Source organism: Gouania willdenowi, chromosome 21 (assembly GCF_900634775.1).
Source record: "Gouania willdenowi chromosome 21, fGouWil2.1, whole genome shotgun sequence".
Classification (NCBI taxonomy): Eukaryota; Metazoa; Chordata; class Actinopteri; order Blenniiformes; family Gobiesocidae; genus Gouania; species Gouania willdenowi.
This window is the reverse complement of record NC_041064.1, coordinates 11,830,785-11,974,963: the sequence shown is the minus strand read 5'-3', so window position 1 is coordinate 11,974,963 and position 144,179 is coordinate 11,830,785. Positions and strand designations below refer to the sequence as shown.

The 144,179-nt window shown below is 36.7% G+C and overlaps 3 protein-coding genes and 1 long non-coding RNA gene across 4 annotated transcripts; 3 read left to right on the top strand and 1 right to left on the bottom strand.

The window, feature by feature from the left end:
- Positions 1 to 49,914: 49,914 nt before the first annotated feature.
- kcnh7 (potassium voltage-gated channel subfamily H member 7) lies at positions 49,915 to 101,002 on the top strand. Its single transcript, XM_028435301.1, has 15 exons — positions 49,915 to 50,325; positions 51,577 to 51,807; positions 70,710 to 70,865; positions 73,565 to 74,005; positions 75,212 to 75,423; positions 81,683 to 82,108; positions 85,217 to 85,616; positions 86,472 to 86,672; positions 88,267 to 88,521; positions 89,969 to 90,174; positions 90,991 to 91,078; positions 91,236 to 91,397; positions 93,088 to 93,244; positions 97,226 to 97,406; positions 98,696 to 101,002. Exons 1-15 carry the CDS (start codon positions 50,250 to 50,252, stop codon positions 98,996 to 98,998), a joined length of 3,495 nt encoding a protein of 1,164 aa, XP_028291102.1. The 5' UTR covers positions 49,915 to 50,249; the 3' UTR covers positions 98,999 to 101,002.
- A 1,084-nt stretch (positions 101,003 to 102,086) lies between these two features.
- ifih1 (interferon induced with helicase C domain 1) lies at positions 102,087 to 122,736 on the top strand. Its single transcript, XM_028435302.1, has 16 exons — positions 102,087 to 102,588; positions 107,824 to 107,986; positions 109,489 to 109,620; positions 110,635 to 110,691; positions 111,954 to 112,180; positions 113,679 to 113,889; positions 115,163 to 115,380; positions 116,260 to 116,361; positions 116,593 to 116,716; positions 116,823 to 117,032; positions 117,859 to 118,115; positions 118,208 to 118,357; positions 118,441 to 118,602; positions 118,678 to 118,871; positions 118,951 to 119,044; positions 121,203 to 122,736. The coding sequence occupies exons 1-16, from the start codon at positions 102,094 to 102,096 to the stop codon at positions 121,404 to 121,406; spliced, it is 3,000 nt and encodes a 999-aa protein (XP_028291103.1). The 5' UTR covers positions 102,087 to 102,093; the 3' UTR covers positions 121,407 to 122,736.
- LOC114454680 (uncharacterized) lies at positions 102,103 to 102,671 on the bottom strand. The gene is made up of 3 exons (XR_003672577.1): positions 102,570 to 102,671; positions 102,339 to 102,451; positions 102,103 to 102,197 (listed from the first exon to the last, which is right to left on the bottom strand). It is a non-coding gene; the product is annotated as an uncharacterized LOC114454680 (long non-coding RNA).
- Positions 122,737 to 123,192: 456 nt separating the features above from the next.
- On the top strand, positions 123,193 to 140,942 carry fap (fibroblast activation protein, alpha). Its single transcript, XM_028436861.1, has 27 exons — positions 123,193 to 123,265; positions 125,548 to 125,673; positions 125,771 to 125,849; positions 127,181 to 127,270; positions 127,354 to 127,448; positions 127,541 to 127,615; positions 127,727 to 127,779; positions 128,872 to 128,944; positions 130,412 to 130,535; positions 130,624 to 130,778; positions 132,318 to 132,415; positions 132,538 to 132,667; positions 132,823 to 132,861; positions 132,934 to 133,032; positions 133,108 to 133,178; positions 133,264 to 133,317; positions 134,958 to 135,082; positions 135,191 to 135,235; positions 135,333 to 135,431; positions 137,353 to 137,422; positions 137,511 to 137,705; positions 137,809 to 137,863; positions 137,954 to 138,053; positions 140,024 to 140,082; positions 140,184 to 140,256; positions 140,418 to 140,491; positions 140,678 to 140,942. The coding sequence occupies exons 2-27, from the start codon at positions 125,671 to 125,673 to the stop codon at positions 140,777 to 140,779; spliced, it is 2,235 nt and encodes a 744-aa protein (XP_028292662.1). The 5' UTR covers positions 123,193 to 123,265; positions 125,548 to 125,670; the 3' UTR covers positions 140,780 to 140,942.
- Positions 140,943 to 144,179: the final 3,237 nt, after the last annotated feature.

Here is a 144,179-nt window from a genome sequence, read left to right as displayed (position 1 = left end):
AGTTACTTAGTGTTTACTCCTACAAGAAAATAATCCAGTTACTTTACTGATTGCTTATTTTTAAAAGTAGTAGGTGCTTAATTACTTTACGTTATATATTTAAGTTACTTTTCAAAAATGTGATGCACAAAATATTAAACAGTAGACCTTTCAGCCTAATTCTATTCTTTTGGTGTGTTCCATATTAAAAAGAACAAAAAATCCAGACTTAAACCATTAAACCATACCTTCAACCATTTGTGACACGAACGCCGGTTCTTTGCATCAGACAGATTCTACATGGGTCGGCATTAATGAGCAGCAGTGGATCCTGGTCGCCTGTATTTACGTACACGGAGCTCTTCTTCTCTTCTTCAAGCGGTCTACAAACTGCAATGTTGGAACTGTCGCCCCCTGCGGTCACATTTATTCGGGGCACGGATTTTTGTTTATCAAATTTTGGTAAACAAAGAGGTTTATATCGACTTTTTTTTTTTTTACTTTTACTGATATTTAGAGCAACCCAAAGCAGCACAAGTAGTCATTTTTACTGAATGACCCTGAATGCTTCACCTCGTATAGAACTCAATGGACTTAAAGGGGCGATTGGCGTCATCAATGACGTCATTTCAACATGGCGGTGCACAGGCTTTCAAACGGTAAACTTGTCCCATTTTCAAGTTAATAAAACGAATATGGTGCAAAAATAATGCTTTTTGTTAGGCATAGATCTTATAATAAGGATATTTCAAAGGTTTTAGGTCACATTTGTAAAAACAGTGGAGGATCCCTTTAAAAAAAAAACTCCAGTTTAAATTCCACTCATTGTTTTGCATTTGTAGAATAATAAGCCTTAGGGAACCAATGTTTGAGACTCAAATGAAAAATCATATGAACCTATGGAGAGGGTACGTATGATATGAAGAGGGGGTACATGTGATTTGGCAAAAGGGGTACATGGGACAAAAAAGATTGGGAACCACTGATGTAAGCCATCATTAACACATTATATTGAAGTGAATCACGTTTTGTCAAAAGATTAAAGATTTTTTTCTCCTTTCTTTCCTGTAACCACTTCAGATTCTTCACTCTGACAAAATGGAGGAAATGTAGTAATAGCATGTGTCGCTACTGTAGAGACGTCCCCTCCCTCCCTCCCCACTCTTCAGATTGGGTCTTTGAAACAGACTGCAGAGGCTGCCTCTCCCCTAAACTCACTCAGCATCACACCCTGCCCTTGTGCTGGACATCAAATGACCAGCTCACCCCCCGAGGAGCTCTCAAGTTTCTTCATTTCAGCAGCCCGCCTGCCTCTCCCCTGGTCAGCAGCCGGCCACGCAGGGAGAGGGGACATCTGCCCGTCTGAGGATAAGGGACATGGCTGGCTCACTGTCCGTCTGTCAGCCCCTCAGACTGGACCCCTCACGTCACTGCTGCACTCCCTCTTTGTTATTCCAGAGAAAACACAGGGATCTGATATATGGCGTTGGTTTGGTCATACTGGTCGAGACTAACACACCGTCAACAGGAGCGGAATCAGAAAATAGGCTCAAACATCTCAGAGCTCAAATAAAAAAATTAGATCACTGTTAAAATATTCTATACCAGAAAAAAAAAGTGAAAAAAAGTACAGCTGAAATTTAAAAATAATGACTTTTTTTTGACCAATTGAAGGATTTTTTTTATGAATTTTGAGTTTTTTCAATAGTTTAACATTAAAAATAACAGTAATTATGTGATATACAGTAAGCACCAGGGAAACTGTGAGCCTCTGCAAATATTGTTGAGTTTAATCTACGCATGATTAATCATTCACTTATTATTTTTTGCTATTGACTGATTTGCAATCACATTTAATTTACTACAATTGAAAAACTAGATTTTTGCATGTGGGTGAAAAAAACATCTCTAGCTCTAGACCCAGTAAAATGTCATCTTAAAATCAGATTAATAAGTGCTTTCTGATCATTTTTTATTGCACACTTTCTGTATTTTTAAAATATCAGATTAAATGTTATTAATTTCAGTCTAGTAATTAGCAAATAGAAAATGCCTGATAACATTCTGCAGAGAAACAATGTAGAGGACAGCTAGAATAACGCAGGACAAAAGCAACATGGCCTTTTTCTCAAAACAAAGTGAACATACAGCAAGCAACACTTTCCCAACCCAGGAAAAATCTTGTGGTGACCAAATAATCCCACAAACTGAAGAAAGTTTTTGTGGCGGTCAAGTAAATGTACTGGAGCGGTAAACATTTTTGATTAAAAGTTTGTGTTTATTATTGCATGTGTCATATTAATGAAAATGTAGTCCTGAAGTTTTGTCACTAAAGACTGTCTTCTACTAATGCGTCTGAATTTACATGAATCGTTGCAAATCATTTCCTGTTGGGAAGCATGTTAAAATAATTATCTAATTTCAAAAACAAAACATAATAATAAAAAAATTATCCAAGTTTATATGTTATTGTTAATTTCTAAACGTTTAAAGCAATGAAAATTTTTATTATTATTATTATTGAACGAGTGCATAGCTTCTTAGCTGGGACATGGTGCTTGTTGTTTTTGTCTTTTTTATTCATTATTTTTCTGTATCTTTGTTTTGAACAAAACTCAGAGAGGAAAAAAAACAGTTAAATAAATAAATAAATTCAATTAAATTAAATAAATCTGGAAAAACAGAGAATAATTCTTTGAGGTTCAATCACCCTCTTTTACGTGTAGGTTTCAAAAGTAATATGACGTGAAACAAAAGAAGTACATAGTATTAATATCAACATATATACCCATTCTTTACCACAGTTATATTCAGTCAACACAATGACAAAATAAACTTACAGAAATTCCTTAGACAACCTGAACATCTTTTTTCTAATACTCATAATTTCAAAGATATATACTTTAGTTCTTCCCTTATCACAATAACTACATACATAAGAAAAAGGAGTCTGCTGAAGGGGCGGGGTGCACGTGCTTGTTGTTTTTATTAAGTCATTTTGCTACATTGGTTATTACACATTTGACAGATATAGCACCTGGTATTGACAGACCACACACGTGAGTGGTTTAGGACAATAAAAACTGATATTAATGTGTGAGGTCTTTTACAACAACACTTGCTGTCTCCTAAAGTGAATGTGTGTGTTGCTGGCCCAGAGCCATGTGTATGAGCAGAGGAGGAACGTTCCTGCTCCTGCACCTCCTGGACCATGCCGGAGGTGAAGGAGAGAGTATCACACTCTCCTTGTCAGCTGCAAGGGTAATTACTGCTGGCTGAAATTACTCAACATTTGTTTATTAGCTCCCCAGAGCATACTGTAAATAGATTGTCTGTTACAGTCCGATCACATTAAAACCCTGAGCAGTACGGACCCCCCCTGCCTTGCTCCTGTTTGCTATGAGCTAGCCTGCTGCTCACTTATTGAGCAGCGCGAACCAAGGAGCCATGTAAAATGTGATTGTTTTCCATTAGCTGCATCCTGTCTAATACCTCACTAGTGCTTTGCAATTACTGGATTCTGCCATGCAACATGACCTTCATTAGCCGACTGCAGAGTCCTGCTGCTCCAATAGCACTATACCATTATTCATTGTGGTTTTTTTTCTTCTTTTTTTCCCTAAATTCACGAGTTGAGGCGGTTTCATTTTAGTTTTTATTCCTCCTGAGCAATCCTGTGCATATTTTCTGCAATGTGTGTTTATTTTATTTTTTTTCCATTTTTCCATTTATTTATTTATTTATTTATTTATTATTTTTTTATAAGCATGGTGCACTGGTTGGTTTCTGTGAATGATTACATTCTGAAACATTTGACCCACTAAAAATGAATTCTCGGCCACAGCCCGTTGACAGTGTGGAGCAATTCGTTCCCAGAAAATGTAAGCAGATAAAACGCAGAGCCGTGCAATTGGCCTGTCAAGAGAATGAAAGAGGAAAGCTGAAAAAAGGAGAAATTGAGTTTATTAAAGTGAATGAAAAATGTGAATGAAATTCATATTCACTGCTGTCAGGTCTGAAAATCCTCTAACGCAGCTTGAAACATTACACAAAATAAGTCATCGCGAGGACGCGCTCGAACACTTTGGTGATAATAGCCCAAATGTTGTTCAACAGACAGAGGCATTTATAACAGAGATATTCAGCTGTAAAATGGACTAAAGCAGCATGCTTTGTGTGCTTGTGACAGGTAGAGCAAGGCTCCCTGGGAACCAGAGTAATAAAACGCTATCTTTCTGTTGTATTCTCCCTTTTCCTCTAATGTTACCCTAATAAAAGCCACCGCTGAGGTGACTGCGCGCAAATAAGGGCCTAAAGCTGCTGGACATCTATCCCAGCCCTCTGGAGCCACATTACACACACCTAATGGTCGCACCAAGCTTCATTAAGATATTAATTCTCTGTGTTTCTGAAGTGATTCCATCCATTAGGTGACAATATCTGGCTGCTAGAAAGCCAACTTGTTGTTATTGTTGTCCCACTCCCTTCACTCTATCCTCCACCCTTTTACCACCCACTTCTTTCTCAGAGCATATTGTTATTCTTAAAGTGCTACAGTCTCGCTCTCTTTTTTTTTTTTTTCTTCCAGAAAAAAAGAAATCTGATAATGCTGAGAATCTTTTGAGATGGAGGCCAACGAAATCACTCTGAGCACTGCCAAAAGCTGAGCTGACCAGGGGAGCAGATGGTCAGGTCCACACCAGGTCTGGGAAACAAGCATTAGATGTCATTTTCCTTTTATTTATTTTTTTTTTTCATCATGCCCGATGTTAGGAATCCACTTTTTAAGACCTTTCGTACAAGTACAGGACGTTTGGTCATAATAGTTGTGTTACTAAATATAAAGACGAGGTAATCTAACTCAGTCAAACTTTAATAGAAACAGTCATGTCTAAATATCTCACTCTAATCTAATCACAAGTATTAGTACAGGAACATGTTGTCAATGACATTACGCTGTCTTTATATGTCAATAATTAAATTCAATTCAACTTTATTTATATAGAGCAAATTACAACAGAGTCATCTTAAAGCGCTACCAAAATATAAAATTCATAATGAGAAGGAAAAAACCCAACAAGATCATGATTAATGTCATGAAGGCTGTCATTACGTGCCATTTGCTAAATTATGACACTTTTGGAGCTATGTTGGCATTTTTTGGGATAGGTGGAGGGATCTAGTGGGGTTAGGTTTAGGTGTTATAGGGTTTGGGTTCAGCGTTTAGGTTGGCGTTGGGGTTCTGAATGTTACTTAATAACAGCATTCATGACACCTTATCATGCTAATGACAGGTTTATTAACATTGTCATAATAATAACAGAGTAATGTCTGCCTTTATGTACAGTATGACACTTCAAGTAAAGCGTTACCCATTTTTTTTACGCCATGGAAGATTCCATTACATTTTGGAGGAAATCCAGATCAATATATTGATTCTAGATTTGTTTCAAAAAATGGAAAAATCCCTATCTCTTATCCTTGGCGAAAATTCAAAAATCATATCTCAGTTCATAATTGACAATCTTTAATACATCTACCGAGTTTCATACGGATTTTTGCATTTCATAGCAATTTTTCAAAAAAATAGGGTTTCCCATACATTTTGACCCACTGTATTGTTAGTAATCGAGATAGAAATCCCTTATAAGCCTTTAAGGTGTGAATGATCATATTACCATAATCAGGATCACTGAGAAAAATAACTCACAGAGGATATTTGGCACTTGGTGGAGGTTTGCATTCTCTGACTGTTCTTGTTTTGTGTGTGTGTGCGTGTGTGTGTGTGTGTGTGTGTGTGAGCTTAGCTGGTGACTCTAGTTATTATAATAAATTGTGCCATAGGAACATTCAGTCAGTCTCACCAAAATCTATGGTGTCAAAAATTGTGTATTTGAAGCCTTGATGATGTGACATATTGGTGTGTACACGTCTACCCTTGGCGTACCCTATAATTAGATTACAGACTGTTATTAATAACATCACATTATGTTTTAAAGCTTTTATAATCCATTACCATAAGTAAATATGTAATAAGGCTTTATCAAGTCTATATGCATGTAAGTTATTCATGAGTGCGCTTCATATAGCTGGTGTTTTGTTCTTATGGACAAATGAGGAGAATAATATTTCAATTGTGGCTGATGGCCAACGATAAAATTAAATCTCTTTCAAAGTGTTTTTTTCTATTATCCAATATGCAAATTATTAATGCTAATGTGACATACAGAAAAAAAAAAGGATTTTTTAAATCCCAATTATGTAAAAGGGCGACAGGTATTAAGGCTGCTTGCTGGTATGTATCTTTTTTTACGATGTCCTTTGTATTTGCAGACCTCCAATAAATAAATAAATATGAATAGTCATTAATCATGATGAACATTCGACAAATCTGAGTTTTTATAACAAAATCACTAATTACTGATCCAGATTTTCCTTCCTCATAATTTCATATTCCCTGCTATACGTATCCAACCAAAGACTGTCACAGAGAAGCTTGATTAGGTCAAAGCTAAAAAGTGTTTAGCATGAAAAGAAATTCATTCCAACACCACTTTCACACCAATTAAACCCTAAACCTAAAACCTCTCCTCTGCTGTGATCCTATCACTTCCGTGCTCACATCCTCTATCTTGAAATAGCGCCGCAGTTTCTTGGACAAGAATCAAAGTCTGGCAGGAAATGAATTAGGAATATTTAAAATGCAAAGAAATTCTCTTGTTTCAAAGGCTGCTATATCAGAAGGTTTCGGGGGAGGGTGGGAGAGGGGCGCTCATCTTTGTCGGTGAAGAATTCCATTCATCCCAAGAAGGCTCCTCAAGATACAAGTGAAGTGCAGGATTTTGACATTTCTGAAGTGAAATGATAATTGCCTTTAAAGATCAAGGAGGGAAAAGAGAGGAGATGATAGATAAAAGGTTGGGACTAAAGTGAACATTAGGCTAGTGAGAGGAAGAGCAAAACCGTGGACAGAAGCTGCATAAATAGTCATGAAATGAGAACTTTTTGCTTTGTAAAAAACTTTAGAAAAGAAACACTGAGCGAGAGGCCACTAGGCCAGACTAAATAATCCTTGACTGAGCCTTCCATTTCAAACCTCATATTAGAAGCCTGGATCGTAACGTAAATATGCTATTACACTGTCATTACAGTGATCAGACTGCATGGCTTACAGGTCAGCTCAGCCACTGTTAATTTTGCAAGCAAAAGCTTTTTTCTGTCTTTTGAAATGTTAATAACTTTCTTTTAGTTAATGTAGCATGACTAAAATTCAAATGAGACACAATTTATTTTATATCTGTGACTGGCTTGTCTGACCATTTAGCAATGGTCTCACGCTGAATACACCACTCTAGATTGTGGTAATTTGCATTGAATGGTTGCGGCACGCCTTGTCTTACTTTTGTGCTGTTGTGAAGTCAAGGATGGAATTTGGCCTCATCAGAACCGAGCATCTAGAATTAGATAAAGCCATCCATCTTATTGAATACATTTGCTTATCACAGAGCAATTATTTTAACACTTGTGAAAAAGAAGGGTTGGGGTGTGGAGGAGGGGTTCAGCATTAGAGCATCTGAGCCCACAACATAAACATGAGAGCTGACTGTCATTGTGACAAATTGGTGGAAGTGTAGATCTTGGTTGTGATATCTTGACTTGTGTTGTCTTTTTACGAGTGATGGGATAATAGATTTAAAAAAAAAAAAAAAAAACAGTATTTTACAGACAATATTTGACAGACAAGTTTTTCCGATTTAAATGGATTTTGGTAAGTAATTGGATCAAGGAAAACTATAAATGTGCTTAAACAACATTTTGTTTATTTTCTTCACTGAGTCCAAACATAATGTGCAATATGAATAAAGAATATTATGACTGCATTGTAAGTCATGCTTTTCTGGATTTTTTTGGTAAAGTTTGTAAAGGAAATTTGTTTTTGTGTATTAAAATAAACAAGTTTGGATGAACTATGGCCGGGCCCGCAGAACGTCTCCGCAATGAATAGCATGTAACCACGTTCCCGAGAATTCAGTCAAACGGTTGCATTTACAGACCTTGGTGTCGCTGTTAGATTACCAATAAAAGGGAAAAGATTTGTCACCTTTATAATAAGTATTGACTAGGCCACTGGTAGTGAGGCCCAAGGCCAAGGCAGGCTGACTTAATAATAATGTATCATGTTTTTCTGCAGTCAGTGCCTTCTCCTCGCCCTTCTTTCTCTGCTCTGTTTCAGGTGTCGTGAAGCTGATGATGGCAGTTCCTGATCTGTGGTTCACGGCTCAACTCGTCTGGGACACTCTGATGTTCTCTCTCTCTATCCTGTTCTGTTGGCCCTTCTGTCCACTAACCCCAACCAGTCAACGCAGATGGCTGCCACCTCTGAACCTGGCTCTGCTGGAGATTTCTTCCTGTTAAAAGGGAGTTGTTTCTTCCTACTGTCGCTAAATGCTTGTTCATGTGGATCTTGTTGGGTTGGTTGGTTTTCTTATTATAAATTTTATATTTTGATAAATAAATAAATAAATTGTTGTAAATTGCGCCATACAAATACAGTTGAATTGAATGTATATATTTGTATGTACCAATGACTGGGTACCACCAACCGTCATAATATTTGACTCGCAAATAAATGAGCAATCAACTTTCGTTATTTTTGAATTGAATTGTGTTTGAAAATGTCTTTCTACATTACAGCTCATAAATTGGGTCAGGTTCTCCCATAGTCTGTGCATCAGTATTACGGGTATACCGGAAAATGATGAAAAAGTGATTAACTGCGTTCTTTTTTTATTTTGTGCGTTATTTTTCTGTAATTAATTAATCGCAATTAAAGCCCCAGCCCTACTTTTTACTTATTTAATTTAGCTACATTTTAAGTCACATGCACAACTCGTGACAGCTTTAATGCATGCCAATTCACTCTAAACCCGAAGCCAAGCTTTAAGGTTTAAAAGCTTCCTACCGACTGTGTTGTATTTCTTTCTTCTCTGTGTACTGGAGCCTGTATTGCAGGTTCATTCCCTGAGGTGGAAGAGAGGCTTTAACTATTCCCTCGATCCCAGAGCCAGAAATTCACCTGTTGAAACTCAATCACCACACACTATATTAAGGTGGTTGAAGAAAAAGGTTCTCAACCACATTCTTTCATTTATTTAGACAATGAATGCTTGAAATGCTTGCTTGATTAATTGTATAGCTGATTTACTCTTATTGCTTTTTTCCAGTGCAAGTGGGATATTTTCCACCATGTTTGTATTATGTAGCTAAAATATGTTTCTATAACTAACTGTCATGTTGCATAGGTCAAGTTTTTTAGGTAGTTTTTACAGGATGTGCCAACTTGTGTTAAATATAATCCTGATTACTGAATAGTAAATCAAGATTTGGGGTCCTAATAGGAACGCAAGGTGTTAGATGCTCTAATGTGAGCTAAAATCTCCGCTCACTATCATTCAGTAGATTTTTAACAGTGCAGACTGACCTCATACCCACATTAGATGGGTTCCTTTTAAGATGCACATAATATTTTACGTCCTCAGCAAACAAAACACACAGTATAAATACAGTATGTAAGATATATAAGATCTACTGTGGTGTTACACACTAGTCAGCCATGAAGGAACATCATGTTTGTGTGAAAATATCCAATGATAGTTTTTACAATTATCTTGTAGATTAACATCATTACCCCCAACTAAGTCTAAGTCTGTTTTTCAAAAAAAAAAAAATTTACAATGCAGTTGTGCTGTGTCTCTTATTTAAAGTGACTTACACACTTGAAAAAGATTTGTTCAAAGATGAAAAAAATAAAAGAATTCTTGCACACCTGTCCCACTCAACTCATACCAGCTTTCTTTCGATACCAGCACACATGCTGTCACACAGATAACTCGACTGTTTATCCATTCTTAGGGTGTACTCACACTGGCAACTGGGGCCGTTCCAAGCTCACAGCAGGAATCCCCCCCCCTCCCTGTCCCTTTTCTGACACGGTAGAACGGACGTGATCACCAGCTCAACTCGGTTCCCACAGAGAAACACATCATCACGTTAATTTATGACACACGTATGGCGTTACGTCACCATTAAGCGACTCTGGGTTTGTTGTTGACAGTACTTTCTGTTAATTTCATATTTTCTGTTGCGTAGGGTAACTATAAACCAAGATTTACCCAGACACGTGCTCAGAGACGTGTGCTGATCCCTTTGATGTGTCCTTGACTTTTGCGTAATAAATCCAGAAAGTTATTTTTGCCTTTTTTTTTTAATAATATGTAAACATTTCATTTATTCAGACAACTCTACACAAATTTACTTCGATCTCCAGACATGTTTCAACTGTCAACTGCCAGTCTTCTTCGGAGGCAACTGCTGATCGCTTTGATGTGTCCTTGACTTTCGCATAATAATTCTGGCATTTTTTTTTTTTTTTTTTTATATATATATATAATATGTTGAGGTTTAATTTATTCAGAAAACTCTTTGTTCAGGAAATTTACTTCAATCTCCAGACATGTTTCATCTGTCAACTGCCAGTCTTCTTCAGAGACGTCTGCTGATCACTTTGATGGAGGATTGCTACTGTCTCTAAGATTTCATGAAATTAGCTGAAATGAAAATCCTTTCCAACCTCCAATCATTGTCTTCCAATCTACTTCCATAAAAGGATCCTACAGATTCCCTATTGTTAACGTTAAAAAGATGGATTTAAGGAGATGAAGTCCAGCTGATTGGAAACATCTGGGTGATTGTAGGGAGCACTCCCACATCATCCAGCGTTGGCTGAGATGTGACGCCACCCTCTGAAGTGACCAGCGCTGACCTCGGCCACTGTGCATGCGTGCAGCTGCCAGAGTCTGGTCCGGCTGAAAAAGAGGACAGAGCCAAACACTCTAGGCACTGGATCCTACATCTGCTTTTCATAGCAGCCCTGCTGACAGCCAGCTTTTCAGCAGAACTAAAAGACAAGTGACTTGTTGATGCACTTGCTGTTTAAAAAGTGACAATTTATCTGCTATTTTGAAATATACAGGGCACGTGTCAAACTCTAGGCCCTTTAGAAAATCAAATCCAGGCTGCTTGCAAAAGTAAAAATGATAGAAAAGTAATTCAGTTGTAGATATCTCAGCCCCTCCAAATACAAAAATTCAATTAAAATCCACAACATTTGCAGAGCTCAGTTTTTTAGTACTTATATAATTATATCACATGACAGCAGTCATCTTTCATCTCAATTTTTCTTAGAGGAGGGGCTTCCCTGTTGCCGCTGGTGTTCATACAATAGATGATATTGTGGCAAACAGTCGCGTTCATAATTCACCCAGTGACTGTGAAATGGTGGGGAACACCCCCTTCGCTTTCAGCGCTACTTCCGTCTCGCCCGTACCCAGTTTGATGACCTGCTGACCCGCTTCGGCGCTCGCATCCCCTACCAGGACACCAACAACAGGCGCTCTACTCCAGCAGAAGAGCGCCTCTCCATCTGTCTCTGGCTCGTGTTTTTTAAATTTTTATTATTATTATTATACTGAATACGTCACAACCTTATTGGTCAATGCGCCGCGAAATGCGCCAAAAGTTCAACAGTTTCAACTCTAGCGTCGGCCGCGTTGGAGGCGCCGGACACACGTCAAAAGCTTGAAATCTCAAAACGTTGCACAGGAGGTGCGGGACACGCAGCGGGACCTCTCGACGCTCCTAGAAGCGCGTCCACCATATATTCTGTATGTAAACCTGACGCTTTAGGTGTGAACGCGCCATTAAAATTATTGCACGAAACTTCCCCAAATTTCCCAAAATCAGGTACATTTAAGTGAAGTTTCTACAGGGACTGATATACTAACATACTTTATCATATATCATTTATACATGGAAGTGCAAACCCAGGCACATTAACGTTGAATTTCCTCTTTTTTCCTCAGCTAAAATTTAAACTTAAACTGGTCCGTTTTTGGCCCCTGAGCTAAAATGAGTTTGACACCCCTGATTTAGTGCATACTGTCTATTTGTATGTCACTGTATGTGTGGTTTGTTGATGAACACATGGACCAGTGCTTTAATTATTCTTCGAATGAAAAGAGAAAATGACTTGTGCCATTACTTTGATTAACACCAGTAAATAACACTGGATGATTTCCACTTCAGGAATTGTGCGTTGTGTATTTTTTTGCTGCTTGTTTAATTACAATCTCCTGCGTGAAAAACACCTTGACCTAAACTCCAGTATTTGATGACATGTTTTATCATGTTTCAAAACAAATATTTCAATAATGCAACTCATTTACTGCTATGAATGGTGACGATTAAAACTTGTTTGCTTCAACACTTGCGAGTGCTTAAATGTTCAGTTTTCCTATTTGTCCTCACAGGCAGATTCAAGCACATCATTAGAAACTGTAGCTTAACATCACCACCACCACCACCACCACATAATGCCATTAATATTAATGTTTATGTTAATGAAATTTAAAAGCACCACTTATTCATATTTGATTCATTAATGTAATGAATGCAAGGAATGATCAGATAATGTGTTCCCGTGTCCTTGATATGCAACAAGGAGTGTTAGGCTGCCTTATATTCAAGATAGGTGCGCATAAGCTGTATTAATCTGTCCTGGAATATAGAAGCAATAAACTGAGAAAAGATGACGAAAAAAAAATGTAAAATATTATAGATTAAACAAAACAGTGAAATGGAGTTCATTTGCCTCACATTCTTCTTTTCAGAGGAGCTAAACTGCTTACCATTATTCAAAGATATCTTTTAAATATGGCCCAAAAATGCGGGTGAAACCAATTTAACGAGCGGCCACCAAAGACGTTTGTCAAATGATCTATATTGAGATTTTGACTATGTAAGCCTCTTATCATAACTGCTGTAAAACACACATCATTCTGTTCCGGGACTGAATTTCCGAGATAGGAAAATACAATAAATGTGACATTTTAAAGCTAGGCTTACTTGTTAATTACAAAAACCATTTAAAATTGAACTTGGGGGACTTAATATGTGCATTTGTGTTGAGGAATGAGATTCACTGTGGGAAGAAAGAGAGCGCTCAGAGTGATGGGGTCCATGAAAGATCAGCTAGAGGTCTCAGTATGCAGGTCATTGTGCTCAACAGCTAGTTAACGTTGATTATCAGGTGCTACTCTGCACTCTTAGCAAATATGTTTTTATCATGTTAAGAGAATATATACATAAATATGTTTTGTTTATGTAGCATGTTAAATAAAAACCCACTTATATAGGACATGATAATAAACCTTTACAGTAAATTTACTTTGATCTCCTGACATGTTTCAACTGTCAACTGCCAGTCGTCTTCAGAGGTTGTCAAATTTTTCATTACAGTTTTGCAAAATTCATTCCAAAAAATTAAATTCTTAATATAATGCACATAATATTCAATAATTTTAAGTGCCATAAAACACAGTGACTGTACAATATATATATATATATATATATATATATATATATGTATATATATATATATATATATATATATAAATTCATTTGTTGTTCTTTTAAAAATACCAGTGAAAGTTTTTGATAAAATATCCCCAAACTTTTGAGACTTTAGGTTGGTTCTTCTTCTGTTGCGCAATTCTTCTACACAATGTAAATGGTGAAGCGACACTGCGCAGATGAAGCAGAAAGTGGCCGCTGGCCTAATTATATCCGGAATTTACAACATTAAATGATGTCAACATTATCATTTGCTACTAATAATATATGAGATTCGTACCAACCACAATATGTTTCACATATTGTGGTTGGTACGAATCTCAAGATGGTCTATATATTTAATTCTATTTTTTATTTCCTCCGGCAAGAATCTCAAACTCTGCCTCTTTGTTTTCTTTTTGAATAATATGTTAAGGTTTCATTTAGTCAGGCCACTTTTGTTTCAGGTAATTTACTTCAATCTCCTGACATGTTTCAAGTGTCAACTGCCAGTCTTCTTCAGTGGCGGCTGCTGATTACTTTGATGGAGGATTACTACGGTCTCTGAGTTTTTATGAGCAGAAATGACTATCATTTCCAATCTATAATCATTGTCTTCCATCTACTTCCATAAAAGGCTTCCAGACATTCCCGACTGTAAACATAAAAAAAAAAAATGGCTTTAAGGAGATGAAATACTGCAGATTGGAAACACACACACACATATTTAGATATGTTTTGTTTATGCAGCATGTTGAATGAAAAGCCACTGATACGGGACATGAATTTAACACAAAGTCACATCCAAAACAAACAAGGAGACAATGAGGACAGCATCAATCATGTGGAAAAGCTTAATTACCTCAAAGAAAAACAATTGTTAGCATCATCTATAAAGGTCGGCCGATAACCAGCAGGAGAGACAAGGAAACCACTCCACGCCTTCGTTCAACAGCAGCTGCATACGGCAGAATACAGCATGTGTAGGTGTCTCCTACATAAACATTAAGCTGGACGTGGCTGGGTCGGATCGTTAGCAGGAACCCTGACACTCACCAACTCTGCACCAGATGGTGCAGCTATCGTTGCTGTCGTAATTACTAATTTAACATCAGCAGGTATTTTTGTCAAGTAAAACGCAAACATATTTTCATATAAGAAGCCAAACACTAACAAAGGATGTGTGGAAAATTGAAAGTATGATGTTTAAATGTGTGACAACTCCCAGATTGTTCTTTCTTTTAGGTGACACTACACCAGGGTTCCTACAGCTTCAGTCAATTTAAATTCAAGACTTCTGAAGACTTTTTATTGCCATTTGAAATTAAATTTAAGACCAACTTCACAGTCAACACAAATGAATTACATAGGGTTAGGGTGAAATCTTTCCAGTGTCTATAGTGCAGACGTGCAACAGTCGGCTCTTAAAGTAAACACACAAAGATACACAAAATGACAGTAAAATACACAAAAAAAAAAACATATATATATAAAGTTTTCATTTCCGATATGATACCGATAATGCAGCCTTACGTATCGGTCGATACCGATATAAATTAGATATCAGCATGAATCATACATTTATTTATTTATTTTTTTTTTAATCTAATTTTTTTCAAATGACTTATTTTGTAGTGTGGAACAATAGTCAGCAACAGTAGGTATGAGAAAAACTGTCTTATTTATTATAAACCAATTGGTTACATACATTTTAACCTTCAACATAATATCTACAGTATTATATAAATGAATAAAATAAATTAAAAATGAATTAAAAAAAAAAAAAAAACGGTAAATCTGGAAATTTGAATTTGATATCCGATATTCGTTTTCAGGCTAATATCGGCCCGATATCAATATCGGATTGGAACACCCCTAAAAACAAATAAAAATAAAAACCATTAAAGTTGATATCCAGAGTTTCTGAGAAATCAATGTTTATGTATGATTCTTTTAAAATGCAAAAAAATACCTAACTAATCTTTTACTATGGTCTACTGCCGGTGGTCATTCATATACATTCCTCCTTCGTCCTATAGACCCCTATACAAATGGAAACGATCGCCGAGTGCGCCCAGGCTATGGGCTTCGACTTCCTGTTTTTGAGTCTGTCAATCAAAGTGAATGAGGAACTGTGCACGGAAACAAGGCCGCGCGTCACAACAGCAAACAGGTAAATATGATTTTGGCTCTGACCTGACCCATAAACCTATATCAATGCGACCTTGTTATGTTCCACGATGCGTGTGCAGAAAAGAAGAGGAGTGGCTTCTGGTAGATTGACAGAGGCAGTGGGAGGAAGTGAAGCTGTTTAGGGCGGGACATTGAGACGTTTCTCAGAAACTCCAGATAGCAGCTTTAAGAAAAGCCATTAACAAAAACATTCGATGGACAGGCAATTTTCATCAAATTTACATTAAATTTACATCTCCCTGTGTTGCTGAAAGTTGCTACAGGTATGACGCGCATCTGCTCAGAGTCTCACTCCAACCACATCACTGTTTAGTAATTGGTTCCGCTGTCTTGATGTTACGGTAAATTGCACTTTTTTTATGAATGGGAGACCAATTACAGTCATAAAATCATACTTACAGTATGTGTTCAAATTTAAGACTTTCGAAGCATTGATTTAAGACATTTCTAGGGCAATTAAGGCCTTATTTTTAGATTCATGAATTTAATGCCATTTAAGACTTTTTAAGGATCCGCTGGATCCCTGTACACTGCAAACTAACATTGATGTCTTAAAATAAATTCCTGAACCAATTCCAGAAATCTGGCACATGAGGTTACAATTCATATTGTGTGTCTCTGTGCTGTGCAGCTTATTAGAGTCTCTGTCTCGTTCAGTAAACACTGCACACTCACCACACCATGCGGATAAAGATGGATGAGCAACACTCCTCGGTTACTACAGCCACATTTATTTAGAAACAGTGGGGAGAGTTTTTGGAGGTGAGGAATAATTCTAGCCAGCGGTTGGTGCCCAGTTTGAGAAAGAGGAGGAGGACCACCATGGGGCACCTGACAGTGATGAAGAGCATGGGCACATGCTGGCAGATTCATCTTGAGCCACAGTGAGCGAGAGAGGGTTAGAGAGGAAAAGCAGTGTGTGAGAGAGAGACAAGGAGGGGTGGGTGGGGGGGGCAGACAATGGCTGAACATGGGTTTAACAATAAAAACTGCATAGAGTGTTGTCTTTGAGGTTTGTTCTTCAGCAGCAGGTGCTGCAACTCATAAAAAGCTGCAGGAGGAAAAAAAAAAAAAAAAGAGCCAGAAAGAGAAAACAACAGAGAGACCACAAGACTTTATTTTGCCTACAAATTGACTCTGAGCTTTCAAAAACATTACCTGCTACTCGGCTGGTGCTGGTCAATTACCTGTCACTCCACTGTTCCTTTATTCTCCTAATCCTGGCCTGTGAACTCAGTGTGGTATTGTGATAGGATTGATGCTGATCACAGTTTCTAGCTCTCTGTGGTCCAGCCAGCTGTCAGACTGGAGCTGATCTGAGACAGTGCTGGGAACCAGGGGATGTAAATGAGTAGTGCATGCATGCCTTTGATGACTAAGAGATGCTTCCCTCTATTTTGTATTTACGTATTCAAGCTGCCCTCTGCTGTTCACAATCCCAACGACAGGACAAGGGGACAAAAGGACACCTCAAAGTCCAAACTGACCTTTCTGAAATGACAGCAACCCTTCTATTCACATCAGATGTATTATTGTTGAAATATTAATTGATATGTAGCAGAATATTATAAATATAAACCTTTTTTCAGGATCGTGACCTCATTCTGATATCAAGAATTTCTGGCAACCCTAAATAAGTTTTTTTCAATAATTAGTTTTTGATGATGTTTTTTTTTTTTTATACTGTATTAGAACTACAGATAAGTGCCAGCTCAGTGAATTGTTTTACTGCATTTTCAAATAAAATTAGAAGAACTACATTTATATTTGACAAAATGAAAGTATAGAATACATTTTGTTGTTTTATTTTGAAAAATAATAATAATTTAAAAATTAGTAATATTGTTTTGTTTTTGTTTTTTATTAATTACAAGTAGACATTTCAGGTGACCCCATTTAAACTCCAGGCGACCCCACATGAAGTCCCTGATACAGACTTACAGTATGTGAGCTGCTCTTATTAATGCAAAGTGTGACTTCCTGTTTGATATGAATGGAAACACAGATGACAAACGTTTACTTAAAACCGTTTTCAGATGAACTCAATGTTTCTTCTTTACTATTATGTTTTAAAATGAGTACAGCACTCAGTGTTGTTGATTTGCCACCTGCTAAATTTTACCTATGATGTCATACAGGAAGTTGTTGCAATATGTTAAATGTGCAAAAAAGACAGGCATGCAGCTAAAGCTGGACTTTGAGTAATTACCCACACGCGGCTGTCAATTTTGTATTTCTGTTGTTTTCTCACCATGACTTTTACACATTATACACATGCACGTTCTAGTTGAAACATAGAGCAACTAGAAAGTTTTTTACAATTTAAATTTACCTTTTTTGTTCTGCCACCAGTTCTGGTTTTAGCAATTATATTATCAGTTCAGCACAACTATTGAGCAAAATTCAAGGACCACTTTTACTTTTGTGTTTGAATAAAAAAAGACTAATTACTTGCCAAAAAAAAATCTATTTTCTGTCTTTTTTTTTATTATTTATCAAGTTACCTTTGACCCGACTGTATTAAATTATGCATTTTTTACTTGACACTTACGTTATTCTCGTTATTCGGTGAAACACGCGGGCTGAATGTTAATACATTTCCGAAATGCAAGTGGCCCATATGCTAACGAGGGCAACATATTTCCACTTTACATTAACATATCATCTGAATTCAGCTACCTGACACAATTGCAGAGATCAACACTGTTGATGTGTCAGCTACATGTATGTATTGGCTTGTAAAATCGGCGGCACTGAAAGTCAAGTGGATGTTAATGCCCCACAGACCTGTCAGTCTGATTTCCTTCATAAAGCAGGAGTGCATTTGTGCGAAAGCTCTTCTTACATCTTTTAAGAGAAAATTGTGGAGTTTAACCTCCTCATATTATCTCTCCTTTTTTTTCCCCTTCTTTGTGCAGGGAACAGGCGCGTATCCACAAGGAATTCAGCACAGTCCACACAGTCAAGTCGCTGATAATCCCTCGTCTTTGACTGCTGATAAGACAGGCCAATTTAACATAATTATAAACCAGTACTGTGAATAGTAACAATTCATTAATGAGGGACACGGAGGGAGATGAAAATTCAAATCTGGCATTTACTCACAATTATCACAGACGATAAAGATGTCATAAAATTAAACAGTATTTTATACAGAATTGTAAAAGCAACTTTAATCAAATGCTCGATTTTAAATTGAGGGATGTGTGCTCAACATTAAAAGGTAAGGTTGTCAAATTCATCCCTTAAAACAAACCCTGTTGTCCAACACTATTATTACCCTCACACTTAATTACGTTTTGCTTTTCTGATTTAATTGCCTCAATAAAAATAATCTATAACCCTTTTTAAATTACACTTTCCCAGTGACCTATGTAAAGAGAATTTTATTATGAGCACATGGTAATTACCCTGTCACAGTCCAGTTAGGGGCTATTGTCTACCTAATCTTTGCATAGCTGCTACCGGCATGACCAGCATGCCTAACAGCCTATTTACTGAGCTCATAACTATTTCAGTAGTTGCCAAAAAATGCACAACGGTAGCTCACGCGGCCTTGTTTTTGTAGTAGACGTGATTATTTTTTAAGGGACTCGGGGTAGGAGAAACAACAACAGCTTCGCCAAAGCACTTTTGAGAATTTCTTGTTGCTCAACAATGTGATATGTTTCTTGGATTGTAGTCAAATATTGTAGTATTTTACATTTGTTAGTTATTACAGGACTCCTCTGTGATTAAATGCTATTAACTAAAATTCATATAGTGCTGTACATTTGTTTCTATGATGATTGAAGTCCCTATACTCCTTTTAGCGAAATGGATTTTATGCTTTTTTAGAAAATGGTGTATTTGTCCTGTTTTTATTTTGTTTATGAGTTGCTAATCCATGCAGAGAAACACTGACAGTAGCTGTTTGTTAGTCTTCAGATGGGCATAAGATATTTCATAGCTCATAATTGCTTTTAGTTCCATTTGGTTGATCATGCATTAAGAAAGGTGTACATAAGATGGAAGTCATTTCCAACATCTTGTGACAGCAGGCGTGTGACAGCACTGCTCATCTATTTGCATTCTTTGGTGGAATCGAGAAACAGACCTTCCTTTAAACCAATCAATATGAGCCAGATGAGTTAACGCTTATCTTGTGATCTATTCAGATATATATATATATATATATATATATGGATTGATAAAAGTCTAATCGGCACTGACGCATTCAGCAGATATCAGAGTAATTGTGAGTTTATTTGATTTATTTTTCTTTATTGAGCAGGATCCCCATTAGCAGTGCTTTTGAGCGCCGTTAGTCTTACTGGGAACTAGGGCTGAACGATTTTGGAAAATAATCTAATTGAGATTTTATTTCCTCAATATTGCGATTGCGATTTAATATGCAATTATTTTTTTCAAGGGCCTCTTGTCATGTATTTTTCAATGAACACAAGCAATAAATCAGTCTGTTTCATAATAAACTATTTCAGATTTATTTAAACTTTAAATAAATATAAAATATGAATTTTAAAGCCAAAGATTAACTGTGTTTTTTTAGGTAAATCAATCTCCCACTGACCTTAAAATAAATTATTACTATATATATATATATATATATATATATATATATATATATATATATATATATATATATATATATATATATATATATATATATTTGCAGCCTTTGTGATTAGAAAATAGCATTTTATGATATCGCGGTAATATCAAAATGCAATTAATCGTTCAGCCCTACTGGGAACATAAAAACAATACATTGAAAACAAGAGAGAAAAACCCAATAAACATACAAAACAAAACATTCCGTTTTACATATATATGACATCTAAAAGACAAAGAACTTGACGTATCTTACACTGTTCTGTGTGTGTTTGACCATATGTTTTACATCCTACAGATATGATTTTTCAAGGTTTCTTTATTTGCTTTTAAAATATTGAGTTCTGTATTAAATTAGGTTTTTACCATGGTAAAGAGTTCCATGTTTTCATTGACCTATATTCTACAGTACGCTTCAACAAGTTAGTGAAGTGAACACTGGCCTTCTGTTGCCTGTCTGGTGCCATATGTACGTACATCATTCTAGATTGTGTTCTAGCTGATTGTACTGATATAATGGAGTTCTATTAAGTGCATCCTGTTGGTATTTGTATTGTACGGGCATTGAAGGGCAAGGCGTGCTGCTTTGTTCTGTACTAACTGGAGTTTTAATAACTTGGTTTTGTGGCATTCACCCATGCTATTTGGCAGTAGTCAAGTTGTGAGGGAACAATAGTGTTTAACACCATTTTAGTCAATTTTGATGGTAAGTATTTTCTGCAGGTCCTTACAATGCCAATGCCTTGCCCATTCTACCAACCACAGCGTCTGTTGGTTTTGACCAGGACAACTTACCATCAAGGATGATTGGAGTTTCATTTATAAAGAAATTAAGCTCTGGCTCTCTTTTCAGAGAATGATTAGAACCAAAAAATAATACTTTTTGTTTTGGTTGTGATAAGTGCCTATTTGTTTGTTTCAAAGACCCATGTTCCTATCATCGACCTTCTCTTGTTGTTTCTATAGTCAGTGTGGCCTTGTAGTGTAGGTCCCTATCCCACTGCTTCCATGGCTCCTATGACTGAGGTAATGATGACACCTCATGTGACAAATCTTCTAAACACAAGCTTTAGGTAACTGGGTTTGATTTAGTGCCTGTCCTGGTTTCTGGACTTGGACACAATATAGATTTTTTTTTTTTTTTTTTTTTTTTTTTAACGTGAGTGTTTCACGTAAAGCAAAAACTAAAAACCCTGTTTTACTTTTAACCTGGCAATCAAATATTGTAGTTTTAATTCCAAACATATTAAAGCAACTTTTAAAGCCAATCGGCCCATATATTTCTCCTACATTGCTCTTTTCTTTCCTTTTTTGTGTATTATTCTGTTTTACAATGTATTGCACTGTTTTTATTATTCAGTTCATGTTGTAAAGCATAAAATGCATTATTATTATTATTATTATTATTATTATTATTATTATTGTATGAATAAGAACATTAATATACACAGGATTTATTCTGTACAGGAACACAAATTATTCTAATACCCAAAATATAATAGAAGACAAAAAAGCAAAACACTTATAAATATCAAAAATTATTAGTCAAATTGTCAACATAAGGACTGTAATCTCCTTGATAAATAAGAAAAAGCAAATATGGTGATTAATCAGTAGGGCTCTACTCTAAAATAATTACATTTTCACATTATAAAATGAATGACTTTTGAAACTAAACCAATAGTCTCCTCCACTCTTTGATCCATGATACTGTCCACCTATACCAGTACCAGCGCTGGTTGAAAAAAGACTTTCAAAGGCATTCAGAATGTTCAGATGTACGATAGGAAAGCTAAAGAATCATAAATCCTCAAAGCAGATAAAACATCGTCCTGAGGATCTATGCCTGGCCTGAGTGGGGAGCAGTGGGACAGCCGTGGGACTGGGGGCCTTCTTCAGGCTGGCTTGCCAGAGAGCCGCCCAAAGCATGGACAATTAGAGAGGTCTCTAGTGCCTCTTTGCTCTCTGTTCGCCTAGTGGGCTGCTCTGTGAGGCACCAGGGGGCTGGAGGAACTGACTGGCTTGGCTTGACTGGCTGGGCCAGAGGCATAGAGCTGGGGGAGGCCTGATCTCAATAATCCTTTTGCCCCCAAGAGGCCGTCACACCACTCACACTGCTGGAAGCTAGAATGGAAATGGACCGAGGGCTTTCTGAGGCTTTTACCTGCTCGAGGAGCTCATCATTGAGAGACAGACGTACAGAGAAGTCGGTGTCGTTGAAACTAAAACATTTCACACAGCGGCTAAACCGATGATGGTTTTGACATGTTGCTTGCACTATATGACCATCCATTGTCCTATTCTACAAAACAGATAATACTGTCAGCACTTTGAACAGACTCTAAAAATAATAAATAAATAGTGTGAAATACTAAATACTTAAAGCTGCTACCCCTGTTAATTTTATATAGGTCAAATTTCCTGAATTTCCCATGTGGGAATCAATAATAATAATTAAATAATTACCTTAAAATCATAGTGTAAGCCTCTTAAATTAATTAATCAAACATCATTTACTCTAAAAAGGACAAAGGTCAAAATTGCCAAAAGTTGTTTTTTGTAATCTCCACATAAACACTCCATTTATAATATTTATTATTTAAACACTCCATTTATCTATTATTGCTGCAACATGTGAATTCCCCCTCTGGGGGATCAATAAAGGTCTATTCTATTCTTTCTTCTATTCATTTGTTGACAGTTTTACAAATTGCATTGTGGGAGGTGGAGTCCCGTAAACAGTGTTTTACAAACCGTGTTTATATTTATATAGTGGAGATAAAAACAAACTTTTAAGTGGCAATTTTGACCTTTTTCTTCTCTTTTTGGAGTAAATGATGTTGAACTTCATTGTAGGCATATACCCATATACAGTATGATTTTATCTACTAAAAATGATCAAGTGTAGCAACTTTAACGATTGTTTTAATTCAATACAAATAATTATTTCCCATTGAAGAAATCACAAAGTTCTTTACATTCAAGACAGAGAGGAAAAGAGCAATAACCCCATCACAATTCATCTCCACAGACATTTTTTGAATTTCATTATTGTACAATTTCTTCTTGAAATTCCCCAGACCATGGCATAATCTATTGGAGTATATATGATGTACAATCACCTTGTTGTACAGCTTAAAGTGAGCTGTCCCATATGAATATGGCCACAGTCAAAACCATTGGCCTAATTAGACCGACATGCCTCCGAATGTGAAGGAAAACTTAGTGCAAATGGATAGAGGTCTTTCAGCACTGTGCCACTGGCTGTCTCAGTCCCTTAATGTATTACCACCTGCACCCACAATCAGCACAGGAACATTTAAATGACTGTGATTCAGAGGAGACCAAGCTTCAAACTGGTGGGTAACACACGAGAGGTGATTTAAGATATTGGCTGTAATGAAGCTGACCGTTGGCAGGTCTGCTCTGAATGTGATGGAGAAAATTAAGGGCGGCAACAGGTCAAAGGCATACATATACTGGGGGCGCAGTAGCAAATGAAATGCAGAGAGGACGTCCACAGTCCAATATGCTTGTTTATTTTGGGTCAGGTAAACATCAACCACTGTGAGCTTTGTTTTTTGTGTCTGTAAAAAATGATAAAATCAATGTTTTGTGTTTGTTTTCCAATGGCTGGAGTATGTTGTGGTGTTATCACCTCTGACAGCTCTCTTTCCTAGTATGAGCCCCCCCATCACCTACCCACCCACTCTCTTATAGACTCCAACCCAGACACAGAAAACACCAGCCTCCCTTGAGGCGACGAAAAAACAACAACATTTTCTACAGTATTTTTCAAAAACAATAAAGAATACATTTCTCGATACATTTTAAAACAATAAACACTACAAAGCAGCCTAATGTGGTCATGTGACATCACTATGATGCAGTGTTATTCTGAAGGCACATTTTGATTTAGTTTTAGTCATAGTCTATCGACTAAAATGCAAATTAGTTTTAGTCAAAATGTAGTTATCAGGATTATTTCAGTTACAGTCTAGTTTTAGTCAATACATGACGTAGGGCTGCACGATTATGGCCAAAATGATAACGATTATTTTGATCAATATTGTAATCAGGATTATAACAATAATTATTTATCATGTTTTTTTCTGTACTTTTAAATAAACAATGTGTGTACAATTTACTGTGCAAAATAGTCAAAAGTCAAAGTCAGCTTTATTGTTGATTCCACTATATGTACAAGACATGTAGAGAATCAAAATTTCTGTTCAATATAGCTTTAAATAAGAAATATACAAAAAGAAAATAATTACCCAAGCATTTGAAATGTACAGTTGAAGGGCTAACTGAGTGAATATACTATTACATAGTACTATCACGACATGCAACCAAAATCGTAATCACAATTGAAATTTGATTAATTGTGCAGCCCAATATTTCAGAATAAAAATGCATAAACTCTTACATTTTATATCTTAGCATATTTACTATATCTGTAACTAGGGTTGTCCCGATCCGATATCGGATATTGCTCCGATATTAGCCTGAAAACAAATATTGGATATCGGATGCAAATTTCCAGATTTTCCAATCTATTTATTTATTTTCCAATTCATTTTTTTTATTTATTTTATTAAATTGTGGAATACTGTAGATATTATGTTGAAGGTTTAAAATTATGTAACCAATTGGTTAATAATAAAAGGGTCAGTTTTTCTCATACCTACTGTTGCTGATTATTGTTCTCTGTTTGAGAAACATCACTTGATCAAGCCTTTTCTAACATTCCACACTACAACATAAGTCATTATTATTTTTTATTGAAAAAAGAGAGAGAAATATCGGATCATTATCGGTATCGGCCGATATGCAAGGCTGCAATATCGGTATCATATCGAAAATGAAAAAGTTGTATCGGGACGTCCCTATCTGTAACAGATTTTGTCGACTAAAATATAAAGCACAAGAGCTTATGATAGGCATGTAACGATTCACTCAACTCCCGATACGATTCGATTCACGATACTGGGTTCACAATACGATTCTCTCACGATTTATTTTACAAAATTGGACTGTAGACAAATTTTTTTTTTGGGAAAAAAACTAGAAAATACGGTACTATTTTCCTTTTATTTTTCATTGTCAAAAGAATTCCTTGATAAACTATTCAAAACAATGCAATTTAACTAAAAATAAATCTTGAATTAAATAAATAAAGGAATAATACAAATGAAAATGAAGCCGATTAATTTAAATTCTGGTTCTATAATAAACAATGCAAAACTGCATAATAATTATTTTTCTTTTTAAAAGTGCAACTGAAAATGTATTTTGTGCCTTAACAATTGGACTTTAAAAAAAAAAAAAAAACCGTGATTGCAATGATTTACGTCATATTTGTTTGGACCAGCAGAGGGCGCTGGTAACACAGTGGTCAGTTGGCATGCAGATATCTTGCAGTGAAGAAGAGAAGCTATGCTAGCAGACAGAGCTAATAGAAAAACGTGACTTTTACAGATATTCAAGTAATATTACAGATATTCTTTCGGTGCTAAAGGGGTAATGAATCATTTATTAACATATTTAAGAGTAGAAAGCGGCCAGAAAGAAAGTATTAGCAGACTCCGCCCGCCGCCTACACTTATGCTGGTTAAAAAAAGTACTGCGATTCAATTTTCCGAAAATCGATATCAACCCCGATTTTTAACTGCCTTACGATTAATCGTTACATCCATAGCTTATGACTTTATAAAGATTGAATTATTTTTGATTTTTTATTTATTTATTTATCAACCTGAGATGACTGATATGATAAGACAACATGAGCAGTCTTACGTCTGCAAACAGAATCAGCGTGGATCACTTAATGGCTATACCGACATTTATTTTTCTATTGGTTTATTTAACAGGGACAGTGTATATTAATATCAATACTGAAAATGTACCAGATTCAGCCAAAAGGCTATTTTTAATCTGCAGTCACTGGACAGAATGTTCAATTGTCACCCTAAACGAAAACTAATTACACAAATTACAGGAAATATACAGTGAAAAATGCAACATAATAACATATAACACTTCCATTTACATATAAAAACAACAGCGTTTGAGAAAATATCAATATATTTTGGTGTCGTTTTTGTTCCCATGTATTTTTTTATGAATTAGTTATTGTCGACAAAATGTAATAACACTGCTATGACGTGTAAAGGAAGAAAGCTCAAACAACAATTTGAGGAAAAAGGAAGGTGAGCATGAGTGGATGGAAGACAGCAACATCTAAGCCTGGCCTCTCCAAGTGACGGCTGCTAACTGATCCTTGTGATAGTGATTGACAGACACTGACCACCATTCTACTGGCCCTGGCTTCTCCACACTGCTGAGCACAGCGGGTACTGTGAAGGCTCACCGAGATTCCCAATAAAATGGACATTACAGGGATAAACAACAGCCGGGCCTGGCTGAGGTGAATGTTGTGCACGTAGCACTCCTCCATCACACAGTGTACCAGGGTTCACTGACTCTGCACAGATTTAGGACTGTGGAATATAGAGCCTCAGTGAGGCAAACATTTAATTGAGAGAGCTGGAAAAGACCCTATAGAAACGCTCTCAGACACGATCTGAGTTAGAAACTGGCCCTTCAGCAGCAGTTTGAAAACTGATTTAGGATTTTTGAATCACACTTCGTATTTTTTTTTATTTTCTATTTCCTGTCATTGGTAGTAGTTCTTTAAACGTGCTTTGATTGAGTGTCTAGTGTTTGTCCTTGATACGAGCTGAGCAGTATTAAAGCGGTTTCGGAAAAAAAAAATAAAAAAAGAGATAAAAATACATAAAATGTGGGTTACGTAAGTGTCGTCTCTATCCAGTAAATATTCCCATGAGCAATGAAAATAAAGATCTGGGGCTATTTACATCCCTAATTTTAACATCCATTAAATAGATGAATGCTTTGATAGCATTGCAGTGTTTATCTGCTCTCTCCGGGGATTCATTAAAGTGAGCACTCCTTTCAAAATATAATCTATTGCCTAATTAAACTTCCCAAATATGAAATTTGAACCCTCATATCTGGAGAGATGTAACTGCTTTGTTGTTCAACCATTTGCACAATATTTTACGAACTGGTTGTCAAGCTATATTGACATTTGCATGTAAATAAAGCAGCTTCTCAGGCATTTAACGGCTTTGATTTTGATTGTACGTGCAGTGTTTTTGTGCTCCTGTTTAGAATGGTGGAGGGGGGTTGGGGGGGGTTCGGCACCAGAATGAAAAAGCGAGCCCACCGAGTGCTTAGCGAATTTCACAGTTTCCAGCTCTGAAGCAGATCATTACAACGTGTTAAATTTTAATCAGAGATGTTGTGAGGAAAGAGATCAGTCAACAGACGTAATTATTGTCCTCTGTCACACAGATTATGACGGCGAGTTTAAATTGCGCACGTGTTTCGAGGAACGAGGAGGAATGAATGCGTTAACTAAATGACACAACAGGACACCAGTGAGCCATCACGCTTTTCTGTCAGTTTATGTACACGCACAGAAATCCATTATTACATAGGGATGCCATTACTTCCCTTTTAATTGAACAGGATTTTGTTTGGCACAAGCCTACTGAACTTTGTGTTAGTCATGCATACATTTTATGCATGGCTTCCTCATACGTGTCCCAATCAAGGCTCATTTGTAAAGAGCAAAGAAACCACACATGACTTGATGTTCAACTGAACATATAGTCATGGGAAATGTTGTTTTTTAGGATGACATTCAAAAAGCTTCAAGTGCACGCTTGCAAAAGAAGTCACAAGTCTAACGCTTTCCGACAATCCTTAATATATACAAAAAAGAAGAAAAAAAAAACTCATTGCAATTTGAAGCAGAAGAGTTGGTGTTGCAAGGACAATTTGTTTTATGATGCTCATTTGCTCGTTAAAATGCAAATTGTGCCTATGCTTTCATTTTCCAGTACAATAATCCAGACTCAGACTGTTTATCTAATCATCAACTTCACTATAAAGACAAGTTTGGTTTTGTCTGGTACTGAAACCAAGACTATAGGCACCCACTCAATCCTGTACAAATATAATCTCAATATAATGCACAATTTACCAGTTAGAGTTCATTTGACGCCTTTCGCTAGTTTTATTTAGTCTTAGTTTTAATCTTGTGATGAAAGCTGTACTCATTTTATTATAATTTACACATATTATATTTATTCTTTAGCATTAAGTCATCAGAAATATGTTTAACCTACTAAATTCAAATAGATTTGAGTTTGTTTAACCTGTAAAGGATCTAGTTGGTGAATTGTCGTACTTCTGCTTAGTTTTAGCATCTCTCAATTTGCCTTTAATTAGCTTATATAATATTAGATCTCATGTTTAAATATTAGCTTTCCCCTCATTCAAAGTTAACCACTGGTTGGTATAGTTAGCGTTAATTACTTTAAATTTTTCAGAGCATTTACATAAAAAATATTTTATTTTACACAACATATTTTACAATTTAGCTAGAATTGTAATAATCTTGCGTGTGTTTCATTGAAGCCTGAGTAAGAAAGTCATTTAATGAAAAACTACTGCAACAAAATGTATTAGTGGATGAAATTTAAACAGACTCTGAGCTTAAAAAGACAAAATTAAGTACTTCAGGTACCTTGTATTTTTAACCTTTAGGTACCTGAGGCAAAAATAATTTGACAATTATTCAAGGAATCCTACAAAAAAAAAAATCTTACTTCTAAATTTGAAAAGTGAAGTTAGGAAAATATAGGGCCACACAGAAAAAACCCAGGAAAGTAAGGAAAGTGGTTCAATATCTGTGGTCACGTTGTGTATGTTGGTAATGGCTCACTGATATGTCAATGAGGGAGGGAGTGACAGAGAGAACGCTGTAAGGAACGTCCGTGCACCTGGCAGCGTGCCCAACAGTTGCTAGGACGGTGCTCCTGTTTCTGTCTTTGGCGTTTATTTCACAGGCCTCCAAATCAATTGGAATGCAGCCCCTGAAATAGAAACTTGGCACCGGACTCAAGTTTTCTATTGTGCCTGCTGGTCACTGCTCAGAGAATAGCCCCCGTCATTCATGTCCCTTTCCAATTTCCCTCTCTAACATGGAAAGTGGGGAAGACATTAGACAAAATTGTACATTACTTGACTGCCAGTTTACAAGGGGATTGTAGTTTAACGTATAATGAATGTCTTTGGTTGGCGTCCAAATTAATATTAAATCGTAGCGAATAGCATTGAGTTAGGTTGGTTCCTTAAATGTATTCTAATTCGCTTGATATAATAGTGAGTGGAATAATCTCTCGTAGAGATTTTTTTTTAAATGATTCTATTTGATACATGGTCAGGCTCTGGGATTTAATCTGCTGATTTTTTCTAACAACGAATAAACAGTGGATAAACAATTCCCAGCAGGAAGCTTAAGAACATGTAGGTCAGTGGCTCCCTGACATGCCACTGCATCAGCCTCTGCATGCTGCCATGTGTTCTCCAGCTAATCAAGGGCAGCCTGCTTCTCGCTGTCTCCTTCTTGGCCTGCCAACAGATTCATCACTGGCTGGGTTAAACAGGAGTAAAAACACATTAGTGTCATGTTAGACTGATAGAGGAAAGTGCCTGGATTGGCGCTGCACAATGGTAAAAGTCTGAATGTGTATTGATTTGTGCTACATAAATCTTGTTTTCTGTCTAAGCTAGTGAATCAGTGTTGACCCCCAGGGGTTAACAAACATTGTAGAGGCTCTTAGCTAGTGTGAGCGCCAACAATGCACCATGCATTGCAGTATCTGTGCCCCCATCTTGTCATTTTTCAGCCGGCCTGGCTTTACTAATTGCTGGCAATCAACGCACAATATGACGGGGCTAAAAGAGGTGGTGGGTTTCTTGGGGTTTTTGGCTCTAACAAGAAGCTTTGAGGCTCCTGGAGCCAAGAACTATCAACAATGAATGTGAGTTGGTCGGCAGGAGTCTGTGAGTTACAACTTGGATTAATTGGCATAAGGGGATCCAGCATGGCCAGTGCCAGATCACGTTAAACTAGTGGGAATTGACTGAGTAAACTTTCACAAAGGCAAATCCCACATTGAAACAACTTAAGGACACAACCAGTGTCAACATTAACAGTGTTAATTAACAGTAACACAGAATTGTTTCATTATTTATCAACTCCCGTACATTTTTTTGAAGTGACAATAAGTAGACTATAAATAGTTAAAAAACAAACAAACATGTGAATGAAAACTATATCAAAATATATTGATATTTTTGTCAACTAATGAAACAAAACCATAATGTTCACATGGGACAAAATCCAATCAGAACTAAGTTTCTGTTATGGAAAGTATAGAATAAAATCTTAAAGTTGATATACGGAGTTTCTGAGAAACGTCTCAATGTCCCGCCCTAAACAGCCTCACTTCCTCCAACTGCTTCTGCCAATCCACCAGAAGCCACGCCTCCACTTTTCTGCACACGCATCACGTAACATAACAATGTCGCATTGATATAGGTTTATAGGTCAGGTAAGAGCCAAAATCATATTTACCCATTTGCTGTTGTGACGCACAGCCTTGTTTCCGTGCACAGTTTTGCATTCACTTTGATTGACAGACTCAAAAACAGGAAGTCAAAGTCAATTGGCTGGATGCAGTCGGCAATGGTTTCCACTTGTATAAGGGTCTATAGGACGAAGGAGGGACTTATATACATTATTGTATATGAATGACAACCAGCAGATCATAGTAAAATACTAGTTTGTAGGGATGTAACGATTAATCGTAAGGCAGTTAAAAATCGATTCATAGGTATCACGGTTGATATCGATTTTCTGAAAATTGAATCGCAGTACTTTTTTTAAACCAGCTATCCACAAGTGTAGGCGGTGGGCGGAGTCTGCTAATAGTTTCTTTCTGGCCGCCTTCTACTCTTAAATATGTTAATAAATGATTCTTTACCCCTTTAGCACCGAAAGAAAATCTGTAATATTACTTGAATATCTGTAAAAGTCACATTTTTCTATTAGCTCTGTCTGCTAGCATAGCTTCTCTTCTTCACTGAAAGATATCTGCATGCCAACCGACCACTGTGTTACCAGCGCCCTCTGCTGGTCCAAACAAATATGACGTAAATCATTGCAATCACGTTTTTTTTTTAAAGTCCAATTGTTAAGGCACAATAATACATTTTCAGTTGCAAATAATTATTATGCAGTTTTGCATTGTTTATTATTGAACCAGAATTTAAATAATCGGCTTCATTTTCATTTGTATTATTCCTTTATTTATTTAATTCAAGATTTATTTTTAGTTAAATTGCATTATTTTGAATAGTTTATCAAGGAATTCTCTTGACAATGAAAAATAAAAGGAAAATAGTACAGTATTTTCTAGGTTTTTTCCCAAAAAAAAAATTTGTCTACAGTCCCATTTTGTAAAATAAATTGTGAGAGAATCGTATCGTGAACCCAGTATCGTGAATCGAATCGTATCGGGAGTTGAGTGAATCGTTACATCCCTACTAGTTTGGCATTTTTCCGCATTTCAAAAGAATCGTACATAAACATAAATTTCTCAGAAACTCCAGATATTAGCTTTAATATCTTTTAGTTGACTAAAACTAGATTAGGCAAAATATCGAGAGTTGAGAAGTCTGTTTTGACAATATACAAAATTAAAATTTCACATATATTGATATATTTTCAGAGCTTATTTTTATTAAAATACTCATTTTAGGAGTCGCTGCTTTCACTACTTCTGAGTGCGCTCTAACCCAGACCTTCCCCTAAACAACACACTATAGAACTCACTCACACGTGCTGTCCCTTAGAGGAGAAAAAGACAGAACTTGCACATTTTGTGCAGCTGTTTGGTAATAAATGTGCCTGTGTGGCATTTGGGATCAGTAAATTTAACCCAGAATTATATTTCAAGTCAAGACTTTATTGAGTTAAAAATATGAGATTTATGTCGTATATCGACATTTTGAGAAATAAATCTCGAGATATGATTTTTGGTCCATATCGCCTGATGACCAAATTACAACTAAAACTAAGTTGCATTTTAGTCAAAAGACTATGACTAAAACTAAATAAAAATTCCTGTTAAACCTAACATTGGCCACTACGACATGTAAAAGTGTCTGTTACTCCACCAATGACCCTAAAGTATAGTTGTGGCTAAACAACAGTCACTGAGAACACAGTGTAGGTAGAGGGATGAAAAATGCAGCAATGAAAACAGTATGTACGTTAAATAATGAAAATAATGTAACAGTTTTGCTACTCCCCTGGTTTTATGTTTGACTTGAATCACAGAGATGCGAGGTGGTAAATTGTTTAATCTTCCGGTGGTATATGAAATCCATTTATTTGGGAGCTTGCAGGATTATCATTGTGGAAAATAATTACATTATAACAGGTGAAATCATAATCATTTATCTCTCTGACATTTAAAGACGTTCTAAATGCCATGCGGTTCCTCAGAGACAGGAGCTTGATCCTAAATGATGATCAGAGAATTTTAATTAATGGTTCTCTAAATCATATTAGGTATATATATATATATATATATATACATACAAAATAGATACAATAAAATTGAGAGAAGAGAGGGAACAAGAAGAAAAAAGATAATTAAATAAAAATAAATGAATGAATGATATTAATAAATATTTTTTTTTATTTAAAGTCAGTTTTGCCTTTATTTCTCTTTGTTTGAGCAATCAGCCCAAACAAGTGTAAATATACAGTAAATGCATCCTTTTGTAAGTGCTTTGGAAGCTTTGATGCTGTATATGTAATACTGGCTAGCATTAATCAGCAGGCTTTCTAAGGTCTGTGTTTGTTCAAAAAAGGACAAGGGAGTAGAGTAAGTAAAAGAAAGAAAGAAAAAGAGAGAGAGACAGAATTAAACAGCCAGATATAGAAAAGGGGGATGGCTCGTCTCTGGAGGCCCCCACACCAGTGCTCACCCTGCTGCCAGGCACGCACACACACCAGAGACCTTATTTACCCATCAGCCCCGAAGAGACCTGGACCCCAGATCTTATTTACTGAGAGGCAGGGCAACCATCAGGTGCTGAGGGGATCTGGCCAGCAGTGAAAGCAAATACCACAGATCAACACCAACCATGGAAGAAGAAAGGGGAGCTCAGCCAAAGCCTTGGTCAAGTGCTAATGTTTACTCTTTGGTTTGAAGGGCTATGGATGAACTCCATTTGGAAAACTCCAAATCGACACCCCACCACCACCAACCCCCTCTTATCCCTACCTCGCACCAAGCAACAAAAAAAAACCCCCAGTCTGATGGCTATGGCTGTCTAATATTCATATGTCTCAAGCATCTGCAGTAATGTGGACTTTTTTATGTCTCTGAAAGCAGCTCTGCCACCAGTCTTCAGGATCAGACATGGTGTCGGGGGGGAAAAGGGAGATGAAGACAGGGAAAAAAAAGCCCAGCTAATGACTAGCTCTTATGCATCAGTGCACTTACTAATGAGCTTCCAGGGAGAGGCATGGCCAAGCCAGAGCCAAAGCTGAGCCGGGATGTGAGAGGCCTAGGCCATCACTTCCCCGCTGTGATCCCTGCCTTCCCACTCACGGAGAGCCCCCGACTTCCAGCCACTAATGAGTGTTGGAGGGAGAGTCCAAGCTCGCATCCACCTGCCAGCCTTCAGAGCCCATGTCTGTTGCAAAGACGGTAGGGGTCAGACGCATTCCTGAGCTCTTAATAATTTACATCATATTGATTTCCTCACTGTTAGACACTCTCACCTGCATGGGCTGTGACTCCTACTTTCTCTTCCCATGCCTCCCCCTCCATATAAGCACATTTCACCAGAGAGAGGAGTTAGGAATGATCCAAAGGCGTGTAACTCTGCCCTTGCTGCCAACGAGTTAAATACAACATTCAGTTTAATAGATTGTGGACATTGTCTGTGTCAATGGAGAGCTGCCTGTCTGTGTGTGTCAACCACTGAAGCATCCGCCCAATGTGGAAGAACTTAAACCACCAAGAAACGTTCTTACCCTTAAAAAAAGTTTGGTTTTAACTTTGTTTTAAGGTGACACTAACATCCTCATTTACATTTTTTTTAAATTCCCACAATCTCAGTTTTTTAAAAAGGGCCCGACTCCTGCAGAGAAAAAAAGTTATCAAACCTTAAATAGAGCCCAATCTAAAGGTTCAAAATGCAAGAAAAGAAAATAAATTATGCAGTTTGCATTCTACTTAACCTCTAATCAGACACGGAGAAGAGGGCATTAGTATGCTTCCTTTGTCAATATGATGATCTGTATACTCAATCCTTTAAATATTCATCACCTCAGAAGATTCTTCTTATTCTGATTTATAATTCAAATGGTATAAATGTTACATAGGTATGGCACCCGATTCCTCCCCGCGAGAACAACTTTGTATCATCAAGAGCCGCACTTAAGAATGACTTTCAACACCTTCCACCTTTTCTTCATTTAAAAGCCTTCAAAGAAGATTTTCTTTGCTCTATGATGGATATTTTTCCTCTAAGATTTAGCGCCAGCGAGAAGGAATTAACACGATACTCTCGCCGCTCTGCACTAGCCCTCATTCTCACATGAAATGTATTGAGAAACTCTTGAAACTTGGCATAAAAACAGACTATTACACTAATAAGGAAGAAAAAATATTGGGGGGTTTTTTCACTAACTTATAATGATGTATTATTTTGTGGTGTATTTTAAGACAATTTAAAACAAAAGATTTTTTTTTTAGTTTTGCACCTTGTCTTTATAAGCTTTTAAATAGGCTGACGGTTACTGATCAAACCTTGTGTAGAAAATTTAAAAGAAATGGAAATCTTTCATCAATTTCATGCAACTACAAAAATAGTAATGCCCCCCAAAAATAAAAAATAAAATAAAAAATTATATTTACAAGTAAATTATTTTGTAAATCCCAAATAATTTATCTTTAAAAAAATATTTAAATGTATCATTCATGGCCATTTTCCCTGACAAACATTACAATTCTTTTTTAAATTTTGCTGTGTGATTTTCAATAAATAATATGACTATTTCTACAACAACAAACGAGACAATTGAGGCCACATATTAAATACTGAAAAAAGATTTCTATTGTGCGACAAGTGCTGCCTATTGTAAAATACATCCAACAGCAACAATTCTAAAGTGATCATAATAAAAACCCTTTATTTTCTCATCTTCTTCTTCTTTCTTCTTGCAGAAATGCATTAAAGTGAGGACAGAATGAAAGCTAACTTGTGCTAGCAGTGTTATTAACTGAAGGTTCCTATAAATGATAAACAAATGGATGGATATGATTCACATTTGTTTATTTTGTATGAAAAATCATTTGATAAACATGTCAGTGGTTATAATAATGAATGTACTAATCACCACATAACACTTTGCCATCTTTGCTAAATCTTGATCAACACTGCCCTCCTCTGTTGCTCTTGTGTTGTTGACAATGAATGCAGTTGTAACAGAGACATTCACTTCCTTTTTTGCACATCTTATTTATCTGTTTAGTAAATCAAGCATTGAGGTTTACCATTATTAATAGTAATAACCATTTACAACCTTCAATGCCAGAGAAAGATATAATGATGGATTTCATCACATAATCCCAGTTCAATCTATCAGGTAATTTTACTCATCTCTAACATCTCATTGGCTCATTAGCTTTGTGAAACAATGGTTTATAGAAAAACATACTGTTATTTTTACAAACCAATGTTATTATACCGCGCTTAAATTCCACATTTACCTTTATTTTATTTTATTTTATTTATTTAACATTGTTATTGATTTATTTTTTGGACTCTAAAAGCAGGATTCTTTATTTTTCTTGGAAAAAAAATTGTATTTCAAAAGACATTTCACTTGATTCTGTTAAAACTATTTGGACAAGATATGTCTGTTTGCCTAAGAAATTAGTAATAATAATAATAGTTCAATAATATCTACCCATGTGTGAAGTAAAAGTAAAGTTTTTTGTAAAACTTAATTTTGGAAACATTTTCAATTCATCAATGTTGATATTTTAGAACAGAGCCATGTTTTCACTGTAAAAAAAAAAAAAAAAAAAATGTATATATTATATTGTTACATTTGTCCAATCTAAACCTGCTGTTTAGAGTTTCCACATTTTTGAAAATTTCCCTTTACAGTCACCTCTGATTTATTAATTTGTGTTTCTGTTTCATTGTTCATTTGCTGTGCCATTTTGTATTTTCTGTTTCATTTTTTCATTTCAGTTTCAGTTTTGATTGTCTATGTTGTGAATTTTGTTTTGGGGCGGGGAGAGAGGGAGGGAGGGGAGGAGAGAGGGAGAGAGAGGAGCAGAGAGGGAGAGAGAGGAGCAGAGAGGGAGAGAGAGGAACAGAGAGAGAGAGAGACACAGAGATGAGAGAGAGAGAGAGAACAAAGGACCGAGAGAGAGAGAGAGGACACACAGAGACAGAGACACACACAGAGACAGAGACACACACAGAGACAGAGACACACACAGAGACAGAGACACACACAGAGACAGAGACACACACAGAGACAGAGACAGAGACACACACAGAGACAGAGAGAGAGAGAGACACAACAGAGAAACAGAGAGATAGACACACACAAGAGACAGGAGAGAGAGGAGAGAGACACACAAATAGAGAGAGAGATGAGACACACGAGAGAGAGAGAGAGACACAGAGAGAGAGAGAGAGGACAAGAGACAGAGAGAGAGACACAGACAGAGAGAGGAGACAACAGAACAGAGAGAGAGAGACACACAGAGAGAGAGAGGAGAGAGAGAGAGAGAGACACACACTAGATGAGAGACACACAGAGAGAGAGAGAGAGAGAGAACACACACTAGAGAGAGAAGAAGATATATATATACCCACAGACATAGAATACACAAATATATATATATATACACACATATATATATATATATATATATATATATATATATATAAATAATAACCTCACTAACAAGATATACAAAGACTGACCAAAACATGTATATGTATATATTAAAGTGGGGTGGAAAAACCTGTGTCACACGCTACCTTTGACGTCACCAGCATGTGGCAGCCTGACGTGTATAAATATCTCATCTGTAATGTGTCCCAATGGCCACATGGTGGCAGCATATAGCCAGGAGGACAGTTGTTTGTTTTTTTTCAGCTTGTCTTAGATTGTTTCCATAATGGTGTAAAAGTGAAAAGGATAATGCACGTCATAGAGTCTGCAAGGAGGAAACTGGTTCATCTGCAGAGACAACTGTGCTGTTAACAACGTGCTCCTGCTGTGCATGTAGAATATTGATAAGAACTGTTGATTTAAATCACTGTAGTTACCATCAGCTAAGCCTACTTTTATTTTAATTATTAAAAAATAATCATGTGACCTGGGAACTGCTTAGAAAATGTATGTATGTTTTCCGTCTCCTTTATTGCCATATTTTTCTCCATCTTTACAGTAAATATGGAGTAACATAACAGTAATAATTCAGATTAATACCAGCAAAATCAAACCTATTACGAATGAGTCTTCTTTCTTATCACAGAGTGTGTCGCTGTGATAAAATGTCTTACCATGTTTGATTTCTGATCATTCTATTAACAAACAGTATAGTAATTCTGTAGGATTTTCACATTTTTATATGCTTTTTGTTTGGTTTCTTTAGCTTATCCTTAAAATGGCTGTGAGATAAAGGTGCAGCCCATCCCTGCTGACCAAATGTGCAAGTTGGGGTACAGATATATGTGCCAGTCCATCAAAGGCAGCCCCAGCACAAAGGGACAGGCACACAAATCACATCCACTCCCAGGGCTAATTTAGGGACTCCAACGAACATGATTTATGTGTTTTTGGAGTGTACAGACAAAAAGCCCAGTACTTTGCACAGAGACTAAAAGGCTTGAAGCTGCACTCAATAGTCAGATAGAAATGCTAACCGTTGCCTCATTAAGCAGGAAACTGAAAAATATGTAATCCATGAATTAGAGTTGAAGACCATATTCATAATAAAAACAGACATGCCTTCCTCTCTTGTTTTGGAAAACTCAACATGAGCCCATGCCTCCCTACTTATGCTCTGTGGACATCAAAATTTAAAACCTCAGCTTTTTTTTTTAGCCCTTCAAGATAAATTAGTACACACTCATTTTTAATCAAGATCAGGAAGATCTAAGAGAGAAACAAGTGTACCACATGGGAACAGCACATTTGAAAGTCCTTTGGCAGCAAATTTGGCCTGTAAAAATAACTTTAACCTTTAAGAAAGAAAGCAACTCCAAAAGCAAAACACATGCACGAATATTTGTGTTGCTAGTAATTCAAACACAACTGTTAAACCAACAAATAATAATGAAAATGATTGACATGAGTGTGTCCAGCCTGTGTGGTGTACTTTAGGAAGTCTTTTTCATTTTTCATCAAGTGAAAGAGCTCTGGAGACTAGGGGTGGGAACCTCTATACGATACGTGATACAAAGCTCGCGATAACGATTATCTCACGATATGACGATACTGCGATTATCAATATATTGGTCAGAAATCAATCTATGACATAACAAGAAAATAAGATTAAATGAAAAAAACTATTTTTATTTTATTTTACTATTTTATAAGACAATAAATTGAAAAAGTGTCCTGTTACATTTCTGTAAAATAAGTGTCAACATACCAATGTAAATGAATAAGTTTCTCCAATAGTGCTTTCTGTAAACAAAAAATAGGGTCTTTCTTACCAGTGACATCATTATTATTTTTATTATGGAAAAAAATTTTTGCTCTGAATGTCAAAATGAATTTCTGTGATTGCAACCATGTCGGAAATGAACTGAATAAATAAATAAATAAATTATAGTGCAATATTCGAGTAAACAATATATTGGTTCCTTCAACAAACAGTGACAGCATGTATGTGAAGAGCTACCTGCACATTTTAGTGGAAAAAACAGAAAAGGTTTTGAAAATAAAAAATAAAAAAAATAAAATTTTTATTTATTTATTTATTTTTTTTTAAATCGATACTTAGCGCGAGCATATCGATAATCGATCGTGTGAAAAAACATCGTGATATATCGCCGTATCGAGATATCGTCACACTCCTACTGGAGACAGAAAACTCACAGCAAGAGATCGCATGCTGACAGTGCGTTTAAATGAAAGAACACGTTTTTTTTACCCAAAGTTAAAATAACGCACACAGGCGTTTAGTAAATCTGAACAAAACAACACCTCAAACTACTGCTTAAAATCAAAGCTGAAGCCTTGCTTGCACATCTACATAATATCTAAAATAATTGTCATGCAGCTTTCAATTCAGAAAGAATCAAGTATTTTAATAGGAAAACCGTAAAACATGAGAAGTAGCCGATGCTACCAGTAGGAAAGGGCAGAGGCACATTTACTGGGGCACACCAGTTTCCATGGCAACCCTTGATCACAGAGGGGATAACAGAAATGATGCAATCACTCCATTGAGCCCTGCTCGTGGTTTGACAACAGTGGTATTGAACCAGTAAAACTTGGGGGGAAAAAAGGCGGCGTTCGCTCCAGCCATTGCACATTTTGATGGCATGTGATTTGCAATTTTCTGCTGGGATTCACTGGGGGAGCCTGTCATTGCATCTCAGTATTCTATACACATTGTTATCTAAGCTTAGAATGGGGTCATTTTCTTTATTCTACACCAAGAAACAAAGTGAGGATGTGTGGCGGACCACGAGAAACATCCATATTCTTCATTTGTCAAACAGGATACGACTCATCATTATAGGGCGTCGGAGAAAACACTAATAATTCAACGCCCGAAGGAAGAAAACTAGCTAGAGTTTGAGCACATCAGACATTTTTATTGTGAGAAAGCCATGTTTGTTGCAGCAACATTAACAGCAGTCACGCAACAACTGCCCTCCACGTGACTGAATAATCAGTTGAAATAGCACATTACGAAGCGTGTCTTCTAGCAGGTAAATTAAAAAAAAAGTTAATTCTTAAAACAACATTCAAGGCCGTGTTGATTTTCGTCAACTAATAGAAATTAAACTTCAGTTTCGTCACGTGGGATGAAATCATGCAGTCTTACACACTGATCACATCAAATCTGTGTGTTTTTGCAAACATTAAAGGTCCCATAATATACTGCTTTTAATACCATTTCACATCGATCTCAGAAACCCAACAAAATAGCATTTTGAAGTATTTAAACGCATTCTTATTCTAGAATTTCAGTGGTCTAAACAGTCAGTCTCAGATTGTTTCTGAGTCTATTTCCGGATATGCAAATGAGCTGTGTCTGGTCACACCCACTTCACGACCAGCTCTGGGAGAGGAGCATTCACACATTTTATGTTGAAAGCCTACTGATATTTTATGAATAAAGTTTTTCTTACACTTCATTAGAGAGGGCTGGTGATGGTCACAATTAAGCAATAAAATAAATTAATTTATCTAATAACAATAATAAATCATGCATTGCTGTCGTGAAAATATTGCATTACATATAGTGTTGAACTTCAACAGCATGTGCAGACAAAAAAAAAAAAAAAAGTCATTAAAGTCTCCTGATATTGTTTGCACTTGCATGTTATTGGACACCACATTAGCAGCAGTGTTAGCTTCCACGCTAACATTACACAGACTTTTTAACAGCCCTGCTACTTATCATGCTAGTTTGGCTAAGCAGTAAAAGAAACACAAAATAACATGGACTTACATCTTCCACGTTTGTGCTTGAGTCATGAAGTGTTGGCACCACGACATGCTTTATCTGGAGATTTTAAGCTAAGCTAGCTCTGTCCAGGGCCATGTTTTCAAAGCAGTCCTCTGGGAAATGCTGGGCACGGACATACACAAGTTTGGGACTGTCCTTTGGTCCACAACCAGCAAAGATTAAATCCAGCCACTGGGTCCTGAGAGGCTCAACTGAGGGAAGGAAAAATGAACTCATCCTGCCTTCACCGTGTGTGTTTACCTGCAAGGTAATTAGTGAGGGTGCAGGTCAGCTTCCTGTGGGAGGGGCAGAGGGAGGGGCAGGAGGAGGAGTTATTCCTCTTATGGCATCATATATGGAACAAATTCAAACTAGTTTGTCTGAGCACACATTTCATAAAGCGTGGAGCAAACAAGTAATGGAGCAATTTTCACTTTTGTAGCCTCAAAATGAGGCTATGGAGATACATGTTACTGTTAGAAAACCATTAAAAAGTAAAATTTGTACATATGAGACCTTGAAAACATCCCACATCAGGTTGATAAATGGTAATTCAATCTTAAAAAATGCATAAACTCTTGTGCTTTATATTTTAGTCGACTATATTTGTTACAGATTTAGTCGACTAAAACTAGACTATTAAAACTAATATAATCCTAGGGCTGGGTAAAAAATTGATTTAATTGATTAATCGAATTTGTAGATAAAAACTATTTTTATTTTGCAAATCTGAGTCTGTAATATATAATGTATATGTTTTATATATATATAAATATATATATATGTTTTATATATATATATATATATATATATATATATATATATATATATATATACACACCCCCACCCCCACGTTCCGTCCTTGTGGGTTACTGTAACGCGATTTGAGCCTGACCACTTTTGACAATATATCTGATGTATGCAGTCATTTTGAAGTGCATTGAAAAAACATTTTAAATTTAATTGAAACTTGAATTTTTCTTTAAAAAATCATGGGGTTTTTTTAGGCAAAATCACCCAGCCTTATAATAATCCTGATAAATAAATATTGACTGAGACAAATTAACACTGCTTCTAAGGAACAGGTTTCCTTTATGTTGATTAGTCAGCGTTTATAATGCTGTTTTACTCTTGCCTTGGAAAGCCCTTACTTCTAATCAAACAGACATACATGTGATGCTAATTACAGAACCTTTAAGTTTCACTAAAAGTATTGTCACTTCATGAAGCCGCACGTGCACCCAAAAACTCCCCAGTGATACCAATTGGGAAACCAGGTTTTTGGTTTGCCTGATTGTTTGTAGCTGATTTATTTGATTAACAGAGAAGGAGAGAGAAAAGTACACTCATAGAGGATTTGTAGGGGCTAATTCTCCTCTCATATCCAGTCTGATAAACACAAATGGATGGCTGACCTACGGCAGAGGCCTGGCTTTGTGATGAATAAGCAGTCAGATGCAGCATGGGTGAAGGCGAATGATACAGTAGGCTATATAGGTGTCAGAAGATTTTTCAGTATGTTTCAGGTTGGAGACGGATAGGCGGGTGGGCCTTGGAGATGCCAGCTGTGATCATATAGCATCCAGATGCTGCTGTGTTTCCGACCCATCACATCATGTGCAATGATTTTCTGCGTTGTTTCAGCTATTAGTAACAGTAAAACCTAAGCACAGATGCTTTAAATCTATTTTTGGCTTGTATTTCTGCAAATTATAAAATAATTCTTGTCACGGCACATAGTTTTAGCCGTTAGAGTGTGCTTTATTAGAGCCTAAGGGGACATGACACTGACCTCCGGCAGATTAAACGATTCGTGAAGGCTCTTACTAAGCCAAAAGTGCAGGTCGGCCTTTTTCCGCTCATTTGTGCAGATGGTGCGATACATGCTGTGCAGGGCTGCACAGGGTGCAGGCACAGCAGCAAAGGCATGTAATAGCACTCTGGTGTTTTGCTTTAGTGGATTATTCTTGGAGATGAGCTGTTATAGTTTATATGAACAATGAGTAAACCCTGCAACAGTGCTTTCTGAGTGTAAGCATATGGGCAGCAGAAGCAAAGAGAGTAGAAAGGATGGGAAAGAGAGAGAGAGAGAGAGACAGCTGTAGTGCCGTGAGACCTGGATTAGGTTCTGGTCAGTGGATGTGGCTGCTGCTGTTTTTCAGATTACACTAAATTCTCAGAGATTATGTGCTCTGAATGAATGACTGACTGACTGAATGAATGAAGAGAGATTTTCAAAGCCACCACAAAGTAGTGAGAAGTGCTGGGAAATTATGAAGCTCAACTAAAGCGAACATGTGATTCTCTAATGAAAGATATCTTGTACTTTTTAAAAATTGATAAGAAATTCACTCCCGTATCACTATATCCCTCTAAAAGACCCACTGCTTTGTTATGTGTCCAACACGTGGGTACACATGTGACATAATTTTTAATGCTATTACATTAATCCTTATCTCGTGCGCCGGACAGAACCAAATAATAGACTTTTTTTTTGTCCCTCATCTCTAAAGTTTTATTCCTAATACTGAATTGACATTTCCTGATTTTTACTGTGAATCTCTACTCAGGTTCAACTGTTTTTTGTAATATTTAATCTGCTTGATCAGGGAGGATTCACTATTTACCAGGGTGTCAAAAATATTTTTGTTCAGGAGCCAAATACCAGTTTGAACTTGAGTGGGCCACAGATTTTAGGTGTAAATTCAACATAAAAGTGTCCTGGTTTGCAATTCCACATATAAATTATAGGGAAATGATAACGTATGTGAGTATATTAGTCCCTGCAGGATTTTCACTTAATTTTCCCTGATTTTGGTTCAATTTTGTGGAATAATTTGAGGAAAATTTCTTTTAACAATATTGAAATTAAAAATGACTGGAAAACTGAGTTCTGCAAATTTTGTGGATTTTATTTAAGTTTTTGTATTTAGAGGGGCTGAGATATCTACAGCTGAATTAGTTGTGTTTTACGTTTTTTTCTGGCATTTTTACTTCCTCGAGCGGGCCGAATTTCACCCCCAGGCCTCAAGTTTGACATATGTGATTTAGACTGTGGGCTTTCATGTTAAAGGTCCCATGTCATGCTATTTTTCATCCATCTCCATTTGTTCTAAGAACCACAAAAACATAGTATTAGAGGTTTATTTTCCCAAACTCGCCTGTTTTCCAGAGTTTCAGCCTCTGAAAAGTCACTTTTTGAGCAACTCTACACAAACAGGCTGATTTGCGGCCTACTTATGCATATTCATGAGTGGGCGTGTCTATAGACGGGACACTGACTTCCTCCTCCCCGCACGGTGACGTAGGGCCAGAGGACGGCCCACCCTCCTCCCACCCACTCTGTAGCCGAGCTCATGCTGCTTTATGAACACGAGACAGAGCGTGGGGGCGGGGCATTCACCGGTTCTTACATAAACTGTAGAAAATACATACATAGCACTGCGCAAAGGATGCTGAAGTGCTCACCTTTGTGGGCGTGTCTGCTTACGTGTCAATCACGGCAGAGCGCTTCCTGGAGGCAGGGCTCCTCCAGCTCAGTGCCGTGTCAAATTCGTCATCAAAGTGGGAACACGTCATCAAATTGGAGCGAGGTGTTTGGGCTCACCCTGCAGAAAGAAAGGAACAAATCACCATCTAACTAACGATTGAGAGAATCACTTTTATCACGTTTAAAGCACAGAAAAGTTAATTTAGCCTAACATGGGCCCTTTAAAGGTTTAGGCTTTTATTAAACATGAAAGCATGCCTATTTAAAGACTGACTATTATTTTCCTATATGTGAATAATTCATAAAGCATACAGCATAGACATGGGGTTTATTTATCTTTTTCTATCAGCAGCCAAACAACTGTTTTCATCATTTAGGAATCAGAAGCAATTCTCTGTGCCAAGTGGACTGCTTTCTTTTATCTCAATGCAAATCATAACATTACTGTAAATAACCCTTTGTGATCTCATAGAGCATCTTAATCTGCTTTCAAGCTTGCAAACAAGCACAAATGAAATGCATAGAATGATTATGTAGTACCAGAGTTATTCATTCAAACCTCTCACTGTTTTTCTCTGTAAAGTCTTCCTGCACAGCTCTTCCAATTTAACATAATTCTTATTCATTAAGTTGGCTACACCTAATGCATATGGACTACAGGAGGAAACCAAGATCTAAGAGTTACTCTGTACTTGAGGCTGGAAGGTTCTTCATGAGAACATAATTTCCCTGGTGTGCAGCGCTCGGTTAATATCACCCCTCACCCACATATTGCTCTTTCTTTTTTAGCAGTCAGCGTTTGTGCCAGTGTTAATCAGGTGTGCTCCTCTAAAGAGAAATTGTTTTGGTTTTTTTTTTCCTACCCGCACAGTCATGTTAACAAGCTAAAGAGTTGCACAAACATGGTTTTCGGGAGCAGAGAATTAATCAAAGAAAAAGATTTCCGTCCTAAAATGCAAAGCTAAACAAATACCAGAGAAAGCTTGTCATAGTTTTCTAACTTAATTGTTTGAGAGTAATGGCGCTCCTCTGAAAGGTTTAACTGTAGCTGGGTTGTGAGTAATAGACGCTGCACAGTGCACAAGGAACTAATGCAATGAAGATTCGATAAAAACCAGCGGACACAGCACTGTGGCCTGGGGTGGCCTTCATTCATTGGCACAGGAAGAAATTACAAGAAAAAAAGACAGGATCATATAAGAGCAAATGTTTCTTCCATAGCCATAAAAACCGATCTCAAGGTGTAAACTGGTCCAACAGCTCAATACAGTCAAGTGAAAACAAGCAGCTACTAGAGTTTGCCCTTATCAACCAACATTTCCAGTCATTTTCAGTTATTTGTTTACTTAAATATAATACAATACATGAACATTTAGTATATGTGTGATGGCACTACTTGAGAGCGAGAGAGAGAGGAAAAATTTACAAATAAAAGCATGAAAAATATGGGAATTTTAAAACGTATACTTTTGGTTCAAAATGCTAATCACAATAATGATAATGAAAGTGATCTTTATTACAGCATGAACTGAAAATACAAGGATAAGTCTTGATACCACAAGAGGTGGGAGATGACAGGAAAAGATAAAAAATCTACTCAGGAGGCACTAAATACAATTTATTTCCTCTTAATTACACAGTTAGATTCTTTAAAATGTGTTTTTATCACTCATTCATTCCATCATTATTCTTTATTGTTGTTTTTTTTATAGTATTCTGAATAAAACAAAAAGAGACAAAGGGGACACTTGGATTCATAATAATTCAGCCAAACAAGTTTGATAATCACTGGGATAATCAATGCAGTCATGAAATACCTACAAAATGTATATCTTGTAAAAAAATAAATGAATAAAAATAAATAAATAAATAGCTTCACCTTCAAATGTAGTGCAACTAATTCATAAAAATGCTGATAGTGCTTATTATTGCACATGCCCAATACTATTATGAATTGCACACTTCCTTAAACAATATGGATGATGGTTACAGTTTTGCTGCTCCAGCAACCATTTCTCCAGATCTTTAGTGAATGATGATAGTGTTGCTGAATCCCTTGTGTAAGCAGTTATTGTATTCCTCGTTTGACTTGCTCTATAACAGAATAAAGTTGCCCAAATTCAGAAAAAGCACCAGACAGTCACCTCTTCTTCTCCTTGTGGTTCTATTATTTCTCTGGAAAAAAAAAAAAAAAAAACTTAATTCTAGAGAGTATAGACTCAAATGTTCCTCCATCTTTAAAAAAGTCAGTTGTGTTCACAATTACTGCAAATGCTCGAGGACAAGCGATTAATATGAAATATACATGTATACACCTAGCTTGGTTTTCACCTGACTGATGACCTTTCACGTTACCATAGAAGCACACCCTTTGGTTTGAAACTATTAAATTATCGTCTGATGAATCACTAAAATGCACGACAACAGAGTCTTTGGACCTCGCAAGGGATTTAAAGACCTGCTGCCTGTACACTTTACCTTCTTATTCACAGTTTACTGACCTATTATTCCATGATCTAGTGTTAGAATCAATTTCTTTTTTACTTTAAATTGTTGTTTTTCAGTTATTTTCTGAACAAAACAATTGGGAAAGATGTTCTTGTTGTCGAGGAAAAAACATTGAGCATTGATTGGTTTGTAACTCAAATGAAAAGGACAGATACACTAAAATATTATTCTGTGAAGCACATTCACCAGTATGAATGAGAGATGATTTATATACACTGCCTATCCAATGAAAAGCCTTTTAAACTCACGCTTGTGGAGGTTGACATGACATGATGACTCAAAGAACGTGCGCCATTCTCTAACTACTAAAACTACTATCTCAACACATAGAGATACTGTATATAGATCTGGAAATACAAAGGTGAACGGTGATTGGCTGAAATCGCAAATACATAGAAATCAAAGGGATATTACGTGTGTTTGAGGGTAAAAGTTAAAATGACTCAAATACATTTCTTTCACAAATTTGTGCAATTTGAAAAAAAAAAATACTAAAAACAATGTGGCACACTTTATTTTAGAGAACATTACAGAACTTTATTTCTTTCTTACGTGTGAGATAATTAAAATAATCTATCGGTCACGGTTAGAGGATGGCGGCGTGGACCCAAGTGCAGGGAGAGATGGAGGCAGAATGCAGGCGTAGCGTTCTCGCAACCAGTTCATGTTTAATAACCAAAATAATAATAATAAATTCAACAGGGCACAAGGAGGGTAGACAATACAATGAACCAGCAAACATTCAGTGTTCAAGCACTAAATAGTGGAGAAGGCCTTATTGGAAACGAGCCACACCTGGGTGGAAACATGAGGGAGCTAATCGGTCACAAACTGAGCTCACAGACATCACTGGAGGGTGGAGCCACAAGTAGGAATCCCTGGAAACACAGAGACAAGAGTTAAACACAAGAGAACATACTCGAAAATAAAAATAACCAAAGACTCACAGAAAAATAAAAAATAAAACAAACCACAAGGGCTGAACACAAACAAAACTAAACAAAACCCCAACGCTACCTATTTCTAGCTACTGCCACTTATTGCTATCATAAGAATAGAATTGACACAGATCCAAATTCAAAGCTGAATGTCTCCAATCACAACTGCAAAACACAGCTTTGAACAGATGGATTTGAAATTGGACTGTTTGTCATTGCTCACCTGATGGAACGTGTGTGTGTGTGTGCATGTGTGTGTGTGTGTGTGTGTGTGTGTGTGTGTGTGTGTGTGTGTGTGTGTGTGTGTGTGTGTGTGTGTGTGTGTGCGTGTGTGTGTGCGTGTGTGTGCGTGTGTGTGTGTGTGTGTGTGCGTGTGCTGCCAGGAAAACAAGGTAGCTATACTTACTGCAGAGATGTGTCAAACAGCCAGCACCATGGACAGCACCTCCCCATTTCTCACCTTCAGCTCGTGCGAGTTTTCACCGTTAAATCCAAACATTTGGACTGACTGCCACATCACGAGTTCTCATATTATGCCTCCAGAAACTTTCCAAACTGTCTCAGCCTCATTATGTCATCAACACTGGGATAAAACTTTTGATGGAAGAGAGATATGACCTTGCCATTAAAATTGGTGTGAAAGACACAATCTTGGAGTTGATCTATTTATCAGGGTTGGAGTCAATTATAATTGTAATCGCGTAATTGATAATTAATTACAAGTATGGCGTAATTAAACTTGTAACTGTAACGGAAAAAGCGTAATTGAGTTCTGATAATTGACTTTGTAGTTGTAATTGGCATGGAAATTCTATAAAAACAGTCAATTACAATTGTGTTAAATGCTAAACTTGGGAACCATGTTACAAGATATGTTGTTAAAAATGATTAAAATGTGTTTAATTTTAAGTATTCACACATCTGTCAGTTCTCTTGAGGATCATTTTACCATTTTTTCTTTTTTTTTTTTAAATAATTGAAATCGAGGCTTATACTGACAGAAAGAAACACTCATACACCACACATTAATTAAACAATAAGACCAATATTTTCATGGAAAAGGAAGTCATTCAACTTTAGTAATTGAGAAAGTAACAGTAGTTGACTTTCAGGGGGAAAATCATCGGCTTATCTGTGATTTTATTTGTAATTGGAAAAAAAAATAGTGGTCACCACAATCATAATTGAGTTGTAATTGAACATGGATACTCAAAAGCGTAATTGTAATTGAAAAATGTAATTAACCCCAACCATGCTATCTATCTACACTTGGTTTTTTTATTATCTGTTTTATCATTGTGGGGCAACGAATAATGGAAGGGTTGGGGGTTCCAATCCCACTCTATCCAAGTCATTGTCATTGTGTCCTTGGGCAAGGCACTTTCCCAGTATGAATGTGGTGTGAGAGTGAGTGTTGGTGGTGGTCAGAGGCATGCAGCCTTGTTTCTGTCAGTCTGCCCCAGGGCAGCTGTGGCTACAATGGTAGCTTACCACCACCGTGTGTGGAGTGAGAGAATACTGCACATCAATGTGAAGCGCTTTGAGTGTCCATGAAAAATCAGAGGTGAAAGTAACGGATTATAAACACTCACATTACTTTCACTGAGTTGCTTTTATGGGTGAAAGTCACCAGTAACTTTTACTTTGAGTATATTTAACTGAGCTACTTTTTACTTGTTGAGTACAGATTAAATCAAGTAACAGTACTTATATCAGTACTCTTTACACCTCTGTATAGAATCCAATGCATTATTATTTATTATTATGATTATGTTTGCAAATATTTTAGCGAGCTTCTCTTTTAATAAGGGTAAAAACTGGATCGTAAAGCGTCTTTGTGCAATAAAAGATCATTATTTTAAAGATAGATATAATTATCTTTTTCATATATATATATATATATATATATATATATAGTAAAAGCAGTCAAAGCAACATGTCATGCTCAGTGTTCTACAGCTGGCTGGGATTTATCCACAGCCGAGGTGGAGAGCAGTCAGTCCCCGCTGGGAACAACGTCACAGCCGTTGGCATATTAACGGCGGTGTCCAGTGTGTGCGCCCGGCACTGCGCACAGCAGAGCGCGTCAGGACCGCATCCATCCTCCAACACGCGAAATGCTTGGCGAACAAAACACAGCAATCCTCCCCGATTCCGTGCGCGTCGGCGAGGAGACTTCAGCACGCACGGGCATACAAGCAGGATAAAAAATAAATTAAAAAAATAAAATAAATAAGAAGAAGAGCAACTCCTTGTTTCCAGTGGAGAGAGTTTGCGGCTCTGGTGATGGATTGAAGCAAAGGAAACAACACTGAGAGCCAAACTGAGTAACTTCAGGATTTCCTTGCAGAGGCGTCCTTTCCTAAAGTGTGGATTAATACTGTTGGTAGAAACATGCCAGTAAGAAGAGGTCACGTTGCTCCACAGAACACCTTTCTTGGGATGATCATTCGAAAATTCGAGGGTCAGAGTAAGTACATGCATTCATTCATAATTCAGTACAAACTAGAGGTCATTGATAAAATATAATGAAAAATTACACATTCCTTGAGATTTTCTTAACCGTTTGTAAATATTTCTTGTATTGATGCTGAAAGAAAAGAAAAAACATGCTTAATGGTCTTTTATATGTTTTGGTTAATATAGGGTTTCTCAAACGGGGGTACGTGTACCCCTAGGGGTGCGCAATAGAACTACTACACTACAGAGAGAGAGAGAGAGAGAGAGAGAGAGAGAGAGAGAGAGAGAGAGAGAGAGAGAAAAATCAACAAATAAAGTGTCCTCAATGATAAAAACTATTGAAATAAATCTATTCAAGAACCACTAAATCAGCCTTTTTGTCAACCATGGCGTCTGAAAATTTGGAATAAAAATCTTCTCTTTAAAAAAAAAAAAAAAAATAGAATAAAACAACACACAATCTTTCACATTGTGAAATTTAAATCTAGTTCAACTAAAATGCAGTAAAAATAAATAAATAATAAAATAAAAAATAAATGTGAGCTCAAACATGATAAAAAAAAATTATAATTTTGTCATTCATAAAATGAAATTTTTAAAAAAAATGCACATTCTTTGAGATTTTCTTCTCCTTTTGCAAATATTTATTGTATTGATGCTGAGGAGGAAAAAAGACGAATAAATAAATAAATAAATAAATGTTTAATGGTCCATTACATGTTTTGGCTAATCCACTATTTCTGAAATGGGGGTACGTGTATCCCCTCAGGGTATGTGATGGCACTACATGGGGTACTTGAGAGAGAGAGAGAGAGAGAGAGAGAGAGAGAGAGAGAGAGAGAGAGAGAGAGAGAAATCAACAAATAAAGTGTCCTGAATGATAAAAACTATTGAAATAAATCTATTCAAAATCAGCCTTTTGTCAACCATGGCATCTGAAAATTACATACTGTTTATTTCCTCTTATTTACACAGTTGTATTCTTTAAAATGTGTTTTTATCACTCATTCATTCCATCATTATTCTTTATTGTTGTTTTTTCATATTATTCTGAGCAAAATGTTGTAGTCGGACAAAAAGAGACAAATGACAAGTTTGAGAACCACTGGGTTAATCAATAAATCATCAGAATTAACAGGCTACTTTTACAGCAGTTATCCAAGAGACTGTCAACATGATAATAACAAATATCTGTGTGCCTTAAATAACACCTATAGGCTTCTTCTGAGCAGTGAATTAACATATTTTTTTGTTTTCTCAGACCGGAAATTTTTGATAGCCAATGCCAGAGTGGAGAACTGTGCCATCATCTACTGCAACGATGGCTTTTGTGAGATGACGGGCTTCTCCAGGTCAGACATCATGCAGAAGCCGTGCACCTGCGACTTCCTGCACGGTGACCTGACCGACTTAGAAGCCATCAGCCAGGTAGCACAGGCTGTTCTGGGATCTGAGGAGCGCAGGGTGGAGATCACCTACTACCGCAAAGATGGTGAGTGAGTACGCTACACGTGTTGGTCCAGGAGCGTGTCTGCCTGAAGAGAGAGAGAGAGGTGTTAATTGTGACATGAGAACACCTGCTGCAACATCACTATCACAAATAGATGGTGGAAGGTCAGGAGGACAGATGGGGCCATGTTTTTTTTAATGATAACATAATCTATTATTACAGTCAAGATATATCGAGTTTTCGATTTTGGGCGATATAGAAAATTACAATTTCACCTATATCAACATATTTTTCATAGCTTATTTTGTATTAAAATTAGGGCTTGGGGGATATATTGATATGCAAGATATATTGAGTTTTCTATTTTGTCGATATAGAAAATTACAATATCACCTATATCAATATACATATTTCTGTATCTTATTTTGTATCAAAATAACTTGTTTTAGGAGTCGCTGCTTTCACTACTTCTCCGAACAGTAGCGCGTCCTAACCCAGACCTTCCCCTGAACAAGCCGCACTACAAAACTCACTCACACGTGCTGTCCCTAATATGAGAAAAAGCCAAAAGTGGCATATAGTGTGTAGCTGTTCATAAATGTGCCTGTGTGGCATTTTTCACCAGTGAATTTAAACCAGAATGGTCTCTCTGCTAAGACTTTATTGAATTAAAATTATTGAGATTTATATTGTATATTATATAGCCATTTTGAAAAAAATTGAGATATGAGTTTTGGTCCATATCGCCCAGCCCTAATTAAAATACTCTTTTTACGAGTCACTGCTTTCACTACTTCTCAGAACAGCATGAAAAGTAGAGTTAGATGTATTGCTGAGCGCACCCTAACCCAGACCTTCCCCTAAACAAGCCACACTACAGAACTCACTCACACGTGCTGTCCCTAATATGAGAAAAAGCCCAAAGTGGCACATATTGTGTAGCTGTTTGTTCATAAATATTCCTGTTTGGCATTTTGAATCAGAAAATGTAACCCAGCATTGTTTTTTTCTGGTCTGACTTTATGTGAATTAAAAATATTGAGATTTATATCGTATATATGTATCGCCGATTTGAGAAAAAATATCAAGATATGCGTTTTGGTCTATATCGTCCAGCCCTATTACAGTCTAGCTATGAACCTTTTGAATTCTGGGCCACAATCACATATTCCAGTATTAATTGGTGAGAAAATATTTAAAGCGTGTCCATCAACACCCAATGCCATAGAGTCCTAGACAAAGAATGGGCATAACAATGACATTCACAGAGATTAAAATACAACAAAACTGTTTAAATAAAGGTAAATAAATACATGCATGATGAGGGAAAATTATCATCCCCAGATTGGCGTTTATGTAAGAGGGTAATAATGGAGAATTTTACATAAAAGTGGTAGAGCACTAAGACGTTGTTGATTGTAAAAATGTTTTTATTCCTACTGTCCTCTATGTTTATTGTTAAAAGTTGCAGCTTGGGAACATCCATGTTCTATTACTTTAATAATAATGTGTTTTCATTGGTGTGATTCATAATTGTTGTTGACATAAACCATAAGTGACTAAATCTTATGGGTTCCTGTGCAAGTCTTCAAGAAAGGTCTCTTGTTTTCTCAAAACCTTAAAAAAAAATAAATGCTAAAACGTTATGAATGATTAACCTTGTACTTTACAAAAGTAATGAATAGGAACTCCAGGGAAGCGTGTTTATTTATCGGTTCCTTCTTGGACACAGAGGTGGTTTAGCCAGTAGCTACGCTGTTAGATTTGCATGTTTTTTTGTTTGTTTTTTTGCTTTCAAACAAATGAGCTCAGCCAAATATTTTATCAAGATTTAAAAGTTGAGTGAGGAAGGTGAGTTGAAGAGGCTGCAGTCTGGTGCTGTGGTAACTGAAGCTTCCAGTCAATATGAAGTGATTTGGTTTAAATAAAGTAGTACTTTTACGGGCCAACATTCATCATAATGTTCATGTTGAGCAATAAATAAACAAAGCTATCATGAAAAAAGAAGGAATTGTGATACGTTTCCAACTGGAAGATTTTGATTATTTAAATAATTATTTATTAAGAATAAATACATTCTCGTGTTTGTGTATTTTTGGGCTTCGTCTACCACCTTAATGTCCAAAACCTGGATGTTCGTCACTGTCTCCTTTGTTTTACTGCTATTGTTCTGAAGGTTATTTGTGTATGCTATATCTAAAAATGTGTATGTTTTTACATGTTTTTCTTTTTTACACGGGGTGACCAAAGTAGAGTCGTCCAATAACTGAAGGGTTTAGGGTTCGAATGCTGCTCTATCTGAGTCATTGTCGTTGTGTCCTTGGGCAAGGCACTTTACCCACATTGCCTCGTACGAATTGTCCATGAATATTGGTGGTGTTCAGAGAGGCCGTGGGCGCGAAATGGCAGCCACGCTTCTGTCACTATGCCTAAGGGCAGCTGTGGCTACAATGTAGCTTGTCACCACAGTGTATGACTGCTGTGAGTGACTGGTGTGAATGAACAAATGGTTTCTGTAACACACTTTGAGTCTCCTCAAAAAAGCGGTTATGAATCCAAGCCATTATTATTATTATTATTTTTGGTATGTTTTTGAATTGTGTATATTGTACATTTAAAAGAAAATGCAACATACTCTAATTTACACATTAATATTAATATTTGTGAGTTAATCTCAGAAAAGCATAGATTATTAAAACTTGATAAAAATAATTAAATTGTTGTCCAGCATGGGAAGTAGAATCTAATACATTAATGTTTATTTTACAAAATGTATAGATATTTCTTGGGTATTTACATTTGTTTTATATACAGTGTCCCCTGGGTTGGATTGCATGGATGTCCTTGGGTCTTGTCAGTGAGCAGAATGTATGTTCTTGCTTCAACAATCAGAACATGGATCTTAGAAAATGGCTGTAGAATTGAATATACAGTATGTTTGACTGTGTTAAACTCCCTGTGTTGTAAGGTGTGCCTTACCCCATGACAGCTGAGAAAGGCTCCAGCAGACTTCCTTAAATGCACACATGAAAAAGCAGATGCAGATTAATGCATAAACATATTAGAGCTGAGTGATATGGACCAAAATTCACATATCAATATTTATTCTCAAAATGGCGATATGCAATACATAAATTTGCTGGTGAAACATGCCAGGCACATTTATTATCAAACAGCTGCACACTTTTGGCTTTTTCTCCGGACAGCATGTGTGACTGAGTTCTGTAGTGTGGCTTGTTTAGGGAACTAGGGGACGTTTAGGGAACGTACTCAGCAATCCATCGAACTCTGCTTTTCATACTTTTCTGAGAAGTAGTGAAAGCAGCGACTCCTCAAATGAGTATTTTAATACAACATTAATATAAAATGAAAATGTATCGATATATATGTAATTTCCTATATCGCCAAAATAGAAAACTCCATATATAGTATGTTGAATCTCGATATATTGCTCTGGGCTAAAATATGTTGTTAAATATACATTTACTTATGCTGAATAATAACAAATTTACAAGTTATTATGTATATACAGTATATATATAAGGAAAGAACAGCTGAAATATGACATACAGTCATATTTGTGTTGTACTTCACAAATGCATAGTGCAGCTCACCAGTTGTTTGTTTGCAGTGATGCACACGTGCTTTAATAAATAGTAAATCACGCCAATTGACTATAATAGGTTTAAGCTCCTCTGCTTAAAGATACTCTTTCATAGTCCACAGCATATCTCATTCACCCGCCCCCCACCACCACCACCACCATTTGATCTGAATGGTGTCCTGCAACAACAGTGATTTTCAGGCAGAGAGCTTTAATACTCTGTTACCACTCAGAAACATAAATCCCTTGATTGACCACCTCCTGCCATGCCATCACATGAGCTTTTCGTGGTCAGCATGACATAGCTGTGCAGGGACAGTGAAAAAGGTACTGGCTCATGTAAAGCCACACAGCACGAGTAAGCAGCTTTTACCCAAGTGATTGCACAGACAAGCTACTTGAATGCAAGTGTTTGTGCACGTGTGCATGTATTAGTTGGTATTTTTAAACTCCATCTTTTTACAATTAGAATGAATTGTGTGTGTGTGTGTGTATATACAGTATATATATATATGGTAGTAGGAACAGATATACAGGAAACCTATACTGAAATAAGATATATTTAATTTAATCATAAGAAGCCAGTGCTTCAATTTTTTATTAAGACTTTGATTAGATTCTAGGTCACAGATGCATACCTAATCCACTGGCAGCTGCCATTAACCTGGGATGTACTTATCAATAAATAATGTTTTGCTTAGAATACTTAGAATACATATTTATATATATATTAAAAAGTGTACTGTTGTAGTACAATACACTGGATTATAAAAACCTCATCTCCTATCCAATAATAGTGGCTTGGTTGGACATTTTGAATTTTTTTGTACTACTTTATTAACTTTATTTGAGTTGTAGATACAGTTTCTGCGAACCATCTCAGTATCATGCACCGTGCGCGGGTGTTTAAGGCACCGCAAATGAGAACTACAGAAAACTAAAAAGTTAACCGTAGCTTTCAGTCTCTTCACAATCCTCCCTGGTTTGCATCATTGCTTCAAGTCACATTTCCTAATACTCCTTAGAGGAATTTAGACTGAACACGTGTGCTCATGAATAGAGATGTCAGGGCTGACAGTGCAGAGACTTGCAATGAGCAGCTTACAGAGTAAATACATTAAACTGGTATGAGGGGAAACAATTCACATGCTCCCACAGCTGTAGAGTGATGAAAGATTCATGCCATCCTTGAGTGCAATGGCTCTATTGATTCACAACGGCCCACAAATTGAAGCTAATGGGTGGAAATAGGATGTGTTCAATGTCTGCTTTACTAACTGGCTTTCAAATTATCAGTACTAATGAAAATCAGTTAATTATTTGTGTTAAAGCTCTCTGTGTTGACACAATATTAAGCCAATCTGTATTTTAGACCACTCATCCTATTTAATTCTATTGTAAATCTTACAAATCTTAAATTTTGTATGGGTATTTATTTAATAGAAATGGGTGATATTATTGGTCCACCATTAATTAGCCATAAAATGTGATATTGGTTGACATCAGTATTGGTTTTTCCACTGATATTGAAACAAATAAGCACTTTTTCCATAACTAAAGTTGAATAAGAATTCTTATTTTGCATAAATAAAATGTTTTTGTGGAATACATCCAGTGGGGCATCACATTAAAGTAGGCTGAATCTCTTATTTCCAGATATATATTATGTGACCAAGAATAAACCGGAAATGTTGTTTTCAACAATATTGGTATTGGATATCAGCGAAAAAGCTAATTTTGAACAACCTTATTTAGTACATGTATGTGAAAGTTTAATCATTAATCCCCATGTTTCATCTGCATGCACAGACTACTTAATGCAGTGACAATTATGATTATATAATCCTTAGTAACGCTGATTTTAATCAACTAAACGGTGCATTGATTTTACACACTGCAGCACTAAACAACAAAACAATTACATGTGTTGTCAGATTTACAATTAACCTTTAAACTTTTAAGTATTCACACTACGCTACAAGGAAGGACAGAACACGTCACCAGCGTATCTGCAACCCAACATTCAGGGACCAGCAGCAGAGCTTTAACCCCAATATCTACAGCAGTGTTGCCAGGTTTGTAAATTAGCACATGTGCTAATACAGTACACTTAAACCAGAATCAGTATCAGAATCACTTTTATTCCCAAATAGAATTTTTAGACAATACAAGGAATTTTACTTGGTGGATGTGTGCAAAAAAACAAACTTGAAACAGTATAATAATAAATATGAAGGATGAATCCAAACATGAACATATTGAAGTAGTGAAGGTAGTATTGTTGTCTTTTCATCGGGGTTGTAACCAATGTAATTGTGATGTTCACATCAAATAAATGGAATATTGATCAAATTATCTGAAACCTTGTTGGTAGGACTGGGCAATTTTGCCTAATAAAAAAATCTCAGATTTTTGAAAGAAAAACTCAAGTTTCGATTTGATTTTTGATTTTTTTTTTTTTTTAATGCACTTAAAAATGACTGCAGACATCAGATATATTGTCAAAAGTGCAACATTATTGCTGTGATTGTCCTCAAGAGTTAAAATGCTAAGAACGATCCCAAGATAAAAAGGAAATGAGTTTCTGTCATTCAACAATTTCAAGCTTTAACCCAGGTTTAAGCAAAAGTGCAACAGCAACTTCACAGTAGCTTAAATTTTCTGACTAAGAAATCAGATAACTACATATTCTATAACATATAACACTACAATTAAAAAAATAATAAACTCTTACCTTAGCATCTCAGCATAGTGTGAATCAAAAATTAAACATGCCTGTGGCACACATACAGTATAGCCTACTCAAAGGGTAAACAAATGTAAACAAAGAGGGGGCTGGCTCACATTGCACTACGGTAACCCACAAGGATGGAACGCGAAAAAGTCCGAAAAAACTGTTGCGGAAAATAAAATTAAAAATTAAATAAATAAATCATTTAAAAAATATTTTTATTTTTTTAAACTCGAATTTGCAAAATAAAAAATGTTTTTATCTACAAACTTTTTTGCCCAGCCCTACTTGTCAGACTAACAACATACTTGGTTACATACTTTATACGTGTCCAAATCTGCAAAAAGGCGTAAAACAATAGGTGCTGGCAACCCTGCCTTGCACAATGAAACAACATTTTTCGCCTCCACAGCATTAGGAACCTTAGAGGAGTAAGAGTTGGATTCTTGGAAGCTCTCTGTCATTGATAGCAATGAAGCTTTAGCTTATTCACAAAAAGGGAAGTGTTAAGCTGCTTATGCGTTTGCATGGAAATTAAAAGAAAGGAAGCATTGGTGACCCTGGGAGAAATTCATGGGTGTCGACTCAAGCACAAAGATGCTTCTGTCAATTTCTATCTTTTCCAGGAGAAAAAAGACAAGGCAAGACTATGGAAGATACAAAACAGCAGTCCTTGTGCTGCGATGATACACAATCAGTTGGATAAATTCTTTCTCTTGCTAGCTTTTGAAATGTTATCCGTTACCACAGGGGTGTAATAATACTTTGTACCTAAACGAGTGTTAACAAAAGGAAGCCGACACCACGCAACCAAGAGGAGTTAAATGGATAATAGCTACATAACCGTGTCGGCTTAGCTAAGTGAGCTGAATGAACAGGGGGACATGTGGGATGCGTAGGTGCAGAGTTTCATCGGTGACTCCCCACCAAGGGGACTGAAGGGCCATATTCCCCTGCTGAGGATTTGGTGGCAGGGTAATGAAGAAACAGGGGACACATAGTGACTCCAGCACACACCAGGAGAGCCCATTTATTTTTCATCACACACAGCCTCCGTCGGCACTCACAGTATGAGGTGAAAAGTTTTCCTCTTTTGGTTTCATTTGTTTGAGTGAAACCAGCTTATTAGGCAGACGTATCAAACCAGACTGTGACCTACCATGGAAAGCTTGGGCTAACAAGCTGTGACACTGGGTAAATTCAACCGGAGCTAATAAACATCTGTTTCGTAATGATGACTTTTAAATGAGGTAGTAGCACATACAGTAGGCCAGGGGTCTGCAACCTGTGGCTCTGGAGACTCGTGTGGCTCTTTAACTCTTTTGCAATGGCCCCCTATAGCTTTAAAAAGTATTGACAAATACAATCATGAGATAACACTTTGTCAACCTTAAAATAAATCACGTCGTGCAATAACTCGGCCACCTTCCTACTTCACCTCCTGCAACATCTACAGACCATTAACTTTCCTTATTGCACCAGTGGCCAACCTTAAGTTTTAAATCTCTGGTAAGATAACTAAACCAACAAAAACACTAATCTGGAAGAAAATAGAGATTTTAATTGTGTGGGGACAGATTCATTTAACCACCAATGTGCCGGTTAAATATGCATGTTTTATGTGTATCAAGAAATGAGTAATTAGCATGTGTTGACCACATGATCATGAATTATGAAATTTAAGTTACTTTTTTAGCCCTTCAACTACATTAACTAAAAAATAACATTGTGTTTATGTAAACTGAGATATGCGTAAGAATTTGAAGATGCAAGATACTGTTTTGTTATTATTTCTTGGTGTCAATTTATTTTATTTTAAACTGTTTTTTAAGTTGCCATTTACATGATCAAAATACATCAAATCAAATTAAATCAAACATTATTCTATATCATTTTACTGTATAGTGTCTTCATTGAGAAGGTATTTTTTTCAGCTGCGGCAGTACTTTAATTCAAGTGAGATGAGGCCAAATGGCTCATCTGAGAATAAAGGTTACAGACCCCTGACATAGGCTAATATTGTTGCCCTGAAATGAAACTCTTTTAAGAGCTTACTTCCTCAACTTGCAATTAGTCATCGCAAGTTGGCAACATTTGTGTATATGCTGCTGGCTAAACTATAGAAAGAATGAATAAAGACTTTTGTGGAATTGATACATTTAAACCTCAATACGTGGCTGTTGGAGTATGAGATGCTAGTTATCCCTCATGGCTCAGTAGACGCTGAGCAAAGATGAAATTAGGCCAAGCTGTGTATCTTTCAGTTACGCAGAGGCGACATATTGCCACGAGGCCTGAGGACTCCAAACAAAGGCTTAGTTTGCATGGCCTCTCTCTACATATCCCAGTCCTGGCGGCCTGTGCCCTGTTGTGAATTGGCTTAAACATAATAGGACCCAAAGAGAAAATTGTCAGATTTCATCATATGAGAATGAACTATCTGACAGTTTGTGAAGGGCAATGAGAGGGAACCACAGGCAGTGCATGGCCTAAAGCTTCTGCTGTGAGTTGTAACTGGAGGGTTGCTGGTTCAAATCCAATGACTTGCAGGGGAGTGGGTGCGGGAATGACCGGTATTATGTTCCCATGAGCAAAACCCTTAAACCCCAAATGCACCCCAGTGTATGTTGATTTTTCTATCTAAAGCAGACCAACTATACATGGATACAAAAGATGTATAATGGCTATTCAATTACATACTGTTATACTACATCATATCTAAATGTAAATGGGACCTGAAGTTATCTTTAGAGCTTTGTATTCGCTTTTCTAATTTGAGTCTTTATTGTTGCATACAGACGATCACTTGATTGGACAGTATTGTTTGAATAATTAATAATGGAAATAGTCTCCACAGTAATGAAATTTCCACTATGAAAAGAGAGCTAGCTCTTATACAACGTGCAGTCATTCAAGCAGGTGTAAATAACATGTCCTGGCTCATCAGAAGAGGCTATAAAAAGGTTGGAACTCAGCTGAACTTTTTACTCCTCAATGAGTGTGAACTTGCTCTTCTGTTTACGAGGTGCAAGAATGTTTGGATAGCCTGAAAGAACACTAGTCAATTTGTTGCACTTATGTGCTTACTTGTATATTAAAGAATACAATAAGAAACCAAAAAAGGAAATGATTACAGTACTTCTATTTTGTTAGCCTATATCTTATATTAATTATAGGTAATGATGGTCTGGCTTTAACACTAGCATGACCAGAGTGGTGTCATTTGACACCTATACCTTTAATGTCCAAGCTGGTGTCAGATGGCGGGTGTGAACAACTCAGCTTGTGACCATTGTTATGTTACTGAGGCCACTACTCCCCCCTCAGCTAGGGTGGGGGGGGTGGCTAGGTAGGTTCCAGGACACAAAGACCTTTTGTAATCTCCTTTGTGTTTCCCATACAGCAGCTACATAGAGGTTGCAACTTATATTTCAACTTTTGCAACAGAAAGTAGTAGGTAGTAATAGTGAGACGGCAACAGTTTGTTTGCATTCTTGGTGAAATTTATTTAATAGAGATTTTGTGAACAATTCTGGCACTGCCACACCTCCTTTATGCATTTGCCACATGCAAACTTGTCACAATACATACAACGCTTGGTGGCACGGTTTTTCCTGCAGCAACACTTCACCTGGCACAATGCCCTTTTCCCCACATCAGGTGTGGGTGGTTGTTGCTGAATGTTTTGCTCATTCACCTCCTTGGCTGCCATATGAGACTGGGCAAGCTCATTTGCAAGCTCCAGCAAGAAGTCCACCCTTCTCTCCTTGACCCCAGTGCATGCCTGATAAAGCACATGTGCGTTCAGCGCTGCAATGTCAATCATGTTGTAAAACACAGCGACTGGCCAACGCCGTGTTCCTGAACGCACAGTGTACTTTCGAACCATCTGGTCCATGACATCCACACCGCATTTCATGCTGTTGTAGTCGGTGACTGTGTTCGGCTTTTTTTTTCCGAGTAGCCTCAGTCTCCACCACGCTGTGCACGCTACTGAGGAGGCAGACAGTCTTCTTTCGTTTGGGCACATAAACAGTCAGTGTGGCACCAGAGGTTGAAAACACTTGTGTGCTGAATTCCTCACGGGCCAAATTCTTTTTACCTGAATCTGGAAGCTACCGGCGAATCTTATTGACTGTGCCAAGGAGGGTGCTCTTCCGGCTGTGCAGTCGACGTGCTAGTGACAATGAAGTGAAAAAATTGTCGGTTGTAACAGTTCTTCCTTTGTCCATAAACGGTTCCATAAGCTTCATCACCACATTTTCAGACAATCTCTCCCCAGGTGGACGACTGGGGTCTTTGCCAAGATATGGGATGATTTTGCACACATACTTGGATTTAAGGTCACATGCCACACAGAACTTGATACCAAACTTGTCCGGCTTCGTTGCAATGTATTGCAAGAAACAGCAGCGAGTCTTAGTTGGAAAAAGTTGCTCATCTATGGTGATGTGCCTGCCTGGGTTGTACGAAGTGATGCAGTTGGCAACAAAAGACCCCCAAACGTCAGAGATTGCAGCAAACCGGTCAGTCGCAACTCGTTCACCGCGTGTGTCCTTGTCGTCGAAGCGTAGATGCTGCATGATGTCCTTGAAACGGTTTCGAGCCATAATCCTGTTGATCAGGGGCGGTCCCAGTTTTGCTGACCATGCGTCATGCAGCGATGGAAGGCGGACAATCCCCCACAGAAGCAGGATGGCAATGAACGCCATTAGTTTAGGTATGGCCATGAACCAGTTCTCATGTTGTGTCTGGAGTGCATGCTGGACAGTCCACTCCTGAATGGTCCGAAGCATTTCCAGAGTTATGAAGCAGAAGAAACTCTGTAAGCGACTCGTCACCTTTCTTCTGGCCAAAGCAGTTGGCTCTCCATCTGTGACGTGACCTTCAATTGGGCTGTGATGGAGAGGCCTTCCGACCTGTTCTTCACGCCACACTGTGCCGTCTTTTGCCGTCTCTGTCAGCCACTCGTGTGTCTCCAGGCGACCTCTCTTTTCTGAAGGTGGCGAATCCTCCTCATGTATAGGGTGATCATATTTTTGAGATGTGATTAATGAAACATTAAAAACACAACTGCCATAATCAGCAAACAAAAAAAAGGATGTTTAGAAAATCTTACCGGAAGAAATTTCAGAGTCAGAACTCAGCTGAAGGGATATTTCTTCTCCATCGGAGTCACAGGGGTTGGCGTCATTTAGGATCATCTCCAAAGCCTGCTGAGAGCTGTAAACTTTTGACATCCTTGCTTCTCAGTCGCCAGAGTCAGTGAAATATCTGCCCTGAGTTGGCTATTTTTTCACCTTGAGGTGATAAGCCTTTTCAAACTTTCACTATGGTTCAGTACTTCCGCATTGGGTCAAAGGTCAGGAGGGATAATGTCAGCATAACTGATGGTGTAAACAGAGATTGAGATTGTTTTTCCCTGTTGAAGCATTGATTCTTTGTGCATCTTGTGCACTTTCTTCAAATTTGTAAAATAATAGCTTAATAAAATAATCATGGACCTGGTTAGTGAATGGTGGACCACGTGAATTTACCTTTTAAAAGTGAGAACTCAAACAGTCCTTTTCACACTCGGAAATCTTGCTTTACCATAAATAGCAACAATACATTTGATTTATAAGCACAAAAACAATAAAGGTAAATAGTGAAAATACAGGAGTAGGAAACAGGAGCTTGGTTGCTTTATTACTGTTTTTCTTTTTCTAATTTTATTTATTGTGGTTTATTAATTGATCACAACACACATGGCTCATATTAATTTGGCCATTCTTATCCAATAATTCCATATAATGTTATTTGGATTAACAAACATCTACCTGGGAGAAACTGGTTTCTCAACACTGGCCATCATTTACACCAACCCCCAAAGTTTGTCACTGCCCAGCTGCACATTCCGATCGAATGGCTTTATTTACATAAGAGAGGTGGCCCCACTGAGTTGCAAATGAGTGTCATTTGGCGGCCTCTGGGCAGGGCAGCAGGAGTAAGAAAACCTTGGGCATGCTAGTGTTAATTGATACAGATAAAGATCCATTCACAGACAGGTGAGAACATTGTAAGTAGAATTATTTTTGAAGCAATACCGTTTTATTTTTTTCCATCAGCCTTGGCCAATGACCGATACAGACTGCCGATTTTCTTGAACCGATACTACTTTTGCTCCCTCAATTTAAATCATAAAAATTGCTCAATGATAATAACAAATGGTACGAGTCTCAATTTTTTAAAAAAAGGATTATTTATTGAAATTAAAGGCACACTGTAACTTTTGGCCACTTTGGGCGATGCCGATACACGTAAAAAATGCAAAAATTGGCCTGCCAATGTATCGGTCTATCAGTATGTACTAACTGTATGTACTGGAAAACTAAACTGTACTCTTGACGTGGGAAACCAAATGATGTATTGTCTTGGTACATTCAATAGGCCTCACATTACTTTGAGTGGATTGCTTGACCTTTGATGGCATTCAAAAAGAAGCTGAATAACACAGTTGTTCTTCATCAATGGCTCTAGTTGCCTTTTTCAAGTCATGGGTAACACTGTTGGTCACATGCCCTCCCCACTTCATTTAGGTATGAAAAGAAAAGCTCTCTTTTCGTCTTACAACATTTTTTTGTCTGTCTGGGGATGTAACGACGAGGTGACGTTACTTATGGACTGCTACACTTATGAACTGTTGTAATTTAAAAAAAAAGAGTCAATTGTAATACTGTGACAAACTGCAGTGCTTAATGAAATTAAGAGACACATTTTTGTTGTATTGGTTTAATTGATTTATTGGTCAAATGGTGAAGCACATGGTTCAGGCCACAGGATTCATCTAGTGATAAACACAGAAAATACAATTTAAGTTAATTGATAAATAACTTAGCAGTGACATGAAAGATAAAACAATTAAATATGTTCTGGTATTTTGCATGTGATTGAAATGTGATCTTCAACAAAGCTTACCTGTGCATGCTCTCTTCCTCTTTCCTGAGGTGTTCGGGTAAAAGAATTCCCCGGGGCTTTCGGACACCTTTTTATAGTTCAAGGTGGGAGAGACCAAGCAGAGACTAGGAACAGGGGAGCTGGATGTGTGTAGCTCAATGTAAATATGTAGTTTAATAATTTAGGAGATGTAAATAAGATTAATGATTTTAATACAGGGTTAGTGTTGTGATAATGTCTGTTAGGAAGTGTTTGTGTAGATACTTATGTTGTACTTTTAATATGCACATTATATGTCACCACATGCTTGGTACAGGCTAATTAGTGGTACACCTGTATATAAGGACATTCATTCTGTTCAGTAGAGAGTGGAATGGAGATTGAAGTACACTGTGCTTGTGGTGCAAACTAAAAAATAAACAGATAAAACTGATGCATCAAAACCTGGAGCCTGGTTTCCTTATTGACTGCCTCCACTGCTACGGTTGATCCTTGACAGGGGACAAACGCCCAGAGGCGTGCGTACGTAAATCTGCGACCAAAAATAAAGAGTGCTCTGTGATTGGAGGCGTGTTATCAGATCATTTTTAGAGCTTCAATGTCTGTATGGAAGAGAAGAAGCCTTTGATCCATTTTGGTAGAGGTGACATTCAGCAGGAGAGCAGATGAGAAGAGACCCCTACGGCTTTAGCCTTTAAGCTTGACCATTGTTTCCCCATCTGGTAAAGTAAACGCAGGTCAGAGTAATTCCTGTTGAATTCACCATCAGATGAACACAAAGCTTTATTTACGAGAGTGAATTATACACAAAGCATTTGTTTGTTGCATATTCAAACACTAATGAACATCATTTAACCTCAGAAGAAGTAAGGCTTTAGTTATAAAAAGATGGTGTGATAGTTTTTTATTTAAAACAACAACAGTTACCTAATAACTAATTAATGGTGTTTGGATGATTGTGTTTATCAGTGGGTTCACATTCCTATTTTTCTTTTTTGTGAGAGGCTTGTGCTTTTTTATTCAACTTTTTATCATTTCCCTTTGAGGAATTATTAAAGGCATATTAAAGGAATGCCATTCATGTGTTATTACTGTATTAAAAACAAATATTTTGGGTAATATTTTGTGTCTATAAGTGTCTATCTCAAGATACTTTTGTGCCGCCGTCTCAAGGCTTCCACTGCCCTGAACCAAATGAGTAATGCAGAGTTTGGATGGATGAATAGATAAAAAGTCCTAAATGTTGTGTAAAAAACTAAAAAGCTGAATTAAATGTAGCCAGTATGTCCTCACCATGTAACCATAAAGAAGGATAACTTAAAGAGTAACTAAACCCATGGTTTTGACTGAATTGCAAGTAGCAGGATATTCAAAAAGTGCCTTGATAATGGGCGGGGCACCTGGAGCAGTTAAGACACGCCCAGTCTATACTATAAAACCTCCAAAGAACTATCTATGCTATCCTAACTAGCTACTCAATACTCACTATACCTCTCTATTCATAATTCAACAGGTACTAGTTTTTGTAGGAGGGGTGGAGCCAACAGTGACACAAGATGGTCCAATGATGTCACAGATGTTCTCAGCCAATAGCAAAATACAATTGTAATACCCGGGTTTCAACCCATAGAGGCCAGTCACTCATATTTTACAACTAAATACACAAAATTGAAATACAAATACATTTGTTTTCAGAAGAAAAAAGTGGTTTGGGGGTTTAGTTACTCTTTAAAAGGCTTTTAAGAGTAAAAAACTTTTTGATTTATATGCACAGTGGTACATTCAGTTCAAGTTTATTTATATTTAATAGCTCACTGCTTGATGCATAAAGGCTGGGATAACCTTGTGAACCATCGAGTGCCATGAGTGCATAAAACATTAAGGAAAGATACACCATTACACCCATTCCCAGTCACATCCTGCCTATTCATACCATAGACTGTTAAAAAAAAATGGACGGGACATCCTCTGTAGGATGTAAAGCATCAATACACGTCACATCATTTTTTTTTCCAAACCTAAAGTTTGCTTTGATCATTAGTTATCAGCCTACATTTTGTTCAAGTGCTCATTTTTCTGTGAAGTTATTTGAGGTTGAAAAACGGGATTTGACGTCATATATGATGATGATTGACAGCCTCGGCTCTTGCGTAGCTCTTTTAGTGAACAGCATAAGCAGTTACGTCGTGAAGGAAAGCCGAGACACCATTAAACGTTTCCATTCAGTTTTTCCTTTTTTTTTTGAGCTACCAGTACGAGTACTAATCTCTATGATCTGATCATCTGAACAAGACTTCGGTTGAATTTTCAGTGGGAAAGATACGTTAGTTCACGGTGTAGCTGGGCTTGCGTAACTCATCAGGGCAGTACGCTAAATTGGTGGGGCATGTTACCAGGGCTCCTGGTAAATTACGTCAAATTTAAGTAAAATTTGCAAGATGGAAGCGCCCCTAAGCACCGTATTTTGGCTTCAAGAACGTTGAATGGGAACAGCAACAGTGCATGTGCACTGGTTCATACCTTTGCAGTTTGATGTCAACTTTTCTTATTTCAAGAAACTCCGGCTTCCTCCCACAATCCAAAAACATGACTTTTAGGCTGATTGGAGGGTTTAAGTTGCCTTTAGGAGTGAATGAGAGTGTGAGTGATTGTCTATCTGTGTGTGTGTGTGTGTGTGTGTGTGTGTTGACCTGTGATGGACTGGCGCTTTGTTCAGGGTGTACTCCCACTAATGAGAGCTGGAGATAGGCACCAGCAGAAAAAGGAGCATGCGGGTCAGAAAATGGATGGATAATAAGCTAAAACGGCACATCTGAAAAACAAAAAGGCCACAATTTTTTTTTGCATTTTCACCCCAGAAGATATCGCCTGATATCAAACAGTTCTTTTTTCACTGGGTTTCAGTAATTAAGAGTATATTTGCATATTTCCCTCTATGAACAGTTTGTTTACACATTTGTTATTTTCTCACCCATAATTAGAATCAGTACTGTCTGCCAAGGCTTTTCTCAGTTTTGCTTTGCCATATGTGTGTGTGTGTGTGTGTGTAACATATATACTGTATGTATGTATATGAATAAACCGAAACACAGAACAATGGTGGAGAACTTATTTGAACACACAAAATACAAAAAAGTCTAAAAATGTTTTGGTTTGTGTTGTGGTAAAAATGACTTGTGTACACTTTTTACAATGGCATGTAGGCACATTAGATACATGTGTGCGAATGTTACTTTTATCATAAAATGCACTGTTTGAATCTTATAATTCACTTGAAGTATGCATTCAAATGAAGTTAAATTTCTCTATTGGGAAGAGAATGAGCTTGGCTTTGAGTCAGCAGCTAAAAATAACCAGTTTTACAGGTGAGGGATTCCTGGGAAATGCAGCAAAGGAAAAGAAAATAATTGGGAATTCTCTTTGTACTTCCCTCCTACTGTACTCGCCTATGCCAGCATTACACCTTATACCATAGGTGTAAAGTTCACATAATCATAATTCAATGCAGCTATATCATGATGTGTAATGTTTGACGTTAATGTAGTTATTAACAGTATTGTCCACTGGTGCATAAATGCCAATACGCACATAATGGCTGTTTTCACTTTAATGAAATCACATTATTATTCTGCCAGTTCAACATCACCCCTGGGAATTTTTGATGCAGAAATCCTTCCAAAAGAACACTGGCATGCAGGAACAGGCGAAGCTTGTTATATTTAGTCAGACAGCAAGTCTACTGCTAATGAATGCTGCTGGCAGGGTGTCCGTCAGCCCTGAGGAGATTACACTGAACACTGGTAATATGCTTCCTCTGTGAAGAGCAGCAACACCCAACAAGTGAAAAGAAATGACAGACAGACAAAGCTGGACAGAGAAACATAGATTTTCCTGAAATAGACCTTTTATTTTTGAAAGCGCTTGTCCCCGAAGTGAGCACTGGCGTTCCAAGATACATTATGTAAGTCAAATCTTTGTGCATGTTTCATTTCGTACTGCTTTGGACACTACTTTTAAAAAAAACACCATAATAATACATTTACTAACGCAAAAAAACCACATTTCTTTCACAATGGTTGAGAAAATTGGGGTTAATTGATAAAATAGTATTACTGCTTTATATTTTGTAGATTTTACTTCACATCTACTGTTTGTTTGAGGCAATATGGACCAAAACTCATAACTCAATATTTTATTTTTTTTGCAAAATTGCGATATGCTATACGATAATTTTATTTCTAATAATGTCTTAACAGAAAGACAATTCTGGGTTAACCCTCGGAGCATCTTTGTGACCAAAAGTGACATTTTGGGTGTTTTTATTTGTTTGCCTCTCAATATTCCAGTCATTTTTACAGCTAGTTGAATGAAATGTTGCCACTATTTTTTAACAATGAATTAAAATCTATTCTGCTATCAATTAATGACACAATCAAGGCAGTAATATTTTCATCAAAAATATTTATAAAGAATTATATAATTTTTTTAAAATCGATAGATATGTCTGAAGTAGTTGAAAAGATCTGATGTGGTGGAAGTAGAAATAAAACTCATAGAGTACATTTTATAGCACTTTTATTTGTTTGTGTACACGAGGTGACCTAGTGTATGCAAATTTAAAGGCGTGCACAGGGGTTAAATGCAAAATGCCACACAGACACATTTATTATAAACAGCTGCACAATATGAGGCACTTTAATCTTTTTCTCCTCTAAGGGACAGCACGTGTGAGTGAGTTCTGCACTGTGGATGTTTGGGGGAAGGTCTGGGTTAGAACGCACTCAGAAATCCATTTAACTGTGCTTTTCATGCTGTTCTGAGAAGTAGTGAAAGCCGCGACTCCTAAAACAAGTATTTTAAAACTAAATAAGCTATGAAAATATGTATTTCGATATAGGCAATATTGTAATTTTCCACACTACCAAAATAGAACACTCGATATATCTTGTATCTCGATATATCGTCCAGCTCTATGAAGACAGGAAATATCAGCGTGCATTTTAGCTAATGTGCTAAAAAAAATACGGTGGTGTCAGTAATAACGTAATTTGCGGTCAAGACAGATTTTCTTAGTCTTCGCTGACGATAGATATCACCTCAGCTGTGAACGAGTTATATAGAGTGTTATAATACACAGTGTTAAGAGGGGGGCAACGGTGCCTTCAGGCATCAATAGCTTTTGCAACACATCTATTACATTACAGTTGGACAATTTGATTTTGTGCCTCACTCTAGTCTGTTTTCTTACGATGTCTAAAACTACCTGTTATTTACCTTATATGTTCCATATTGCTGTACAATTGTCTTCTGTTTTAGACTATTGTAGCCCATTGGTCGTCACTTTCTTGACAATACTTTCTTTTACAAATACAACAATAGTCATGAAAGAACAGAAATGGAAAATCAGACGAAAACACAAGCGCACATAATCTTTGTGTAACCTTCAGGCATGCTCATTTCATCTTGACAGTGTTATTTGTTCCGACATGAAGGCAGTGACCTTTAAAGCATTTAGCTTTGCCACGGTTTATGTGAAAAACAAAGGGAAATATTGGCTTTACTTTTTCCATTTGATTTCACATTTTCAATATACTTGTAGAAATATGATATTTATCATAGTATTAACCCTTTGCTTCGGTGTTTTTTGTGTTTAAACTTTCCTTATTCTTTCAGGCTCTGACTTTCAGTGTAACACCCACATAATCCCTGTGAAGAATGAAGAGGGCATGGTCATGATGTTCATCCTAAACTTTGAGTACGTGCTGGATGAAGGAAGTGACAACTCCACTGAGAAGATAAGCCCCACATCGCCCACAAAGTCAGATCAAAGTGAGTATGTGACGTATGGATCGCTTGCTTCATAAGCACCGTTAGGGAACATTTGCATTTGCTCTCGTGTTTCAGAATTAATGACTGCAGGTTTTTCTGTGTGCACAATGAATCCTGGTTGCGCTGGAGATTTCTTCCCAAAATTAAGAGGGAGTTTTTTCTTCCCACTGTCGCTAAATGCTTGTTCATGTGACTCTTGTTGGGTTTTTTCTTTTATACGATGGACACTATGGATGAATTTTGTTCAGCACTTTGAGATGACTTTGTTGTTTGCGCTATATAAATAAAGTTGAATTGAATTGAATTGAATTGAATGAATAAAATCCAAGAAGAAAAATCCAAAAGTATCAACACAGCAATTCCTTAATTGTAAATAGCGATTTTCTGGTGGGACGTAAACTGTAAAGATGGACAGTAATAGGCTACTTTCTATAATTACAGAAAGGCCTTAGAGGTACCTCATGTATTTACAAATATGGATAGATTTGCATAATATTTAAAATTGTTCAACTGATGATGTGATTATAAGTGTGGATTCTCATTGAAAGTTATGCTACCAACTAATTTCATAATACAATATGTGAGCAAACAACAAATTTAAATACACTTATAGTATACAATGTTAAAGATTTTGACACAAAGTGACGTTCCAGTCCTTATGTAATCGTACCATGTAGGAAAAGGTTAATAATGTATAGGTATTTCTTTGTGTAGTGTTTTTTGTTACATATACCATATTTTATTTATCCTACTGTGTATCAGAAATGTCAATGAGACATTCTTTTCCTCTACAACCTGAGGCGCTCGGCCTCTCCTCGCTGACCAGGGATCCGATATCCAGTTCCTTTTGTATGAATCCCTCTGAGGCTCCTGCATTGTATTGTATTGTATGTTTGGATGTGTATGTATGTACACGTGTTTGTATATAGTCAAAAGGACAAAGAGTTTGGATTGAATGCTTCAGCTTAAAATAACCTTAATGTTGTTGTTTTTTTTTTTTAATCTTTTCAGGGAATAGATATTGATTTTACTTTGGAATAAAAGATACATTTGGAATTTCTGTACTAAAGCAACCTTAATCTTTGTACGAAATTTAGGAATCATAATGACTTCCTATTTTTGGACACGTTTCTGTACAAATATTTCCCAGAGCCTCTGACATTTCAGGGTTTTAAAGTCCCCCGAGAGGTGATTTTTTTTGGACATGGGGGGCTAATTAAAATTCAGTGCTGACAGTGGGTTATAAGCTGGCAGGTGTCAGCTCTTACAATACTCAGCCGTGCAGAGAGTAATCCCCTTTTCCCTGAGCTGCCATCAAGTACACACCGTTTTCTGAATCCTGTATGCTGTCAAGAACCAAACCAAGGCATTCTCACAAATCACACAGCAGAGGCACAGAGCATGCAGTGCTTCATTTTAAACTCAATGCTGTTTTCTAGATAGTGGTTCAGATACTGCCTGTAAGCAATTATGTTTTATGGTATGACTGTCTTCACATTTGTTTTTTATTCACTCAACAATCTCAACTTAGATGACCCTGTTGGCATTGTGTAGCAATGTTTGTTGTTGTAATGTCATCGGCGTTTATTTATTTATTTATCTGTTAGGATTACACAATACGCTGATTCTGGATCAGTTCAAAAATCAATAAGTCCTCGCCTCTCATCATTGGCAAATTTTCAAATATGTACGTCTCGGTTCATAATTGACCAATATTTATTAAATCTGACTCAGTTATGTCAGGTTGGTTGCTCAATTAACCCCCCAAGTTTCATCTGGATCTCACCCGATTGGCGCTTTTCATTGCTCTCTTTCGGAAAAAATTGGGGATCCCATACATTTGGACCTACTGTATCGTTATTAATGGGGATAGACATTTCTTCCAAGCCTTTAAAGTGTGAATAATGATGTCACCATGATCAGAATCATTGATCCAGATAACTGCCAACATCTGGCAAGGAAGTGAGTTGGTGCTTGGCAGAAGTTTGTGCTCTCTGAGTGCTCTTGTATTGCTTCTTTTTTTATGTATGATTGCTCTTACAGCAGATTATTTGATTTCAGTTAAAAAAAAAAAAAAAGAAAAATGTTGTATTTGTTGTGATTATTTGATTTGATTCAAAACACTCCACAGATCAGTAAAGCTATTCACTTATATGTAAAACTAAGAAGTATTCATGATAATTATTTTAATCACAATGTTCTTTTTTAATGTACTAATGGAAAAACAGTCCAACTTTGATTTTAACAACATTTACAAAGGAAAATGTTTCATGGTCCCTTTTTGTCCTCTTAATGCCTTTTTTCTCCCCACAAGAGAGAAGGAAAAGAACAAAAAAGGTTTTGCTTACATCCATACACTGAGGCTTACAGTCTCATCAGATTCTTCCCCAGGAAACATGATGAGTTTGTCTCTCACTGGTGCAATAGTAACATCAACACATTTGGCCTGGAAATAGAAACAGATGGTGATAATTTCATGCAAGAAGGGTGCTGGGAGAAGGGTGTCACTTTCATCAGGCTCCTATTCTTAATTACTTAAAACTTTCTCTTTGTCCAAACCGTCACTGCCGTTTAATTCTGTGCCTGTTTCAGAAACGTGACTAGGCATAAAAACCTCTAATCCAAAACCTTTCAGAAGCCTGACATGACACGTCTTGTTAGATATAAAGCTTTTTTTTCTGATTTCTTCTAAATTCTAGGAAGAAGTCGATTCTTTCGCTTTCGTCAGGCTGCGTTGAGCCTAATGAACACCAACAAGCAATCGCTTCCACAAGAGGACCCAGACGCTGTGATGGTTGACTCACCCAAGGGAGATGAGGATTCAGTGGCCATGGAAAGCCTTCCCTCACCTACTAAGAGCATATGTAGTCCCATTGAGGCCAATGACAAGCATGCCCTCATAAGTTCAAGCCGCCACTCTTCCCAGGCCAGCGTCGGCCCTGAACCACTTGACCATTCATCTCCTAAACTCTTCTGGGAGAAGCTGTACCAAACAGAGCCACATCAGTCCTCCACTTCCCTATCAAACACATTCCCCAGAGGTAGCATCAGCAGCATGAGGAGAGCCTCATCTGTTCATGAAATCGAGGGTTACAGCTGCAATTCCAAGAGTGTGTACAGAGATCGGCAGACCAATGAAGGTAGGCGACTGACATCCCGGTCATCTTATGTGTGTTAAGGTTTGTAATGGCAACTGGACTTGCTTGACATCCGAGAGTTGATTTATCCGGACTTTGGGATTTACACTGGGTCAGTCATTGATTTCTGAGGTGCAGTTTAATGTGGATAGGACAGAACACTCAATCAAAAACAACTACAAGTCAACACAGACCTTAAGTGTTTAGGGAAAAACGTCCGTTATTGAAATTTTCGAACATACAGTACAATAAGTCAAAATGGACCAAAATATCTTTTGTGGAGTTTATTCCAGAGCTCTGGCATGAACAAAAACAGATGGAAAATAATAGAAAAAGGAAGTGTTAATCACATAGTAGCAGTACAGATTTCTTATAGGACAAAAAGGAAATCTTATCAGAAAGGCTGCTATTGGCTAATCACTTAACAGAGGGAAGTGAACAAGGGTTTCCCAGCTCAGGACCCCTGCAAGTAGTTTGTTATGATGATGTTTTTGTGAACTTGTCACAACACAGGGAAACACAGAGCTCCGAGCATGCAGGGAAGGAGAAATATTCATATATATAAGCATCTATATCAGCCTCTATAAGCTCTGGATATAATGTGCATACAATTCTACCATTACACGTCATTTACAGAATAGTTTCAGTTTGTATTTATTGACATCTATCAGCTACTTCTCTATACCTGCTAGAAAGTGTATAACTGATGCTTTAGGAATTTCCACAATTATTATCATCATCTAAATTAGGTCTGTGTATCTGTTTTTTTAAAAGTGATTTACTCTCTCTCTTTATTTACTGAATGCTGCTTTTTTAAAAACTAACCATTTCAGGGTGATTTGTGTATTTTAGTCCAAGAAAGTAAAAGGCCCAGTGCCCATTTGGAGCATGGATTTCAAGAAAAGCAATTAGAGTCATCACTAGTGCGACTCATAGGTTCAATTGGGACTTTGATTGATTGGGCTTTCAAGGTGTGATTATGTCTAATTAAGTAATTATTCAATACTCAACCTACTTTTGTAGTTCTTATCATGTTCTCCCAAACTACAGTTACATTACAGTTTTTCTTAAAAAACTTTGTACAGTATTCGGTAAGACAGTAATGTGTTAATTATGTTATATGATGTTGGTGATGATGATATGTATCATTTTTGCAAACATCATGGCCTTAATGATAAATGCAGATTTTCCTTTCCTCTGTACATTCAGGACCTTTCAATCATCTGAAGTCTAGTCTGCTTAGCTCTACGTCCGATTCCAACATCAACAAGTACAGCACCATCCACAAGATCCCTCTGATTGCACTGAACTTCTCCGAGGGGGCCGACAGGAAGACACACTCTCCACCAACGTCTGAGAAAGCCATCATTGCACCGAAGGTTAAAGACCGAACCCACAATGTCACTGAGAAAGTCACACAGGTTAGTGAGAAGAGAACGGTTTGTGTAAAGCAATGTTAGTACAGCTTTTAAGCCACGTTTCAGTCAAACTGCACCAAGGCAGATGTGGCTACAGATAGAGCCCACCATCACAAATGTGAAATGTAATGGATTTTGTTATTTTCCAAGTGTCTGTAAAAAAGTGCTTTATGAATCCTTCATTTTAAGGGGCCAGGTAGCCTAAGATGCCAGAAACCTATTGTTATTCTGCATGTTCTTCTTCTTCCGAGTAAATCCTACTTTCCAAGCACGGACAATCTCCACATTTTGCACAAAGGTCCAGTCCCATGCCAGGTTGCCTCAGCTGCAAAAACAGGCCAATAGCAAGCCTCTTAATTTCCTTTTTTTTTTTTTTAATTCATAACAAATCAACCGTATTTGCCATAGATTTGTAACTTTCAGCAAAATGTAGCCCCAACACTGGAGAAACTTTAATACATTTAAATATATTACAATTTAACAGTGGCGGATGCTTTAAGACTACAAGGGAACCTCAGCTTCCCCTACAATCAGTGGTCAAATATGTAGTGTTGTGTGTACATTTCATTGACTAAATATATGACAGAACACATGTATGTTTAGTTCAGAATCAGCTTCTTATAACAGGAAACTGACAGTGACAGCGTGACGTTCTTCATTCATTACCGCAGCGTAACAGTGTTAATAAACAGTGGTGAAGTTCAGCTTCAATTGACTTCAATGGGAGAGAATTTAGGGGTTGATCCACTGCAGTCAAACTAGATGCTCATTGGATAAATGCTCGGTTATGACGCACTTAGTCCCGCCCATCGGACGCCGGGCTTCACAGGAGGTCTATGGAGCAGTGGGCTGGATCTGTCTGTTCCGGACGCTGGAATAATGGATGATGATTGGATGATCTGTCTCAGGCTAATTCAATTTTGATTGACAGCGAAATGAGCCAATCAGAGAGTATGACGTTGTAAGCACACAGGCGGGTTTTTCAAATATTTCAGTCCGTTGCTCTGTGTTGACACGGAGAATTTGCTGATCCTCTCATAGCGAATTAACTTCTGACAAACCTAGTGTCTGTTTTTGGTGTTTGTGGAGACTGTTACTGCTTGTGTTGTGAGACTTTTGACCAAACACTCACACTCCAGCGCGCAGCAGCAGCAACATACGTGTGATAATCTACAAATAGTTGCTGACAACAAAATGTGAATTCTGCTAGAATTCACATTTAAATAAACAGATACATTTTCTGAAGTAGGCAGAAAATGAGCTTCCCCTGCATGAAAGACCAGCAGCCGCCACTGATTGCAAATTATTATTGTTTGGTTTTTTTAACTGTAGAATTTATTAAACCTATTTCCACCCACAATCTTTGCTGGATTGTGATCAAACTTGCTACAGCCCATTTTCAGACTGTCCTTCACCAACGATTCACAGATTTCATCAAAAGAGTGCATCAAAATGTTTGACTGTGAACGGTTTTGTAATTACAAATTTGTAAACTCTTACTAAATACATTTGTGACGGTCGTCCAAAAAAAAAAAGACAATTTTTTAGCTAGGTTTCCATTACAGATTTTAGCAAAAATAAAAGCGATATTTCTAAATGTCGACAAAGTATAATTGCGCTTTGAACGTGTTTCCATTGAACGTTGTTTTGGGCAAGAGCCTCATAACTCCCGTAAAATCTCATCCCGCGAGACTTCTCTGCAGAAAGACGGACGCTCAAAACATCCTTATAACACATTATTTTGCTGTTTCACGTCTAATGTGGCAGGAATAACTTTTAAGTATAACGCTATGAAATGCTCCAGTCTTCTCTTCTGTCCACACGTACCGCGCCATGTTTTCTCAGAGAGAAGTGGTCATGTGACCAGGTACGTCACGTTCTATAATGTGCATTTTTGGAAAAAGTGTTTCCATGGTGCTTTTGTGAAACATTTCAATATTGAAACGTCTGAAATACCTCCTCATGAAAGCGAAATTCAACAATTCCAACAGTAATGGAAATTCAGCTAGAGTCGATGACGTGTGGAAAATATCAGAATTTTTTCTCAAAAACAGAATTTTTTTTACAGCATTTTGAATTTCACTCTCCTGGAGTCAATGCAAAAATTGCCATTTTTAAAAATCAGTTTTTCCACTTATGGAGCCAATAGATCATTGTTTAAAACAAATTACCAACATGGTCCATGCTTTCTAAATGCAACACAGTAACTTCTGAAATTTTGACAGCCGGTTGAAATCTGCCTTTAAACGTTAGCAGCTGCTGTCTTGCACGCAGGTGACTGGCTTGGTCTATCAGTGAAGCTACAGGTGACATTTCCATGTGCTAATAAGCTCAGTGACATGGAGGATGCTCCATCATTAAGTAGTTGTGGGTTAATCTATAGCAGGGGTCACCAACCTTTTTGAAACCAAGAGCTACTTCTTGGGTACTGATTAATGCGAAGGGCTACCAGTTTGATACACACTTAAATAATAATTAGGGAGATTTTCAAAAGAGCGGGGGGGGGGGTTGTTTGCTTTTTAAAGAGAAAATGAAATAATTCAATCTCACAGTGTTCTTTTATTTGAAAAACACATATAAAGTAAAGAACAAATTCCACAGTACCCGTGCAAATGGTAAATGGTGGTAGTAGTAGAATAAATAAAATAAATAACATAAAATTAAACAAAAAAGGCATACATTGCATAAATTATCCATCAATCTATGCAATGTATGCTTGAAATAAAAATAATCAACAAAAGGAAAATTAAACATAGCTACAACAACGGCTATAACCATAACAGAAACACTTCCCTACACATGGTTGGATTTGATTTTCTCCCTATTTCCTCACTGACATTGTCCGGGCGGACCATCCTTCACTGAGCGTCGTTTCCGGCCGGACAATAATAACGATTACACCTCTTCTTATGCGGTGTAATCGTTATTATTATTACAACAATATTATTATAACAATAATATAATTACACCGCATAAGAAGAGGAAGAAGAGTCTTCTTCCTCTTCTTATGCGGTGTAATCGTTATTATTACAACAATATTATTATAACAATAATATAATTACACCGCATAAGAAGAGGAAGAAGAGTCTTCTTCCTCTTCTTATGCGGTGTAATCGTTATTATTATCCATCTGGAAACGACGCTCAGTGAAGGATGGTCCGCCCGGACAATGTCGGGCAGAAATCAGGAGAAAATCGGGAGGGTTGGCAAGTATGTATTAAACACAAAAAACACTTTACATTTTAAGTGTTTATATATATGTATTGTCATTTCTAAGTTACATGTAAGTGTGATTTAAACAAGAATAGCTAAATAGATAAATCTATATATATATAAAAGCTCACTGGTGAGTGCTGCTATTTGAGCTATTTTTAGAACAGGCCAGCGGGCGACTCATCTGGTCCTTACGGGCGACCTGGTGCCCGCGGGCACCGCGTTGGTGACCCCTGATCTATAGGGATGGGAATTGAAAACCGGTTCTTTCTGAGAATACAGTAATCAAATTCCTAGGAATCATCACCATCACCACCTATCAGTTCCTCTTATGTCGCAAATACGTGATGGCGTCACATGCAAGCAGCGTATTTTGGTTCTTAACTTTTCCAACATGGCGCCAAGGCAGAAGCACTCGAATCCACCTCCACCACCCGCAGCTGTGCTGTCCTCCGTGCTGTGTTTGTAGAGTCTCTGTTGCTACACTACTCACTTCCGGGTTCTGGACACTCGCGTGTAAAGTTGCTTCTTGCACTGACTTTTCTTCTGAAAACAACAAAGTTCCGCAAAAACACACACCTCGGCGCCAGTTTATGTCCTCATAACAAGTAATCAGACACGGGAGACGGACTGGTACTGATCGCTGTCTTTAGTTTGCTCTTTCACACACGCACACACACGGCTGATGACGTCACATGTAACAACCAGGGGACGGCGTCTCTGAAGTTCCATTTATAGAAATGTAAACAAAGGCAATTAACTAGAGCTTTACCGTTTAAATACATAATAAGTTCAGCTGTACTTTTGGTTAATATGTTCTTTTTTACAGAATAATTATTTGTTTTACAGTATGTCTGAATTAGTTTTGGATCAAGTTGTTCAAGTTCAAAAGGAGCACTGTAAATATTCTCAAATGTTTGTATACAATATAAAAAATATAAACAGCAAACAAATCCATTCGTAGTATTTCATTCCCTCACCTGATGAGAATCGGTAAGGAATCGAATCGATAAGCAGTATCGATAATGGAATCGGAATCGCTAAATTCTTATCAATTCCCATCCCTAGTTAATTATGCGTTTGACTTTTTGATTTATTGACTAATAAGCTGTAGAACTACTGTAATGAGCGAGAAGAAGTTTAAAACATATGTACCGCTGAGTTGTCTCCTGCTAATTAAAAAAATAAAAAAATAAAATAAAATGCCAGAGAGGTGTACTACTATCCAACAAAGCTTGATGAGGGGAATGATAATTCATGTGAGGTCCTTTATTTCGGAGTTTAATGTAATTATTATGACAAACCACCCTCTTGTTTTTGTTGTTTTTTTGGCAATTTTTGTACAATGTGCTTGTTTAAACTTTACTGCCATGACATTAACAAACATTGTCAGCAGGTAACAAGCAAAAGAGAGAGAAACTCAAACTAACTATTTAATATTCTTTAACATTTTTAATTTATAACGTGAAGATGCAGCCTCATCACGATCAAACACTGCTTTGAACTGCAATTTACAGTTTGGATATATAGCTTCTACTTCCCGACTCCATATATGTGGAAATCTATAATTCATGTGTTGAAGATGGAGAATTTGAAAGTGGGGGAAAAAATAGAAAAGTCTCATCCTGGCTCCTTTTGTCTTTTCTGCCATAAGACAGCCATTGTACTGCCAAAGGTCATTAAGCCAAATGTGAGATTGTCTTGTCTGTGCTTAAATAATTCACCATCCAGCTACTGTTTACATTCATGAGCTAGTTAAAACAATGTTATTTCTCTTGATAGAATTCTTTCAACTTGCTATACAACAAAAATGGAAAACGAGAGCGTGGCTGTGTCAATGTTCAGGCTCTTTGTCATGGTGAAATGACAGCTTTTGTCAAAAAGGTTTTAGCTGCAGAAGGCGTCTTGGGTGTCCCTTCCTAAAGTGTTTGAGCTGTCAAAAGTTTATTTCGGGAAGATACTGTAGGAACCTCAAGGCTGTTTGAGGTTGTCTAAATGATACTCATCATAGAAGGATTTCTGCAGCACAGAGACTAGGACAAGGCCCTGTAATGACTTTCAGTTGACTTCGTGGTACTCAAATTGTTTTGGCTCAAGTACCTCGTTTCTCTAACTTTTGAATCCAAGTAACCCATTTGTCCTACTATCACATTTTGCTCAGAATTCTGTGAAAAAACAACTGTAGAGCATAATGATGGAATGAATGAGTATTAACACACATTTTAAAGAATCTAATTTTGTAAATAAGTGAAATGAAACTCATCTAGTGCCTCCTGGATAGATTTATGTCTATAGTTTTCCATATCTCTACAAATATTTATCGTACAAGTTCGATGCTTGCATTTATGAAAAGCTCATCTCAAGTGGAGTATTTTATTTCCTTGGAGCAAAGCTGTAGGGCCTACCAGTAAAAAGTAGGGGGCAAAGTTCATGAAGTCACAAAAAAAAACTCTTTTCCCTATAACTTGGCCACAAACTGAGATACAGTGCTACCATTTCCTTTCAATGTGTTTTAAGGTCAAAGTCAGTCTTCTGGGTTTCATGCATTATTACTTTCAGTTTAAGTAATCAAAAGAACAAACTTGTCAACAATTCCAGGTACAGGTTGTCATTTTTGCCAATTTTTCAAATTGCCAAATACATATTTGCCTTGCGAATACAGGTCTTGCCTAGTTTTCTATTTTTTTGTGTCTTGTTGGTATTATTTAAATTAATCTCTGTCAGTGTGTGTGTTATTTGATGTCGTTTGGTTTTTTCTCCGTTATTTTTGTTTGTGTATTTTGTTGTGATCTTGTGTATTTTTCTCTCTTAGTGTTTGTATTTTTGGTGTAATTTTGTTGTTTGTCTGTTTGTTTTATTATTCAGTATATTTTTGTCCTCTCTCTCAAGTACCTAGTGCACTGCCATAGCGTACCCCCATTTGAGAAACACTGACTTGATTGACCTCCCCCCCCCCCAAGGAAGAGACATCTAAACTAGTCAAGCTAGAGAGCAATGTAATCAAGTGAACTAATCCAATTTTAATTCCCTTTCCCTTTAATTTCTCCAGGTCCTTTCACTTGGAGCTGATGTATTGCCTGAGTACAAACTACAAACAGCCCGTATTGACAAGTTCACCATCCTCCACTACAGCCCCTTTAAAGCTGTCTGGGATTGGCTGATCCTGCTGCTGGTCATCTACACGGCCATCCTCACCCCCTACGCTGCTGCGTTTCTCCTTAATGACCAGGAGGAGCAGAAGAGGCGTGAATGCGGATACTCCTGCAGCCCTCTAAATGTGGTGGATTTAATGGTGGACATCATGTTCATTATCGACATCCTCATAAACTTCAGAACCACATACGTGAACCATAACGAAGAAGTGGTTAGCAACCCGGCAAAGATAGCAATCCATTACTTTAAAGGCTGGTTTCTTATAGACATGGTGGCTGCAATTCCCTTCGACCTTCTTATTTTTGGCTCTGGATCAGATGAGGTACGTAACAATATTATGTTTTGTTTTTTTTTTTTCACCTGTAGATTTACAGTAGGCATGCATGCACTTGCACTTCATCCATTTTCTAAATCCAGACTTGTGCCACCGGCCTCTACTTAAAGCCTGAATCTTTCTGTCTCGGCTTTGAAAGGATTACTTTAAATTGCATGTTTTCCCCCCTCCCACTTTTTTATTCCTTTCTTTCTTTTTTTTTCTGAATGGTTCTCAGTCTAGAATCCATTTATACGGATTAATGGCTTACCAAATGGCAATCAATGATGCATTTATGCGACGGGCTAGCCAACGGGGCGGCGTGCGCAGCTTACATGCAGATGTGAGATGGGCATTGGTAGGCTGGCTGCCAGGCCTGCTGGCTTGTTTGTTGGTGGGACGTGTCCTCTAAGACTCTGGATTCACTTCAGAGCTTTATCGTGCTTTGCAGGCAGTCCATTATACCAGAAAAGCTCCTGATTATAAACCATAATCATCTTTTCTGCTGCTGCTGCTGCTGCAAATCAGAGAGGAAAGGGACATCTGATTTTTTTAACAAGATAGTGACAATATTAATGGGCCTGGACAATCCACTCATATATTTCACAAGAAAACATCACTCTTCATCAAGTTTGAAGTATTTAACCTGATTTCTCTTGAACTAAATCACTGAACAGGAAAGAGTACTCATTTTGCCCGCAGCTCAATAAATAGGTTGACATTTACTGTGATGACATGTCAATAGTAGATTTCTATTTACAGCGCTCTTACTTGATGTTTACATGTTTACTGAACAATCCCACGCAGCCACATTCTCAATCTGGAAACTAAAGAGGATAAGAAAACCGCAGATGCTTTTTACAGGGTTCATTTGATTCAGCAGCTTAATAGGACAGATTTAACCCACAAGCATTTGAGTAAACCGCCTAATTAGTGTTGGAACTCTATCACAAGTGGATTTTTATTGTTTTGTTCCAGTTCGAAAACATTCCAATTTTGCACAATGATTAAGTAAGATACTAATTATTTTCTATAAAAAGGGATGTTTGAATACAGGGGTTTGGAACCGTCATATATGATGTACAATAAGAGATTTCATTCATGCAACTAATGTAATTTTCCACATCACCATACCACGGCACTTTTCATATAAAGAGTGATGTTCTAAGACAAAAACAACATTCATGAGTAAGCTTTTTTTTCCAAAAAGTTAATGTGACAATATGAAAATCCATGAGTAAAATGGTGAAAGAAAAAAAATATGGGAAGTTATAATATCAAATAGTATAATATATTATATCATATATAATAGTGTCCCAATGCAACTTTTTCTGCTTTTGATATGATACCTATATTACTTAGGTATTGGTAAAAATCAAACTTTTATTGCTTATTTTTAGTGTAGAATTTTAGAAAAGGCTTGATTACATACACTATAACCTTAAAAATAAGAATATTTGGTCACACTTTATTTGAAGAATTATACATAAGGCTGACATTATGCTGTCATTAGCATGAATAAGATGTCATGAAGGCTGTCATTAAGTGTTGTTCGCTAAATTGTGACACCTTTCGCTAAATTATGACATCTTTGGAGCAATGTTAGTATTTTTTGGAGTTAGGTAGAGGGATCTAGTGGGGTCAGGTAAGGTTAGGGTTGGCGTAGCAAAGGGTTATGGTTAATAAGGTAACAAACAACACTTAACGACAGCCTTCATGACACCTTATTCATGCTAATGACAGGTGTCCTGTCATAATAATGACCGTGTAATGTCAGCCTTATGTATAAAACTTCAAGTATAAGTGAATATTCTACAATTAAAGGTCCCACCATGTCATGCTATTTTTCACCCATCTCCATTTGTTCTAAGAACCCCAAAAACATAGTATTTGAGGTTTATTTTCCCAAACGCACCTGTTTTCCAGAGTTTTAGCCTCTGAAAAGTCACTTTCTGAGCAACTCTACACAAACAGACTGATTTGCGGCCTACTTACGCATATTCATGAGTGGGCGTGTCTATAGACGGGACACTGACTTCCTCCTCCCCGCACAGTGACCTAGAGCCAGAGGACGGCCCGCCCGCCTCCCACCCACTCCGTAGCTGAGCTCATGCTGCTATGAGACAGAGCGTGGGGGCGGGCATTCATCGGTACATACATAGACTGTAGAAAATACATACATAGCACTGCACAAAGGACTTTCGTGGGCCTGTCTGTTTAGATGTCAATCACGGCAGAGCTTCCTGGAGGCGTGGCTTCTCCAGCTCAGTGCAGCGTCAAATTTATCATCAAAGTGGGAACGCGTCATCAAATTGGAGCGAGGTGTTTGGGCTCACCCTGCAGTAAGAAAGGAGCAAATCACCCTCTAACTAACAATTGAGGGAATCAATGAAAAAAAGCACTTTGGACATGTGTATGACGCACAAATAGCACTTTAATGATGTTTAATGCACAGAAAAGTCAATTTAGCATAACATCGGCCCTTTAATTAAAGTAAATTAGAAGACCATGAAAAATGACATCTATACATCCAATAGTAACAAAGATTTTTTTAAAGTACAAAATAAGGATATGCTGGAGCGGAGTCTGGCATGGACTCCGGCATGGACTTTTTAAAAAATTCTGTATGTTTGGGTAGATGGCAGGCATTATCCAAAAATGTCATGCACACGTTTATTTTGGACGGAATCAAACCCCAGGTCCCAAGTGGGGATATTTTGTTAGCCATCTGTCTGGTCTGTATTGCATCATGACCGTGATTCTCTGCCTCTGTGTTTTATCCTGTAAGTGACTGGTGCATTGTGCAGAGTTATTGAAGTTATTGTCTTCTAATCTTGTCACAAAATTAACTATAGAAAACTTGGAAGAACTTGGAGTTTGGTCTGTGAGCTACTTTTGTTAATTAGCCAGAACAAGAAACTGAATTGTTTTTTTTCTCCCAAATGGGAAAATGGGCAAACGGTTGAAGGTGTGAAGTCATTTATGAAGGATAATAATGACAGAAAAATTTCACACCAGATAACGAAGGAAAATAATAACATAAGATTTATAATTACACACAGTTTAATGTGTATAACTGTGTGTGTGTGTGTGTGTGTGTGTGTGTGGTTTCTTTAGACGACAACTCTGATTGGCCTGTTGAAGACTGCTCGGCTCCTTCGATTGGTGCGTGTAGCCAGGAAGCTGGACCGTTACTCTGAATACGGCGCCGCAGTCCTTATGTTGCTCATGTGCATCTTTGCACTGATTGCCCACTGGTTAGCATGCATCTGGTATGCAATCGGGAATGTGGAAAAACCCTACCTCGAACATAAGATCGGCTGGCTGGACAATCTGGGTGTGTCCATAGGAAAGAGATATAACTACAGCGACCCAAGCTCCGGTCCCTCCATCAAGGACAAATACGTCACAGCACTTTACTTCACATTCAGCAGTCTGACCAGTGTGGGCTTTGGAAATGTTTCCCCAAACACCAACTCAGAGAAGATCTTTTCCATATGCGTCATGTTGATCGGCTGTGAGTAATTATATTCTCCGCTGACATTATTTTTTATATTAAGCACACTTTTTTCTACCACTCTAATGTGGTACCTATAGTTTAAAGCAGTGGTTCTCAAACGTTTTTGGCTCAAGTACCCCCTTTCTCTTATTTCTGAATCCAAGTACCTGCAACATTTTGGTTAGAAAACAATTTAAAAACAACTATAGAGCATAATGATGGAATGGACAAGTGATAACACACATTTTGAACAATTTCATTTTGTAAATAAGTGGAAAGAATTCGTATTTAGTGCAGTGGTTCACAACCCTTTTTTGGATCATGAATCCCATTTTGATTTAGAAAGTTTCTGGTGACCCTTAAGACAAAATTAGATTTTTTTTATCATGTTTGAGCTCACTAGATTCATATTTCACAATGTGAAAGTATAGAAATACAGTTGTGTGTTGTTTTAATTAAAAAAAAGAATTACAAAAATTTAAAAATCTAATTTAATTTTTCAGAAATTTCAGGCGACCCCACATGGGGTCCAGACCCCAAAGTTGAAAAATCCTGATTTAGTGGCTCCTGAAAAGATTTATTTCTATAGTTTTTTAGTCATCTCACGCCTGGGGTGACACCAAAACTTAAACTTTATTTGTTAATTTTCCACTCTCTCCCTCTCAAGTACCCCCTGTAGTGCCATCGCATACCCCCATTTGAGAAACACTGATTTAAAGTACAGTAGTTACATTTGGATTACTCTGAACATGTTTTATTGTTTTACTTTAAGCTAATTGCATGTCTCTGTGGGTAGTGGTAATTATTATGCAAAGCAATCTGTAGGTAAAGGTTTTACTTAAAGGTTTTCCTTAATCACTGTCTATATTTCAGCCCTAATGTATGCCAGTATCTTTGGAAATGTCTCCGCCATCATCCAGAGGTTGTACTCCGGAACGGCCCGCTATCACGCTCAAATGCTACGCGTCAAGGAGTTCATCCGCTTTCACCAGATCCCCAACCCACTGAGGCAACGTCTGGAGGAGTACTTCCAGCACTCATGGACCTACACTAACGGCATTGATATGAACACGGTAAATTACTGACGTTTCCTACACAATAACACTTACAATGTTTAGCCCCAGAGTAAACATTATACTAAAAGGTGTTTTCTTTCTTGTTCTATGTCTAACTGCTGTCTACCTGGATAACATGTCTGCATTGGTAAGAGCAGGAGGTACGTTTCTGTCCAATGCTAAATTCATACACACATTCATTCACTATTTGATTTGTTATTTAGTTGTCATTTGCAAAAATGTCTATTTTTTTTCAAAACCAAAATTGGGGGAATCTGTTATCAAATATAAACATTCTAAATTTTTACCTCGTTTACAGTAAACCAATAACCCATAGTAAAATCTCATGAAATTTAAATACCTGAGATGCTTGTAAATGTTTTCAAGACAAAACAAATACTTTGTGATGATTTCCATTGAGCTAATTTGAAAAGTTAAGACCCCAACGAAGGCTTTTTTGAAAAAAAAAAAAAAAAGTCCTATTGGTCCACAGTTGTTTAAAACATATGATCTGCCAACTTTCCAATATTCTATGAGTCAAGACATATTTGCCACCAAGGCTTCTGTGAATGCTTTACATGGGTGAGGTCTAGGGTGCGACTAAAAAAGATATTAGTAAAAGAGTCATTTCATGTCATTTTCAGGACATCCCGTGCACTTCAGTTTCAAAAAATGCTGACATGCAGTTATGATGACCAAATGAAAATCTGTCATCTGATTTTCAAGAGACTGTCACCCAAACACCAATGCGTATGTCTGACTAACCATTAGTGGTTTGAACAGTCTATGTGCATAGCTCAAAGCTGATCAAATTACAGGGAGCTGAGGTCTATGCCAAGTTGTTTACTGAAGGTCCAAACAAGTTTGAGTCTAAAACCCTGACAGACTTTTTCCCAGTTTTGAGCGGCTGGCATGTTCACCAGATAGGATGCATACAGATGTGTTTTATATATTCTGAGAGAGTAGGTGGAGCTGTATTACTATACCAAATTTCACTTTCGTATGTGATGTAGTTCCTGAGAAATTGGAGGCTGAAATGGCATAAAGATGAGGACGCGCGAAAATCGAAAATTGAAATTGAAATCGAAAATTGACATTTTATTTTGATTGGATGAATAATTTTGGAGATATGGCCAGTGTGCCAATTGAATAATTAAGAAACTATTTAGACTGAAGCACATGGGCCATTTGTTGAAATGACATGGAATGCTCCAAAAATATTTTTTCTTTTTCATCATTTAGGTAGTTCTACAAATATTCCAGATGTTTTTAGTTTCATACTTTTGCTGTTGCTTTGAGATTTTGTCCCTAAAATATGTAACTCAACTAGAACTTTAAATCTGAAACTTGTATTATGTCTGGCACAACAGATACACTCAGTGCCCGAGCACATTGTAGGGGAACACTGGTGGCCAGTGACTGTTTAATGAGTCAATAGCATGGCATGTTTTGTCGTGTTCTTTATCTCTGAGCAAATGTCTCTCTTTAAATTGATTATAGCACCTAGCTGCACACAACTTCTGATACAGTTACTCAAATGATATAAATGAATCTCTTTGGGGACATTACATAGACACTTACAGCATGTTACTCACGCATTTTTGTTGTGTCTTAGGTATTAAAAGGATTTCCCGAGTGCCTACAGGCAGATATCTGCCTTCATCTTAACAGGAATCTACTGCACAACTGCAAAGCTTTCCAAGGAGCCACTCAAGGCTGTTTAAGGGCCTTGGCCATGCGCTTTAAGACCACTCATGCTCCTCCCGGTGACACTCTGGTCCACAATGGAGACGTCCTCACAGCTCTCTACTTTCTGTCCCGTGGCTCCATTGAAATCTTGAAAGATGACATTGTGGTTGCGATTTTGGGTAAGTGGAAAATCTGTTATTCTTAAACCTGCTATAATGAAAGAGAAAAAAAACAAAATGTAAAATTTTTGTGTCCAGTAGGGCTCAACCCAATTTAAAATTCTATTGGAATGGGATTGAAATACAGCGGGTTTATGAGATGTGGTTGTTGGGAGTGATTATCAGCCATCAGACATCAAGCGTAAAGTATCTAAAACAATTGGTATACTCCATAAAATTGAATATTTGTTAAATATTAAATGCATGCATATATTATACATCATATATGACGATGATTGGCTTTAAGAACGTTAAGTGGGAACAGCTACAGTTGAAACAAGCTAAACCAAAAATTACATCTCATTTTTTTTTTAATTCTGTCAATGACAATGAAAGCTTGTGAATGTTTCAGTAATCAGTGTTTATCATGGATTTATGTGCAGACTGCGGACAGGTGTTAGAGTGCCTGGATTAAATTTGCTGTTCATTCATGTGATGAATGCGCTCTAAAGCTGCATGCGACAGAATGAGGTTTTGGCTTAGTAAAAGTTGCTGTGTCACGTAAATTGCATTATTATTGAACAAACCAAAAATCACTCATTTGTATGTCTCCAAAAATGAGGCACCATCAGCTTCTTTTCGCCCCAGTTGTTTTTCAGTAGTGGTTGTAAAATGCTTCATCTGTTTTCACTTCCTGAACCGTTTCATTATCCAACATGATATTGGTGAGCCAATAGAGGTAAAATCCTGTGATGCTATTGAGCAAAACAAGGATAGCGGCATTGTTCTACACGTGAGGAATTAGTCTCTTACACTAATGACAATCTAAATCCGAGCTCTTAGAGCTGCATGTGGTGGGAGGTGCATATTATGAAAGGCAAAGTATCATATCGCTTTTCTCCAGTAAACCTCTGTTTACACTGTTGGCATTTAGCAAACCTTAATATCAAACAAAGAGATTTGCCAAGACGACCTTTACAACAGTGCTTTTCAAAATAATGCACCTTTGCAGAAGAGGCATATAGTGATATGTTTTAGTTTAGAACCTAGGCCTATGGTAGATTTAATGACTTAAAAAGCTTTACTACACGTTAGCCTTCAAATATGATCATATTTCCTTTGAAGCTGAACGTGTAAAGTGTGTCAATAATAATCAAACACTCCGTTTTCCCTTGGCATCGAAGTTGCTTTGAGTTACAAGTTATTCCTCAGCATTAATAATAGATGAAAGGTAGAGAGACAACTGGTACATGAGCCTTGGGAGAATATCTTGACAGAGAGGGAGGGTTGTTTGCATTGCATTACCAACAAAAACAAACATGCCTGGTGCTCATCAGTTAAACCCTTCGAAGAAGCAATAAAATTATTATTTTACTCTGGAATACACATACATCACTTGATTTGCAGTTAGTCGAGTCAGCAATTTTGTTAAATTCGTGCATTGTCTTTGTGTTTGTGCCACTATCAGGAAAAAATGACATCTTTGGAGAAATGATTCATCTTTTTGAAAAACCTGGGAAGTCCAATGCTGATGTGCGAGCTCTGAGCTACTGTGACCTGAGCACCATCCAGAGAGAAGATCTGCTCGAAGTGCTTGACATGTACCCAGAGTTTGCAGATTGTTTCTTCAATAATCTGGAGCTCACCTTCAGCCTCAGAGATGAATCAACTAAGGTAGATGACCTCTAATGACCCATATGTTCTAATGACCCAAAGAGAAGACGAAAAAGCTCAATAACACTTGTTATAAACGCGTAAGATTGCTTCCTTATGAGCGAAACAGCAGTTCTATTCCAGGAGTTCTCAACTGGTCTCCCCCTGGGACCCACATTTTGCCACGGTCATTGAATCGTGAACCACCTTTTTTGAGAATTTAACCAACCAAATTTACTTTTTCAAAAATAGCTGTTGAAAACACACACAATTTTTTTTTAAACATAATTTTCCTGTGCAACATGCATTTCACAGCATGCCTTTCAAAATAAAAAAGCAAGTCTAACATGAGACATTAAGTATGTACAGTATTTATTTTTCACCAGCTGTCTGCGACCCACCCAGTACAGGTCCACGATGTAAAAGTCCATGACCCACTTTTGGGTCCCGACACACCAGTTGAGAATCGCTAGTTATTCATCTAATGCATTGTTATCAACTGGTCTGGATTTAGGATCCACCTTCATCCCTATAAGAGTAGCTGTGACGCAAGCCCAAAGAATTTTTTTAAAATTCAAATTTTCATGTTAAAGTTGGAAAAAGTAGGGAAAGATGTCACTCTCCTGTATACGGTATACCTGTGCCTCTTCAAAATAAAAGCACTGATTTTTTTTCTTACTCATACATCTGAAACCCACATTTGGAGAACCCTGATGTATAGAAACGCTCTGTATTTACTTAATTGTTTTTGCCAGGAAGTTCAACCCATAACCACATTGCAGCAACCCTAGCGCTAAAGTGGTCTCCTTTGTACTTAACTGACTTTTTACTTTGTAGCTCTCGGATGCCCAGGGTTGTGATTCAGATAGCGAGGGCAACAAAAGCATCAAAAGAAGAATCTCCCTCACAAGCGATCTACCTGAAGGTCAGTGGTGTTAATCTTCAATTTAATCTTCAATCTTCACTACGTTACGTGACTGCACTCGTCTAGTTTGTTGTGCAGCTCACTGAGAACAACTAATCCCAGTGGAATAGAACCAGCAGTGTAATTCCACTGAGTCTTGTTGTTTGCTGTTCTGCAGGAGAAAACAAGGAAGTTGTTAACAATGTTCAAAGACAGAGGGAGACTAATTTGTGCCTAAAGAGAAGCTCAGCGGTCCTTGGCCCTTCAACACTCAGTGTCCCAGTGTTAGACTTAGAGCATCAGGGCACTGACAGGATGGACAGGCGGTCATCATTTCAAGGTATTACACCTGTTTTACCACTGATTTATAATTGTCATTTGAATGCTTCTTTTTATAAAGGTGACAAAAATTCAATGACCTGATTCAACTTTAAACGTGTTAACAATGTGTGAATAATTAATATAATCAAGAAGAAGAAAAAACTAATTTAAAAAAAATACCAACGGTAACCAAGATGGTCCTGAAAACATTTAAAACAATTAAAATGAAAACAGTAGCTATCATCACCAAATGATCTTTACAGCAACATCTCATAAATAATTACAAAATATCAGATTGCATCAGAAAAAAAAAAAAAAATTATATATATATATATATATATATATATAGTATCTATATACAGATATATTTTAAACAAATGTCCAAATTCAGTAAAATAGAGGCCAGATATCACCCACACACGAAAGGACGGAGCTCAAACCTACATCCCCCTCCACACTTTGTGGTGGCAGATATAAATACCACTATACAAAAAGTCGACTAGCGTCATGCTAACGTCTATGGGAAAACCCATGTATATGCACATGCTTACATTTACCGCGATCGGTAGTGATTTATATAACACACCGTTTTTGCTTAACTTTCACAAACAGTCTTAGGAGTGTTATCAAACAAACTTAAACATACTCACAAGCATATGTGTTTCCAAGCCGAAAACAAAAGAACTTAGTAGAGACCAGTAGCCCATGGGCTCTCAAGATGGTGACTTCCGACTACTACGGCTACAATGGCAGGTCAAAACACACAAACTCAGCCAGAGTAAAGAAAAATGGAACCAGGGCAATAACTCTGGAAAAAACAATTGAGGTCCTCTCATTTTCAAACTCCATAAAGGTATTGATACCCTGAAGCCACATACTGATTTTGGTTATCCTATCTTCAACGGTTTCTGAGAAAAGCTGTCCCCTTTATCTCGTATAGACGGCGCGCAAACCTATATCCCCCTTCCACACTTTGTGGCGGGGGATAATAATTAAAACATAGGATTGTGGCTTTTTCAAATTATTGCTGTTGCTTGGACACAAAACAATAACAACAAAAGCAAAGCTGGTGGGAATAAATAAGCCTTTCTTAATATTGGAAGGAAGAGAACTCAAATTCTGTGTTGAGATGGCATACGGACACTTATCACACAGCTTCTATTACATTGTACACAGAAACAATTTGCAATATCATATAGCTGTACATTAGACATTAACGCAATCTGAAAATATATGAAATGAGTTTGTTTTGTGAAATAATGGCACAAATTAAGAGGAATTAAATGACAGATATTGAATTATTATTTACCATTAAAAAGGTATTCAACCTCCCAATCTGTTCTCACTGAGCAAAAACTGGAATGTTTATTTAACTAGTTATTTGTTATAGCTATCCCATAATATTGATTTAACTACAATGGTAACGATCTTTATTGCAAACCACAAGAGGCTCAGTGTGTATCACTGGACACCAGGCTGATGATCACTTCCATGTGGCCAACAGAGATAACCACAGGGTTTGTTATCATGGCTGTAATAATAACTCCACCACTACAAAGCAAGCACCTGACAAATTACAATTAATGACCTACACACAACTCTCCAGTAAAGATTGATTACTTTCTATTTCTGCAGGTTTGTGTTTCAGTGACGACATCACTGTGACCCATATATGGGCATCTATAAAGTATGCATGTCTCCCTCTCCAGATGTATGCTGTGATAAATGGGCCTTTAAGAAGCCTGCAGACGACCAGGATGAGTCAGCACAGTTCCACAGTCTAAGGGAGGAGCGGCGTTCTTCCAGCGAAATCACATATGGGGAGGTTGAACAGCGTTTAGGCCAGCTTCAAGCACACCTAAACAGGTACTGATCCTGATCCCAGCATCGTATGCTTCAGAACTTTGAATAACCACAAAAACACAATGGAAGAGTTGAGTTTTTAAGAAAAGATTTTTAAGATCTGTGTGGTGCGTTTAGGACAGTGGGTAAGCTACACAACCACCATGAGGGAGACACAGGAGTAAAAGGAGCAAGATATTTAAAGACTTCACTCTTCACGTTTCAATGTGACGGACTGTTCCAAAGCGAAGTGTAGACTGATCTAAACATTTCATATCACAGTCACACAGGCTCCACAAACAACCTGCACAGATGGATGAGAGCACTCCATCCATTAGTGACAAAAAAAAAACCTTCATAAATACTTGATGAAATGTAAGTTCTTAGTGTTTTAAAGATCTCATTTATTTAGTTTTTTTTTTTTTTTTTACATATTTCTATGTTTAGTTTTCCGTAGAAAGCTTTACAGTATATGCTATGACGCTTTAACATAGAGGTCGACCGATATATTGGTCAATATATGGACTTTCTTCAAGATCAAAGATATTATTTATTAACATTTGGTAGTGTTTTTTTTATTCTCTGGTAATCTGTTTGTCTTTGATACTTGAACCAGTCAAGATGCTTGAACCAGCAATTTGCACTGAAACCCCTTTACAGGTTACTGTTTGAGTGTATATTTTTAAATATTTTGTGAACTTAATTACTAGATACTTTAAGTTAGGAAAGAAGTTTGAATTAGTTTAAACCGATTACTTGCACATTGCACATTGTATATTGTTGTCGACCGTGCTTTACTGCTACTTACCCGTCCTGTACTTTTTGTTTTACTTGGTCATGTACAGGTATATTTAAAGTTCAATAAATGTCAAGAGTTCTAATGGTGTATTCAATTTCATTTCTAATATATACATTTATATCATATCAGTGTTTCGATTGTATTTCATAATCAATGTGCTTTAAAAAAATAAAAAAGTACATTGGCCTCAAATATTGTCTTCCAAAATCGGCTGAATTTTTTTTTTTTTTTTAATTGGTATCTGCATTGGCCTTTGAAAATCCTATATCAGTCGACCTCTACTATAATGAATGGACATGTTCTACTTATATACATTTTAGTTGAATTTAAGTCAAAATCCAACATTTTATAACGCTTGCATACCTGTTTTTTTTTTGTTTTTTTTTGGCTTTTCTGAGGTAGTATGGAAAACATGCAACCCTGGTTATATTACATTTTTACACCCCTCCACTTTAGCTAGGAGCATTTCTGATTCAAATTCTGTGAAAAGTATCCTTTTTCCCACTTTACTCACGATAAGTGTTGTTTTCTGATTATCCAGAGGGGAATCTCAGATGCAGGGTTATTTACATATGATTTCATTAATAAAATAATTAAAATAAGGGTGTGGACAGGGAGGGGTTGGATAATCCGACATGTTCAAAGGAAATGTGCACTGATTTATAATGTTTGTTTGAAATTTGAAAAATCCAATTATTTGCAAAACAAAACAAAAAGTAGTAACCAAATCAATGACCTGAAATAACCCAAAAGCAGCTGCACACAGCAATGCAGGAAGGTCATTAGGGAGATGAGACGCACCTGTAACCAGGCAGTGTACACTTTTTCACAGGGTAGAAGCTGTTGGAGCTGCAAAGGCTGGCCGACATCATATTAAACCCAATGGATTAAAAAAAAACTCCATTTCATGTGCGTGTGAAGGTAGATGAGGCAATACAGTGGTTGTCTCATGATGTTGCATCTCTAAATTAATCCTTTTTAAACTTTTAAAAAAATAACCACATTTTTACCAAGATATAGAATTTTGTCTGTAGTAAACATGAAACGTCTTCCATTTTGAATAATACTCACTGCTTAAAATATTTGACTCTTTCCATGAACAGGTCTGCTCAGTTTCAGTTCCTGGACCAAACACATTTTCTGATTAACGAATGTACCTTAGCTTAGTTTAAACTATCTCATTAGGAATTATTTTATTATGTGATCCGGGTATGTTTACCTCTTCAAAGCCATTCATTTTAATTTATTATCTGTTCCTGGTCTGTCATTTGCCCCAAAAACATGTGGCTGAAAAATGATAAACCTTGTTGGTCAGGATGCCATAAACTAGGGGTGTCAAACACTCATCTAAGTTAAGACCCAGTTTTACCTCAAGTGGGCGGGACCAGAAAAATCCATGTTTTTGTGAAGGGAAAAAAAGCAAAGATTAAAAAAAATCCAGAATGTCAAATTCCTTGACTTTGCACATAATTCTTTCAAATTTTGCAATGTAATTGGCCAGAATTCTGTTGAATAAATTGCGTTTTTTAAAAATAATTACAATTTATCATTACTATTACATTGCAACCCACATCTTATTTTATCTACAACTTATATGGTAATTTACAAAAAGTCCTATTTTTGACATATGTGCCTTAGACACTAAGCCACTGAAACAATTTTCTTAAAAAGTCATTTATGTTTTATATGTATAAACATTACACTTTGTCTATCTACATCCCATATCCTTGATAGAAATGTGTAATATGTATTCATTCCTCTTACTATCAGCTGATTTACTTGACGTCGTGGTGTCTCTATGCAGAGCAGTACACGGAGCAAAAACATGCACTCCATTCCTCCTAATGACTCTAAGGCTTATATTCATTAGAGACAATATAACGTTACACAGCACACCCAATCCAGTGTTGGTGCGTTCTGTAGCGACAGCAGTTAGCGGTGCATCCTATAAGCCCCCTACTCTATATAGACTATCATAAGTGCATTTAGATACATCTCTCATAGAGCCTGCATTCATTATTTCAGCAATTGGAGTTACAGTAGACGACATAGGCCAATTACATAACCCATTACATTATTAATAACCCATTACACCGCTGCTGGTTCATTGCTTTTCATTCCAATGACACTTTTTCCTTCTGTGCAGCAGTTTTAGAGACAATCTAATAATCTCACAGAACCAAAGTCTTGTAATAGTTATCTTGTTTTTCCATTTAAGCTGTAGTTACTTTTCCCTTAAGAATATTTTTCAATACCATTCTTGTTCCTATCTGTATGATTTCTGTTTTCTAATTGGTGATCTTACGATGTGCATAGCAAGTAAAGTGTGAATATGGAGAGTTTGGGTTAAACAAAAATGTAGTAATATATATATATATATATATATAAGAAAAAAATGAAATTCAACATAATGCAAAGAAGCCATTTTCAAAGTATTGGTGCTCTGCATAAAGCCTGAATGTGTTGACCATGCATTAAGTTGTTGTTTTTTTGCTATTTCCTAATGTATGCGTTTGTGTAATAACGGAGTGTTTTCATCTTTTCTTTAAAGTTGCCACCTCCCACACTGCTAAAAGTACGCCACAAAGAATATAAACGAGTAGGTGGAAGAAAGTTAATAACTGGCAAAAGCACTATCCTCAGAATTAGAGTGGGCGGCAGTGTCTACTTGATACAGGATATACTTACAATCAGGGAATGATGAAGCTAAAACTGATCATTTTTCAAAGGCATTAGAATACATTTAGCAAGTGAAGTAAAACCTTTGTATTTCTTGTGTGTCAAAGATCCATTGTCCAGCCCTGTTTATTAGGCATTCCTCAACTTTGCCCGATAGCCTAAAGATAGGCATTAAAGTCAAATACAGATGACCAAATGAGTACAATATAGCTATGTATGCCATTATTGCTCAACTCACACCTCCTACACAAAGCTCATTATCACTCCAAGCTGGAAAGGTGCTCCCCATCTTCTACTTTTATAGAAGTGTTTCCACACCTTTGTTATCCCTTTATCTTGTCCACCACTAAGGACAAGAAGCTCCATCTAGTGTCCAGTGAAGCTGCGCTGTGTGTGCTTTTCATGTCATTATCGGCTCAGCCAGGATCACGCATGTCAAAATGAGGAAATCACCCGTTCTCATCTGGTGTTACACTGCTTTTCTCACTGTATTTTGTGTCATACTCAATCTTTTTTTTATTTGTCAGGCTGGAGTCTCAGCTGATATCAGATATTCAGACCATTCTGCAGCTACTGCAGAGACAGTCGACTCCAGGACCTCCTGCGTACAGCACTGTGACCGCCACATCCGACTATCACAGACCTGCTGTGAAGGTTCAGCCTGCAGCGCTGACGCCAAGCCATTTTTTCAGCCATACAAGACCTCAAGTAAGAATTTGATTATTTTATCTTTATTTGTTCAGCAGAGCGTGGGAAGCGATGTTCAGAATTCTAAAATGTTGTTAGTTGTCAGTTTATTTCAAATATTTAATGCAAGAATTACATCATTACAAAGGGACAATGGTGAAAAAACTAAAAATAATAATTTATACAGTAGTAGTAAAAGACATAAAATCTCCAGCTTTGTGAATGACACCTAATGGTTGTGTTGCAATTTTGTATTTCCCCAGACATCTACACATTAATTTTTAGATAAGGTGAGGCCAGTAAACAGTACAGAATGTGGAATAGTTTAAGATCGTCTTAGACTTTTCCACAAATAATTAATTTAGCCATTTCTGCATTTTTTGGAAAACAATGTTTAATGTTTGCTAGCGCCAAATATTTCTATTACATAAAATCACAGTGTAGGCCAGTTTAGGTCTATCATTCACTCTCAAAAGAAAGGAAAAAAGGTAATAATTGCTGCTGGAAATTTTGTTTTCATTTCGACTAGATTAAATGAGATTAGATTGGATAGCTTTTATTGTCATTGTACAAGACAAGTCATGCAACAAAATTGTAGCATCTTGGATTAAAAAAAAAAATCTTAATAAATTAAAAGCACATAAATATCTACTTACAGTGCAAAGGTACAGTGGTGAAAATGCTACATAGTGCAACAGTGCAATAACTGTTTATTAAGGTAAAAGACTTAAAACTCACCTTTTTATGCAAGCTTATTTAAACAGTTAATGCCGCTTTTTAGTTTTTAGTCCTGTCTTTTAATATATGTTGTGTTGTATTGTTTGAATCTTGTAGCACTTTGAGATTTGGTATAAAATGTAAAGTGCATTACAAATAAAATGTATTATTATTATTATTATTGTTTATTTCCTTAGTGTGTATTAGAGTTGGGGGGCAAAGTGGGGGAATGGCACCACCCTAAACACTCCATTTGTAGACATTTTCGGTGCATTGCATTGTGGGATGTGAAGTCCTGTAAACAAAGTGTTTTTACTTCATTCTTACCGTGATTTATTGTGTTTCTTCGCCAAATAAAAACAGTCATTTTCAACCTTTTTTTCATTATTTTCGGAGTAAATGATGATTAATTGACTGTGATCTATGAAGCATACACTGATTTTCTCTAATAAAAAATAAAATCAGCGGTTGTAGCAGCTTTAACTATCCAATCAGAATACATGTCAACTTGTTTAAAAAAAAAATAGTTAAACGGAAACAAACTCTGACAGTAAATGTATTTATGTTAAGAAACGCTTTCTTCTTTCTTTCAGGATCCCAACCTTCAAGTGGAAAGCTCTGGTCAGGAATCCAAAGACTCTCTTTTAAGCTTGGCCAGTGTGAAGGCTCCCTTCAAAGACAGCCTTACAGCATTTATTGTACAGAGACACTCGGAGCATCCACAGCAGCCACTGCAGCCACAGCAGGTCACAGGGCATCAACAGTCACCTCTCATTCTTCTTCCAAACGAGACCTGCCCCCCTTCCTCCTCTTCGTCTTCCTCACTACGTTCTGACCCCCAGCTCAACACATCTGGACTCCACACACCTGTTTCAGACACGGACTCGAGGCCATGAAGCGCCACAGTATTTGAGAACCAAGGGGGTTGTAATGCTGTATTTACTATGTAGCATTTTATTTTATTTATTTTTTCTATCAGCATGCTGGCACGGATACATCTGTATTGTTGATTTGCAGTGGCTTGGTGATAGAAATGAGATGTTCTTTGATTCTGCATGGGGGATAAAATGCTTCTTTCTCTGGGAAAAGGAAGCACTCCACTGCAGACACCAGTGTTATACCAACAGTTACATTGTGCGACAGTAACACTATTATTATCTTATCAACTATGTTAGAATTTATCCTCCTTTTAATCCACCTTCAATGCTCGGTGAGCATTACGTTTTTCACTTAACCCAAGCTGGAAAGCAGGTCAAAGCAAACTCTTATTTTCACTAAAATGTTGCACAAATTTGTACGTTCCCATTGAGAGTGGACTACAATAAGCCTCGTGCTAATACAGAAATCCATGTGATATTTACACTTGCTTAAATGCAAAACTTGAGACTGACCTACCTCATTGTTGTTAATATTTCCTAGAGCACCTCAGACTTTTAATGCGTTCAATCGCCCAGATTTATTTCGGTTGTCTGGTCAAGAAGAGTGAGGAAGTGATAAAAAATGCCAGTCAGTCGCAGATGTATTGTAATGTATTGTAGTCTGTGGCTCCTCAGGACCTCCGTTAAGCATGTTTTTGGACCTCTAGCAATCAGAAAGATTGATTATAGGTGCAACTTGTTGTTTGATGAATAGATATAACCCAGAATACAAATTCATTAATACAGAGGTTCAGTAGGATGGATGGACCTCTCATTTCTGATGTGTCACCTTTCACAGTAAAAGCCCTGCATGGATATAAGGGATAGAGTCACTTTTGCAAATTAATTAAAGATAAAACAAATAATGTTGTTTTCTTTAATGATAATTTTAAAGAATTAATTCCAACTTCATTAATTTGACTTCAGAAATAAATTTCATAAATACATAAATGCAATTAAATGATCCTTTTAAAACTTCAAACATAAGAACTTCCTCCGATGGTTCAATTTAGTTCATTATTTGCAAGTATATGATATCAATTGCAGGCCAAAGTTAAGTAATTCAAAGTTACTGGCAAGCAACTTCCAGAATTTATTTTGAACGTATGAAGGAAATATCTTAATAAAAATATCGGATTAAATGTCATCTTACAGTTCAAAGATAAAGCTGAAACTCTCAAATGTTTTTAGTTGTGGTTCAGCAGTCGAAATGTGGGATACAAATGCAGATTTTGAGACTTTGTGATGGTGGGATTCAGCATGGTTCCAGAGGTTTGGGAAACTCTTCATTTCATTTAGTTAGATGCCTGTTTTCTCTGAAGTGTAACTCAGGGGTTATAGACATTTGCACCGCAATACACAGTACCAAGCTTCTACTATGAATAATGTGCATTATTACTGTATTCACTTGTGTGCAGCTACTGTACAACTTTAAGCCAACAGAATACTCGACTACTACTAATATACATGCTCACCTGGACAGATATTGTTTAAATGTTTTTCCAGAGTCAGGACATGATGTAGGCATTTCTACATAGTAGTGCTGCTTGTATTTGTTCTGTTTGTTTTTATATTTATGAATAACAACATTTTCACTGCTTATGAGCCCAAAGTAGCCCACTGCAATATCGAATGATGTCAGCATTCTCCTTTCTATTAGGACGTGAACAGAAGAGTTAGAAAAAGACGAGCCGCAAGAATTTTTACATTTGTGCATAAACTGGCCTCGAATGGGGGTCCTGTGCCTCGAAACAAACTAATTATAAGTCGGTATCTGTGTATAGCTATACATATCAAATAAATATATAGTTTGTTTCTGTTTTTTTGTGGACAATTTACACATAGGGTACACGTGTTGTAAAATGTGGTAGAACAAAAAAATTTAAAAAATCATGCCAGATGTTTAAAAAAGATGTATTTTTTAAATTGAATAAATTATTTGTTAAACTATAGAAAGGTTTGTAGTGTATATGCTTGTTTTGAAGCGGTGAAAGCAATAAATGAAAACAAGTGATTTTAATTTGTGTCCTTTTTTGCAAAATGTTCAATACTGTGAGAGAAAAACAAATCAAGATCAGCTGTCATGATTGAAACTAGGCTCCTTTTCATCTGTTTTTCACTCATTTTAAACCTCTATAGAGTAATGCAAACATTCTAATAGAGTTTAATATGATGTAGTCTCACTGATATGACATAAAAAAGTGTTACTTAATTTCATCAATTCACAAAAAACAAAAATATTGGCTATAAAAAAATATCCAATGAACAATATTTCTTATAAAAAGTTATTTCATCATTAAAAAAAAAAAGAATTCCTCGAAAAGCAGGGCCTATTTTTTTAATCTCATCAATTCAGATAAACCGAAAAATTTTGGCAATAAAAAAATCCCATCAATTCAGAAAAACTGAAAAATATTTGCTATAAAACAGTATCCATTAAATTCAGAAATACTGAAAAATATTTTCTATAAAAATGGAAAAACAGGGCCTTTTTTTTTTTTTTTACTTTTTTTTTATCTGATTAACTAAAAAAAAAAAAAAAAAAAAAAAAAACAGAAAAATTAGGCCAATTTTTTTTATTTACTTGTTTTTATCTCATCAACTGAGAAAAATATTTCCTCAAATTGTATCGCACCATTTCAGAAAAAAAATCAAAAAAATATGTCCTATAAAAAGTATCTCATCATTTCCAAAAAAAAATAATATTTGCTATTAAAAATATCTTATCAATTCGGAAAAAACGGAAAAATATTTCCTATCAAAACAGAAAAACATTTTTTTATTTAGTTATTGTTATCTCATCAACTAAGTAAAAACTAAAAATATATCCTACAAAAACAGAAAAACGGGGCAACATTTTTTATTTAGTTATTTTTATCTCAACTTAGTAAAACGAAAGATATTTCATTTGAAAACGTATCTCATCATTTCAGAAAAAACGAAACTTTGTTTCTTGTGTGAACGCAATAAGCTTCCGTGGTGTTTAGGTATGAATGAAACCTAGTCCACCAGTGGCCTCTAGTGGCCAAAGCTAGTACTGACCTTTAATAACTTACTGAGAAACGAAAGTGAAAATGTTTACTTGCCTTATTTATAGCCACAGTGACTCAGCTTTAGGACCAGTGCCTTCCGCCATGGCTTCTGAGAGCGATGAAAAGCAGGTGCAGCTCATTGAGTTCTTCAGATCCAGGTTATGTCAGTATATTGACGTAGAGCAGGTCGTGGACCGGATTCAATTTATCGACCGTGAACAAAAAGAGAAAATCAGACAGAAGGCGAAAAACGACGGGAACTTATCAGCTGTGACACTACTGCTCACCGCGGTGCAGAAGAAACCCCACAGTCTCGGCTGGTTCAGGGATTTTGTTGACGCCCTACATCATGGTGGCTCCGGGTTCGCAGCAGACTACCTGGAGCAGAAGCTTCCAGATCCTGAGGAGGAGGCAGAAAACGACACGTGTGTCAAATTCATCGAACTGCTGGCACCAGACCTGACCGATATGAAGACAGAAGTAGTGGCTTTGGAATGTATGTCACAGAAACTACTGACCCAAGAGGAATTTGACAGAGTAAGTACTATACAGGTAGTCATGTTCATAGAAACAGGTTGTGGGGGGGGTGGGGGGGGGGGCACTACCAGATAAAACAAGGGGCCCCAACCTTTCTGAAATTGAGCTACATTTAGGAAAAGTCGTGGCTGTTGATACGGAAACCGGCCCCTCATTGGCCAGTTTAGGTGACGTGATAGGGGCACCACGTGACTAAAAGTTCTGTCAGTTTTATTTGAGCTCATATTTATTTTTAGCTACCCCGCTATCTGTTTTATTTTAGCCCTAGCCCTAACCCAGGAAATACCCTAAAATGTTTTTTTTTTTTTTTTTTAAAAGATTTTTTTGGCTCTAGTGGCCTTTATATGACAGTTGCTTGACAGGAAGGGGGTCAGAGAGAGCAGGGAATGACACGCAGGAAAGGGTCCCAGGCCGGGAATCGAACCTGGACCCGCTGCAGGTGAGGAACTACGGCCTCCGTACATGGGGCGGGCACTCAACCCACTGAGCTAAACACCACCCCTGTATTTTTATTTTTAACCCTAACCCAGGAAATACCCTAAAATGTTTTTTTTTTGTTTTTTTTTTTTGTATTTGTATTTTTAGCCCTAACCCAGGAAATACCCTGAAATGTTTTGGGGTTTTTTTGTACTTGTATTTTTAACCCTATCCCTAACCCTAACCCAGGAAATACCCTAAAATGTTTTTTTTTTTTTTTTTTTTTTCGTATATGTACTTTTAAAGGTGGAATTTGTTGTGTTAAATATGTTAAAATGAAAAATATATATATGACAAAAGTTGAATTTGAACCCATGATAGCAGAAGGAAGGATCCTTGTGTGCTGCGCCTTAGACCATTCAGCCATCCTAGCATAGTGAGAAAATACAGGCACATTAAGCTTATGTAGAAAACGCGGAAAACATATCTACTTTGTTTAGAAAAAATACTTCTTAAATACTAAATGTATAAAAAGAATGGACGGGACAAGCTCCCCGGTGGAGGGAAGCTTTTATTTTTAGAGCTCTCCCTGCTGACTGGCTACAGTATAGGTCATAAATCTATTCTTAGATTATACAGTAACACGGTGTATTTTTGTCTTCATCTTGCTTTCACAACATTTATTTATATATATTAAAATTATGATGGACAGGTCCCTTTGCTTACAATATTCTCACCAACATCTGGCTCTTATGTGCCATTAGAAAGCTCACATATGATGCAATATTGATAATAATCATTTTTATTTAGTACTTCAGTTGACGAAAAGTGTGGTGCAGAATAAGCAGCACCGTCAATTGTCACAGTAAACAACAATATTCTATACACCTTATTAGTAGTTAGTGCTCAGCTCTGTACAGTTAAACATGTGTTTATTGTGTAGTTATCAGTTTTAAGCAGAATAAGCAACACTGCATTGGCTCTCTTGGACTCCACACTTAGCGTCCCGTCATTAATGAATCTAATAGTAAGTTAAACACATTGTTGTGTTAATGAAAGTCGTGTGTGGCTCCATTCTCATTGCTTTTACTGTTAAAACTGCACTAACACAAAGTAATATTTTATGACACTGCCGTACATCATTGCCACAAACCTTAAAGGCACAGTAACCTGCTACGGCGCTAAACCTGACAGAGTCCAACAGGACAAACCTGCACGTTTTCCAGACATAACACACATGCGTCTGTTCACTGTTGTTTAACCAATTTGACTGTAACAGTAGTTAGCAAAACACTGCTGTGGGTGTGACAATTCTCAGGAACTTGTCGAAATATTCTGTTCTTACCTCATCACGAGCCCGGTAAAATTACAGCATTTAATGAGCGTTGCCATGGAACTACTTCCTGTATTTGTTTCAAAATAAAAATAAAAGCCCTGAGGCATTTCGTACACAGTCACGTCTTATACTTGGTTTCAGTTTTGTTTCCATTTAATCACACAACGCAGCCCTTACAGTCTTTTTTTTGAGATTATCCCCATTTACTGTATATATTTGATTTTATTTCAACTAATTCTAAATTACGGAAGCGTAGAACTGCCCCAGGGGAAAATATATTTTGGATCACTATATTGTATGAACAATATAATTATATTATACAAATATTGTAGTATATTGTACAAACTAGGGATGTAACGATTCACTCAACTCCCAATACGATTCGATTCACGATACTGGGTTCACGATACGATTCTCTCACGATTTTTTCATTTACAAAATGGGACTGTTTTTTTTTTGGGAAAAAAACTAGAAAATACTGTATTATTTTCCTTTTATTTTTCATTGTCAAAAGAATTCCTTGATAAACTATTCAAAACAATGCAATTTAACTAAAAATAAATCTTGAATTAAATAAATAAAGGAATAATACAAATGAAGATGAAGCCTATTAATTTAAATTTTGGTTCTATAATAAACTATGCAAAACTGCATAATAGTTCTTTTTCTTTTAAAAGTGCAACTGAAAATGTATTTTGTGCCTTAACAATTGGACTTTAAAAAAAAAAAAACTGTGATTACAATGATTTACGTCATATTTGTTTGGACCAGCAGAGGGCGCTGGTAACCCAGTGGTCGGTTGGCATGCAGATATCTTGCAGTGAAGAAGAGAAGCTATGCTAGCAGACAGAGCTAATAGAAAACCGTGACTTTTACAGATATTCAAGTAATATTACAGATTTTCTTTCGGTGCTAAAGGGGAAATGAATCATTTATTAACATATTTAAGAGTAGAAGGCGGCCAGAAAGAAAGTATTAGCAGACTCCGCCCGCCGCCAACACTTCCGGATAGCGCCCTCTGCTGGTTAAAAAAAGTACTGCGATTCAATTGTCAAAAAATCGATATCAACCGTGATACCTATGAATCGATTTTTAACTGCCTTACGATTAATCGTTACATCTTTAGTACAAACAATATAGTATATTGTACAAACATGATATTATGTTGCACAACATAGTATATTCTACGAACATTATACATTGCAAAAACAATGTACTTAGAGTGTATAAACAATATAGTATATTTTACAAACATTATATTGAACGAACATGATATTTTATTGTACAAACAATAAAATATGAATCTATCTGAAAAAAGAAACATAAAACAATGCATTGAGAAAAGTCTGGCTGTGTAGTGTAGGCTACGTTTTGGTAGATTTTTTTTATATTTTATGGGCGGAATTACCATTTATATTTGGCAATAAATAGATTGATTTAGAATAAAAACTGTATTAGGAATAATGTCTGAGCAATAATACAGGAGATAATGTTTTTTGTTTTGTATTATTCTTCCATCATTTTAGTATTTCTGTTATGTGTGTTTTTGATTCCGTCTTGTGTTTTTCATGTCATTTTGTGCCTTATGTGTGCATCTGTGGAGTCGTTTTGTGTGTTCTGTTGTTGTTTTGTGAGCTTTTGGAGCCATTTTTGTGTATTTTTGTTCATTTTTCTGTTATTTAGTGCCGCTGTGTTGGGGGCTGCACAAAACTAAACCGATAGCTGCATGTGGCCCCCGCGCCGCCGGTTGCACACGTCTGCAGTGGCTGCTTATTCATTAACATTAGTAAGCTCTTTAGGATGATATCATTACTTTAAAGGGGACATATCATGGTTTTAAATCCTTCCTTTTTACATATAAATCATACAGTTGTGGTCTATATAAAGTGGAACTGCAATGCTTGGGTCTGAATTCCTCATTATTATAGCTCCACAGACCCCTTTTCTACCCTTTTCTGATGTGCTTCTGAGAGCAACTCGTTTTGGTGCGGTCTCTTTAAATGCAAATGAGACACTCCATACCCCGCCCCCTCTTCAGGTGACACTCGGTTCAACTCCACCCTGCTCGGCCATTTTTGTAGTTTGATAGAAGAGATACGGCTATGTAGTGGCGCAGAAACTTTTTATTCAGAGGTTATTTACAAAATGTCAACAACGGAAGACTTGTCCATCCAGCTTTACATGTTCGAGCCAGAGTCGGACCCAGCGGAGTGAGATGAAAATGAAGATGATGAACCTGCAGAACCCTACCAAGTGAGCTAACACAAGCACCGAGCTAACGCTAGCGCCAAGCTAACGTCACGAAATGCATTTTAATACAGTCTTTTCAAAGACAAAAACGGCAAAATGAAATGACTAATGAAAACTTTAGACTTAAATTAAATCACGTAGGCCATATCATCAAGGATCTAAAACGAGCACACAGCGCTAACATATGCTAATGCTAACAAAACAATGACAGGGACGTCTTATCACACTTTTTAGCGTTATTTACAGCTTACCGAAGTGCTCTGTTTGTCGTCTCCAAAGATAGAAGGAATTGAACCCTCAATCAGACAAAGTCTTTCGGCAAATCCTTCTTTATACTGGCGGAGGTTGCAGAAGCAGTCATCCTTGAAGTGCTTCACGCACACAAAAATGACCTTACCCACAGATGTGGGTATATTTGAAAAATAAAACTCAACCAGGCACTTCGAAAAGGTTCTGATGCTGGGAGACGGTGTAATGAAGCGTGTGGGTTACTACATCCAACAACCCAACATTTTGACTTATCTTCTCGTAACTTCGGCATCCTTGAGCTTGGACTACAAAATAAAAGCGAGAAATAAAAATGGCGGATTGCTCGAAGTGTTGGACCTGGAGTTGATGTACTAATTTGGCAGTTCCGCTGCAAATACTGTGATGTAATAGTTCAAAAAACGTAATAGAGAATAGAAAAATCGAAACAGATTGAGAAATATGAGCAAAACAGAATATAAAGATATCAACGGAGCACCTGAAGAGATTAATTTGATTTTTTCTGTACTTCTAAGCACTCTAAATATACAACAAAATGCATTTAAGGGCTAAAAAAGTGGATTTAGCATGATATGTCCCCTTTAATGTAGACCAACCAATGTGTTCAGATTAATGAGGGTTAAGAGTAAATGTGTGCGGATTGTAACTGTTTTGTATAAGTGGCCGAACAAAAACGGAATTGAAGGTTATATTTTATGGATCAATACATTCTGCAATTCAGATTATATGATCACTCAAAACATATTGTACCTGGGACACTCGCTGTAACTGAGCTGTTTTAAATTATCCACTGAAACTAGAATATTTGACTGTATTTGTTGTATTTTACATATAATGTGACTCAACTCTACCCTCTCTCTCTCTCTCAGACTTCTATTAATGCTGGATTTGCTATCGCTACTTGCACTTATTGTGCACTAGATGGCAGATCAGTGCATCTGATCTCTCTTCATGCTATGCTGTAGGTCAAGGCTAAGACAGAGACAGAAGGACAAAGGTATGGAGCCAGTGAACTTCTGAGAAGAATTGTGAAACGTCGGCCAGGATGGTATTCTAAGTTTGTAGAAATTCTCCAGAAGACAGAACACAAATTCCTTCATCAGCTGACTGGAGGGCTCATTGATCAAGGTGACTATTTAAATAACCCAGTGAAAGACAGTGGATGGACTGATATTTGGTCATAAAGTTAAGTTAAAGATAATCAAAAGTGAGGACATTTATTACATGTAAACAACAATTTGTTCCCAGTTTTTTTTGTTTTTTTTTGTTTGTTTTTTATTATAATATGATCAAAAACACCCTAATTTTTTTTTTTTTACCTCACGTTTTATATATAGAATTTAGAATTATACATGTGACAAAAAAAAACTTTTCATATACATATAATTTGATTTTTACAAAAAAAGCTAATTTGAAAATATAATGCTTACTTTATAAATAAAAGGTGGAAAGAGTATTTTTTTTAAATAAAATTCAATGTGTTTTATAAAAGATTTTATAAAATCAAAATCAGATATACTTTGAATTATTCCAGGGGGAAATAGTTTTATCTTTTTTTTTTTACAGATACTCCAGAATACAGTATTGAATGAAAAAAACAAACAATAAAACATAGAAAAGGAAGAAAAGAAGCCATCTACCAACTACACTGTAAAATCAAAAAGGTTACTTATTGTCTGAAATTAAATAAATCATTCAGATCCTACTTATATTTGACAATAATTAAGCTATAAAGTAAGGCTGAACGATTAATTGCATTTGCGATTTTATCGCGATATTACATGACGCGATTTCGAAATCGCGGAGGCGCGTGATTTTGTTTTGCCGTTTGGTAGAATTTTTTTTGATTTTTTGATTTTTTTTTTTGTCTGCACATGCTGTCAAAGGTTAACACTACAAGAAGTGCAATCTTTGTTAGACAGCAATGCATTTTTTTTTTTGTTATTGCAATTAAATAAATTGCATTATTTTAATTGCACCCATTCATTCCATTCAATACATTTGTGACCACACACAGCCTGTCCGCCAGATGGCGGTAATGCGCCCGCATCAGGATTTTACTTTAAAAGTAATATTTTATTTAAACAAAAAAAAAAATATATATATATATTTTATTTGTATTTCCAGTGCTTCTGATATTTATTCTTTGATAACACTTGAAGTCAATACTTCAGAGCCAGTGAGTTTACTGAATAGTTCAGATGTTGAACAGTTTAATACACAGATATGTTTGCAGCACTCTCTGCACTTTGCTTGGTTTTCCTTAATGTTTCCTAACCAGATGGGCAATCCACTGAATAAATTTGGAATTCCAAAAATATAACATTGTCTAGTTTTTTATTGATCAATGACCAGTAATGCATAAAGTACATTTTTGTTTTTTATTGTGGTGAACAGAGGAAAAATCGCAGTAAAATCGAAATCGCAATATTGATTGCAAAAAAAATCGCAATTTTGCTTTTGGTCAAAATCGTTCAGCCCTACTATACGGGGTAAGTTTTTTCACCTCTACAAAAGTTACACTTAGCATTTCACTCCATAGATACAAACTGGACTTCTTAAAAAGGTTAGCATGTGGTTTTTTTAAGTAAAAAGAATCTTTGAATAATTGTTTTTATGGTCTTTATCAGATGTAAAGCAGCTGTCAGTGGACGATAAAACTGCAGGAAGTGAGACAAAGTCACCAGAGAGTCCAGGCACAGCTGAAAATTCAGAGGTTAAAAAAACCAGTGTGACTGAGGAGAACCAAAATGATGTCACAGGTCTGTAATCTCAGCTTTTCCTCAAGTTTTGTTGTCCAAACAAATGTTTTAATGCAATCGCTATTTTTCTGAGAATTTTCGTAGTGTGAGGTATTCCTGATATCACATGTTGTACAATGTGTTCACTCTTTTCACGCCTTTTTTATCGGTATTTGAGAAAGATTTTTTTTTCACTCTTTCACTATAAATTGCAAGAGACGCAACAAAATTAAATAGAAATCTCCCTAAAAAAAAAAAGCTTTTATTTTGAAGAGGGTTTTACTTATAATGTAAATACTGATAATGCAAAGTTCAAAGCAGGTCCACATTTTTTTCCAAAACAAAGTTTTTACATTATACGTCTTTGAATAAAGAGGAAGAAAAGAAAAGTACTTTCTTGATCTAGAAGGAAATTGAAAGTAGCTTCCTGTCTCATCAGTCAAGTACAGCAGTTGCGTATGCCAAAGCAATTTTCAAAGTAAAATTAATGGAACAGTATTTTTTTTTTTTTTTTTTTTAAATGATTTTTTGCAATCGATAAAAAAAAAAAATGAAAATACTAAAACAGTTTAAGGTAACCTGTCTGTCCTGTCCTTTATTACAAAACCAGGTCAAACAGAATAACAACAATCACAAACTGTATAATTTTAGATAATCTATTAAGAATATTTTAATATGAGTATTATATTGCTGCGTGAAAGCGTTGAACATCAAAGGCGTAAGAAATGGTTACAACAAAGGAAAGTGGGCGTATCAACATCATCTGGCATCATGTGTGTCACAATGGGCAACTGTGTGAAAAACAACAGTGCAACCAAAGTTTAGCAAAACAAAAATAAAAAAAATATACATATAGCATATTTTTTTAGATGATTTGAATCCGTTTGTGGTTTTAGCTCCAATTTTAAAGTGGAAATCTTATACATGAGGCTGGTAGAATTTCCCACAGATGTTACTGTGTGTGTTGGTATGATTGTAAAGCAGGACTGGTTATATTGGAGTGATGGTTAACATGTTTGGTTGATATGTTTTCAGACCTGTACATGAGCGATAAAGAACTAACAGAGAACGATGCGGTGCCATCGCAGCCCGGTGAGTCTGAGCTCAGAGATAGTTTTCAGTAGGTACTGTAGTAAGAAAATTGATTCGGCGATATTACGTAGCGTGATTTTCAGATCGATTCAAAATGCATTTTTTTTTTTTTTTACTTTATTTAACCAGGAAAGTCTTTTCCACTGCAGGAGACATTGTAACTGCACAAATAAGTGCGCTGAAACCTGGGCAATACACACCCCTAGTTTTCAGCATGAAAAAGGAAACAAGACATTTTTTCAACAATAATAATAATCATTATTTTGTCTAAGTGGACTGAATGCAGCTACAAAGTGCTGCTGCTGCTGCACAGGGAGAACATTTCTTACCTTTGTCTGTTTGACACCATGAATAAGTTCCATATGTGCAGTGTGATTAACCACGAAGAGGTCAGGGGAGGAAAGAACCGAGCAAGTACTGGAAATAAAAAACACATGCTGGGTGTTTATTGGCAAATTATGGGGAAATGTAAAGAAAAGCTTAGTTTAAAGCTCATGTTGATTTTTTAGCTTCCTCAGACTCTCATGCTTTACCTTCAGCTCTGTGTACTTTTTGATTTATTTTGTTTTGTTTTTTTTTTTGTTTTTTTAAATAAAGGGGAAAAAGGAAAACAATTCTTTAAAAAAGATTTTCCCGTTAATTATTAATCAAGAAGAAATCAACCGCAAGTGACAAAAAGTGGTTTGAAAGGGAAGATTGAACATTTATTTAAACTATTACCTTTTAGTTGGTATAAAAAACATAGTTTTGTGTGCATAATTTCAACTAAAAAATATCAGACTTCCCTAAAATGCCCAGTTACAGAAGATGTATTTATATATATATATATATATATATATATATATATATATATATATATATATATATATATAAAACGATTTGAAATGTGAAACGGTGAGAGAGAAAGAAGTCCTTGGTATCCCACTGATGTAACATCCACATCTTAAAACAGCTAAAAACATCAAAGTCTCCTATAGATTACTTCTATCCAAAGCAGCAAAGTGTGATTTACACTCCAGTCTTCTACAAAGAACCAGTGCAGTATATTCCAGATTAACCATGACACTAACACCACCTGCCTTAACGTTAAACTCCATCATGTGTGTTTATTTTTGACAGGGATTTGAAGTCTGCTGCCTGCTCCTATGATCTTTTGCAATAAAAACAGCCATAAACCTCACTCGGCCTCTGTTAGTGCTGTGTGTTATTGTGGTTTGGAACTTACAGTATATACTTCTCTAAACATTTGCTCTCCATTGCAGATGGAAGTGACCCAGAAGCTGCCGCCAGAGGCTCAGAAACGGCTGATATTGTTCTTCGAGATTATCAGATGGAAGTAGCCAGACCTGCCTTGGAGGGGAAAAACATCATTGTATGTCTCCCGACAGGAAGTGGTAAAACTAGAGTTGCGGTCTATATTACCAAAGCACATCTGGATAGCAGGAGGGCCGAGAAGAAACCATGCAAAGTGGTCGTCCTGGTGAACAAGGTACTAGAATTAAAGTCCGCTGTACCTGATTCTGGGTTGCTTTCTTTTGTTATCATAGCCTATTTGAGTCCATTTTAGACCTAAAGAAAAACTCAGCAAAACTGAACCTGCGGTGAGAAGACCACAAATTACATGCTTTGTTGTTCAGCTATTTCAGTGCCTCTGGGTGCTTTTTAGCCCAGATCTGATCTGCTCTGAACTGGAAAAACAACCCAAATCTGAAAATAATTTAAAGTCCATCAGTGAAATGGTTCATAGGACTCAAACTGTGAAATGTTCATGGATCGTCTTTATTTTAAGCGGAATTTAAAAGTAATAAAGATGTGGAGTACCTATTAGAAGTCACTACTACAATTATTCTTATCATTATAAGTTCTTGCTTGCTTTCCTTTTTTATTAGAAAACTTTTGATGGTGATCCAACAAGCACTGAAGATATTTTAAACATGAGTGAAACAAGATTACATTATTTAAAGAGTAACTAAACCCTGAGGTTTGGGCTGATGTGCGTCTAGGCTGGAAATAAAATTTAAAAAAAAGCCTTGATTTTGGGCGGGGCTTCTGGAGCTGTTAAGACACACCCAGTCTATATTATAAAATCTCCAAAGAACAATCTATACTATGCTAACTACATACTTAATACTCATTATAGCTCTCTATTCACAATTCTCTCAATTCGAACTACCACAGATTCCACAGGTGCTCGTTTTTTTAAAAGGGGCGGAGCCAACAGTGGTGGTTTGTGACATAAGAAGACACTACAATGTCACAAACCACTATAGCGAGATTTGATTGTAATAGCCAGGTTTTAACCCATAGAGGGCAGTCACTGTTACATTTTTACATCAATATAGACAAAATTGAAACACTTGGACCAAAATGTCAAGAGTTGGACATGAATCAATCGACAGTTTATACCCAAATACATTTGTTTTCAGCAGAAAAAAAGTGGTTTGGGGGTTTAGTTACTCTTTAAGATTAAGATTTGTTATCATATTTTTTAATTGAATAGATGGATGATTAGTGACATCATTTATCCTTGTCAACATTTGTTGTAAGCGTCAGGCACCGGCCTGACAATATTATCAGTTTTAAAGAAAAATGTTGCAATTATAAATCAGATTATGTTTTTGATGAGGCCTTAGATGTTTTGTTTAATAGTTACCATCAGTGCACTGTGTTAAAGTGGAGATAAACTCATTTTTACTGAACAAGATTGACATCGATTTCTGTTCGAAAAAAAAAAAAAGTCAACAGCAATAATTCACATAAAAACGAGTTTTTGTACCAAAGAGTGTACAAACCCAGAATAAGTACTATTTATTATGATCAAATTTAAATATGCATCCTGTATCTTCTTTAACAATAACACAAACTGCTAAATTACTAACTTCCTGCCAATGTGTACTAAATAACCATCTAAAAATGTTATGCCTTGATTGAGACAATGCATAGATCTGTACACACCTGCTGACGTGTTTATGTTCTCTTCCCTGCAGGTTCCTCTTGTTGAGCAGCATTCTAAGGCAGAGTTCAAGCGATATCTGGAGCCCAATTATAAGATCGAGAAAGTCAGTGGAGACTCTCCACTCAAAATCTCTTTCTCAGAGATTGTGAAGCAAAATGACGTCATCATTTGCACAGCCCAGATTCTGGAAAATTCCTTGGCTATACCTAACAATGGAGACGATGAGGGAATAAACTTAAGTGGTATGTTATTCTATTTGTTTATTTGTTTTTGATGAAGTGAAAAATTGAGTTTATCTTCTGTCATTTTTGTGGCACAAAAATTCTTAACAGTGTGTGCTGTATTAGCCGATATTCACATTCAGCCACCTGCTGCACCTTTAGCTAAAATCTGTCCAGGTTTTACCAGCAGACACTGACAAGTTGTTGAATAGAAAGCCGCCCAGAGGACTAAGATCAGCACCTCCCCTGATGGCGTCTTGTCAAAACCTTCCGACTATGCCGTGCAATTCCTTTTGGCACTCCCCAGTCCAAGGTGGAATAGCCACCTCAGTGGAACATATGCTGTTTGTTGAAACGCCTCAACGCGTGTCCATGTTTTTTTTTTTTTCTCCTGTTGGTTTTTCAGGCCACTCGTCTGTTCAAGTCATCAGTGTGTGGCTGATCCAATTCACAGGAGGGCTCCTTTCTCCCACAATACATCATGCTGACACTCTCCATACTTGTTTTCTCTGGGGTTACATTTGATCCACTTTAGTTTATCTTTGACATGCAAATAATTAGTGAGGATGCAGGAGGCCTGCTCACTGTTGTTATCCGTTCTTTCTTCCGTCTGCGTTAACTCCTCCTACACCGTTTGTCCGATTTTGACAAATAAGCTATCGGAAAAAAAACGAAGTTCCCCAGATGTATGCTATCGTTTTAATAATTTGTAACTTTCAAACTTGTTAGATTTTTTCATTCCAATTAATTTCTATTGGAAATTTCAACTTTTTCAACCCATTTCAACCATATTGCTAATGTTCAGCTATTGCTAGGTTAATGCTGAGCTAATGCTATTTTAGTGTTAATGCTAGGTTAGTAGTAATGCTAATGCTAGGCTGATGCTAATGCTAGGTTAGTGCTAATGCTAACACTTAGTTATGCTAATGTTATGCTAATGCTTTCTGATGCTAATGCTAGCTGATGATAATGTTAATTGATACTTATGCTAATACGACATGGGCCAGCACCTGCATCCTCACTTGCATTTTCTTCAGGAAATGCAAATATTCCAGTTAGAGTTCGCTTTCTTTTTGTTTTGTTTGACAAAGGTTCAAAAGAACAGATTTCATACTTAGATTATTTCATCTTCATGTTAGTAATTCTCTGTTTAATATGATAGTGAGGTGTAATAATTTGACACACTTTAGGACGGTACTGGTCGTTGTTCCAAAAAACAATACCTGTTTAAAAAAGAGAAAGAAATGAAGGCCTGAGATGTGTGACTTGTGCTTGTTGTCTTCTCCTGATTTAGATATCACACTTATGGTCATAGACGAGTGTCACCACACACAGAAAGGAGAAGTCTATAACCTCATAATGATGCGTTACCTGAAGCTGAAGCACAAGAACCACATTCGGAAGAAGGCTGAAAAGAAACCTTTGCCCCTCCCTCAAATCCTGGGCCTTACTGCTTCACCAGGAGTCGGGAAAGCAACTAAAATGAAGCAAGCTGAAGAGCACATCATGCGTGTATGTGTCATATTCAGAGTAGATGCTGTATAATATGGTTGCAGTCTTTTATAGTCCCCTATTGCCAACTCTTGGTAGTACGACGGCTTATTGGGGGCTCATTAAAATGAAAAAAATCTGGGCACTACGAGTTGTAATTTTATGAGAATAAAGTTGTATCTTAACATATTTTTTTTAGATTAAAGTCGGAATATTTCACAATTAAAGTAAAAATATTTCAGGATTGAAGTTCTAATTTTATCAGAATAAAATTGAATTACAAACAGGATCTCGTCTGCATTTAGTGAGATTATATTTCTATTTAGGTTTCACACATGATGAAATACTGAGCCTTTTGGCCCATCATCACAACACTGTTATTAGTTTAGGGACTTTAAAGCGACTTTGCAGACATTTGCGTTTGTTCCAACAAAATAACCAGACTGATTTGGAGCAAATATCCTCTTTTGTGGAAGAGGAACTGGCTGGAAGTGGTCGATTTAAGGGCTATTGGTGTTATTTGCATTCACTGGGATATCTGAGTGCTAGACCATTGAGTTTTTTAAGATACGGCTGTGTTTGAGTGCTAGACCATTGAGTTTTTTAAGATACGGCTGTGTTTTCCTAAAATTACGACTCTATTCTCAAAATATTACGACTTTAATGAAATTACTTTATTCTCGAAATGTACCAACTTTAATCTCATAGTGCTCAGATTTCTTTTTATTTTAATGTAGCCCTTATACACCGTTGTATGGTAGTGTTTTAATTTGTGATGAATATTTCTGTTCTGAATACTTTTCCTTTAAACTCTTTCTGGCTTCTTCATTTTATCTCTGTGCTGAACATGCATGTTTCCTTATTAAGTGTTTTATATCTAGAATTCTCTCTGCTTGACAGATATGTGCAAACATGGATGCTTTTAAAATCATGACATCAGACCTCGAAAGTAACAAAAAAGAACAAAGGAGGCAAATAACACTTGTCGAAAACAGAAAAGAGGTAGAGTGAGTTTGGTTTTTGTGTCTATCTGAATGTGGTGTCACCTTTCTGTTTTGCATTTGCATGTTCTCCTTGTGTTTGTGCGGGTTTTTAGGATTTTAGATCCTTTTGAAGAGTGAATAGGTTTGATTGTGTGTGTGGGTTTAAAGCATGTGATACAAAAGAGAAATGGATGAAAGGGAAAACTATGAAAGTTGATTATGATTTTTTTTTTTTCCTTTTCATTCACAGGATCCTTTTGGAAACGTGATCAAAAATATAATGCAAGCTATTCACAGCCATGCAAAACTGAGTCCTACCTGTGAGCTGGACTCCCAGATGTATGAACAGTGGGCGGTTCAAATTGGACGAAAAGGTGAGCAGACGATAGTATGTTTCCACAGAGCTTTGCTTTACTCAGGAAAAAAGAAAACATCCTGGTTGGTCAGTCTCCAAAAATTCTTTCTTGGTTTTTATCTCAGCGGAAAAAGAAGGAGATCAGACAGTTCGAGTTTGTGCAGATCACCTCCAGCAGTACTACGAGGGCCTGAATCTATGCAACACCATTCGTATGTGCGATGCCTACAATTTCTTAAACAAATTCTACGAGGATAAATTGAAGGAGAAAAAAGACGAAAAACACAAGATACAAATCACAGAAACGGAGAGATTCCTCTTCAATTTGTTCCAAGGTACTGCAACGTTCTTTTTGTATACCCAGGAACACAAAACGATGAAACTTTAGAAGCATTTGAATTGTTTTGTCAATAAATTAAGCTTTTTAGAATGTTTTTCAAACAAATAAATGTAACACATTGTGCTTAAACTTAAATGTCACCCATACATTACCAACGAAGCACTTTTTAAGGCATCTTTATTTTAGTCTAAGGGTCTTTATGGTCTTTAACATGTAGAATGTGGGAGAGCAGACTGACCGTGAGCACAAAATATAATTTTAATTTGAGGCATTAGTGGAAGTGAATAAACATGTTTGAATTACAGCAATAAAAGTCAAAGCTGTGGGGAAAGCAAAAATAAAAGCAGTTCAAATGAAGAAAATATGTCAAGATACAAGAAAAAGGAAATTATAAATCATAGGAAATGTTTCATCCACTCATGTTGACTGCAGCAGAAAATATAATAGACAATAACCACAGCCATCTGTGAGTAAAGCTGAAAACTTTCATGTATATACTGTATGTCAAACTTATGGACATCACAATTGCAATGGTAACCCAGATGTATTGTTTTTAGTGTGTTAGCACGTGCTAATTTACAACACCTGTTTACACGAGGCTTTTAAAAAGGTTAAAAGTAACAGAAATAATATGAAAGTAAGGAGGAAATATGCACTGCACAAAAAGTCAAAGTTAAAGGCATTAATAAGGCAGAGGCAACACAGGCAAGCGAGAAAGCAGGTAAAACTATTAATGTGAAAACTGTTGTTTTGATTTTAGCCATTATTTGAGTCCATTTCTATGTTGTTTCACAAATGTTTTAAAACAATCTGTCCTTTAGAGAACAAGAAAGAGCTGGAGACTCTTTCAAAGATCCCCAAATATGAAAATGACAGCCTCTCCAAACTGAGGAAGGCCGTTCTGTATGAGTTCAGCACAAGGGATGGAGCCAGAGGGATCGTATTCACAAAAACCCGCCGCAGTGCCATCGCACTGAATCAGTGGATTCAGGAGAACTCCAGGTTTGATGACATTGGAGTGAAACCAGCATATGTCATTGGTGGAGGAGACCAGAGTGTTGTTAAACCAATGACCTCAGTAAGTGCCCGTTACTCAAATAGCTGAAGTTGTGGCGACGTACCAGCTGGCCTTGTGTTCTAATCTATTCATATGACGTCTTTCTTTGGTAGGCAGAGCAAAAAGACGTGTTGAAGAAATTTGCCAATGGTGATGTCAACCTGTTGATTGCAACCGCAGTGGCCGAGGAAGGCTTGGACATAGCAGCGTGCAACTTTGTCATCAGATATGGTCATGTGACCAATGAGATTGCAAAGATACAGGTGGATGAGAAAAGCATATTAGTCCTTTTCACACTGAGTGAAACAGCAGATCACTGAACTATGACATGTGGTACCATTTAAAGGCTGAAGGAAGAGGAAGAGCCGAGGACAGCAGCCTCATTCTGGTCGAGGTGAAGAACTCAGGAGTGGCGGGAAAAGAGTTTGTCAATGAGTTTCGTATAAAGTTGATGACCAAAGCCATTGACAAGATCAGAAAAATGAAGCAAGAAGACTATGAGAGTCAAGTAAGGTCATTTGTTATTGACACAATCGTTTGTACACAATGCCTGCAGAGCTGTGATATTTTCTTTTTGTGTCAGATTACAGAGTTTCAGTATCAATCCATATTGGAGGACAAAGTAAGAACGAAGAAGAAGGGCAAGGAGGAAATTCGGAAATGCAAACCCTCCGATGTGAAGTTATTATGTCAAGGCTGCAGCATAGAAGTCTGCAGTGGAGACGACATTAAGATCATTGACAAAATGCACAGAGTCAACGTCACAAAGGAGTTTGAGTATGTATTACAATCTATGACAAAATCTAAAACGGGAACTCTGAATACAAATTAACTCCACCACTGTTTTTATTTACAGGAAACTTTTCATCAGGAGAGAAAACACCTCACTTCAAGAGCGGCTTCTTGATTATGAGACCAATGGTTACATAGCTTGCTTAAACTGTGGAGCGGTAAATTCATACTTGTATTTTAGCTTCTTTGCCAGTTTAGCTGCAAAAATATCACATTAAAACTGCTGGAAACATTTCTTTTATCTGATAAATCATAGTATAAACCTCATAGATCAATAAATCTAAGATAATTTGCACGGGAAAAAAAGATGTAAGAGGTTGAATTTGCCGCCGTTATCTACTGTAATTATTCTCATTGACATTTTTGGAAAAGTTTTGCACTATGCATTGTTGGATGTGGAGTCCCATAGACCAGTGGTTCTCAAACTTTTTTGGTTCCCCTTTCTCTTATTTATGAATCCCAGTACCCCCTTTGTCCAACATTTGAAAGTATAGAAAAATAGTTGAATAATATTGTATGTTGTTTTAATAAAAATAATAATATCTCAAAAAAACATTGATTTAATGGCTCCCAAATAGATTGCGTTCTATAATTTTTATCATTTCAGGTCATCTCACACCTGTGTTGGGACCAACACTGACTCTTTATTTGTTCATTTTCCCGCTTTCTCTCTCTCAAGTACCCCCTGTAGTGCTATCGCATACCCCTAGGGGTACACGTACCTCCATTTGAGAAACACTGCCATAGACAGATGCACTGAAGTGTTTTTCCTTCATTCGTCCTGTGATTTCTTGTGTTTGCCAGACAAGAAGGACAGCGATTGGCTTGATGCCGTTTTTGCTCTAGTTTGTTCCCAGTATTCCCCGTGTTATCTCCTCACGCCGCCAGACATTCAATTTTGGCCGGATTTGTAAACCCCCGAAAAAAAACATCTGCAATTGTTTCGCCACACCTTTCAGTCCATGAAAACACCAGAAATGTGTGACACAATAAGCACAACTATAACATCACATCTCAGTCTCACTTTAAAACAGTCAACTCTTCCCCACCCTTACAATTTCCTACCCTGACTCCCTCTTCCCTGTTCCCTTCCCCCTCACCTAGGTGTAACACTGCCCTCTCTTTTTATATTCTCCCTATAATAAAGTGTTTCTTACCTTTTCTTAGGGAGGGCTAGTGATGGTCACAATTATGCAATAAAATAAACTAATGTATTTAATTGTGATAAAAAAAAACATCCATTGTTGTCTTTAAAAGATTGCACTAATTGTAGTGTTGACCTTTGATAGCATGTGCAGACAAAGTTTAAAAAAAAAGAAATGTGTTGGGGAGTCACTTTGGAAGAATTTTTATGGGCAAAGACAAGAAATCAAAGTAAAAATGAAGAAAAACACTGCATCCTTCTATGAGACTCCACAACCCACAATGCAATGCATGAAACTTTTCCATAAATGTCAATAAGAAAGAACAAACATTCAACCTTACATCTTTTTTTTTGTTGTCGAGCAAATTATCTTTTAGTTTTCTCCCCAGCAGCTTTAAACTTAACGGATGACTATGTATCGCTCTAAAAATTGTTTGTTGGTGACGTGTCATCGGTTTCACAGCAAAAAAAAAAAACAGGGAATGATAAAAAGTTAAAATGAATAAATACCCTGGATATTATGAAAATTGTTTTCCTCGAAAAGCTTTTGATTTTAGTCTAAAGCTACACAATAATGAAAAAAGTATTAGGGCGTCCACCAATTGATGTGCCCGTTAACTTGAACGACATTTGATATTGAACTAAGTTCACTGCGGCAGCTTTTAACTCAAAATGTATTTATTTTATAGCTTTTAAAACATATACATACATTATTTTTTAGCTGTGAAATGCTTCTCAACCAAACTTGCTCATCCACATCTTAATGGGCCATGCTTTATGCACTTGGGCATTTACACTGTAACAGAAAGGGGTCATTCATAAACTGTTCTCTACAAAGTTGGGAGCATAAATTTGTCCAGAAATGCTTTGTTTTGCAATGCATTAAATAATTGATGATGTTCGTCTTTGATGAAGCTTTGCCATGATACACTTTTAGCTAAACTATAGGAGTCTTTTCTTATTAATTTAACAGTGCACTCTGACCCTAATTTTTTGTAGATGTTGTACATATTTAATCAACATTCACGATTTAATCTCATCATAGCTTAGACTTGAATAATTGATAATGTCAATGATTTATTTGCATTATTAGTATTTAAGCATTGAGAGTTTTTAGGTGCCATCTTTTATACAAAATAAGTACCAACTCATTATATGTCTGTGTGTTGCAGAGATGGGGCTCCATGATGGTGTTCCGGTCGATTGAAATCCCCTGCCTCCTTGTGGAAAACTTTGTGGTGAATGTCAATGGCCAAAATATCAGCAAGCGCAAAAAGTGGTCGGAGGTGCCCGTTGAGTTCTCTGCTTTTAACTACACTGAACATGCCAGCCAAGTCACACAGAGCGATGACGATGACGATATTGACAGTGATTAACAGCTGGAGTCACAGATACACCTGCACAGCTGGGTTTCTGCTACAAACCTTATCGTGATGTGCTTCTTCGGAAACTCTTACTTAGAATCAGGGTTGGGGTCAGTTATAATTATAATCGCGTGATTGATAATCTATCTATAAAAGCAAGGAACATCTGTATGCGCGTGTGTTTGTGGAGTGAATATCTTCCCGACGCAGTGTCTGATCGACCTGAAACTTTGTCAATGGCTTGCGCATATCCCAGGTGTGTGCGTCCGTAATTTTGGAGTAATTTGGTCTTTCGAAAACCAATTTGAAATGACCAATCCACACTTTGGAACTCCTGTCAAACATTGTTTTAGAATACTGATGATGTCATCAACAGCGACTTCATCAGTGTTCTATTCTATGCTAAGCTAATGCAATGCAATGCTGTCTGTCTGTACACAATAACTTAATAAAAATTTTCAGGTAATGTTGATAATGGGTCAAGGAACAGCTGATTACATTTTGGTGATGTTCTGGATACCAAAAAATATATATATATATCGTTAATTTTCCCATCCACACTGTGGAACTCCTGTTAATGTCAATATGAATGCATACCTCCAACGGCCACTGTACTAGTTAATTAATGATAAAAATCTGTTGCTGTTGTAATTGTAATTAAATTGTAGTTTAGTTTAGATAATTGACTCATTTGACAATTTTTATAGAATATAAAAATGTTTACAGTTCTACACATATGTAGTTAGTTTAAAAAAAAATGAAATGCAGGGGTATACGGACACCAAAAGTATCAAAGCCAATATTGTATTTGAATAGGAAGCATAACAAGGTAATGAGATGATACTGTAGATATATTATTTAGTGTATGTTACAGCTGATTTAAGACCCGTTATCATAGGAGATGCTAACAGAAAGCTAACACACTTTTATTAGGAACTTTAGTAATTGATAACAATTGTAATTGACTTTCTGAGGACAAAAAATGATTGCAGGACGCTACTCAAAATTGAAAATGTAATTGTAACTGAAAAATTTAATTGACCCCAAACCTGCTTAGAATGCAAACTTTGCACAATCACAACATATGCACTTAAAATTACCCTCGTAGCTACTGTATGTCCTGATTATGTTTAGATTTTGTTTTTTGAGTCTGAATAAACAAAACCTATTCATATATATATATATATATATATATATATATATATATAAGGCAAAATGAATTTACTGGAACTATTTCCAGATTACTTTTGTGTTGCACTTCTGTATGTTGAAATGTGTTCCATATCATGGAATGTTTAGGATTTCTGTGAAAATGACAAATAAAGAAGCATATTTTCTAAAACTCCTGTGGTTTGGGGGTCCTTGAGTCTGTGATTGGTCCTCAGAGTCCACCTGTCAGGTAGCAGGCAGATAAACAGGTGCTGATTTCCATAAAAACCCTAACCCTTATGAGTCACCACTCAGGAGACAGCTCGTTGCTATTTTAGGAGTGTTTAAACATCTGTTTGGGCATATGTAGATATGTTTTGTGATCAGATGTTGCAATGATAACTGTGATAATGAAAGCCAGGATTTAGACTTTAGTTTGTGTACATTTCTACCATCAATTCAAAAGGAGACGACATATCCCCTAGAAACCCTGAAAGTTTAACTGCATGGATGCTTGAATAAATGAGTGAAATCTGAAATGAGCCACTTTATTTACTGACAGGGTGTGGACATGCAGTGTCTAAAATTTTGGAAGCAGTTATTGGAATGGTTTGAGTCAAACATGTTGTAAAACCAGGTGGACCAGTAGAGCAGAATGGCTTGTTTGACGCCATGATCCGATAACTCTTTTGTTTTGTGTCTTAATCCTGTGAAAAGCAAAGGTGAGTTTTAAACACATCCATGTGAGTAATTCCAAGTTATCGATCGACAATTTCTAATAGAATTAAGTTGTTATGCATACGTTGACTTGGCAACAATGTATGAGTGTGTATTTACACTCCATGTTGGATGATTACATAGCTAAAACTTTCAATGCAAAATCATTACAACTAACTCCATCAAGGTTATTGACTGAAAGTATTACCAATAGTTAGGGATGTAACAATTCACTCAACTCCCGATACGATTCGATTCACGATACTGGGTTCACGTTACAATTCTCTCACGATCTATTTTACAAAATGGGACTGTAGACAAATTTTTTTTTTGGGAAAAAAACTAGAAAATACGGTACTATTTTCCTTTTATTTTTCATTGTCAAAATAATTCCTTGATAAACTATTCAAAACAATGCAATTTAACTAAAAATAAATCTTGAATTAAATAAATAAAGGAATAATACAAATGAAAATGAAGCCGATTAATTTAAATTCTGGTTCTATAATAAACAATGCAAAACTGCATAATAGTTATTTTTCTTTTTAAAAGTGCAACTGAAAATGTATTTTGTGCCTTAACAATTGGACTTTAAAAAAAAAAAAAAAAAAAACCGTGATTGCAATGATTTACGTCAGATTTGTTTGGACCAGCAGAGGGCGCTGGGAACACAGTGGTCGGTTGGCATGCAGCTAATCTAGCAGTGAAGAAGAGAAGCTATGCTAGCAGACAGAGCTAAAAGAAAAACGTGACTTTTACAGATATTCAAGTAATATTACAGATATTCTTTCAGTGCTAAAGGGGTAAGGAATCATTTATGAACATGTTTAAGAGTAGAAGGCGGCCAGAAAGGAACTATTAGCAGACTCTGCCCGACGCCTACACTTATGGATAGCGCCCTCTGCTGGTTAAAAAAGTACTGTGATTCAATTTTCAGAAAATCGATATCAACCGTGATACCTATGAATCGATTTTTAACTGCCTTACGATTAATCGTTACATCCCTACCAATAGTATTTTTCTGCACAGTCAGAGGCTGCAATTGTGTCCTGTTCATTCTAATGCACAGATGCAGTTCCTGAATACAATGACATTCTTTTAATGAGAGAAACTTTGCTAATTTAGTGCAAAAAAAAAAAAAAGACCAGATCAGGGGAGCCTGTTGATACCTAGAAACAGTAACAATTATTAAAGTTGCACTTTAGGTGCAACCCTAGATGCATAGATGTCTGTAATGGAGATAAAGATGGACGAACGCTTGGTGGCATATACCCTACATTTAAAGGTCTATATCTATCCACGAGGGGATTGAAGACTACAATATTAACAGGTGGTCATTTTGTGATTAAGTTATGAAAACCACAATATCAACCACTGTTTCACTTGTTTGTAAGCTGAGTGAAAAATCACACAAAAGGCACTATTTTGACCTGCCTCTGTTTGGTGTGTCTTTATTACTTAATTTAAAAAAAAAAAAAAAAGTATTTTCAATGTAAAAACAAATAATAAAAAATATCTTTGATCAAAAAACACCTTTTCAATCAAAAGAAAAAGGTATTCCAATATATATATATATATATATATATATATATATATATATATATATATATATATATATATATATATATATATACATACATACATAATAAAAAAAAAAATACTTCTCACCCAAATGAAGTGCATTTAAACACTTTTTTTTTGTTTTTTTTGTTTTTTTTGGGGGGGGGATTAACAAATGTGCTACCCATTATATTGCCCAAATAAAAAAGACGACTTGAATCAAAATGATAACTCACTTCAATTAAAAACTATTTTCTATAAATAAAAAAGTTGTTAAAGGCATTTTTTTTCTTTTTTTTTTTTGGGGGGGGGGTCAAATATTTGCATTTGAACTTTTTTTTTCTTTGTCTGAAACATGTTTGTTTTTTTTTTTTTGTTTTTGTTTTTCTTTTTGTTTTTTTTTAATTGAAAAATTCTCATTTAAACCACTTTTTTTTATTATTATTATTAAAGCAACTTGTTTTCGACACAAATGTCCCTCCATATTAAACTAAATACGGCACAACATCGAGAATAGGAGTGAGCAGTGCTCCTCAGAGGGAGGATAGTTCTGTCTCAGGAATGCTGCGGGAAGTGACAAAGCCTGGAAGACTGACTCTCTCTCTCTCTCTCTCTCTCTCTCTCTCTCTCTCTCTCTCTCTCTCTCTCTCTCTCTCTCTCTCTCTCTCTCTCTCTCTCTCTCTCTCTCTCTCTCTCTCTCTCTCTCTCTCTCTCTCTCTCATCGTAGCGCATTTAAATCACTATAAGTGACTTCAACCTGGCTTGGACGACGTTGTTTTGTCATTTTTATTTTGAAAGGATTATTGGTGAATGAAAACTTTAAAGACACGTCAGCATCTTCCTCTACGTCATGGTCAGTGCTCGGTTTGTTTGAACACATCTCGTAATCGTGTAGAAAGTTCTCCGTGTGGAGTGAGTTTGCTGTGATATTCTGTGCCACCTTTTTCCAGGGCTGCAGGGAGGTGATGTGGGTGGTGGGGGCTGCTGTCGTCATCACGTTAATAACCATCCCAGCAGTCTATTACAGCAGTAAGTCACACCTGTAACGCTTTCTGTCAATAAGACGTGTCAAAGATATGGCCCGCAGACCAATTTGGGTCCGTGAGTGTGTCCAATTTGGCCCAAAATTGTGCTGATGTATGATCCTGACTTGATTGAAATTATACTCAAGTACAAGTAAGTCATACATAAAATACTCAAGTACAATTAAGTTTATTGTGGTTGGTTTGCCTATTTGGATGACAAGTGGCCGTGACAAATTAAAGAAAGGACAAAAATTGGATAAAAGGGTAAAAAAGAACTTGCAAAAATGGGACAAAAAATAGGAAAAAAGCGGTATGTATTGGCTATAAAAAATAAAAAAAAGTGTATACTCAAGGTCCAAAGATTTTAGAATCTGAAGATCTTTTTTGTATTTAGCCATTACCTAAATACCCCCTTTTTTTTAATAATATTAGTTTCATTAACTCTGTATTTTCACCAGTGTTTATTTATTTGTTTGTTTCTTTGTTGGCAGGATTATAGGGAAAAATGGCCTCCTAAACAGATTTAAACATTTTAACCAAAGATTTTGTGAATTTCCCTTTGGGGGTTTCAATGAAGGTCTATTCTACTCTATTTTATTCTACGCCCTGGACGATACCATTAAATTTGGGTCAATGCTGATTCTGGATCAGTTTCAAAAATGTAAAAATATTTAGCTCTCGTTATTGGCAAATTAAAAAGATAAATAATATCTCAGTTTTTAAGTGACAGATTGAATTTGATCTGGATTGTGCATTTCATTGCGTTTTTTGGAAAATAGAGGTGCCCATATTTTGGAATCTACTGTATCAATATTATTGGGGATATATTCCTTACAAGCCTTTAAAGTGTGAATTATCATAATATCGTGATCAAGATCACTGATTCAGATACTGAATCAAAGAGGATATTTGCATAATATCATTTTTTTCACCTTAATGTCTTGTTTATTGGGCTTCATTGTAGTTAGTGCTTAGTGCTCCTGCCTCACAGCAAGAAAGCAAAGTTTCTCTTCTAAATTGCCTTTGTGTGTGAATGGTTGTATGTGGCCCTGCAAAAGACTGGTGTCCTATACACTACAGGGCGTGGCCGCCTAACGCCCACTAGGCCCCAGCAGACCCCTGCCACACAGAGTGCAGGAAGAAGTGGGTAGAAAATGGACGGATGGTTGGTCTTGTTTATTTCCATTTAACTTTGATGACATTTTTTTTTCTCTATTCTTAGCCTTAACCAAGGCTATGAAAACAGGCCTGACTCAAAAGTTCTGCACATGTGGCACATTTGTATCCAAGTCATCATGACAGAGACCTCTACAAATCCAGTGTATCTGATTTCAGAATCAGGCGGCACCAAGAGACCGTTCAGCCTTGATGATTACTTCAATGACACCATCAGATGGAAGGGCTACTATTTATTTTGGATATCAGGTGTGTTATCGTCACGGCTGAAGAAGTCACTCTTCAGGGCACCGTAGCCTCTAATTATTTGAGTTTCTGCTTGACCTTCGCAGATAAGGAGTACATACACAAAACGACACAGGGAGATATGTTTCTACGTAATGTTGAAACACTGGAGGAGTCACTGTTTCTGAGCAGTTCAGATTTTGTAAGACACATAAGAAGCCCTTCACATTCATTCGTTAAGAATATTAATAGTCTACTTAAATTACTTTTTGTCATTTTTTTCTATTTCTACAGACTGATGTAGATGCCACAGGCTGGTTGCTGTCAGGTGATGATAAGTATGTTGCCTTTGAAAGCAACTACACAAAGGTAAGGACTCCATTACCTTCAACAGTGTCTTAATGTGTGTAAGAGTTCATCGCAAACCAACATTGTACAAATAAATGTTAGTTTTTACTCGTAAATGTTGGTTTGGTACAGAATTGGCGCCATTCGTACACGAGTGCATATTCTATCTTTGACAGGGAAAACCGGTGAGTGCAACAACAATCTTCCCATTGGCCCTCATTTATCAACCTTGCGTGAAAACGGGTGTAAATCTGAACGCACATTGTGTCGTACAACAGGACCAACGTGGAAATTATGAAACTTTCGTTATTGACCAATCCTTTACAAAATAAGAGTGTCTATTTGTACGATTGCCGTACGGACAACCAACGGTGCTATTGGTACGTTTACCGAAGTACACGTATGTAGCGTCTTAGGTTAGGTTATAACCCTATATCGCAACAATTTTTTTACTGTTAGGGTTAGGTTTAGTCTTAGTCACATGACCTAAACTGGCCAATGAGGGGCGAGGCGTACGGATAGAATGTCGGTATATTGATACGGCAACCGTACGGCTAGCCACTGCCTACAAATAATCGGTTGTTGATAAATGCGGCCGCTGAATTTGCTTTTCGTTAACATGTTAAGCCTTTAAATATTCCTGGTTTGGAGGACCCGCCCACTGAGGTCAAACAAACATTTGAAAGGAAATAAACGTTCCCAGATGAAAATCAGTATTCTCACAGCTGAGGTGAAGAAAAACAAAGAAGTGTGAATTTAAGGAGATTATTTTAAAGGTGAACATCTTTCCGTGTTGGAACGGACTCTGGCTGAGGTTTGAGTTAAGTTCTCAACAATGGAAAATGATCCACAGCCCGTAATGCTTTACATTTAGGCTGGCGAGTGTTTATTGAAGGAAAACCAAAAAAACTGCAGCTATCTGAACTTTTTCAAATTCATTTTATTTTGTTTTAATAGTCTGTTTTTATCTGTTCTGAAAGTGTGTCTGCTTATGCTGAAATGACAGCTGAGGCTTGTTTAATACTTTATTTTCAGATGTCAGTCAGATTAGGCTGTGCTGACCTGACGTGAGATCTGATCGTAGCTTACGATCACGTCAGAATTGATAAATACCGGAGCTTGCGTGAATATAGTCGAACGCACATCATACGCTCAGATCTAATCTTAATAAAGGTTGATAAATGAGGGCCACTGTGTTTATTATTTCTAATGTATCGCAAACCTCGGTATTCATAGATATGTCGGCTCTGATAAGCAATCCCTGTGTTTTAATCTAGAACCTTCATTGCAAACGTGAATCTCCCTCCTGCTGTGCAGTTCTTTGCCTGGGCACCAACAGGAAACAGTTATGTAAGCATCAAACCATTTATCACCATTATTACATTTGTAATGTATTTACCTACTGTGGGAGGCAATAGTTGTCTGATTGCAGGTCCACCACAAAATACAGTATTTGCAGTTTATTTTATAAAATAATTGATCGGCTGAAATTAGTAACCTACAGTAAATCATCTCAGGTTTGGGAAAAATACTTTAGGTTCAGAGGTGTGAAGAGAACCGATATATCCTACTCAAGTACTGTTACTTTATTGAAATTGTACTCAAGTACAAGTAAGTCATGCATAAAATACTCAACAAGTAAAAAGTAGCTCAATTAAATAGTACTCAAAGTAAAAGTTACTAGTTACTTTCGTTTATTGTCGGTAATAAATCTTGCCACGGTTCCCTTCCATACAGTAAACATCTCATGTATAAACTTAAAAAGGAGGAGACCAGAATTACCACAATTGGAACTTTATTTTCCATAAAGGCATCTGTATAAAATAAAATTAAGCAATTCTCAGGCTCTAAGTATATATACATTTATTAACTCTAAAACTGTGAAAATAACCTCCATTTAATGCTGTTTATATTTAATCTGATTGGTCGGCTATGATGTGCAGGGTCCCCATGGTCATGAAATTCCTGGAAAAGTTATGGAATTTGAAAAAAAGGAATTTCCAGTCTTGAAAAGTCATTTAATATTTGAACTGTTTTGGAAATACTGTATAGTGTAGCCTATTTTATTTTAATGTTTAAAGTATATTAAACCCCAAAGATATGAAATGTTACCTCAAAGTGAAAGTGCTGCATACCGGCAGTATAACTGTGCAGGAATCACGAGATCTCACAAAAATCATACAAATTCACTTTGCGGCTCATTTATGAAACTGTGCGTAGGTCAGATCACTTCAGCCTGCGTACGCAAAATAAGATCTTCGTGCTTCAGAAAATTTGGTAAAATATTTTGGAAAACTTTTGAAAAGTCATTGTGGAAAAGTGTGCATTGGATGTGATGCATTGCCTTTAATCTGATTGGTCTGCTATGATGTGATGCATTTTTTGTTGTTTCACAATGTCCGTTGTAGAAATGTAACAAATGACTTTAATTCTTTTAAAACATCCTTCAGCACAAGTAAAATGACTGACTTAGAAAGATACTAAAAAAAAAAAAAAAGTACCCATAAAAGCAACTGCATTACAGTAACATGAGTAATCTGTTACTTTCACCTTTGCTTAGGTTTAACAGCCAATGTGATCAGAGCGCAGAGTATACAATGTAGAAATCTTAAGATAAAAGCGAGGTCTGGAAACAGAGCCATGCTAGCGAGTGATACTCTGCAGACTTTTGGCAAAACAAAGCAGTCAGGGTGTGTCCCTGAACATGAGCCTAGAAAAGCTATAAACTGTAACAAAAATCTGCCTCGACTGTGTATATTTACTTGTGAATTATTTGATGGTGTTCAAACGTGTGTGTACATTTGGTTCTTGTTTCAGGCTTACGTGTCCGACTACAACATCTTTCTGAAACCCAACGCCACAGCTGCTGAAGCAATTCAAGTGACTCACAATGGAAAAAAGAACGAGATACTGAATGGCATCCCTGACTGGGTGTATGAGGGTAAATACCGTAAACCTTTTATGTATACATCCATCTACGTAAATACATGGAAACTCCTTTGACCACTTTTACTCTCTTGCAATCACAGAGGAAGTATTTGCTGCAAATGGAGCACTCTGGTGGTCCTCAACTGGAAAGTATTTGGCCTATGCAGAATTTAATGACACAGAAGTTCAGAAAGTGGAGTTTTCCTGGTTTGGAGCTGAGCAATATCCCCAAACAGTGGCTTTACCGTACCCCAAGGTAAGATCATATGACTTATAATTATTCACTGCAAGGACAAAAACTGCAAGTGTTACAGAAAGCCTCTGAAGTTCAAAATTTAGAAAATTCACAACAAATCAACCACATGTGCAACAGATGAGCAGCTTTCACCAAAATGGAGCCGCAATACTGAGGAAATGTTTAAACCTATTACAAATTATGAAGTCTATTATTCCTTTTTTAAATTATAAACTGTTAAACTTATTAAACTTACTGTATCTCCTCCCACAATTTTTTCCAAATAGACACCATATTTGCTACAGCTCATCTTCAGACTGTCCTACACCAACAATTCACACAGATTTTTGATTTATCAAATGTTAAGCCTACACTGCATCAAAATGTTTGACTGGAAACAGTAATGTCCACATATACTTGCCAATTCTTCCTAAATATATTATCAATGTTAATTTTTTTAAAAAATGACAGAATTTGGGAGTCATTGTAGAGCAGTAGTTCCCAAAATTTTCACAGTCCCAACACCTTCAGACATTTAACCTGAAGCCATGTACCCCCTCCTCCTGCACACTTAAAAAAACATAATAATGTAATGTCATATACAATGTACATAACCCTACAGTGAATCTTACCAATCCTGTGGAGGAATCTCTATAAAAGCAAGGAATCTCTGTCTGTCTGTCTGTCTGTCTGTGTGTTCCTGAAATCTCTCTGCTTATCAGGCTCAGATTGACCTGAGACTTTCAACATGGCTGCTGCTTGGTTCAAGTGTGTGCAACGTCAGATTTGTTTGGACGCTGCACCCCCACCTCCTGAGTTGACAGACTAGCTTGATGATGTCATCAGTCCTAGCTCTACAGTGACATTAGTCCTAGCTCTACGTTGATGATGTCATCAGTCAGAACATTAGAACATTGGTCCAACCTAGCCAATCACTGCGAGTTTCATAAATGCTTTACAAATTCCTTGTGCATCTAAACTGACTGTTGTGGATTAATGACACTAAACGAGTCTGGACCGAGTCTGTTCCGGTCTGAGGAGATCCAGATCCGCGAGGACAACAAACTGGAATCGGAATAGATGAGGTTCAACTCCCTACAGTGTTCTTGCTAAAAGCCAAAATATATGAAAACACAAAAGTTACTCTACACATTTCACAACAAACCTAAATGTCCCTGACGTCCCACCTTCAAACACAACTTCATTACACAGCTACTTAACTTTGGAAAATATCAGATTTTTATCTCAAAACCTGAAATTTTTTTTTTACAGCAATTTACATATTGCTGTAATGCAAACAATTGGAGTCAATGTCACTCCACTGTAGATCCAATAAATCATTGTTAAAAACAAATGACCAACATCTCCATGCTGTGTAGATGCAATATGCGTTTTTGCAGATTTTAGTCTCGATAACAGAATTTTTGACAGCCTTTTGAAATCTGCCTTTAAACACTAACAGCTGCTGTCTTGCTTTGCCTAAAATTGCCTGGCCCTTAACATTACTGCGCAGCAGCTATAATTATGTTGATATTTGTGTTACTTTTCTCTTTCATACAGGCAGGGACCGCCCTTACCAAAGTTAAGCTGTTTATAGTCGATGCCACAAACCCATCCCTACGCTCTCAAGTGTTTGCCCCAACTTCAGTCGCCTCTAGGTTTGTATATACATTATTATCTAAGTTTTAAGGATCATACCAAACTGTTGAGTTTAGTCACTCCTTCCTGTGTCCGCCTTGTGTGAAAGCCCTGTCACTCTCCATTGCCTTTACCCATGCAGTGATCACATTTTGTGCTCGGTGACCTGGGTTACAGATGAACGTGTCGCTGTGCAGTGGCTCAGTAGAAAACAGAATTATGCGCTTACACAGATCTATGACTATGACGGAAGAGGCTGGATAGAAAAGCAGGTATAGCTGTCACTGTTCATCACCTCCTGTCCACAGATCTGTACGACTTGAATTCAATGACATCCCTACACCGGCCTTTGTTGTCGTGTAGGGGTTTCGTGTTCACATGGTTGCATTAATTAATTCAATGCATCTGGAACCTCTTCTTTCTGTAGAAATTTGAGCAAACGAGTAAGACTGGATGGATCGGCCACGTACGTCACTTTTATTAATATATTTTTATTGTTTTACTCAGATTTGTTTTAAAACATATCCTCTCTCTTCAGTATATGCCGATGCCTCTTTTCTTCACTGAGGATAATCTCAGTTTCTACAAAATAATGAGCGACGCAAAGGGCTACAAACACATTCATTACATTAAAGATGTAAGTATTTTATTCCAGTTTCTTGCTTTATGAATTTGTGTTTTAATCGACTCACTAAAGGGTTTTTATTTCCAGGGCAAAGCGACACCCATTACTTCAGGGAAGTGGGAAGTAATCAGCATCAAGAAATTAACAAAAGATGCCATGTGAGTGAAAAAAGGCTTTTATTTTGAAATGATAACAAAATCAGGTGTCTCGATATTTAATCGCATTTGCTGAAAATGTCAACAGCTTTTTTGTGAGTAATGAACACAAAGGAATACCCATCGAGAGGAATCTCTACAAGTGAGTCAGATGTTCAGATCAGGGATGGGGTCAATTACAATTATGTTCTCAATTATCTACGTTCAATTACAATTAAATTATGATTACGGTTACCTGCATTTTTTTTTTCCTAAATTAGAATGAATATTTTTCCCCTCAAAGTCAATTACACTTATAGGGATGTAACGATTCACTCAACTCCCGATACGATTCACGATACTGGGTTCACGATACAACTTTCTCACGATTCATTTTACAAAATGGGAATGTTGACAAATGACTGAAAAATATTCCCTTATTTTTTTGGGGAAAATACTATACTATCTTCCTTTTATTTTTCATTGTCAAAAGAATCCCTTGATAAACTATTCAAAATGAGGCAATGTAACTAAAAATAAATCTTGAATGAAATAAATAAAGGAATAATACGAATGAAGAAGAAACCTATTAATTTAAATTCTGGTTCTATAGTAAACAATTCAAAACTGCATAATAGTTCTTTTTTTTTAAAAAAAAGTGCAATTCAAAATGTATTTTGTGCCTTAACAATTGGACTTTAAAAAAAAAAAAACAAAAAAAAAAACAGTCATTTTACTGTATTTACGTCAGATATTTGTTTAGACCAGCAGAGGGCGCTGGTAACCCAGTGGTCGGTTAGCATGCAGTTATTCCACCAGTGAAGAAGAGATGCTATGCTAGAAGACAGAGTTAATAAAAAAACCTGACTTTTACAGATATTCACGTAATATTACAGATATTCTTTCGGTGCTAAAGGAGTAAAGAATCATTTATGAACATGTTTAACAGTAAATGGCGGCCAGAAAGAAAATATTAGCAGATTCCGCCTGTCACGTCCGCTTCTGGAAGGATTAATTTGTAGCGCCCTCTGCTGTTTAAAAAAAGTACTGCGATTCAATTTTCAGAGCATCGATGTGAACCGTGGTACCTATGAATCGATTTTTAACTGCCTTACGATTAATCGTTACATCCCTATACACTTACGTTCTCAGTTACTAAATTTAAATTACAATTTTACTAAATTTTATTAATATAGCGTTGTGATGATTGTATGCGGTTTTGTATGTGTGTACAATGTCGTTTTTAGTGCATTCATTATAATATCTTATGTAAACATCCAACTAGGGACAAGAGTTTGAATTTAGCAATAGTTATAAACTCATCTTTGTACAAAACATCAGTTACAGTGACACTATTGTTACTTTGCAAAATTGTATCGTCCCTATTGAAAAAATATATGTATATACTACATCCTAATTAACGACCCACTAACCCTTACCACCTGTATGGGTGTAAAGATTCACTGACTGGTAATGGGAAAATATGATCTGAAACATATTTTGATATTTGATAACTACGTGTGTGTAAGCCATGAAACTGTTTTGCATTTAATCAAATTTTTAGAGAATTTGTATATCTACAATTACAAAGTCAGCTATCGTAACTGAATTACAATTCAAATACGATTAGAACGTCAACAGATTTCTTTAATTGCATTTACGAATATAATTCAGCCATAATTGTAATTAATCATTAACTACTCGATTACAGTTATAATTGACCCCAACCCTGGTGCAGATAGTACAGATCTATTCTTAAAAAAAATGATGACATTAATAAATCTTTTTTTTTTTTTAAATCAGGGTCTTGATTGGAAACACAACTTCCCCCACAGAGTGTCTAACCTGTGAGCGGTACAGGGACAGGTGTCTGTACAACTCGGCTTACTTCAGCGTGAACGCCTCTTACTACCGCATGGAATGCTACGGTAAGTTTAGTCTCACTCACGCTCTTCAGGAGGTGTGAAAAGGTCCGTGAGTCAGAGTTAAGACACAGAGACATTGTCTGATTCTGTTTGTTTGTTTACACACATCAGGACCTGGGTTACCACTTTACACAGTGATGGACAACAAGGGCTCAGGTGCATTGAAACAAATGTCAATTTTCCTTACAATAGATGTTAAGTGATCCTCTTCAGTTCAAAAACTGAATATTCTTTCTTTTTCTCTGTTTTCCAGAGGTTGCTGTTCTAGAAGACAACAAGGACCTGGAAGTCATTCTGTCTGAATTCCAAATGCCAACAATTCAACACGGCACCTTGAAAGTTGCTGGATACAGTGAGAAAACAATGAAATCTTATTTTTCTGCACTCACTAATGATGATAGATGACACAGATCCATCCATCCATCTATACCAATGTTCCTCAAATGTGGGTATGTGTACCCCTAGGGGTACGCGATGGCACTACTCTGTATTTGAGAGAGAGAGAGAAAGAAGAAAATTAAGAAATGAAAGCATCTGATGTTTCTGATTTATATTTCTTTGTTTTCATCACCGTGATGTTTCTAGAAAAGCCCTTTGAAAAAAATTTATCATTCTTACTCCCCGCCACAAAGTGTGGAAGGGGGGTATACTGTAGGATTGAGCTCCGTCTGTCCATCCGAGTTAAAGGGTATCAATCCTTTGATGGAGTTCGAAAATGAGAAGCGTGCAATTATTTGAGTTATTGCCCTTGTTCCGTTTTTTGGACTCTGTTCAAAGTATCTTCAAAGGGCACAGCTTTTCTGAGAAACCGTTTAAGATAGGATAACCAAATTTGGCGTGTGGCTTCAGGATATCAATACCTTAATAGAGTTCGAAAATGAGAAGTATGCAAATATTTTATACGAAGTTATTGCCCTTGTGCCAATTTTTTTTTTTCCTTTTTAACTCTGTTCGAGGTATCTTCAAAGGGGACAGCTTTTTTTTTTACAAACTGTTTAACAGTAATTTTATATGTGATAATATTTTATTATGTATACATCCAAGTTCTTAGATTTAGGACATTTAGGAAAAGGTTGTGAGTTATAATGACAATCAATCTGGCGGGGGATGTTGATGACTATGTATTCTTATTATTATTATTCTTCTTATTATTATTATTAATAATAATAATAATAATAATAATAAAAATATGGAGTTTTGTTTATTTTTAGTTAAAAAATGATAACCATACTAAATATTACCAGCAACTCACAAAACAACAACAAAAACACAAAATAAGAGGAAAATATACTCAATAATAATAACGAAATACATAAAATGACACCATAAACACAAAATGATGATAGAAATGATCTTGATTGGAACATGAACTGAAAGTATAAATCAGTCTTGGTCCCACACTGGGTGGGAGATGACTGTAAATGATATAAACTATAGAAATAAATCTATTCAGGAGGCACTAAATACTGCTTCTTTTCACTTAATTACAAAATGAGATTCTTTAAAATGTGTTTAATCACTCATTCATTCCATCATTATGATCTATAGTCATTTCTTCACAGAATTCTGAGTAAAATGTTGTAGTCGGACAAACGGGGGCACTTGGATTCAGAAATAAGAGAAAGGGGGTCCTTGAACCAAAAAGGTTTGAGAACCACTGATCTATATAATAAACCCAATAATCAGAAATATTTTTGGTTTTATTGAGTTAACTATTTTTGTAGCTAAGTTGACTAAAGTTACTTCTACTCTTTAAACTGGTAAAAGTTTGTACATTTACTTTGTAAAACAGAAGATTCGTCATTTGCCTATAAACCACCGATTCCTGTCCTTTCACACTAAATTGCCACTAACTCAAAATTAGCCACTGATAGGAATAATGTTGTCACTCTAAGTCTATTATCCAACAGGTTTCGTGTGGAACGCAAAATTTTTCCATTTCCATTGCAGTTCATCGAGTTAGAGACACATTAAAAGGCAAAATGCGGAAATTGCCAAAGTTTGGGTGACTAAATTCCATATTTGGAATTTCAAAAAAACGTGACACTTAACTCTATCCAGAGGGGGTTCACACTGCCTTACGCCCAATGTCTGCTGGGATTGGCTCTAGCATCCCTGTGATCCTGTACAAAAAACAGCATAGACAAGATAAGATGAAGACACCTGCACTTAGTTGTGTGTGTGTGTGTATGTATACAGTATATACAGTATGTATGTGTACTTGTTTCTCTGATACACTAATAAATGCAGCTCTTCTCTTTTTTTCCCATCAGATTTCTGGTATGAAATGATGTTGCCTCCAAATTTTAAAAAGAACAAAAAATACCCTCTACTTATTGATGTGTAAGTAAACAACCAATGGACACACTCGGGTGATGCTTGGTGAGCGTTTGTGTGATATATGTGCGCGTGTGCGTTGTGTTCTGTGCAGTTATGGTGGCCCCTGTAGTCAGAGTGTGGAGTTTCGCTTCAAGCTGAACTGGGGCACCTACCTTGCCAGTTCACTTGGGATCATCGTAGCCAGCTTTGATGGAAGGGGAAGCGGTTACCAAGGTGACGAAATATTGCACTCAATATACAGACGCCTTGGGACGTTTGAAGTGGAGGATCAGATAGCAGCTGTAAGGTGAAGTTTGCCAACATTTAGGATTGCATCTGTGACATCATGTGACCACCTCGGTTTTAGCTTAAAATGTGACTTTTCTTGACTTTTTTTCTTTGTGTTACAGGAAATTTATTGACATGGGATTTATTGACAAAGACAGGATAGCTATTTGGGGTTGGGTACGTTATTATTGGTCCTTACTTCTGATTTTCCTTCATCTCAAATCCACTAATGGGTTTTCCTACATTTACTAAACTTTTCTCTTTCAGTCCTATGGAGGTTATGTGGCTTCAATGGCTTTGGGTGCTGGATCTGGATTGTTCAAGTGTGGGATTGCAGGAGCACCAGTATCCAAGTGGGAGTATTATGGTAAGAGTTATTTTATCAATATTACGGTAACACTTCACTTGAATTTTAATACATAAGGCTGACATTACACTGTTATAACATGACCCTTGTCATTAGCATGACTAAGGTGTCATGAAGGCTGTCATTAAGTGTTTGTTACCCTAACCCAACCTTTCTGAAACTGCGAGCTACATCAAAAGTACCAAGTAATCCAAAAAGCTACCACTTTAAATTAAATTAGAGGGTAAGATAATGAGGGACCACCAAGAAATGTTTAAGTTAAACAGGCAACACTTTATTTTTTTTAATTGTTTCAATATGTTTCATAAAGGATCGTCATGTTCCTATTTTAATAGCCACTAACAATGTTTTAACTAGTCGTAAAACATGTAACAACTTTAATATTTTATAAAAATCCAAACACCAAATTCACAACATCTTTAACATTTTATTTGCAACAACTGAACACATTGTTTTAGTAAAAACAAAACATTTAAATATGGTTATTTTAATACAAATACAGGTCCAGCAGTATTTAACTCCACAAGTAAATCAGATTTTAGATGGAGCTCCTGAGAGCACCTCACAGGGTCCATGAGGGCTACCAGGTGCCCACGGACCCCATTTTGGTGACCCCTGCCCTAACACAAAAAAATGCCAACATAGCTCCAAAGGTGTCATAATTTTGTGAACGACCCTTCATGACACCTGTTACGGCCACAAAAAGGTAGACCGTAACTGAACAAACAAACAACGGGATAGTCCAAACAAGCCTTCTATTTATTGGTAGAGCACTTTTAAATGAAACTTCAGGTGAGGTAGGGACCCATAGGTTGAGTCAAATCAATGTAATTAACAAAACAAAACCCTATCAACCTCTCTAATCTCAGCAGAAACAAAAAGAACTTAAAAAGGCTGACTAACTCATCTACTAGCGGGTGGCACCAACCTCTTACCTAATGTGTATAGACACAAAGTTGGGTACCCAACATGCCTGGATGCCAGACCTCCTTACAACGAACACCAGAAGACGTTTCCTAAACCAGCTCATGCAGTGTCAGGAGAGCAAGCGTCTGGCAGTAAGTTATAAAGACTGGCTCCAGAGATGATTGGTGCAGCCACAGCAGAGGAGACCAATCAGCAGCCCAGCAGCTCCTGATCAGGTGGCTTTGATCCCTCGTTAGTCACTGCGAGACAGAAAGAGAAAACAGAAGAAACCTTCAGGTGTGTCAGGCCCAGCCTGCACGAAACACTCCCTCCCATGAGATTCTAACTATTGTTGGAATCAAACTATAGCTAGTACATTCTGAGAGCCCTTGTTGTGTATGATTTTTAAGTTGAACCCCTGGACCATCCAAGGCCAACGCATCAAACGCTGGTTGTGGTTGTACATCATTGAGAGGAAGACAATCGGATTATGGTCAGTGTAGACCTTGATGGGGGCAACACTGGATGCTAAGGACACTTCAAAGCTCCTGAGAGCACCTCACAGGGTCCATGCGGACTACCAGGTGCCCACGGGCCCCATGTTGGTGACTCCTGCCCTAACCCCACTACATCCCTCCATCTAACCCAAAAAATGCCAACATAGCTTCAAAGGTGTCATAATTTAGGGAACAACATTTAATGACAACATTTATTTATTTGTTTTTTTTTTTTAAAAAAACCCTAAAAAAAAAAAATAATGACATTTATGACACCTTATTCATGCTAATGACAGCCTTATGTATAAAACTTCAAGTAAAGTGTTACCAATATTACTTTAATGAGCTTTGCTGTCCTACATTTTATTTTATGTTTTTATCATTATTTTTTGCAGGTCAAGAAGTAATATTAGATAATGCAACAGGCCCAAATTATGCATCTAACAAATGTTTTTATTGTAGTAAGAGGGCTTTGCTGGGTTATTTTTTTTTTAGGCTGTAAAACCACACTTCTATCTGCTCACACTAAATAACACCAGGTTTTGTATTTTCCTTTTTTTGTTGCAGATGCAGTGTACACTGAGCGTTACATGGGGAAACCCTCAGATAATTCTGAGTTTTACCAAGTAAATATTGTATTTTAAATACGATTTCCTAAACCAATAGAACAACATTTGACAGGTTATACTGCATTGCTTTCTGTGAATGACTTCCATGTATCATTTAGAACTCGTCTGTCACATCCCGCGCTGAGAACTTCAAATCAGTTGACTATCTGCTGGTTCACGGCACAGCCGACGGTAGGTTTACACACCTTGTTTAACGCTCGTTTTTACTTTAAAAAAAAAAAGATTTCCAGTTCTCCTAAGGCAAGGCAAGGTCAGCCGTGAACATCTGCACCATGTTTGCCTTGTTGAAAATGTGAGCCCTGATGTTCAGTCACGCACTGTCTTTCCTGTAGACAATGTCCACTTCCAGCAGGCTGCACAGATCTCCAAAGCTCTGGTGGATAAGCAAGTTGACTTTGAGGCGATGGTAAATATTGGTTCAGGGAAGTGGTACTAATACTGGACAGAATGGTGTTGATTTAATGAAGACGTCAATTGCACATGCTTAATTGCACTGAAAAGGAAAGAGGAAAAAAAACCCAGATAAAATGTGTGCATTAACAATCAGTTTGATTCCATCACTGCTGATGTGTCGTTTTGATGTTGATTTCAGTGGTACACCGACAACAGCCATACCTTCAGAGGATCATCCTTTCATCATATATACATCCACATGAGTCACTTCCTGAAGAAATGCCTCATCAATCCTAAATGACTGCGAAAGATCTTACAACCTTTTTTTCATTTTGAAGTGTAATGTAAATGTTTTTTTTTTTGTTTTTTACAATTGTTTCCCATTCATGTTGAGTTTCTAATGCAAATGCATAACATTTTTGTGATTTTACACTTTAGTTAATAAAAGTTTGTGAAAATAAAAACGCTGGATGGTATTCAATGCATTCATACAATACGTAATTGTCTGTTTAAAAATATTAAGTATTAAGTTTGTGTTATTTATGGAAGCCCATGACGTCAGTGAAGAAAAAAAATCAATAGAAAAAGATTAATAAGTAATAATAACATCTTAAGTCATAATTATGACATACTATTTCAATTACAGCATAGCATACGATCTCATAATTATGAGATAAGTTTGATTATGAGATACTAAGTCATAATTGTGACTCATGATACGCACATATATATTTTATTTTATTCATTTTTGTACTTTTTGTTGACCTTTGTTACCTTTTGTTTGTTTTTCTACTCATTTTCTAAAGTTATTGAAAAAAAATTAAATAAGCATTATTTAGGGGTGAAAGAAATTGATTACAAGTACTCACGTTACTGTAAATGAGTTGCTTTTATGGGTACTTGTACTTTTTTGAGTATCTTTCTAAATCAATCATTTTATTTCTACTTGAGTACATTTTTTAAAAAAAAAACTAAAAAGTAATTTGTTACATTTCTGCACCCAACCGTTACTGAGTAATTTATTTTTTTTAAAATGATCAACAAATATTGTGAAACTACAAAAAAATGAAATGACCAGACAACAATCAAATGCATCACATCATAGCCGACCAAGCAGATGAAATGTATTGTATATCACGCCAAAACAGCATTGGATGGAGGTTATTTTTATTTTATACAGATTAAAAAATAAATGAAGTTCCAATCATGCAAGATTTTTAAGCTTTTTAAGTTTATACATGAGATGTTTATATTGTATGCAAGGGAACCGTGGCCAGATTTATTACCAAAATAAATGTGGGAGGTGCAAGTAACTCGTAACTTTTATTTTAAGTACTATTTAATTGAGCTTACTTGCTACTTGAGTAACATATATCAGTACTCTTTACACCTCTGGGTATATATTTGCCTAAACAATACAACTTTTTAATAATAACAGGTGACTTAAATATTCATGTAGACAATAACATGGACAATACTGCCAAAGAACTGTATGCTTTAATGGATACTTTTGGTCTTACACAACATGTGACTGGTCCGACACACACTCAAGGTCACACTTTGGATCTGGTTATCTCTAAAGGTGTTGATATCTCTGCTGTTGATGTAAGAGACTTAGCTCTATCTGATCATTTCTGTGTCTTTTTTGACCTAGAGACTGTAACATCTGTTCCCCCTAGTTATGTGTGTTTAAAGAAAAGGTACATAAATGAGAACACAAGTGCACAGTTTATGGAAGCCATAGCAATGACACCAACATTGAGTGCTGAGACAGTTGATGATCTTCTGGATGAGTATAATAGAAACGTCTGTAATGTCATAGATGTGGTGGCTCCAACCAAAACTAAGAGAAAATCAAACACACAGAAAACACCTTGGAGGAGGACTGAGATAATGCAGAATTTGAAATCTGACTGTAGAAGAGCTGAGCGTAAATGGAGATCAACAAAACTCCAAATTCATCTAGAACTGTACAAAATAAGTCTGCGAAAATTCAATGATGGCTTGTTCAAAGCAAGGCAGCAATACTTTTCTGAAATTATTGCCAAAAATGTCAACAACTCTCGCACGTTGTTTTCTGTAATTGAAAAGCTCACAACCCCCCCAGATCAGATAGCCCCTGAATTACTGTCAGCTGGAAAATGCAATGAATTTGCTGTATATTTCAACGAAAAAATACAATCAATAAGGTCAAACATCAGAACAAACCAGCAAAATCACAAAAAGCTTGAACAGCTTCAACCACTGAGGGATGAGTCAACTACAATGTTAGAGTTTATTACAGTGAACCCAAAAACAATAGAGGAGACTGTTCAGCAGCTGAATCCATCAACGTGTTGCCTTGACACAATACCCTCAAACTTCTTTAAAACTGTTGTAAAGTCAATTGTCACTGATTTGTGTCAGATAATTAACTGCTCATTCCAATCAGGCACCGTACCAAAATCCCTGAAAGTAGCTGCTGTGAAACCGCTGTTAAAAAAGAGAACACTGGATGCCTCTATACTGGCTAACTATAGACCAATCAGCAACCTTCCATTCATGGCCAAGATCATTGAGAAGGTGGTCTTCAACCAACTGAGTCAATTCTTAACATTCAACAAAATATTTGATAAATTTCAGTCAGGTTTTCGTTCTCATCACAGCACTGAAACTGCTCTTATCAAAGTGATCAATGACATAAGGTTGAACACTGATTCAGGAAAAGTATCTGTTCTCATTCTGTTGGATCTAAGTGCTGCATTTGACACTGTAGATCATACAATTTTGTTGCACAGATTGCAAACATGGGTTGGACTGAATGGAAAAGTAATGCAATGGTTTAAGTCATACTTGGAGGAGCGAAGCTATTTTGTAAGCATTGGAAACTTTGAATCTGACAGATTACCAATGTCCTGTGGGGTTCCTCAGGGATCTGTTCTTGGACCCCTTCTGTTTAACCTTTACATGCTTCCTTTAGGACAAATTTTACAGAACTGTAAGGTTGATTATCAGAGCTATGCAGATGACACACAACTATATCTATCACTGAACCCAGATGACCATGGTCCCATTGAGGTGTTGTGTGACTGTTTAGAAAAAGTAAACTGCTGGATGAGTGAAAACTTCCTTCAACTAAACCATGACAAGACGGAGGTGATTGTCTTTGGTAACAAGGAAAAGAGGACTGCTGTCAGCAATTATCTTGAGTCTGGATCTTTAAAAGCTAAAGACCAAGTCAAAAACCTTGGTGTTCTGATTGACTCAGATCTTACATTCAGCAGTCAGATCAAATCTATCACAAAAACAGCCTTCTACCACCTAAAGAACATCTCCAGAGTGAAAGGTTTAATGGCTCAGAAAGACCAGGAGAAACTGGTCCATGCTTTTATCTCCAGCAGACTGGACTATTGTAATGGTCTTCTGACAGGAATCCCCCAAAAGAGCATCAAACAGCTACAGCTGGTTCAGAACGCTGCAGCTCGGGTCTTAACCAGAACAAAGAGGTCAGAGCACATTACTCCAGTTTTAAAGTCTTTACACTGGCTCCCAGTCAGCCTCAGAATAGACTTTAAAGTTCTGCTGCTGGTGTATAAATCTGTGAATGGGTTTGGTCCAGAATACATCAGTGACATGTTAGTCAGGTATGAACCCAGCAGGTCTCTCAGATCTATGGACACAGATCAGATAGTGGAGCCCAGAGTTCACAGTAAACATGGTGA

What these genes read in the sequence shown, in the direction of transcription:
- kcnh7 (XM_028435301.1), top strand. Translation starts at nt 50,250, where the DNA reads ATGCCAGTAAGAAGAGGTCACGTTGCTCCACAGAACACCTTTCTTGGG. An exon ending in CAGGCGGTCATCATTTCAAG is followed by an intron (nt 91,398 to 93,087) that starts GTATTACACCTG and finishes CTCCCTCTCCAG; the next exon opens with ATGTATGCTGTGATAAATGG. An exon ending in TCAGCCATACAAGACCTCAA is followed by an intron (nt 97,407 to 98,695) that starts GTAAGAATTTGA and finishes TCTTTCTTTCAG; the next exon opens with GATCCCAACCTTCAAGTGGA.
- ifih1 (XM_028435302.1), top strand. Translation starts at nt 102,094, where the DNA reads ATGTTTACTTGCCTTATTTATAGCCACAGTGACTCAGCTTTAGGACCA. An exon ending in TGGAGGGCTCATTGATCAAG is followed by an intron (nt 107,987 to 109,488) that starts GTGACTATTTAA and finishes GGTCTTTATCAG; the next exon opens with ATGTAAAGCAGCTGTCAGTG. An exon ending in GAACCAAAATGATGTCACAG is followed by an intron (nt 109,621 to 110,634) that starts GTCTGTAATCTC and finishes ATATGTTTTCAG; the next exon opens with ACCTGTACATGAGCGATAAA.
- fap (XM_028436861.1), top strand. An exon ending in TTGAAAGCAACTACACAAAG is followed by an intron (nt 127,616 to 127,726) that starts GTAAGGACTCCA and finishes GGTTTGGTACAG; the next exon opens with AATTGGCGCCATTCGTACAC. An exon ending in CCCTGACTGGGTGTATGAGG is followed by an intron (nt 130,536 to 130,623) that starts GTAAATACCGTA and finishes TTGCAATCACAG; the next exon opens with AGGAAGTATTTGCTGCAAAT.